We start from the raw sequence: 101,662 nt of genomic DNA, 5'->3' as shown, positions 1-101,662 counted from the left end.
CTCAGGGCAAGACGCCACCCAGTTCATCTTCCAATTTTTGAAAAAGAATTTTTAAAAACTTTAAAATAGCTGTATTGCTACATGCATTTTATAACAGCCCTTGAGTTGAGGAGGTAGCAGAGTGATTTTAAGGCCAGCCTGGTCTACAGAGCCAACTCAAGTACAGCCAAGATTAAACATTGAAGGAAACCATCAAAAGCAAAAGGCTGGTAAAACTGTACTTGAACAATAATCCATGTCCCAATACTGGAAACCAACAAATCTTGACAACATTGGGTATATGCTTATAACTTTAGAGATAAATGTGCAAGAATAGGGTTATGGAATCTCCCTCTGTGACTTAAACAAGTAAATAACCCCTAAGTTATGGCAGAGGTAACCCTGAACGAAGATCCATAGAGGTCATTGTATTAAGCTGCGAGGATGAAGCGTAGATTGCCTTGGAGTCTCTAAGATGTTGTTAATGTCAAAGTAGTCTTGTATGCTTGCCAAAGCATGCTGCTAATGGGGAATAAACACAGCTCAAAAGAAAGATGGGTTTTGTAGTCAATAAATTTGAAAAGAGTTGGAGATCCAAAGAATGCTTTGAAATTAAACATGGAGGTTCAGAATTTAGAGTTTGTCTAGCTGGGTTTTAGTCTTACTTTCATCTAGTATTTCCATATTATGTCCCCTTTTCTCCCATTTGGAATGGTAATGTATATTTTGTGTCACTGTGTGTTGAAAGTAAGCGATCCGCAGTTTCATGTAGATTTTACAGAGGATTACAGTAAGGAGATTGCATGAGCCTCAGATGAGACCTGGAACTTTCGAACAGTGCAGACACTATGATAGACCCTTGAAGTTGGACTATGGGGGCCACAGAATAAAATGTGTGAGTGTGAATGAAAACGGTCCTTGTAGGCTACTCTGGAGTGTCAAAATGAGGAAGTCTGGTTTTGCTGGAGCAAGTGTGGCTCTCTCTTTTGCAAGAAGTGTTTTATTCTGGCAGAGAGGGGTAAGGAGCTTTGAAGTTTAAGAAGCACAAGCCATGCCAAATGTCACTTTTATGTTTTGCTGCCTTTGGATCTGGATATAGAATTCTAAGCTATCTCTCCAGCCAGCTCACTCCCAAGTTTTTAGCCTCAATGATAATGGATTAAACTTCTGAACTGTAAGCCAGCCCTAAATAAATGTTTCCCATTAAAAGAGTTGCTATGGGCCCTGTATCTCTTCACAGCAATAGAACCCTAACTAAGACAAATAATAAAAAATAATAAAACTTAAAATCTTTGAAGAAAGAAACTGAAGAAAATATTAGAAGATGGAAAGATGCCCTAGGCTTATACTACCAGTAAGATTAATATAGCAAAAATAGCCATCCTACTTAAAAGAATCTACAGATTTAATGAAATCTCCATAAAAATTGCAACATAATTCTTTACAGACCTTAAAAGAACAATATGTAATTTCATATGGAAAAGCATTATGTCCAGATAGCTAAAATGATTCAGTACAATAAAAGAAAATCCAACCCTATTACAATCCCTGATTTCAAGATCTATTACAGAGCTGTAATAATAAGAGTCAGATGCAGATATGTGTACCCAACCAATGAACAGAAGCTTCTGACCCCTCTGGTTGAATTAGGGAAAAGCCAGAAGTTGAGGAAGAAGGTGACCCTGTAGGAAGACCAGCTGTCCCAATTAACCTGGATCCCCGAGATCTCTCACACACTGGATGACCAAGTAGGCAGCATACACCAGCTGATATGAGACTCCCAACACATATACAGCACAGAAATACCAGGTCTGGGTTCAATCAGAGAAGATGCACCTAACCCTCAAGAGACTGGAAGACCCAGGAACATTAGAGATCTAGTGGGATGGGTGGGGTGGGGACATCTTCCTGGAGGCAGGGAGAGCAGGGAGGAGGTATGGGATGTGGTACAGTCAAGAGGGTGGATCGGGAGCTGAATAAAATATGGAGTGTAAAAATAAATATAAATTTTAAAAAGACACAGGTTATGGGCATTAAAGCATACAGTTTGATCAATGAGATCCAGTCTAAGACCCAGACATAAATCTACATACTTGTGAACACATTATTTTTGATGAAGAAGCTAGAAATACACAGTGGAAAAAGAAAGCATCTTCAACAATATTTATGTTCTAACTGGATTTTTACATGTAGAAGAAGAAATAGAACTGTGTCTATCATCCTGTGCACAACTCAAGTCCCAGTTGATGAAAGAGCTCAACATAAAACCCAACATACTGAACTTTATAGAAGAAAAAGTGGGAAATAGTCTTGAATGCATTAGCACAGGAGAGAATTTCCTCAACAGAATACTAATAAGACCAGCAATATGATCAATAATTGAAAAAAATGTTACCTCATGAAACTGAAAATCTTCCGTAAGGCAACGAACACTGTCAGTAGGAGGAAACGGAAGTTTATACAATTGGAAAAGACTTTGACCAACTCCCCATCTGACAGAGGGCTAATATTCATAATATATAAAGAACTTAAGAAACTAGATGTTCCAATTACAAAATGGGGTGCACATCTAAAGAGACTTTACAACAAAGCAATCTTGAGTTGCTGAGAAACACATAAAGAAACGTTCAACCTCCTTAGCCAACAAAGAAATGAAATGAAAACTACCATGAAATACTATTCTATAACTATCAGAATGACTAAGAGTAATAGTAAAAGTGACAGTTCATGCTAGTGAGAATGTGGTGCAAGGGGAAACTTCTTGTTGGTTGGAGTGCAAACTTCTACAGCTCCAATGGAAATGAATATAGCAGTTTCTCAGAAAGTTAGGAATCAATCTTCTAAAAGACCCAACCATACTATTCTTGGGCATATACCCATAGGATGCTCCATTCTACCACAAGGACACCTGTTAAATTATATTCATCGTGGCTTTACTCATAATATCCATAAACTTGAAACCATGTGGATATTCCTCAACCAAAAATTAATAAAGTGTGGTAGATTTGTATAGTGAAGTCTGACTCAACTGATATAAACAATGGCATTATGAAATTTGTGGAAAAAGGTATGTAACCAGAAAAAAAATCTTGAGGCAGGTAATCTAGACCTAGAAGAACAATATAATATGTATTCAACCATACATGCATATTAACTGCTAAGTAAATAATAAGTTACACTTCATAGACCTAGAAAGGTTAGACAAAGAAATAGGCTATAGGAATCATGGATCTCCTTGGGCAGGGGAAAAAGGACAGTTTTTTGGGTGAATTAAGGGAGTGTGGGATGGGAATAGGTGGGGTCGAGTTCATGGGGGGTGATGAGTGAGAGATAGGATTAAGATAGTTGGAATTGGACCAAAGGCCATCTGGAACCCTGGTGCACTGAAGCTCCCGGAAGGGGCAGCACAGGTCTTCCTGGTTGCTGCCGCTGCAGAGAGCCCGTGGGCAGCACCCCGAGAGCAAACTTGAGCCTCGGGACCACAGGTAAGACCAACTTGTCTGTTGCAAGAAGGCTGCCTGCTGAAATCGGGACACACTGAGGCAGAATTCCTCTAGAACCGGGCACGTCCTGTGTTTACCAGAAGTCCCACACTCGCGGACCCCGGCCCGCAGCAGCTCTATGCTCCCAGACCCCGTGGGAAAGAGACCTCTCCGCCTGGTCAGGTGGGCACTCCTGAGGCTGCATAAGCTCCCGGAAGGGGCGGCAAAGGTCTTCCAGGTTGCTGCCGCCGCAAAGAGCCCGTGGGCAGCACCCCGCACACGAACTTGAGCCTCGGGACCACAGGTAAGACCAACTTTTCTGCTGCAAGAAAGCTGCCTGGTGAACTCAAGACACAGGCCCACAGGAACAGCTGAAGACCTGTAGAGAGGAAAAACTACACGCCCGAAAGCAGAACACTCTGTCCCCATAACTGACTGAAAGAGAGGAAATCAGGTCTACAGCACTCCTGACACACAGGCTTATAGGACAGTCTAGCCACTGTCAGAAATAGCAGAACAAAGTAACACTAGAGATAATCTGATGGCGAGAGGCAAGCGCAGGAACACAAGCAACAGATACCAAGACTACATGGCATCATCGGAGCCAATTCTCCCACCAAAACAAACATGGAATATCCAAACACACCAGAAAAGCAAGATCTAGTTTCAAAATCATATTTGATCATGATGCTGGAGGGCTTCAAGAAAGACGTGAAGAACTCCCTTAGGGAAACACAGGAAAACATTAATAAACAAGTAGAAGCCTACAGAGAGGAATCGTAAAAATCCCTGAAAGAATCGCAAAAATCCCTGAACGAATTCCAGGAAAACACAATCAAACAGTTGAAGGAATTAAAAATGGAAATAGAAGCAATCAAGAAAGAACACATGGAAACAACCCTGGATATAGAAAACCAAAAGAAGAGACAAGGAGCTGTAGATACAAGCTTCACCAACAGAATACAAGAGATGGAAGAGAGAATCTCAGGAGCAGAAGATTCCATAGAAATCATTGACTCAACTGTCAAAGATAATGTAAAGCGGAAAAAGCTACTGGTCCAAAACATACAGGAAATCCAGGACTCAATGAGAAGATCAAACCTAAGGATAATAGGTATAGAAGAGAGTGAAGACTCCCAGCTCAAAGGACCAGTAAATATCTTCAACAAAATCGTAGAAGAAAACTTCCCTAACCTAAAAAAAGAGATACCCATAGACATACAAGAAGCCTACAGAACTCCAAATAGATTGGACCAGAAAAGAAACACCTCCCGTCACATAATAGTCAAAACACCAAACGCACAAAATAAAGAAAGAATATTAAAAGCAGTAAGGGAAAAAGGTCAAGTAACATATAAAGGCAGACCTATCAGAATCACACCAGACTTCTCGCCAGAAACTATGAAGGCCAGAAGATCCTGGACTGATGTCATACAGACCCTAAGAGAACACAAATGCCAGCCCAGGTTACTGTATCCTGCAAAACTCTCAATTAACATAGATGGAGAAACCAAGATATTCCATGACAAAACCAAATTTACACAATATCTTTCTACAAATCCAGCACTACAAAGGATAATAAATGGTAAAGCCCAACATAGGGGGCAAGCTATACCCTAGAAGAAGCAAGAAACTAATCGTCTTGGCAACAAAACAAACAGAGTGAAAGCACACAAACATAACCTCACATCCAAATATGAATATAACGGGAAGCAATAATCACTATTCCTTAATATCTCTCAACATCAATGGCCTCAACTCCCCAATAAAAAGAAATAGATTAACAAACTGGATATGCAACGAGGACCCTGCATTCTGCTGCCTACAGGAAACACACCTCAGAGACAAAGACAGACACTACCTCAGAGTGAAAGGCTGGAAAACAATTTTCCAAGCAAATGGTCAGAAGAAGCAAGCTGGAGTAGCCATTCTAAGATCAAATAAAATCAATTTTTAACTAAAAGTCATCAAAAAAGATAAGGAAGGACACTTCATATTCATCAAAGGAAAAATCCACCAAGATGAACTCTCAATCCTAAATATCTATGCCACAAATACAAGGGCACCTACATACGTAAAAGAAACCTTACTAAAGCTCCAAACACACTTTGCACCTCACACAATAATAGTGGGAGATTTCAACACCCCACTCTCATCAATGGACAGATCATGGAAACAGAAATTAAACAGTGATGTCGACAGACTAAGAGAAGTCATGAGCCAAATGGACTTAACGGATATTTATAGAACATTCTATCCTAAAGCAAAAGGATATACCTTCTTCTCAGCTCCTCATGGTACTTTCTCCAAAATTGACCATATAATTGGTCAAAAAATGGGCCTCAACAGGTACAGAAAGTTAGAAATAATCCCATGCGTGCTATCGGACCACCACGGCCTAAAACTGGTCTTCAATAACAATCAGGCAAGAATGCCCACATATACATGGAAATTGAACAATGCTCTACTCAATGATAAACTGGTCAATGAAGAAATAAAGAAAGAAATTAAAAACTTTTTAGAATATAATGAAAATGAAGGTACATCATACCCAAACTTATGGGACACAATGAAAGCTGTGCTAAGAGGAAAACTCATAGCGCTGAGTGCCTGCAGAAAGAAACAGGAAAGAGCATATGTCAGCAGCTTGACAGCACACCTAAAAGCTCTAGAACAAAAAGAAGCAAATACACCCAGGAGGAGTAGAAGGCAGGAAATAATCAAACTCAGAGCTGAAATCAACCAAGTAGAAACAAAAAGGAACATAGAAAGAATCAACAGAACCAAAAGTTGGTTCTTTGAGAAAATCAACAAGATAGATAAACCCTTAGCCAGACTAAGGAGAGGACAAAGAGAGTGCGTCCAAATTAACAAAATCAGAAATGAAAAGGGAGACATAACTACAGATTCAGAGGAAATTAATAAAATCATCAGATCTTACTGTAAAAACCTATATTCAACAAAACTTGAAAATCTTCAGGAAATGGACAATTTCCTAGACAGATACCAGGTATCGAAGTTAAATCAGGAACAGATAAACCAGTTAAACAACCCCATAACTCCTAAGGAAATAGAAGCAGTCATTAAAGGTCTTCCAACCAAAAAGAGCCCAGGTCCAGACGGGTTTAGTGCAGAATTCTATCAAACCTTCATAGAAGACCTCATATCAATATTATCCAAACTATTCCACCAAATTGAAACAGATGGAGCACTACCGAATTCCTTCTATGAAGCCACAATTACTCTTATACCTAAACCACACAAAGACCCAACAAAGAAAGAGAACTGAAAATCAATTTCCCTTATGAATATCGACGCAAAAATACTCAACAAAATTCTGGCAGACCGAATTCAAGAGCACATCAAAACAATCATCCACCATGATCAAGTAGGCTTCATCCCAGGCACGCAGGGATGGTTTAATATACGGAAAACCATCAACGTGATCCATTATATAAACAAACTGAAAGAACAGAACCACATGATCATTTCATTAGATGCTGAGAAAGCATTTGACAAAATTCAACACCCCTTCAAGATAAAAGTCCTGGAAAGAATAGGAATTCAAGGCCCATACCTAAACATAGTAAAAGCCATATACAGCAAACCAGTTGCTAACATTAAACTAAATGGAGAGAAACTTGAAGCAATCCCACTAAAATCAGGGACTAGACAAGGCTGCCCACTCTCTCCCTACTTATTCAATATAGTTCTTGAAGTTCTAGCCAGAGCAATCAGACAACAAAAGGAGATCAAGGGGATACAGATCGGAAAAGAAGAGGTCAAAATATCACTATTTGCAGATGATATGATAGTATATTTAAGTGATCCCAAAAGTTCCACCAGAGAACTACTAAAAGCTGATAAACAACTTCAGCAAAGTGGCTGGGTATAAAATTAACTCAAATAAATCAGTTGCCTTCCTCTATACAAAAGAGAAACAAGCCGAGAAAGAAATTAGGGAAACGACACCCTTCATAATAGACCCAAATAATATAAAGTACCTCGGTGTGACTTTAACCAAGCAAGTAAAAGATCTGTACAATAAGGACTTCAAGACACTGAGGAAAGAAATTGAAGAAGACCTCAGAAGATGGAAAGATCTCCCATGCTCATGGATTGGCAGGATTAATATAGCAAAAATGGCCATTTTACCAAAAGCAATCTACAGATTTAATGCAATCCCCATCAAAATACCAATCCAGTTCTTCAAAGATTTAGACAGAACAATTTGCAAATTTATCTGGAATAACAAAAAACCCAGGATAGCTAAAGCTATCCTCAACAATAAAAGGACTTCAGGGGGAATCACTATCCCTGAACTCAAGCAGTATTATAGAGCAATAGTGATAAAAACTGCATGGTATTGGTACAGAGACAGACAGATAGACCAATGGAATAGAATTGAAGACCCAGAAATGAACCCAAACACCTATGGTCACTTGATTTTTGACAAAGGAGCCAAAACCATCCAATGGAAAAAAGACAGCATTTTCAGCAAATGGTGCTGGTTCAACTGGAAGTCAACATGTAGAAGAATGCAGATCGATCCATGCTTATCACCCTGTACAAAGCTTAAGTCCAAGTGGATCAAGGACCTCCACATCAAACCAGACACACTCAAACTAATAGAAGAAAAACTAGGGAAGCATCTGGAACACATGGGCACTGGAAAAAATTTCCTGAACAAAACACCAATGGCTTACGCTCTAAGATCAAGAATCGACAAAGGGGATCTCATAAAACTGCAAAGCTTCTGTAAGGCAAAGGACACTGTGGTTAGGACAAAACGGCAACCAACAGATTGGGAAAAGAACTTTACTAATCCTAAAACAGATAGAGGCCTTATATCCAAAATATACAAAGAACTCAAGAAGTTAGACCACAGGGAAACAAATAACCCTATTAAAAAATGGGGTTCAGAGCTAAACAAAGAATTCACAGCTGAGGAATGCCGAATGGCTGAGAAACACCTAAAGAAATGTTCAACATCTTTAGTCATAAGGGAAATGCAAATCAAAACAACCCTGAGATTTCACCTCATACCTGGGAGAATGGCTAAGATCGAAAACTCAGGTGACAGCAGATGCTGGCGAGGATGTGGAGAAAGAGGAACACTCCTCCATTGTTGGTGGGATTGCAGACTGGTAAAACCATTCTGGAAATCAGTCTGGAGGTTCCTCAGAAAATTGGACATTGAACTGCCTGAGGATCCAGCTATACCTCTCTTGGGCATATACCCAAAAGATGCCTCAACATATAAAAGAGACACATGCTCCAATATGTTCATTGCAGCCTTATTTATAATAGCCAGAAACTGGAAAGAACCCAGATGCCCTTCAACAGTGGAATGGATACAGAAAATGTGGTACATCTACACAATGGAATATTACTCAGCTATCAAAAACAACGAGTTTATGAAATTCGTAGGCAAATGGTTGGAACTGGAAAATATCATCCTGAGTGAGCTAACCCAATCACAGAAAGACATACATGGTATGCACTCATTGATAAGTGGCTATTAGCCCAAATGCTTGAATTACCCTAGATCCCTAGAACAAACGAAACTCAAGACGGATCATCAAAATGTGAATGCTTCACTCCTTCTTTAAATGAGGAAAAAGAATACCCTTGGCAGGGAAGGGAGAGGCAAAGATTAAAACAGAGACTGAAGGAACACCCATTCAGAGCCTGCACCACATGTGGCCCATACATATACAGCCACCCAATTAGACAAGATGGATGAAGCAAAGAAGTGCAGACCGACAGGAGCCGGATGTAGATCCCTCCTGAGAGACACAGCCAGAATACAGCAAATACAGAGGCGAATGCCAGCTGCAAACCACTGAACTGAGAATAGGTCCCCCGTTGAAGGAATCAGAGAAAGAACTGGAAGAGCTTGAAGGGGCTCGAGACCCCATATGTACAACAATGTCAAGCAACCAGAGCTTCCAGGGACTAAGCCACTACCTAAATACTATACATGGACTGACCCTGGACTCTGACCCCATAGGTAGCAATGAATATCCTAGTAAGAGCACCAGTGGAAGGGGAAGCCCTGGGTCCTGCTAAGACTGAACCCCCAGTGAACTAGACTATGGGGGGAGGGCGGCAATGGGGGGAGGGTTGGGAGGGGAACACCCATAAGGAAGGGGAGGGGGGAGGGGGATGTTTGCCCGGAAACCGGGAAAGGGAATAACACTCGAAATGTATATAAGACATACTCAAGTTAATAAAAAAAAAAGATAATTGGAATTGGATGCAAATACAGTTGTGGTGTGGAAATCTCATTCAGAGGAAACTTCATTGAAGGTGATTCTAGTGAAGGCTTTAAGTTTCGTAGAGTACAAACTCTGACTTGGCCATTTCTTATAGCCAAAGAAGACTTACAGTGGCTAAACTTGGCTATGGGGATCTGCAAACAACCCATGATCATGACAGAACAAAGGGATGCCCTCCACAAACTGACAGCATGGCCTCGTTGCCAAGGACAGCATCTACAATGTTCATAAAGGTCAAGTCGTGCATGTTTTCCTTCATTTTGAATTCCTACATTCTAGCCTCTTTGGTACAGGGAGGTACTCTGCAGGGTACCAAAACTGACACGAGAGCACCAATGCAGCCAAAAATCCTTTGAACCACAATTTGTCCTCCCTGAAAGATGTGCCAGGGCAATGTGGTGCCAAACTTGGGAGGATAGCCAATTAATATGATAATATATTTAAGTGATCCCAAAAGTTCCACCAGAGAACTACTAAAGCTGATAAACACCTTCAGCAAAGTGGCTTGGTATAAAATTAACTCAAATAAATCAGTAGCCTACATCTACACAAAAGAGAAATAACCCGAGAAAGAAATTAGGGAAATGACACCCTTCGTAATAGTCCCAAATAATATAAAATACCTCAGTGTGACTTTAACCAAGCAAGTGAAAGATCTATATGATAAGAACTTCAAGCCTCTGAAGGAAGAAATTGAGGAAGACCTCAGAGATGGAAAGATCTCCCGAGCTCTTGGATTGGCAGGATTAATATAGTAAAAATGGCCATTTTACTAAAAGCAATCTACAGATTCAATGCAATTCCCATCAAAATACTAATCCAATTCTTCAGAGAGTTAGAAAAAATTGCAAATTCATCTGGAATAGCAAAAAACCCAGGAGAGCTAAAAATATCCTCAACCATAAAAGGACTTCAGGGGGAATCACTATCCCTGAACTCAAGCACTATTACAGAGCAATAGTGATAAAAACTACATGGTATTGGTACAGAGACAGACAGATAGACCAGTGGAGTAGAATTGAAGACCCAGAAATTAACACACACAGCAATGGTCACTTGATTTTTGACAAAGGAGCCAAAACCATCCAATGGAGAAAAGATAGCATTTTTAGCAAATGGTGCTGGTTCAACTGGAGGTCAGCATGTAGAAGAATGCAGATCGATCCACGCTTATCACCCTGTACAAAGCTTAAGTCCAAGTGGATCAAGGACATCCACATCAAACCAGATACACTCAAATTAATAGAAGAAAAATTGGGGAAGCATCTCGAACATGTGGGCACTGGAGAAAATTTCCTGAACAAAACACCAATGGCTTATGCTCTAAGATCAAGAATCGAAAAATTTTATCTCAGAAAACTGCAAAGCTTCTGTAAGGCAAAGGACACTGTTGTTAGGACAAAGTGATAACCATCAGATTGGGAAAAGATGTTTACCAATACTACAACTGATAGAGGGCTTATATCCAAAATATACAAAGAACTGAAGAAGTTAGACCCCAGGGAGACAAATAACCCTATTAAAAAATGGGGTTGAGAGCTAAACAAGAATTCACAGCTGAGGAATGCGAATGGCTGAGAAATACCAAAAGAAATGTTAAACATCTTTAGTCATGAGGGAAATGCAAATCAAAACAACCCTGAGATTTTCACCTCACATCAGTGAGAATGGCTAAGATCAAAAACTCAGGTGACAGCAAATGCTGGCGAAACCCTCCATTGTTGGTGGGTTTGCAGACTGGTACAACCATTCTGGAAAGCAGCCTGGAGATTCCTCAGATAATTGGACATTGAACTACCTGAGGACCCAGTTATACCTCTCTTGGGCATATACTCAAAAGATGTCCCTACATATAACAAAGACATGTGCTCCACTATGTTCATAGCAGCCTTGTTTATAATAGCCAGAAGCTGGAAAGAACCCAGATGCCCTTCAACAGAGGAATGAATACAGAAAATGTGGTACATCTAAACAATGGAATACTATTCAGCTATCAAAAACAATGACTTCATGAAATTCATAGGCAAATGGATGGAACTGGAAAATATCATCCTGAGTGAGGTAACCCAATCACAGAAAAACATACATGTTATGCACTCACTGCTAAGTGGATATTAGCCCAAATGCTCGAATTGCCCTAGATGCACAGAACACATGAAACTCAAGACGGATGACTAAAATGCAAATGCTTCACTCCTTTAAAAGGGGAACAAGAATATACTTCGGAGGGAATAGGGAGGCAATGTTTAGAACAGAGGCAGAAGGAACACCCATTCAGAGTCTGCCCCACATGGGGCCCATACATATATAGCCAGCAAACTAGATAAGATGGATGAAGCAAAGTAGTTCCGGCTGACAGGAACTGGATGTAGATCTCTCCTGAGAGACACACCCAGAATACAGCAAATACATAGGCGAATGCCAGCAACAAACAACTGAACTGAGAAACGGGCCCCCGCTGAAGGAATCAGAAAAAGGACTGGAAGAACTTGAAGGGGCTTGAGACCCCATATGAACAACAATGCCAACCAACCAGAGCTTCCTGGGACTTAGCCATTACCCAAAGGCTATATATGGACTGACCCTGGGCTCTAACCTCATAGGTAGCAATCAGTAGCCTATTAAGTGCACCAGTGGAAGGGGAAGCCCTTGGTCCTGCCAAGACTGAACCCCCAGTGAATGTGATTTTTAGGGGGAGGGTTTTAATGGGGGGAGGGTGGGGAGGGGAAGCCCATATAGAAGGGGAGGGTGAGGAGTTAGGGGGATGTTGGCCGGAAACTGGGAAAGGAAATAACAATTGAAATGTAAATAAGAAATACCCAATTTAATAAAGATGGAGAAATAAAGAAATTAGTAAGCTGAGTGCACTCAGGTAAACTGAATTTTTGGATGGAGAGCTTCAGGTAAGTTTCCAAGTGTCTGAACTGCAGCACTGGAAGGGCACAAAGGGTATTGTAGCAGGATTTCCCAGGGCAAAGCTCAGTCGGTGTGAGAAAGCAGACTCATAGAATGGTAATTCTAGGTTACAACTTGCCCAAGAAAAACAGCAAAGTCCTAGACCTGCATCAACTGTACAGTTTTGTAAACAATTAAGAAACTTCCTACAGGATGGTCGGCTTTCCAAACCAGACACACAAAAGAATGTTCTTCCAGACAGCTACAACTTCTGCTCTCAGTCTCCCCAGACTGACTGCTATTTTAACAGTACACACAAGTGTGAATGGAGCATCTGTAGCATCACAGGGGACAGGTGACCTGCATAGGAAACAGGACAGATAAGTAAGAAGGAAAAGGGAGTTTGTTAAACATTGTCTCCAGAAACTGACTCCAGGATGCTTAAGAGCAAGATGGAGGGAGAAGCGGGTACATGGGGGATGAGCAGAGAGAGGAAACTGGAGAACCTTGGTGTGGGCCATGGGTGCCCCTGCCATGATCTGCAAAAGGTGGAAGAGTGGATGCACCAATCAGCTCAGCTTAGCACCATTCCCCACCCTTCAGCCTACCTGTGACCTGGCAAACTGAATGAATATTACAAACTATTACAATAGTCCTTATTGTCAAAATACTCAAACATGAAGCCAAACAATTTCTCTCCTGAAGTTCAACACTTTCGTTCCCCCACCTTACACATTTGAAAAGAGTTTGCAAACACAAGAAACAATCAGTACTCTTTAAAACTGACTTTGCAAACCTGTGCTTTCCCCCCAGAAAGACAGATATTCAAATAAAAATCGCCCTCTCTTTCCCTCTTTCTCGCTCTCCTTTATGAATTCAACTTCAGCATTCCATTCCTACCCCTAGAAAGTTGCATGTTTCTCAGGACACACATCTGAAAGGATGAAAAGATAGATACAGCTTTATTTCAGGAGCTACAGAAAGAGCTCCTCGCTAGCTGCATCCCCAGCAGGCCCTGTCCTGAAATGCCACAGTGGGGGGAAAAGGAACTGAAGTTTGGGAGAATGTTTTATTTTTTTTTAAATCTATTTGCACAGCAGTTACGTTCATTAAGACAAATGACAAAACATTATTTGTGAGACAGAAAAATACACACGTTACAACGCAGTTCCCGAAATCATTGTAACCCAGTATTTAGTCATAGAATGCATTCTGTTCGCCACTCACTATACCACATCTTTTGTGTCAATGGACAAATACATTGATTTCCTGTCCTCAACCATTTAAACTTGTAAGTGGAGTATATAAATATTGAAGCAGATTTCAGTTTCTCTCCCCCACTCCCCCGCTACTGGTTTTGGTTTTTGCTTGGAATAATTTCTGTATTCAATTTTTTAATTCTTTCATAACTCTATTCCATGTTTCTTTAAAAAAACTAAGTTCATATGGCTTGAATGAAACGCCTTGCTCTTGTAGAAGTCACATACAAGAACATGAGATTTCTTATTACATACAATACAACCAATGCAAACTTAAACAACTGTATAGAGGAAGTTAACAGTTATGGCATTACCCTAATAGGAAGAGTATGTGAAGCAACCTACATTACTGCTCTTGTGGAGAAAGAAGGCGTTCTGGAGAAGTTCCGTCCTAAAAATATGGCTCCCCTTTAAGGATTCCAACAGTCATAGAAACAATGGTTGTAATCAATAAATCTGGGGTGCCTGTTGCCATTGCCAAGGAAGTAGAACTTCAGATGGGAGCTGATTTGTCATATGTATTTACCCAATGTGTCGGCTTACTGAGTAAGTCTACTGAAGCTTCACGGGAATATTGAAAAAAAGTTTTACCAGGCCACAAGCTTGACAGAATACCAACATCTATATTTGGGCTATGATCAACATGTTTGGATACTTAGCAAAAGATTTTTGCTGGACAGTATTTAAAATGTGCTCATTATTTGTACCAATTGAGTAATGTCATTAAATGTACTCCTGTGCCAGAATATTATTAGTCTGTAAGGAATTTAGAAGGATTAGGTGCCAAAATACCCAGCACAATACTTGTATATTTTTTAGTATCATACAGAATGAATACTCCAAGAACTAAGAACTCTGTAGACCTTCCATGGTGTATTCCTTCAGACATCTCAAACACCATGGGCTTCTCTTGCTCTCTGACTGCTCACTCTATGTTTACATCTCCCACATTACAACAGAATCCATCAGGTTTGCGTTGCCATCATTCTATTTTTTAAACTAAGTATTGCAATGATTATTTAATGTCTCTGTCCTATTTTGTGCTGTTTGCAAAACCCCCGTTTGAAAATAAACTTTTTACAGAGGCACAAATCTTCAATAATGTCTCCAGACAATATGCCTTGTAGTTGATTTAATGTTTGCACTCAGAGGTGCGAACTAACAAGAAGGGCCTGAAAAAGAGAGGAGAGGAGGCTATTAAATATTTTTTAGTAATATGTTGCCTTTGTCTTGTGCAGAACATGTAGAGTTGAAGCAACACCAGTATAAAATCCATCTGAGTATTCAGAGGGCCTTGAGACTTGATGCTCACACATGTCCTGCCTAAGTGGTTTCCACCAGGATTGTGTCACTGGCAAGTATGACATGTTTTAGAAGCATCCTCAACAAACCCTGCTAAAATTTGCCTGCCTGTTAATCTCATACTATTGCCAATTGATTTCTGCTATTATATATAATATCAACAGAAGCATTTTCACTAAATTCCATACCCAACATTTAGGCATCACCTATTAATTATTTGCAAAAGTGCCAAATATTTGTCTCCAATAAACATTTCCATTTGCTTCTTATTTTATTCCAGATCAAGAGTTAAGAATGAGAGTTAAGAATGCCTTCTTTGAATTATTTTTTCTGTATTGTTGTAGTGACACTTACTTTTCTTGGTTAATATGACTCTTTTTGACTTGTGTCACCTCTTTGGAAGTCTGTCCACAGTGAGCAGTGGGGTGAACAATGGCGGGTAAGCAATGGGAAAGCACATGGCCTCACACCTATACCTGAACCCCACCCACTGTGGCCCCCCCTCCTATTTCCCTCCCAGGCTGCTGCAGAGCTCCCAGCACTCAAGTGTATTTTCCCTATGTTTAATTTTGTCCTTTAACCCCAAACTCTGGTAAAATTAAGGGAATTTTCATTATGAAGTTTTAGATCCACTTTACATTTACACCTATCAGTTTTTCTAGGGTGTTTTTGCAGTAGCTAAGCAGGTAACTTCCTGAGTAACTTCCAAAAGAATGTTACATTGTATTCTTTTAGAAAGGCCTTGCTCTTCCCCAGGCCACAGGAGCAGCCTTCCTGCCAAGAATAAACAAGTTCTAACTCTGCAGACTCCTACTGCATTAGGAATCTATTACATAGGTAGGAATCTATTACTGAACTGCACTTTCAGCTTCACTAAAAAAATTGAAAGAACAAGAAATAGTGTAGAGTGAATGGAGGGGAAAGACGTGTTCCCTCAGAAGCCAGGATCCCTAGCAAGCTTCCTCAGGTAAGGGTGGGGAAGATGGAGCAGGCTGCAGTCTATGGACACTAGCTATCCATTCATGTGCATAGCCAGTCAGCAGTTCCTTACACATAAGCACAGACCCCTCCACACACAAAAAGAAAGAAATTCATCTTCACAAGGAATAAGCACTAGTTTCTAATATGTGCAGAAGAGCAGCTACAATTGAAGTGGGACAACCCAGCGATGACACAGACTGAGGGTAAATCTGAGGAGAGAGAGAGAGAGAGCCCTTAAGAGTTTAGTCCAAAAGCTTGGATTGCCCAGAATTGAATCCACAGAACACATGAAGCTCGAGAAGAAGAACGACTAAAGTGTGGATGCTTCAGTCCTTCTTAGAAGGAGGAACAAAAATACTCACAGCAGGAAATACAGAGGCAAAGTTGAGAGCAAAGACTGAAGGAAAGACCATCCAGAAACTGTCCCACCTGGGGATTCAGCCCATATACAGCTACCAAAGACAGACAATATTGCTGATGCCAAGAAGGGCAAGCTGATAGGAGCCTGATATAGCTGTCTCCTGAAAGGCTCTTCCACAGCATGACAAATAACAGAGGATGCCAACTTGAACAGAGAATGGGGTCCCCATTGGAGGATTTAGAGAAAGGACTCAAGGAGCTAAAGGGGTTTGCAACCCCATAAGAACAACAATACCAACCAACCAGATCTCCCAGGGACTAAACCACCATCCAAAAAGTATCCATGGACAGACCCGTGGCTTCAGCTGCATATGTAGGAGAGGATAGCCTTTTTGAGCATCAATTGGAGGAGAAGCCCTAGGTCCTGCCAAGGATGGGCCCCTGCATTTCAGGGGAATATCAGGGCGGGGAGGGAGAAAGTGGTAAGAGGATGCTTGGAGGACACCCTAAAAGAAGCAGGGGGAGGGGAGGTGGGATAGGGGGTGTATGAAGGGGAAACCAGGAAAGGGGATAACATTTGAAATTTAAAGTAAAAAAAAGAAATTTAAGAAAAAAAAGAGGTACCCGGCTAGGTCACTTGGACATTGGCAACCCCGCTGACAAGCTGAAAAGGGGAAGGGCACAAAGACTGGGTAGGACAGGTCCTTGCAGGTCTCTGCGCGTGCACCAGACTCTCCTTCCTACCCTTCCTGAGGTAGGAAAGTTCCCTGGTTGTTCTTTTTTAGTTTCCCATTACTTTTGGGCTGAGGCCAAAGTCCCTGGACCCTGTTATCAGCACCCAAGGAGAGATGCCACAGGGTGATCTTTCAGGAATTGAGATAGCTGTTCTCAAGCACCTGTCTACTTGGTTTCCCAGTCATTATCATGTGAGTCAGGGGATGAGCTAAGGGTCTAGGGTGGTGGTAAGGTGCAAGAGCCACTCTAAACCTAGAATAGAGAACTCTTTGAAGTTAGCTCCAATCCCCATCCTTGGTTTCCTTGGACTCAGAGAGCATTCAGACCAAAAGCCCAAGAAGAAGGAAGACCAAAATGTGGATGTGTCATTTCTTCTTAGAAGGGAGAACAAAATACTCATGGGAGGAAATACAGGACAAAGAATGGAGCATAGACTGAAGAAAAAGTCATCCAGAGACTGGCCCACCTCGGGATCTATTCCATAAACAGCAACCAAACCTGTCACTATTGCTGATGCCAAGAAGTGCTTGCTGACAGGAGCTAGATAAAGGGTGTCTCCTGAGAAGCTCTGCCAGAGCCCTACTATACAGATTAGGATGGTTGCAGATAACCATTGGACTGAACAAGGGGACCCCAATGGAGAGGATAGAGAAAAGACTGAAAGAGCAGAAAAGGTTTGCAACACCATAGGTAGAACAACAATATAAACCAATCGAACCCCACTAGACCTCCCAGGCACTAAACCCCCAACCAATGAGTACATAAGGAGGGACCCATGACTCTAGTCACATATGTGGCAGAGGATGGCACTGTCCAGCATCAATAGGAGGAAAAGCCTTTGGACCTGTGAAGAACTTGGATACTTAAATTGTCAACAATGACCTCCACCCTTACAAAATATTGGGTATAATAGTTGTTAGTGAAGCTAGGCTGAGATGTTTTCTACTATTGGCTATGATGTAGAAAATCTTAGGAAATAATTTGAAGTTCAGAAAGGCATACTCGTATGGGTTAAGCTAGGATCTTTATGATCAGGAAATAAGTACAATGGCACTAGTAGCTGACATGACTCTCACTCAGGCTGGACTGGTGATAATTGATTTCTTACACCCATTTTCCCCTCAGCATCCTGATAAGACTTACTACGAATTTCTGATGAGTCAATATGCATTTGAGGACTTAAGGAAGATATGACTGATTTTTATATAAAAGTTTAGTGTGATTCTTTTAAGATTCTTAAAAGATTACTTTTAAGAAAAATAAGAAAATAATTACTCATTTCTTTGTAATTGCTAATTGCTGCCTGCCAGTAAGAGAAACACGCTGAGAAAACTATCTTGCTTGCTTACGTTTTGTTAATCTATGATAAGTTGCTTTGTTATGAAGGTTCATGGGTTTTTGGTACTAACTTTTGTTCTTTACCTGTACTTGTAATGTTATTTCTTATAAGGTATTGAAAAACACATCATTCACTCACCATTCACTACAATAAAACTAAAACAGAAACACACTGTAATTTAATACTGCATGAAAGATTTTGCTGGGATATATATTGGATGAAATGAAGAATAAATTGTGGGGATTGGAGCATCCACCAGCTATGTGTCTCTGTTGAGGTTTATGTGTGGTGGGCTGCAGCATTATTTCTTCTAACATAAACAATGGGGTATGTGTGAATATGTGTAAGGGTTGTGTGTGTGTGATGGTTAGAGCATTGTTCTTTTATCTATCAATTGTGTGCGCTTGTATACTTGCATGTATGCATGTATGCATGTATGCATGTATGTATGTATGTATATATGTATATGTGCAGAGTTTGCATGAATGAGGGTTGGAGCTTCCACCCTCATTCACCACATATGTGTATGTGCAATGTTTGTGTCTATGGTAGTTTGGAATATTGTTCCTTTCACCCATCAACAATATGTATGTAGGTAGGTATATGTGCAAAGGTTGTTGCCTTTCTGGGTGTGTGATGCTTTCTCAGGCCACCTATTGTGTGTACTTATGCATCCAGGTATGAAATATTTGAAGCCTGCTTGCTGGAGGTCTGCATTAACTAATCTATGTGTGAATGTACATATGTCTGTCTATAGGTCTCTATGCATATACGTCTGTGTGTTTGTATGCATATATTTGTGTATATGAAATTATTGGACTTTGTCTTTTGTTTCATCCACTCAGTGCGTGTGTTCCTGCCTCTGTGTGTTCGTGTGTGTATTTGTGTTTGTATGTGTGTGTGTGTGTGTTTGTGTGTGTGTGTGTAAAGAGAGAGAGAGAGAGAGAGAGAGAGAGAGAGAGAATTTTCTCTTTCCTTATCTTTCTTGCTGGCCCCAAGGAATTAGAAAAAGTTCATAGTTTTTCCAGTACACTCAGGGAGTTCCAGCCCCAGTAATTTAAGCGTTGTTCCCTCATAAAAAGGTCTGCTGAGTAACTTCTCTGATTTCTGGCTTCCTTTGGCAGCAGCATCTTTAGGTATCTGGATCCAACCATCAGAAGCTCTAAGGACTGACCCCCAATGGCTGCCTGCCTCAGTTTGCACACCAGATGGATGCCAAAGCTGGCCTTAGTCAGGAAAGTACAGATTTCCTAATGGTGCTTTCAACCTTAGTTCCTATTAGAGTAGGTAACTGAAGAGGTATAAGAGATAACTCTTATGTTTCTTTAACATGATAGATGTCCCTCATATTTTTCTAAATTTAGAAATATCTTGACCATTGTGCCATGTAAAGTATTGATTATCGTTCATGTGCATGTTTTAACTTTTGCGATTTATTTATTGACTTTTAAAGCTTTTAATTTCAACACTAACTTCCAAATAGCAACAGAAGAAAAGTAAAACAACATTAGGGGCAGAAGAATAATTTGGATCATGTGCGTTGGAATAGAGGTACTGAACAGAACCACTCGAGTGGGAAGGTAAGAGTGTCATTATCTCTTAGTGACTCATGTGGTAGAAACAGCACCATGACATGTGTGAGTGAAACTTTCCAAGAGCTGTTGACTGGATGGGGTGGTGGTACATGCCTTTAACCCCAGCACTCAGGAGGCAAAGACAGACATACTTCTGTAAGTTTTAAGCCACCCTGGTCTACACACCAAGTTGCAGAAGAGCCAGGGATGTTTCTCAGGAACTAAAACGCAGGAGTATAACTGCAACTTTTTAAAACCTATTTTTAATGATGGTTCTTAAGTATTTTAACTTTCCTTTTAGCCATTTTTACCAGAGGTAGTGGGAAAGAAAGGATATGGGGGAGTGGACTTGTTTAGAAATGGTTCTTTAGAGCAACTCCCATCTGTTTTTTCAGATGGAAAATTGGCAGTTCAGTTCACAGGTCAGCAGCAGCAGCTTGATCTACTCACAAACCCTTCACAGATACATCAGCGATCCAGTTCGGTAGACTCTGGATAGTAAACAGCTTTGGGACTAACTGGCAGAGCCAGGCAGGCCTCAGCAGGCATGAGTCAGCAAGATATACTGATTTCATGACTCCCTGAAAATGTCTGCACAGCATGCATATCAAAATCTTTCTTAGCAGGGAGAGACTACTCAGTTCTTGCAATTATTCAGGGCACTAGCCTGGCATGCTTGCACATGCCTCTAATTCCACCATTCGGGAGACAAAGGCAGGCAGATCTCCGAGTTTAAGACCATCCTGATCAATAAAGTAAATTAGAGAATATCCAGAGGTACCTATATACCCTGGGGCTGAAGGGTAACAGGGCCCTTCAGAAGTTTTAGTAGAATTTCTTGATTACAATACACAAGATTTAAGGAAATGGGTGGTCCTTTCTCTGACCCCAGATATCTTAATCAAACAATTGGCTTTTGAAAATACTAATAGAGAAACACTGTCTCAAAAACCAACTAACCAACCAAAGAGACAGACAAAGCCAAATGAAGAACAACAACAACAAAACAAAAGAAAGAAAACACTAATCCATACTCTTAAGTGAACTCACCCCCAAGTTATTTCTGAATTGTAAATAAAAATGCCTACACTCAAATGCTGTGCAGAATTGAGATCCGTGTTCCCTGGTGTTCCCAGCTTGGGGGTGGGAGGAGACCATGACAGGGGCAGATAGAAGAAGGTAAACAGAGCAGAGGAGAAGCCACCATGAGGTAAGAATCTTTAGATAATGGCCATGTGAATTGGCTAATTGGGGTTAAAAGCAGTCCAGACAAAACCATGGCAAATTATGTAATGAAATTCTTGGCTGAGAAATATGCATAATAGTGTACAGGATAGCTATCTGCACAGTTCATGTGCTAATTAAGGATTATCATAAATATAAAGCTTGTATGCATCTTTTATCCAGAAACTAATTGGTCAAAGGATGGGTAGAAATTCATGGTTGAGATCAAATACTATCTATCACACAAAACCAGCCTCCAGCACCTAGAATTACAATCTTCCCAATCCCAGATACCTACAGACTAGTATAAAAACACAACCAGTAACAGCCAGGGCATTAAAATGTCTATTAGAGACCATCAACACTATCACAGAAGGCCCTGAATATGTCAACATGACTGAAGAACGAGAATAAAAAAGAGGGTAAAACAGCATTTGCACATATGATAGAGGTCTTTAAAGAGAAAAATAAAGAAATCTGTGAAAACCCTAACTGTGGAAGGAAACGAATAAAGAAAACCTAAACAGAGAGATGTGGATGAGTAAAATGTAGGAACTCAAATAGTCTCTCAGAGGCAGATTTTAATAACAGACTACAACAGATAGTATAGAGAACCTTAGGCATTGAAGAGATGATAGGAGGAATGGATATATAGATAAAGGAATATGTTAAATCCAAAAGGAGGAAAAGAGTGGAGGGGGAAAGGAAGAAAAGAAATGAAAAGAAAGAAAGAAAGAAAGAAAGAAAGGAAGAAGAAAGAAAGAAAGAAAGAAGGAAAGAAAGAGGGGGTTGGGGATTTAGCTCAGTGGTAGAGCCTTTGCCTAGCAAATGCAAGGCCCTGGGTTCAGTCCCCCGCTCCGAAATAAAAGGAAAAAAAAGAAAGAAAGAAGGAAGGAAGGAAGGAAGGAAGGAAGGAAGGAAAAATAAAGAAAGAAAGTCAATCCTGTAAGAAAACATCCAAGAAATAGATAGGGCTTTTCTACAAAATAACAAATATAATAATAAAATGATAAAGACAATAAAGTATATAAGAAGGAGGAAAAGAAACTCGGGTCAAAAGCAAAAAACCCAAAAAACAAAACAAAGAAAAAATATTCTCAACAAAAATACAGAAGAAAATGTCCTTAACTTAAATAAGAGACTTATCAAAGTGAAAGGAGCAAGCAGAGTATGAAATTGCCTGGAGTTGAAAAAGAATACTCCTGGGCATATATTACCTAGGCCAGTTAGCATGGAGAACAAATAAAGTGTAATAAAACCTGCAAGGGGAAAAGGACTAGTAACATATGAATGCAGTCCTCCTATAATAATTACACACTACTTCTCCCTAGAGACTCTAAGAGTCATAAGAGCCTAGATAGATGTGCTGCAGACTAAGAGCCCGGACTAATAAAATTGTATTTTAGTTGACCCTACGGCTAGGGCCGGGCTCGGGCTCGAACTCGGGCTCAGGCTCAGACTCGGGCTCAGGCTCAGGCTAGGACTAGGGTTCAGGCTTGGGCGAGGTCTTGGGCCAGGGATAGGGCTAGGGGTTGTGCTCTGGCTCAGGATAGGGCTTGGTCTCCGACTCGGACCAGTTCCGGAGCTTGGGCTCATGCTCAGACTAGGGTTAGTTCTAGGGCCAAGTCAAGGGCTAGGTCTTGGGCTAGGGCTCAAGCTGGGGCTTGGGTTCTTGCTTGGGTCACAGCTAGGGCTTGGGCTTAGGCTAAGGCATGGGCTCGGTCTCAGGCTCAGGCTAAGGCATGGCCTTGGTCTCAGGCTAGGACTTGGGCTCAGGCTAGGGATAGGATGGAGTTGGGGTCTCACCCAGGGATGTGGACTCTGACCAGGGAGGGCAGGGGCACCAGGGAGCATTAGAGTAGTGTCACACCTGATACAGTGCTGCAGTCTTTGTACTGGACAAGGTAAGGAAGCAATGAATCTGTAAAGAGCCTGGCCCTGGTTTTTCATGCTATGAAACCAACCGAATCAGAGGGAGGGGTATTTTATGATTTATGTACTTGAAAGGGGACATAGTGACTCTATGTGCAGGGCAGAGAAGCCTAGTCGAAAGACTCCCCTCAAAGATAAAAAGGAGTCAAAGGTTCTGTCCTCTAAATGTGAACAAAAACTAGTGTTAGGCACAGCAGAATTCAAACCACTAAGGTTAATGATTGAATTCAACTTTGTGGCTATAGGATATTACCAGGAGTAAATCCATCACAGCATGGTGTTTTTTGAACAGGCACCATGGCCATCAGAATACAAAGGGAAAAGCACAGAATCATGAGAAATCAAAGTAGTAATACCATGACACATGGCAGAAAGATTCAGGCAAGATGGAGCTGGAGTCAGGTAGCAGAGAAAAAGGAGATAAGTACACGGTGGCTTAGGAAGCAGAGATAATGGGATCCACCCTCTGACTCATGGGATCCACCATGTGACTCATGCGATCCACCATGTGATTGGGGTCTGTGTCCTTTCAGTTCCATTGCAGTTGACCACTTTCTGTCTCTTGAGTGTCTGTGTTCCCATAAAATGCTTGTGAATGGAGAAGCACTGTGAAAGAGTGTCTCTTCCTCCTGAATTTCCAGTTTTCCTGGAGAATACGTTATGACTCCTGGCTGAGATTCCTGTGGATTTTCAGGAGCTTAAGTGAAAGTTGATTGGCTTTGTCACTTCTCTGTTGCTCTGATTAAATATGTGTACAAAAGCAACAGTTAAGGGAGAGAAGTTTACTTTGTTTTATAGTTGCAAGATGCACCATAGTGAAAAGTCAAGTCAGCAGGAGCTTGAGAGCTCTTGTACTGACTGCAAGCAGAGATGCTGGTATTCTAATCACTTCATCGACCATATCCAGTCCACTATCCCAGTCAACCATAGAGGGTGGTCTTCCCACTTCAATTAGTCTAATCAAAATAGTTCTGCACAGGCATGTCCAGAGGCTAACCTAAATCTAGCAATGCCTTATATAGTAGAGCTAATAATCAAATGATCTTCCACTTGGGTGCCTAGAGGTGTGTCTTCAGTGAGATTCCAGGTGCTGTCAAGTTGATGATCAACACACATTACCCACCATGCAAACTGTGAAGACAAGTTATTCATTTAGACTGAAGCCTACTTGCCATGTATTCCTAGAAGTTCTGGAAAGTAGAAATTCCATAAATATCAAAACCTGAACAACCTCCTCACTTACCAGTCAGGCATGCTAGACCAACACTTCTGAAACTGTAACCTGGACAAGCACCAGTAACTTCACTTCCTTGGGAATTATCCAAAATGCAAATTTAACTCTACTCAACCTATTCTTTGGATGAAGCCAATCACTTCCTCTCATTGGACTGCCTGGAATGGATGGCTTTCTCTTCCCAGAATGGCCTCCATGTGCAGCAAAGCTAAGTTCACAGCAAATTGCAGTTGGGTGTTTGGAGCTTCCTTTTCCTGCCCTTCACTATTACCTGACTTAGTAAAAAGAATCAGCAGGCCCCATCTGTTATTGACAAGGGGACCATTCCAGTCTTTGAGAAAAGCAAGATTTAGAAATCAGTATAGTCTTGAAAATCATCACAATGAAGGTAGGTAGATCTTACCATGCCCTGGCAAAGAATCTACAAAATCAGAAAGCTTGATTTTTGTCGCTATTTCTATTAACAGAATGCTAGAACTAAAAAGGACTAAACAGGTGACCCAGGCGACATATAGAACAACATATTTAATTGGGGACTTGCAATTTCAGAGTTTTAGAGCAAGAACATGTGGCATGGACAGCCGAGAGCTCCGATGTTGATGAAGAAGTAGAAGAAAACAAATGCCAACTGGGAATGGTGGGGGCCTTTGCAACCTCAAAATCCACTCCCAGTAACATACCTCCATCTCGGGTCCAGACCTTGAAACACTGGTGGTCTTGGAGTTTCCTGGAGATGGAAAGAATGTAATGGTCAAGAACTCTGAGAGTTGTACAACCTGAGATGTTCCTCATGAAATCTCTTTGATGGCCAATGCTTTAAAAGAATCTGACACCTCCAGCCCAAAAATGGATCAAAATTGAAAGTTGCCGGGTTTGTCACCTCTAGAGTTAAGTTTGGTTAAGCCACCTTCTGTTTAGGATGCCAATGAGTTGCAGGTGGTGAGGATCTATGACTGGGGTCCATATGGTCTCTTCAGGTGCATGAATGTATGGTTGGGACCCTGATAATTTTCTCTATGTATTTATCTCTCTGTATATTTCTGTCACTTCTATTGATTGGAGTCAAAGATCTAAAAGAGAAGGGAAGTGAGCCCGCCTGGGACAACAGCTACTGCTGCCCCTGGGATGATACACAACTTCCCATAGGCTCATAGATCATGCTGGCCCATCCATGCTGCACCCCTCTTCTGGCAGCAACTGTGGCTGCAAGTTGGTGCTATTGTTGCTATGGTGATGCTAGCAGTAGGGGCTCCTGAATAGTATTGTGGGTGGAGGACACAAGCCCAGAAGGAGTTTTGTGGAGTAGGATGGCTATGATGGATGTCTCAGGCACTGTGACCCTGGAGGAGGCTAGTGGCCTATCTATCCAAAAGACTTGATCTTGTTTGGCCTGCTTTTCTGTGATCAGTTGCTGCTACAACCATACTAATAAATACATTGACTTTGTGCCAGGAACTGTTATTAACTTACATCTCCATCATTGTAATGGACCTCCTGAGGGGAACTGCAGTAAGTGGATGCATAACATTGAAATAACCCATATGAGGCACGTCTTCTGGGCCAGACCCATATCTGACTTAATAAAACAATAGCCGTCAGCCCACCTAGCCCACTACCAGATGATAACCCAAAGGAGCCACTCCAAGACAGCAGTCAAGTTCAGGTCATCAGACTCCCCCGAACAGAGGAGGGACATAGCCATGGATGTGGAGAGGCCCCATAACAACCCTCATAAGGGGAAATGTACTCCAGGAACTACCCAGGCTCTGGCTCCTTCAGTTCTGATCAACAGGAGCTCAAAGCTCAGATCCTGCAGGCAGGGTTTGACAATACAGAAACAACCATAGCTGTGGTAGAAGGTGGATGTGATCAGCTTCATCTCCCGTCTTAAGCAGGAACCCAGGCGTGATTACGGCTACCTCGGCAGTTGTGGCTGCTGCATCCTGCTCTGCTGTGGGGCTGGCTGGAAGCCTCTGGCTTCCACTCTGGGCTCCACTGCTGCTGCACTCTACACTTCCTACAGGCATGAAGAGGTTTTATATGGAGCAGCTTTGTTCAACATGAAATCAGGTATACTAGGTTGCAGTGGTCACCTTCCCAGGATGGTATAGGCCCAGTCCCTCAGCCAATGGACTTCAACACAAAGGGCTGACCTTCTGGCTTTATCCCATTCCTTTTGCTGGGAGAAGGGCAAAGACATGCATACTGCAAACAGTTGACATGCATTTGCCAATGCCAGTGTCCATAGGCCCTCTTTAGAGAGAGGGGACTCCTCACCTTGACAGAGAGAACACAGGAAGAAACCAAGTGACATAAAGAAACAGGAGGCAAATGGATGGCAGTTCTTGTTGAACAAGAGACCCATACTCTCTGCTGTTATCAGAAGACAAAAAATTCTGCATATGGGTTGCCTCTATCTCTGAGATTTGACAATGCCCTCACCTTCATGATCAAACTTTCCCCTAAATCTGGCAAAAGCCCTAAATGTTCATCTAAGATTACATTGTGCATAGAGGCTGCAAAAATCAGGAAGGGTAAATTAAATGTGTCAATGAAAGCTATGAAAATTGGACTAACCTCCTACTTTTTGCCCTAAGGGTCAGATGCCCCCCATATTGAGATGTTCACTAGGCAAAAGTTACTAGCCATTCCCCTGTCACATTCTTAAAGACCCTGCAACAGACCCAGAGGAATATTCACAAGGCTGAGCCCTTGCTCATGTCTGAGCTTGACCAAAAGTTCCAGACTGGAAATCTTATGTGGACAGAGAGGATCCTGACACAGAGCTTGGAACCAATGGTGAAAACCCATACATTGTGGTCCTCAGCACCCAGTTTCACCACACCCTACTACACGGGGATGTAGAATATAGGTCATCACCAGAGTCTCTAACCCACTAAAGATAAAACAGACACAGTTCTTATAATGATAGTTTTCTCATTTTCTTTAGATTTATATGTTTCATTAATTGTTTAATTAAGCCATACATGTTTGAACACATAAAATATTTTAAAATAATATTTGTATGATTATAACAACTTTCCAAGCTTAATACTTTAAAATCGTACGTTCTTAAGTTACCAAATATTTTCTATTACTTCATCTCTCTTGTCTTGATCACGCAGCAAACTTGTTTTGGCACAAATTACCACATGAATGCTAGAGCCCAGTTTCATATGCTATTCACAGAATGATGTCATGGTAATGATGCCAGCCACAGACAGTGGGCTTCCAACCTCAATAAATTGTAATTTTCTTATGTTGTCTTTTTTTGTAGGAAAGACATTAAACCCTGATAATCCAAAAGATCAGAAGCAGGGAGCTCATAGCCAATCTAAGTGCTACCTCCAATTCTATCAGCTAGAAATGGGACCAATCTAAGGTCACTCCAGGGCATCTCCAGGGAAAGGGTACATGTTTAATGCCACCAAGCTACTGGCTAGTAGTTCCTGGGTGCAGATTCCTTTAGTCATGCACAGTAGATTAATTCCAAGAATGACAGTCAAATGTTTTTCAGGCCCCAGAGACTACATACCCTGCTCTCACTAGCAATTTACCCAAGTGTTGAGGAGCCAAATCTGGACCATTAGTGGCTGGTTCCCTCAAGAATTGCAGGACTGAGGGGGGTCCACAGCACTTATGACTTCGGACTCACCCTGTAGACTCACCTAGCAGTCAGTGTGGCTCTGTTCCTTGCATCTTGAAATGGAGGATTTGGATCTGAGAAGGCAGATCCTCTAATGCAGTGTACACAGGCAAGTACCTTCACGATCACAGGGTGTGTGCACACCTAGTTTTATTGGCATAAAAATGTTTTCCAACTTACACCACATCCCAGGATTTTGAGTGCCCCCTATCAGTCTGCGTCCTCAGTAACACTTCTATTGTTGGAATTTTCTGTTTCTCTATTCTGGACTTGTTATCTCACTGAAAAAAATAATTCTTTTTAGACAAACTATGAGGTGGCTTTGAACTGACTATGTAGTCCTGGCTGACCCAAACTCACAGAGATCCTCCTGCTTCATCTTCCCAGTGCCAGGATGTGCCACCATGACTAGAATGCCTCTCCTTGAAATCTGGATATGTTTTACATGTTAATGGTGTTGTACATACAGTATACTTAAAGACTGCAATTTGGAGATTCTCTTGTTTATGAAGCTTCCTCTGGACCCTTTCCCTATTTTTAACATGCCTGCCTGGTCACACGGATTTGTAGATGCCCTACCACATGAGTTCCTACCCCATTACTAAATCACATGCCCAAGAATCAATTTAATGAATGGGTGTATGTTGGCCAACAATTGGAGGCCACAATTCCACCATGGCAGGTTGAGCAGCTGTCTATATATTATCCTCTGTGAGAACGCAGAGAGCAATGAATACTTATGCTCCACTCCCTTTCTCTTTATATACAGTCAAGGCCTATTGATTGATCAGTGCTGTTCACTGTTAAGGTTTATTGTCCAACTAGCCTGACCCCAGTAATCTCTCAGGGTATCCAGAAGGTTATATAATCAAATGTGGTACATTTCCTTAGGCTCTTGTTTTTTTGTTTTTCTTTGTGGGTTTTTTTTTTTTTGACACAGGGTCTCACTCTGGGCTGAAGTTGGTCTTCACCATGACTTATTCTCTGTCTCCAGGTTGTTAGAATTACAGGGCCTAACCACCACATTTGCCTGGAAATCTCCACAGACTTAAATCAATTTGTTTCTTGGTGATCAAAAAGAGAATCTAACAATGGTCAAGCTAGGCCCAATGTCTTTGCTCTCTTCCTGCTACCTGCTGATGGGAATGTAGAAGTCTCAGCTATCTCTCTAGTACCATGGCTTCCTGTGTTCCCACCCACCCCCATGACAATAATAGACTGAAAATGTTAAGCCAGTATCAATTAAAAATTTTCCTCTGTAAGAGTTGTCATGGTCATGGTGTCTCTTCATAACAGTAGAACATTGACTATGACACTGGTAATATGCCTGATCTTAAACAAGTGTAAACTCAACCAGGCATGATGTTAGTAGAACATCCAGGTGAGATGATGTTGGGGCTACAAGGTCACAGAGAACCCCAACCAACAGATACCTGTAAGGTCTCATGGGCAGGTCTCTGTTTTCTTTAGTGTCCTCTTTCCGTCTATCTTACTGATTTTTATTCTCCCCATGAACAGAGTGTAAAAATACATTGCCTTTACTTCTAAGTCATCCTTAGCCTTCTCTTTAAGGCCCGCATTTATGGGACAAGGTTTCTTTCTAGAATCTTCACCTTTGGTATATTTCTAATCTCTGGACTCTTGGGCCCTGAAGAATAAAATAAGAACCAGGTTCTCAGAGACTCTCAAAGAGAAGAAATGAAGTCCATGAACTCAGTGAAAATTTTTATCAACCCAAAGTCAAACTGATTCAAATCAACGCTCGCCCACTAAATTATCAGAGCATCTTCAAGAGAGAAAGCTCCCAGTACTGGGGACAAAAGTTGAAACTTGAGCTTTTAATCTCATTTCAGATGAAAGCGATGAGGACTGGGAGTCAGAGGCAGGAGGATCTCTAGGTTGTGTTAAGTCTGGGCTGTGCATTGGTAGCCTTTCTCAAAAGAACAGCCATAAGGAAGTGACATGGAAACAAGCTGTCATCTCAGGGGATATCACTTTATATGATTTGGTGATTTAATCCTATGAAAAGAAACTCAGATATGGGGTGACAGTCTAATGGCAGAACCTTGTCTAGCACAGACGAATAAAAGGACAGGAAGGAGGGAGGAAGAAGGGCCAAAGATGAGCGATGTTACAGGCATTCAAATGTTAAGAATGCTATCCCTAAGAACAGGAGGAAATCTAGCTGTCCCACACTGTAGCAGTGCTTACAGTTTACTGCAGTTCAGAGACTGGAGATGATTGTCCCTCTGTTGCTGTTCAGAAAGGACTGGAACAGTAGTAAAGACAGTGGCTGCGCCCATTTCATGGGTGCTTTAGAGCAAGACACCTTCTGAAGAGGTTTCCAAATAAAAATGTCCAAGTGGTACCTCTGAGCTTAAAATTTCATAGCTTAGGTAAAATCAGATTTTTCTTATTTCCAAATGAAGTTTTGAAGGTTTTCAAGTTGTTCCTCTAGAGGGTGCCCAAGTGCTTGAATATTCTGACAGTGAACCTCTCCAAACGAAGTTTTGAAGGTTTTCAAGTTGTGCCTCTAGAGGGTGCCCAAGTGCTTGAATAATCTGACAGTGAACCTCCCCAGGCATCTCCCCAGTGGTCAACGTTTAATATGGGATCAGTTAGTTATTTTTACACAGTTCTTTTTGCTTGTGTGAGTGAGTTGCCCCTTGTCGAGAACAGCTTTCTGTTTTCCTCAATGAGGAGTGTTGTTCATTTGTGAGCCTTCATTAACTCAAAGTGAAATGGTTAAAAATATTTATCCTGTTAGAATAGGCTGCATCATTTTCACAACTCATTAAAAAATGACAACAACGATAACAAAACTCTGGCTTTTGAGATGACATATAGTAATTCACATTGTTTACCTACCTGTAGTGCTATATGAACATTACTTAAAAGGCAAAATAAACTTGGTTTATATTTTTAAAAAGAAAAAAAAGGTTTAGAGCTGCAGAGGAACAACCTGGAAAGATGCTAGTGACATGGAGACTCCAGGCTCAGCCTCAGCCCATGAAGAAGATAACAGAACACAGAAATCTCCCTGTTCCTGCTAGCACTGTGGCAGCGCACACCTGCCCTCCTGATGCTTGGGGAACTGAGACAGGAGAGCCTGGAGTTTGAGGCTACAAATGGAGGCACTGTGCTTTCTCATTACCAAGCCTACTATAGCACAGATCAGCACAACTCAGAAATCGGTCTCTCCCACTCTTGCAGTTGCAAAGGGAAATGGGATGTAGTTTTGGACAGTTCTCAAGCTCCATCTGAGTCTCCCCTCTCCAGCTCTGAGCCCAGTCTCCCCAGTTTGTTGGATGTGAATTCTATGATCCCAAATTAATTAATTAACCCTATAATTCAGCTTTTCTCAAAGCCACTAAGAACCAGAAGCTAAACAAAAAGCCACGGCTTCTTAAGAACTTTTTACTTCTTTTGTTTTCAAGGGCCCAGGTCACCATCAAGGAGACTAAAGCTGGGGTAGGAAGAGCATGAGACGGTCTCAGAGGTATTGGGCCTGTACTGGGAAGATCTTTTCAGATACCCCTGGAGCACTCTGAACTCACAGGCAGGGGATTTAGAGGTGGGACTCATTATCCTAGTAGCTAGATGTGGAAATGGCACTTCCAAGTCCTATTTGGGGATGGCTTGCCCAGGGAGCTTGGCTCAGTGGAGTGTAGAATGAATGCCAACATTAACAATAATTCTGGTGCAAGTGCAAATGTCTGCATGAAGTTCTCAAAAAAATCCTTTTATGGTCCATCTGTTTGGACACGCCCTGGTTCCAAACCTTGTTTTGTCTCAGGATCCACATTCTTAGAAACTTGCTAGCTTGCTGAAAACTTGACCTGCTTCTGCCTTCTGTTCTGCAACACTGACTGGATGCTAAGATTCATTCTTAGGCACTGTGACATTTGAGCCTTTGCAAAATATATTATGTTTATTTACGCCCCCCTCCCTGTGTGTGTGTGTGTGTGTGCACTTGTGGCATCAGTGGATAACTTTTGGGAGGAGTTCTGTCCTTTGGACCTGCTTCCAGAGATCACACTCAAGTCACCAAACTTGGTAGCAAGTTTCTTTACCTGTTGAGCTTGTTGGTCCAGTCTGAGCTTTCACTGAATCCTTAGCCCCTCTTTCCCCATCAGCCACAAGAAAGCAATCTCTGCAGGGTTACTTTTGGTCCTACGAGACTTTCTTAGGTCCCAACAGCTAAACATTTTAATTAGAATTCAACATAGTAACTAAATTGCTAAATTTAATAGGAATTACAGAATGTGGGCTTTTCTGATTCTGTATTGCTTTCCATATTCTTAATTAACAGTCTTCTATACAGTAGAACAGTCATCATTTGGACATTTTGGTTTCCTTAAGATACATTTATAGGAAGATTTTACGAAGTTTGGATATTTAATTTGCTCCTCAAATGCCAATTTTCAAATTAGGAAGTGAGTGTTCTATGAACTTCAAATGAGAACTCACTCAACAGATTTTTTAAGAAATGCTTTTGAGTAATTCGAAAGCTGTTTCTACCTCCTTCTTTGCAGGTCTCAGAATTCCTGGGAGGCCTTTTGTTTTCCTAATGAGAAAGCAGACTGTGGTGGAGCAGTGGATGCACTGACACTGTCTCTCCTCTGGCTGTGCCTTCCATGCAGATGCCTGAAGCCTTGGAGGCGCTGAATGGTAGAGTTTCCTTGTATCTTCCAGAGGAGAAGAAAATACCATCCAGAATCCTTGTGACAAGCACTCGCTTGTGATTGAGCAAGTGTCATGTTGCCTGTCATCTGAAAGGCAGCAGAGAAGCATCATCATTGTGTCCCCACTCTAAAAACAAAATGCAAGTCTCTGGGCATGTTGGTGGCATCCCACACTCCCCCTGACCTGCTGGCTCATCCTGCTGCATAGGACATCATCTGCACTTGGAACTCCTCGGTCTCCACCAATGGTTCTTCAAGTCTCAAGTCATGTACATTTTCAGATCATTGAGCTCCTCTGCACGATACTGGTGCTACTAAGGCTGGAGACGGTAAGACATGTGCACATCCAGTGTATCCTCAAAGGCTTCAGTCCTTCGTGAGTTTTAGGTTACCTTCATGGTTCTCATCTTTCTTGCTATCCTCTATGACCGGAGATATACTCAGACTGCCGTTCTAAGAGGTCCTCAATGAGGCTCAAAACAAGAACCAAGGATAGTGACTGATGGTGCTGGAGGATAGCAAACATCCAATAGTCAGCAACATAGAAACTTCACAGGACTCTGTGTACTGTGTGGATGACAGTGCACATCCTTTAAATCTAATCTCCAGGTTTCAGTGACTTCTGTTTGCTACAGTGAATGGTATGAGCCTTGTCTAGTTTACTACCAGGCAAAGATGGAGTTCTTAGAACTCCCTTTGAAAACATTTAGACATGTGTAGAAATCAGGAAGTAAAGACTGAGTGTTTTGAAAGACACGAGTCCTGCCAATGGAACTATGCAAGCCCAGTGTTAACATCCTCCATGACGTTCTCCTTTCCTTCATGTTTATCTTTGCCTTCCTTTGAAGAATGACCTACAGCAAGTAACTTGCCTTCCAAAGCCTCTGACTTACAGATCCATAAAGAAAACTATGAATTTCAGATTTCAAGTACTAAGTATTAGTCACAGTTCTTCAAAGAAATGAAAGAAATAGGACCAATTGTATATTTCTCTCTCTGTATGTGTGTTCTGTATACACAGTCATATGATGCACAATGTTTTTTTCAATAGTGTATTTCACACTCAAACTACAAAACTGCCTAGGAACAGTTTTCTCAGTCTGCATTCCAGCCCTTGACTTACATGTGGCTCTCTATGTGTGTCTAATTGTAAAGCCAGTGTTATGTTTGAAAGAAATCTCAAAACAGTAGAGCTCACAGTTGAGATCTAGTCAGCCTGACAGCCTGAGAATTAAAAATGTCGGGCTGGAGAGATGGCTCAGCGGTTAAGAGCACCCGACTGCTCTTCCAGAGGTCATGAGTTCAATTCCCAGCAACCACATGGTGGCTCACAACCATCTGTAAAGAGATCCGATGCCCTCTTCTGGTGTATCTGAAGACAGCTACAGTGTACTTATATATAATAAATAAATAAATAAATCTTAAAAAAATGTTTAAAAAAAAGAAATGATTACTTTGGGGTTGGGGATTTAGCTCTGTGGTAGAGCGCTTGTCTAGCAAGCACAAGGCCCTGGGTTCGGTCCCCAGCTCTGGAAAAAGAGAGAGAGAGAGAGAGAGAGAGAGAGAGAGAGAGAGAGAGAGAGAGAGAGAGAGAGATTTTGAATATTTGGGTTGGGGATTTAGCTCAGCGGTAGAGCACTTGCCTAGCACGCACAAGACCCTGGGTTCGGTCCCCAGCTCCGGGGGAAAAAAAGAGGAAAAAAAATAAAAAAAAACAAAAACAAATAAAAATGTCACTGACAGATCAATCCCCCAAATCAAGCTAGGAATCAACCTTCACCTATATTCCTCTTTCTATTCAGCCAGCAACTGGCCAGATGTCACACATACATACATACACACACACACACACACACACACACACACACACACACACACACACACACAGAGGAGCAGTTATGTCCTTTAGTCCACCAGTGTGGATGCTAAGCTCTTTAGAACACTCTTCCAGATATGGTAAGACATACTATTTAGTCATCTCCTGGGCATCCCATGCCTGACCAAGTTGACGTGCAATTACTAATCACATGATGTTCCCCAAATACAATGGCCTCAAGAACAGGAACTGAAAATTAGCCAAGCTTTATGTCTCAGTTCTAAAGCTGAGGGTATCAATATGTTTTCTGTTAAGAAATCTTAGACTATGTATAAACTAAACTTGTACTGAGATGCTGATGCTACAATTAGAAGTGGGAATCACTTTTGAACTACAAAATGAGGATTCCAATTTACTAAGCCAGCCTGATGGTCTAACTGCAGTAGTAGAGACAGAAAGGCAACCATCCAGTCATATGTCTGAAACACAGAACACAGTAGAACTGCTACCTCTCTCTGTCCAATACTGGAAACAAACAAACAAATAAACAGACAAAACTGGTGACTTGAATATGTGGCCACTGAAAGCACGCAGCCCAGAAGTATAATTGATAAGATATGAAGTTCTAAGAATGTAAGACTCAGCTCTGGTCTCTTTCTTGTGACAAGTCCACCTTTAAGTAGGGATTACTCACCTCCGTAAGCCACCTGTCAGGCAGACAAACTTCCCTGCACCTGAGATCAGGGTATGCCCTGCTTAAATGTTTGCCCTAAGCAAAAGTCAGGGGCTTCATACTGGCTGTCTCACATTACTAGGATGCATATCCTAGGGTTTGAGGGGTTGTCATTGAGGAAGTGATGTAGACAGAGCTTGTTCATCAGAAACTAGACTGTCCACACACCTCTCTGAGAATCCTCTCACGATGCACTACAGAGTTGGGGTGGAAACTAGCAAGATAAAGGCAGAGGAGTCTGGGGTGTGGATCTCGAATGTTCTCTGGTATCTATTAAAGTCAGCAGAGTCTGGACACCATGTACTCATGTAGTGACAAGCTAGAGACAATTACATAGAAATAGTGCCACAGAGGCTTTTGTTATAAGGGGAACATGAAAACAGAAAGGATATAAAAGCATTTGGAAAGTCAACACAGTGGAAACAGCATCAGAGCCTGCATATCCTTCTCATTCCCCCAACCACATGGGATGAGATGATATAAGATGAAGATGCCACTTTGGGAGGCAGCGTTGAGGATGCTACTGGCCTGCAGTTTACAGCTTGAAAGAAAACTAGAGGAGTTTCATACCCACTCCATCGATGCTCTGCAGAGTTTAGCAGTGGGGTGGATAGTACTGCTGTGGGAAATGAGCCTGCAGGCTTCATAAGTAAATTCTGCTTGTTTTATTTTGCTAGAAAACCCTCCGCACTCCAGTCCCCAAGCAAAGAAACATAAACAGATAATCCAAACTTTTTAATAAAATCGGTTCTTCCTCTCTCTCTCTCTCTCTCTCTCTCTCTCTCTCTCTCTCTCTCTCTCTCTCTGTCTCTCTCTCTCCTTTTGTTGGAGGCTGGATTTTTTCAGTGATGCACAAACTTTTCCTGAGTATCCTATAGATCAGCCTGGTTTCAAAGTCAAGTGATCTGCCTACCTTCCTCTGTCTCCAGAGTGCTGGGATTCAAGGTGTGTTACCGTTTCTTGTTCCCTGACACTTTTCATTGTTATCAAAAGACAAAATAGAATTCATTTTTATTTATTTTTTGAGTGAAATTTTGCTGCCTACCAAAATTTGATTGCCTTTGTAAGTAGATTATCGGTAAGTCTAGAATGAAATAAAAATGAATTGCTGAGAATGGGAAAGCTACAGATGCCTTTCCTAGGTTTTGCTTTGATGTTCTACTGGAAATACGATTCTGGTGACAAGAGAACTTACTGGGGCTTCCTTTATGCAGACAGGAAAACCCTAGAAGATCTCAGGGAATTCTGTTTCTTGTAGTGTTCAGGAAGAAGAGGTGTCTTATTATCTTTAGTGTGATGTTTTCTACCATTTTGTACAAGGAGCTTTCCTACATGTTGTATTTTGGTTCTCAAGTTGGAGCATATTTTTACTTAGCATTTGTCCTTGGCAAATAATGTTTTGTAATTCATTTTAGTCTCAACCTTATATCATAGGATTGTAAGCCTTGTGCCTGACACTTAAAAATGAACATGAAACCCTACTTGTTTTTTAACATTTGTTCCAAAACTTAATAATAATTGGTGAATTCCATAGTATGCACTATGCTCCAGAACTCTTTGCTAAGTGGTTTCCCATTTAATATCCCAAAGCACTATTTAAATTTGGCGTACAGACAAAGGAACAGGTTTACAGAGATAACAATACTTGGTTGGCTCACATGGTATAAAAGGAACCAGAATTTTTGCTTCCCTTTGATTCATAACGCAGGTCCTAACACTTTTGTGAGCTACAGTTTAAAAGGACAAATTTTGCATTTTTGCCATATATTTGTAAGTGTGTGCTCCTCCAAATTACTGGCAGTATTTCATTATTTCTGCCCAAGAGGATGTTGTCTGATTCCTGGCAGATGTAGTGGCTGGTGTTTGCAGGATGATGGGATTTGGACACCAAGCCTTATGATCACACAGCAAGTTCTTTTAACCAGGAAACCATGTGTCTAGCCACCAGATCTGTAGTTTATAAACAAGTGAATATAGATTTAAACATGGACACTAAGAGAGGAGAAACACACATGCACACATGAAAGGCATGTGAGAAGGAGAGGCAGATGTGGGGAAGTGAACTGTGTAAACCAAAGACAGAAGTGAGCGGGGGCCAAAAACAGATGATTTGAAAAACCTTTAATTAATTTATTAATCCGTTAATTGATACATTATCATATTCTGTGTGCATATGCATATATGTGTTAGTGTGCATATATGGAGGTCAGAGGACAATAAGTGAGGTGGTCATCCTCCTACCACATGGGTTTTAGTAATAGAACTTGGATCTCCATGGTTGATGACAAGTTCCTTATCTCCCTTTTTAAAATTACATTTATTTGTTTGTGTGTGTGTGTGTGTGTGTGTGTTTGTGTGTGTGTGTGTGTGTGTGTGTGTGTGTGTAGAGGGGGAGGAATTGTGAGTGTAGATGTGGTAGAAATTATTTAATCCCAACCCAGGTTTTCTCCCCTGCCTCTGACCACTTCGTTCCCAGATAAAAGACACCCACAAGCTTCATATTTACATTAAGCCTTAATCAGCACAGGAGGTGGGCAGCCATGGACCCTCTGGCTGTTATGTCTGTTTCCCTGATAACAATCCCACTATATAATTTGCTGTGTTTCATCTGGGCTGCTCTTAACTCCAATTAGCCAACCCACCTGACCCATGGCTGCTTCCTCCTCCCTTCACTTTCTTTATTACTCATGGTTCTTCTTGGATGCCTGAAGTCCTGGGATGCTAAACCCTGCCTGTGCCCAGCTGTTGACTGTTGGAATCCTTATTCACTTATCAGAAATAATTTGGGGACACAAGTTTCCATAGTATCACTTGGGTCTACATGTGGAATCTCTTGTCTCTGGGACAATCAGGCCGTGGAGGCCTGCAGTTAGCATTACAATACAGAACAACAGACCAAACCTCAAAGCATGGAGGTCAGGGCCATCTGGTAGGAGTCAGGTTTCTGGGTAGGTCCCAGGTAGTGAACTGATTATGTCAGGCTTGGCCACACAAGAACCTTTACCCATTGAGCTATCTTCCTGGCTCATGAAAAACCTTTTACAGGCTAGTTTGGTCCTGTGGCTCTGCATATGTGAGCTTGCATGTGTGCAGGGCAGAGGACAACCTTGGGGTTTACTCTTCAGGTGCCATCCACCAGTTTTTATAAAATGGGAGTTTTCATTTGACTAGGAATATTAATCTGTCTTAATACCCAGCCCGGCTAGCTGGGTATGGAGGATATGGAGTCTCTGTCCCCCCAGCAAAGGTGTGTGCCATCAAACCAGCTTTCTTTATTGTTGTTGTTATTTTAATTGGCTTCTTGTGTTTGGACTGAAGTTTATCATCTGAGTTTCTGGCTCCATTGCTTTCCATGTAAGCAGGAGAGGACAGAAGAAAATGTCTGTGATTGATGTGTGTATGTATATGATTGTCCTTGAGTCTAGTATAAAAGTGAACCAGAATGTTGCTTTCTGGCTCAGTCTTGCTTGGTTACACTCAAGGTTTAAGAGGAACTTCTTGAAGGTTTAGTTATCCAACAAAGGCTGTATAATTCTCTAAAGTCCCTGACGCTTACATCTGAGATTACTAAGAATTTACTTCCTTTCATTTTTCCCATTTTAGGCAGACTGAATTATGTAGCTGAAATGTGGAATAAATTATTAATACTAAAATTAAGTGTTTTTAAGTTAATTAGGGCACAGGCCAAACTATTGGAAAAGACTGGATCTGGTGCAAATATTAAGAGTTTTCCCTTGCCTGTGATAGCCCAAAGGTAGGCAGCCAATCCACAGAGGGCAGCATTTCTCTGGCTATTCAGGACCATGGGTCACTCTGTCTGCTTAGCCATTCTCTAGGGATTAGGATTGACACTATTTTTCTTTAATTTAGAGAAATGTCATCAGGCGACTGCTCCTAGCTTGCCTGCTGCAGGGCACCCTACGATGGTTCGGTCACTCTCAGCACACTGAGATACAGAGGAGGCAACTTCCTCAAGCAGAGGATCCTGGTGCTCTGTCTTCCAAATAAGCTGCGAACCTGAGGACGTGGACTTCATGGTCATTTTCTCATGAGAAAGTAACTTTGTTTATAGCTTAATTAGACAGCAGCACCTCTAACACGTCTAAGAGTTGGACTGCTGACAGATTTCTCAGTCTCCAAGGAAGTTTGGGTCACTTTGATCCAATATGTGTTATTGCTAGAGAAATAGCAGCTGGTGAGAACTAGAAATGGTGGGAAACTTTTATCCTGCTTTGCATTTAAAAGAAGTTGAAACTGAATAAACTTTGCATTGGCTGACTGGGCTGTGTAACCTGTGTCTAGGGTAATGCGACACTCAATTGGGACCTCAATGTACCAGACTGTAGCAGTGAATTAATTAAACAACTTTGGCTCCTTAGTACAGTCATGGCCCCTGCCCAAGATTTCTCTGGTTTTGAGAATGAAAGACACATTTCTAATTTTCCTGACAGCTACCATATATCTCCCTTCCACCCAGCATCCCAGGTTTCACCCCTTTAAATCTATGTTTTATCTTTGCTGCCCTGTTACCTTCTGGGAAACACCCCACTCCCCCAATAGGGTCCTATTCCCTTCTACCTTCATCATAGGCTGCTTTCTCTCCTGTAGCTCTTAAATCTGATCCTTCTAACTCTGGATCATGGTGACTCTCTTCATCCTCTCCTCTCTCCCAAGTCCATGACCTGTCTTTCTGTCTTTCTGCTCAGCCATTGGATATGGCAACTCTTTATCATCAGTTGAAGCCATCAGGGGCACTAAGGTAACTTCTGACCCTGTAAGCCAGCCCCAGTCACATGTTGTCCCTGTGAGAGCTGCCTCAGTCACACTGTCTGTCCGTAGCAGTAAAACCCTAAGTAAGTCAGAAGTTGATACCAAGGCCTGGGTATTACTGATAAGCCTGACCATACTTTCGTTTGGAAGAACGTGAATTTTGGGACTTTGGATTTAGAAAGCCACGAAATGGTTTGAGTGGGGCCCAATGAGCCATCCTGGCAGGAAGACTTTGTGGCTGTGAGTGAATTTAACTGCATAGACCTGGCCCAGGAGGCTTCAGGGGAGAATAATTTCAGTGTGTAGCCTGGAGATTGTTTTTGTGGTGTTTTGGTGAAGAATGTGGTTGCTTTTTGCCCCCGTCTGAAGAGTCTGCCTGAGGCTAAGGTGAAGACTCAGATTCATTGCAGAGACAAAGGAAGTCTCAGAAAGTCCCAGCAGAGACTTTGTTCTCTGGTTAAGTCTCAGGAGGAGAATTTTGGGCAAGTGCAGCGAGATTAGTATAGAGGCAATATATAATATATTGTTCGGGTATTAAAGGGGCACCCACAAGTGAAACGGAGCCATATCTGGACCCAGCACAGAGACCCTAGCAGATGCTGAGCAGATGCCAATGCCCACATGTACTCAAGACAGTTAAAAACTATGCCTGTGTGAAATCTTCTATACGCCCATATACAGATGTTCACAGCAGCACATTTCTTTCTTGACAGCCTTCAGTCTGGCAGTCCATCCACTGACAAATAGCAAAGTAAAATGTTTGGTGATATATGGAAAAGGGCTCGGTGATATAAATTGTTATAAATGATGAGGAGAAACTGGGACAAGGGCATGAACATGAGATCACGATGTATACCGACTTTCTAAAAGCACATATATTCAAAGACATGAAACTGTGACCAGGACAAATGCCCTGTTCTGATTGAATGCAAAGATTACAAAACTATGATGCTTGCCTGATTGAGGTTACAGGGACCTTGTCGCTATAGCAACCACCTTTACTTGGATGGACCCCATAGAATAAGAGGAATTACTTCCGTGAGGAAGTTGTGCTCAGTGGTTTGAATCAATCTTGTCCCCACGGAAACTTGCAGTAAAAAGCGTGATGCTTCTGTTCGGTGCCACAAGAGCCGGCTGTGTTGTCTTTTGGATCTGTGCCCATTTGCCCTTTTGTTTTTCTGCCATTTTAGGGTGCAATGTGAGTCCTTCACCAGATATAGCCACCCATCTTGGTCACCCGGCTCCCAGAACTTGGAGATAAACATCTTTCCTTTATTAATATTACTATTAATTATTAATTATTATTCTTATAGGGAAAGACAATGGGTTGAGAAATGATGAATAAGCTCTGCTGTTAACAGAAGTGTCAGACTTTCAGCAGCTCAGAAACAAAGACGACAATGCACACACACACACACACAAACACACACACATACACACACACACACACACACACACACACACACAAAATGAGATCTAACATAATTTCCAAAATATCAATAGGTGACTTTATTTCACAGATAACAACTTCAATAGGTGACTTTATTTCACAGATAACAACTTCCGATTTAGAACAACCAGCTCTATGGTTCTACAATGGAGGCTCCTTGGGCGAGGCTGGATGAAGATTCGGTAGTTTTCCTGAACCAGTGCTACATTATTTTTCTAATATTAAGGGCTTTTTTTTTCAGTTGGTTGTTTTTGTTTTGTGTTTTGTTTTGTGTGTCAGACTGGATTGAAACCCCTAGACAGTCTGATCCTGTGGTTTAATTTTCCTACACATTTAAACACAGTTAAACCTCAGGGATTGCTATCTTGAAATTCTGTTGCAAAGTAGCAAAGCTCCCATGATCTTTAAGGTAAGAATGGATTCTATCAGCTGATAAACAGGACCCGGGGCTCGGACCCAGCAAGGGACGATGTGGGACTTTTTGTCTTTCTTTTTTTTTTTAATTTTTCATTAGATAATATTTTTATAAATTGCTTTTTGTATTAATTTTTCTTTTTTAAAAATTTTTATTAGATATATTTCTTTACTTACATTTCAGATATTATTCAGCTTCCCGCCTTCCTGTCCATCAGCGCCCATTCCCTCTCCTTCCCCTCCCCCAACTTCTTGTCTTTTTAATTGAAAATAGTATCTTCGATCACACGCTACACCCCAAGGACAGTTTCCACTTCCTGGGATGCAATAGGAGGGAAGTGTGAATCTTCCTGGGAAGGGGAACTGGAATCCAAAGGACTTTTGTAAACATCTGATTTGCTAGGGGCTTCTTTAAAATGTGTGCCATGTTAAGTTTGAACCCTCGCACTGCATGGAAAACTGGCTTATGAGGTGCACCTAGGTAGTGGGGACACCAGCTCAGGCTTAAAGAGCAACAGAGCAAATGGGTAGCATCCCAGGATGGCTCACAAATGAGCCCCCACCCACAAGAATGAGAGCCCACTGCACATGACAGGTGCACATGTCGAAGCCTGATTTGCCAGAGGCTGAGAGTGACATGTTTACCTGGTGGCCGGATGGTTAGCATTTTAAGGAGAATCCATGTGTTGCCAAACAAAGCAACATTCCTACATTTATTCTTGTCAGGTTTGTATCCCCCGCCTCCCAAGATATCTTCGAGATCCTTGTCTGACCAACCTACAGAAAAACCACATATTTCAGTGGCCAAAAGAAAAAAATCTCAGCAGCAAACATTTGGATTAGTCAAAGTTGTCCATGACACGTGAGTGTTCTTCATGGAACTGAGAGTGTGGTTCAGTGGCACAGCAGATGTAAGGTCTCAGAACCACACCTTGTGCTCATACTAAGGATCGATGGGGAGGGGGAGAAGGAGGGGGAAGGGAAGGAGGTTGAGGGAAATGAACAAGGAAGAAAGGGGGTAGGCAAAATTTCAACCGGCCCCTCAGACAGCTCATTGCCGATGTATATGTTCTGTAGAACGGCCAATCATCTTGAGTGTTTGTGTGACCACAGAGAGAAGAAATACAATCCTATAATTAAGTTCAGATGAGACGCCATCCCCCTGCCTCAATGGCAGCTCTCTGAGGCTCTGACTCTATAGAAGACTCTGCTTCTTAACTGAACCAAGGAGATTAATGCCTTTCTGCAAAAATAAGTCTCAACTTTCTCACGATCTGCAACACAATCACAGATGACTAATGCAAGAAGCAGAATCATTATTAACCATAGTTCAGTGATTAAGTACACATCTTCCTGAATGTCCTATGCTCTGTGTGCAAAGTATGCTTAAAGCCATCCCGCTATATTCCAGAGGACAGAGGGGTGATTTGATAAGCCCCTGGCGTCACTGTTCCTTCTCATACTTGGCTTTGTCTGCTTTGTGTCATGAGACCACTTTTGCCAGGCAGAATGAATGTCATACCAACTGGATGACTTGGGAAGCATTTCTTAAAACTGAATGAAATGAATCCGTCAGTCCAGGACAGCCACTGATGGTGCTTGTCGACAAGATTTTGGGTGAAGCCTTTGTAAGCTACCGTGAGTCTTTTCCAGTGGTATGGGTGGTGTTAGCAGCAAGTTAGATTTTTTTTTATTATAGCATGCAGCATTACACTGAACTTTTATAAACCATAAGAGAACAAGGTTTTCCAAAGACTAACCTGCAATGCTAGAAAACTACAAATGGGCACAAGTCCATTGAACGGGTGTTGTAGTTCAAACGTGAAATGTCCCTATAGGCTCATGTGCTGGGATTCTTGAGGCCTGCTTTTGGAAATACATCACTGGAAGGTGACATCTGGGTTTTACTAGCCCACTTCCTGTCTCTGTCTCTCTGCTTCCTGTGTGTGGATACAACTCGAGCAGCAGAGTCATATCGGGGCCTCATCACTTCTTAAATGATAAACTGAAAAAATCTTTCCTCTTCTCTTCGCTTGCTAGGTACTTGGTCAGGGCAACCAGAACAGTAATGAAAGGAGAACTATGTGAGGAAAGGTACTAAACACTTTTTAAAATGTCTTATTCATTTATATGTCTGTTTTAAACCCTTTTGAATTTAATTGTATTTAAGTGTGTGTGTGTGTGTGTGTGTGTGTGTGTCTGTGTGTGTGTTTGTGTGTGTGTAGGTCAGAGGACAGCTTGCAAGCTGCATATCTCAATATGAGAATCCAGGTATCTCCTAGCAAGATTGACATTCTAGAAATTTCTAAGAAGTATATAATAATGCTACTCTCTGACAAATTGTTTTTCTCTCAACACAGACTCATACAATGTGCTATTTATGTTAATATGTATTGGTTTAGTATTATCATTTTATACGAACAATACTGATTTTTTAAAAAAATTAAATATATAGATGATAAACAGAGGTAGATATGACACACACAGACAATAGTTATTGAGATTCCCAGTAATTCGGAGAATCCCAAGACCAAAATATATCACTACTACTGTTGTGGGATTCTCCTACAGCTCAACATGGCCCAGATCTGGCCCAGATCTACAGTACTCTGAACGTCTCAGAACGCCATTGCAGGTATAAGACAAACCATACCAGGAACTATAGCACTGGCCTGTAATGTTGAGCATCTAGAACTTACCTCCTCCTTCTCCTGTACTTGGCTTTTTGGGGCCATCCAGATCATTCTGATCATCCAAGGCATCTTCCAAGTCAAACCCATCAAGTTTTGGGGACCACAGAACAAAAGAGATAATCACTACTGTACTGGGTAGTTTGTTTTTTTTTTTTTTTCCGGAGCTGGGGACCGAACCCAGGGCCTTGGGCTTGCTAGGCAAGCGCTCTACCACTAAGCTAAATCCCCAACTCCTACTGGGTAGTTTTTATGTCGGCATGACCTAGAGCCATCTACAAGGAGGGAACCGTGTTTAGGAAAAGGCCTCCATAAGCTCAGGCTGTTAGGCATTTTCTCAGTGATCGATCAGTGGGGAAGGACACGGTACACTGTGGAAGGTACCACCCCTATACTGGTGGTCATAAGACAAATAAAATAAACACTTTCTTTTCTATGTTGGTTTTGATCATGGTGTTTAATTATCACCGTAGAAACACAAACTAGGATACCCACTGAAACAGGTAGCTGATGTGGAAAATCCTTCCTTCCTTTTTTCCTCTGAGAGCTTGTCTTACCCATAGGATTTGACGGTGCTCTAGTTGTTCCTGGCCTTCTCGTTGTAGTGGTGATGTGGTCCCCTCTCTCTGACAGTAGGAGGGAAAACAGCAAAAAAATAAATAAATAAATAAAATGCATACCTACATCATAGTTTAAGGAAGTCACACCATGAATAGACCATCGTTCGTACTTATTCAAGCTCCTATACAACCTCATGACTACCCGGAAAAAGATGGCAAAGAGATGGAACAGGTTTAAGTGAGGGAGATTCTAACCATTCTTCATAGGTTGGGGACCGAGAGACCCACATCTCACCACTTGACCAGAGCTAAAACATGAGCCCAGATCTGCTGCACACATGGAGTAGGGAATTCTAGACGATCCCTGAGACCTTTGAGCTACAGTTTCCTCCACTGTTAGTGCAAGAACTGAACAGCAGATTACGAAGCCCAGAGATGAATGAGCTGGTGTTGTCTGTAATGTGCAGAGAATTATTTTATAAGCTAGCATTTATGTGATGTACAGAGAACTGCTTTACAAACTGAAAGTGGTTAAAGAAGCAAATTTGACCATCATGCTATACCATACATTAAAATCAACTAAAAGTGGATCAAAGACCTAAAAAGCTAGTTTCTAAACACTCAGCAGAAAACATTTTGGAAAAAATATATATCCGGTTCCTGTCAGCCTGCACTTCTTTGCTTCATCCATCTTATCTAGTTTGGTGGCTGTATATGTATGGGCCACATGTGGAGCCACATGTAGGCTCTGAATGACCGTTCCTTCAGACTCTGCTCTAAACCTTGCCTCCCTACCCCCTTCTAAGGGTACTTTTGTTCCCCTTTTAAAGAAGGAGTGGAGCATTCGCATTTTGGTCATCCTTCTCGAGTTTCATGTGATCTTTGGCGATGCACTCTTTTAATCACAGCACTCTGAGGAACAGCGGCAAGAGGATCTCTGAACTTGAAAACAGCCTGGTCCACAGAGTGAGTTCCAGGACAGCCAAGAGAAACCCTGCATTAAAGAAACAACAACAAAAACAAAAAGAGAAAGAAATGAAAAGAAAAAACAACAAGGATTTCCAAACAACTCACTTGCACCGTCACAGAACAACAAACAAATGGGTGTTGTAGTCAAACGTGAAATGACCCTACAGGCCAATTGTTGGGAATACGTCACTGGAAGGTGACATGTAAGGTTTACTAGTCCACTTCCTGTCTCTGTCTCTGTGCTTCCTGCGTGTCACTCCAACGTGAGCAGTGGGGTTACATGGGGCCTAGGTTAAGAGTAAAGGAGAACTACTCTGGCATTTTGTAAGTGATGGATTGGATGCTGCCTTGTCATCACTATTACATGTCGATGCTACTGAACTCATTTCAGCAGTGTCTCAGAAAGCAAAGTATTTAAAGCAGAGGTGAGGGAAATTACTATAAACGTAAAGTAAACCTAAAGGTATAAAACCAAGAAGATCCAAATAAAGACACACACCAGAAAACACACCACACTGGCAACATCAGCTCCCACACTCTCTATGGTCAATGAAAGCCTATAGAAGTCCCACTGATTGTTTCTTTCCAGAAATAGTAAAATTTGATCTAAACTTTTTGGGGAAGGCAGAACCTGAGATTGTCTTTTTTAAACCTTAAAAAGAATAAAGTGGGATGAATCACTCTTCCTAATATTTCATAGTTAACATTTATCAAAGATGTGGCAGACAGATAGATACAGGCAACAGAATAGAATGAAGAGTTCCAAAGACCTCAGATCTGCTCAAGTGATTTTTGTTATACATATGCAAAGCAACTCAAGGGAGGAAGAAATCTTTTCAGCAAAAGGTGCTGGAATAATTAAACTTCCAAAAGAAAAAGCAATGGGTTTCATTTTATATACAACTAACTGCAAATTGATAGGTTCTATTTGCTTAAATATTAAACCATTAAATTTTCAAAAGGAAGTGTTTCAGAATTGAATGCTTAGTAAAGAGTTCAGATATTCGACAACAGAAACATGGCCCATAAGAGGAAAAGTTATTACGAAGCTGGAAAGAGCAGGCCACCTGGTGCACGGCCACGATCCAGGAAGCTGAGGTGGGAGGACCTGGCATTTGAGATCCAGCTAGGACTGCTTGCCAAGATAGTAAGATTCAGTCTCAAAAGAGGGAGGAAGAGGAAGAAGTGGCATAGGAATAGGATGTGTAGAAAGAAGGGAGGACAAAGAATTCTAGACAAGAAAACCATCAGGAAGCTTTAATGGAGCTAAGGTTCTTGTGGGCTGGTGGCATAGCTCAGAAGCAAGCATGCATTTACTTAGAGGTCCTAGGTTTTTCCTCAGAACAAACGGGGAAAAACAAGGGGGAGGAGAGGAAAGAAAGGAAATCTGGAGTTGGCTTTTTGAGAAAAGAAAACAAGATTCAAAACTTGTTCTAATGACTCAAAATTATAAATGGGAGAGGAGGCATTGCAACTAATACTAAATAGGTACAAAGGAAACTACAATGGACAGTGTATTCCAACAAATCAGACACGCTAGAGGAAATGGATAGAAGCACACAAACTATGAAGGTGATTAAGAAAAATCAAAATATAAATGGATGGATGATAATTAGAATAATTAACAACCTCCCAACAAAGAAATATCCGAGTAAGAGAAGGTTATAAAAATGAATTCAAAGAAAAGTTAAAGCTAATCCTTCTCAAATTCTTGCAGATCTGAAGAGGAGGAAAGAATTCCAAATTCACTTCATGAGAACAGCATGACCCTCACGCGAAGCCAGAGGAGAATGCCAAAAACAAGCAAAACTACATGAATAAAGGCAAAAATCAAGGAAACATTACATTAGCAAAGAAAATGAAGGGCATATTTAAAAGATTGCACCCTATAATCAAAACTGGATTTATGCCCGGGACACAGGATTGCTCAACATAAGTTAAATCATTAAACATTAAAAGTATGAAGCATAAAAACCATGTGATCATGTCAGTAGGTATAGAAAGAGAAATTGACAAAATTTAACATCTTTTTGATGATAATTCCACATCTCAGCCATAGAAGCTAGAGTGGTTAGCGCGAGTTGTCAACTCAATGAGTTCTAGAACCTCCTGAGAGAGAGGCCTCCAGCAATATGGTAGGAGATCATCTTGGCTCTGTAAACTGTGTTGAAAAGAAGCACCTACGGCAGATGACATGGTTCTTCGGTCTGAGATCCTAGCCTGTACACAGGTGATGGAGTGAGCTGAGTGTATGCCATCATCACTCAAACTGGGCAAAAATAACTCTCCCTTAAGCGGCTTCCACCCTGGCGCTTTCTTACAGCAACTAGAAAAGTAACGAAGATGAAAGGGATGTCACCCAACGGAATGAAGACCACACAGGATGAGGCAGCAGGGTACATAGTCAAGGGGGAAACACTGAAAGATTTCCTTCTAACCTGAGGAACAAGACAACCGTGTCCAATCTACCAATTCTACTCAATGCAGTACCAGCAGTCCTAGCAAGAATGAGGAAAGGATATTGAAAAGGGTCTGTAGGTGACAGGACTGTATGCACAGAAGATCCATGAGAACCAAGTGTGGTGGTGGCCACCTATGAACCCAGAATCTGACAGGCAGACTCTGGAGGAGGAGGACTTAGAGGGCAGCCTGAATTATATAACAAATTTCAAATGAGCCTGGGCTACAGATACGGAAAAATAGACAAACTGAAAGAGGAAACACTGGCATATCCATGGTTTTGAAGATGAACGAAGTAGTCATAAGCCAAAGAATGTATATGGCAAAAGGAGAAAAATAACTCCCCCGCAGAGCCTCCAAGAGGAATGCTGCCACACAGGCACTAGTGCTTTGCGCCACTGAACTATCCCTGCAGCCTCCCTTGATCATATCTGCTGCCAGTAATGAAACTTGGAATTTAAGACAGATTTCTGAAAAGTTGCTGGTGGCTGTAATATGAGCAGCTTTTCAATATCTAGGTGGTTTTTTAAATCATTGTTTTACTCATCATTTATTTGCTTATTTGTTTTTGGACAAGAGATCTTGCTGTTGTAACCCTGAGTACCCTGGAACTTGCAATACAGAACAGGATTATCCTCAAACTTTTGGTATTCTCCCCACCTCTGCCTCCACAGTGCTGGGATTACAGGTGGTGCCCCCCTGCATGACTTACTGAACGCTTTGTTCAATGAGATAGGTGGCAACAGGAATCGGTGTGATTCGGTAATATATTACATTGTGCATTGGTTGGGGTATCAGTGTTTCCAAGTGACCAGTGCACAGCGCTAGCAAAGTGTGAATGATCCATTCAAAGAATAGGAGAGTCCAATGGAAGAGCTGGAGGAAGGACTGAAGGACCAGAAGAGGTCACGGACTCCAAAGGACCATGAACAGAGTCAACTAACCTGGACCCTTGGAGCTCTCAGGGTCTGAACCGCCAACCAGGGAGCATGCACATCTGGCCCTAGGTCCCCACACATGTGTAGCGGATATGCAGCTTGGGCACGTTGGCTCCAAACAACTGGAGCAGGGGCTGTCCCTAAAGCTGTTGCCTGCCTGTGAATCCTGTTTCCCTGGCTGGGCTACCTTACTAGCCTCAGTGGAAGAGGATGAATCCAGCCCCAAAGAGGCTAGATGTGCCAGCTAGGTGCGGGGGGTGGGGAGTGGGGACGGATACCCTGGGGGCTCCACCCTCTCTGAGGAGAAGGGGCGAGATAGAGGGAGAGACTGTGTAAGGGAGCAGGGAAACTGGCAGCAATTTGGACAAAAAGGGAGTAAATAAATAAATAAGAAAATACTAAAGAAAAAAAGCACATTGAGTTCTTTCCCCTTTTCTCCTACATATTTGCATGAGTCTGGATTTTGTCTGCATGTTGTACTGAACCTCAGGAACTTATAACTGCTCAGTCCAGATGCAGATATTAAAAATCCAGGAGGAGTGGTAACACACATCTGTAGTCCCAGCACAGGGGTCGGGGGGTGGGGAGGTAGAGGCAGGTAGACAGATCTCTGTGAATTTGAGGCCAGTCTGGTCTGTCTAGTAAAGTGTGGTCTACATAGTGATTCCTAGGTCTGTCTCACAGTAACACACATACACACACACACACACACACACATACACACACACATACACACATACACTCACACATACACACAAACACACACACACAGACACACACAGACACACACACATACACACAAACACACACACATACACACAAACACACACACATACACAGAGACACACAAACATACACACATACACACACAGACATTCATGCAATCACACACACACACACAGAGGCACACACAGACACAGACATGCACACGTGCGCACACACACACACATACACACACACACACAAACACACACACACACACACACACACCAAGAATCCAGATGAATTCTATTGAAGCCAGACATTACAGAAAACTATAAAATAATGTCATTCATTACTCTAAATTATGTTTTCACCTTATAAGAACAGTTACTTCTCATAAAAGCGCACCACATATGTCAATGCATATGGCTTTTTATTTTCCTCGGATTAATATCAGTTTTTAGTTCTAAGTTCTCAGATGAGAAGTATTTATAGATGTGACCCACATACACAAACTCTCCCGAGATCTTCAAAAACTTAGAGAATATCATGAAAACGTCTGAATATCTTCGTTGAAGACTTCTCCTTAGGCCTCAGGTTGCCCAACTCTGCTCGACTATGAATGGCTCATGTTTAACCTGGGAGCTATGGGGATAGGCTGGGGCTTAAGTCAATTTCAGCTCACCCCTTCCGCCTCCTGTACCTGGATTCTGGCAGCCATCGTCACCCAAAGCAATAGGGAAGTGGAAACGCATGGCTTTCACGTAAGGCACAGTGACCAACCAGATGGGATTCTGTTGAATTAAATCTAACATTCACATGGGTGCCTTTGCTAACTTTTCATATGTGCAGCTAAAAATTCTACATGGCTCCTTTTGACCCTGTCCCAGATGGAGTCCTAATGAGTCCCTCCTTGTGTCCCTTCTCAGGTGAGTCTGGCCTTCCTCACTTCCCACACCTCATTACCTGCTGGATTTGATGAGGCTCTGGTTGTTCCTGTCCTTCTAGTCGTGGTGCTAAAGTGGCTCTCTGAAGGGAGAAGGGAGGACGAAAGGAAGCAGATTGTAAAACACAGTGGCTGCTTTATGGTTTACAGAAGTCACATCGTGAGAATGGTCTTGGTATAGGTCCCCGAGGCCATTGTGGGGATCACACTGAAGAATCATAAAAAGTCATGGGTTCTGAAGCTAGAAATGCACATCAGTGGCCAAGAGTCACTGTTGCTCTAATACTGGACCCAAGTCAAAGCCGGGCTTCTCGGCACAGAGAATTTCAGGACAACTCGGGCTTAATCAAGAGACCCTGTCTCAAAACAAAACAGTGAGAGGAATGAAACGGGTCGGAGTTCTCTTTTTGTACAGCAGAAAAAAGGCGAAGGCAGATGCACGTTCTCTTGTGGTTTCAACATAGTGAAAATTATGAAATTTTCTAAATGTAAAAGGAAGATGACACACGTATGACAAAACGACACAAGCCTTGCACAACAGAACAAACAGGTAGATGGAGGCACAGCTAGTCTCATATGCGTGTACTTTTCTGAAGGCAAGATTGTCAGTGTGGTGCATGGCTGACCACTTCTGTTTGCTTGGTGGACTTGTTTGTTTGAGTCACGCTTTACTGAGGAAGTTTCTTTCAGTGCATCCTCCAGATTAAAATCATCAAAGTCTCCATATCCTGCAAAGAAGAAGACAATTTTAAGTTAGTTTTTAGGTAGTTTTAATTTTTAGGTAGTTTTTAAAATGAAGGAAAGATTGTAATATTTTCTTTGTCCTTACCATTATAATTTGTGGTTCTGAGAACTGAACCTAGGACCTAGAATGTACTAGGCAAGTGTTCACCACTGAGGCTGATGCTAAAATAGACTCTTGACATGGTGTTTGTCATTTAAAACAGGGGGATGTGAATGCAAACGGAAAACAAAAATCCAAAGTAGCTATACTTACGTGTAGGGAGCCATATTGGATTTGGGCCTGGCCGCTTTGTGGCTCAAAGTGTCTACGTGACTCTTGGCTGCATGGCCACAGATGTTCAACTTTGAAATGACTGTCATAAGTCTTGAGAGTGTTGGACAAAAGCCTCTCCCATGAATTTACGGCACAGGAAGATAACATTCAAGGATGTTTCAGTCTGAGCAAACACCAGACATCTCCAGCGTCTCCATCGCATGACCTCTTCACCTTCTGCTCTCGCTGCTGGAATGCCCTTCTCCCTCCATCCTTTGTGTTTCACTAAGGACACTCCCCCTACCTGAAAACCTTAAAAGCTGTAACGTTCACCCCAATAAACGAGACCTTGACAACAGAACTTTTGCTTGGTCTCCTTCTTCTCTTCACCCCCATTTGATACACAGGTAGAAGGCCTCTTCGGGACCCTGAATAACTGGACCTGCTGGACTGGTCACTTACGCCAAGAAAAAATAGAGCAGAAGTCAAACACTCCATTGTGATAGAAAGAAACAGATCATTACAAAATGCAAAAGGGCTACTTCAGCAACAAGTCAAATGCATTTGAGATATGTGCATGTGTGTGTGTGTGTGTGTGTGTGTGTGTGTGTGTGTCTCCATTGTCAGGCACCCAAACATATATGGCAACCATTAATAGATATGAACATAGAATGTAACACAGTAATAGGAAACTTCCATCATCAAATGGATGACCTAACCATGGGGAGAAACAGTGGCTTTTACAAGTGTTCTTTGCAAATGCACACATAGGGAACATCATAGATCGTGTGCTAATACACGAAGCACATTCCAGCGGTGATTATGGAAGAGTGGGATCATATCAAGTCTCTTTTCTGACTACAACATCATAAAACTAAAACTGAGTGATCAGAGAGACAGCTCACAAATATGTAGAAATTAACAACACTCTTCTCAACAATCCATAAGTCAAGGAAAACCAACTAGACGGAAACCAAACAGGATCCAGAGACAAGGGCAAATGGGATCACAATACATGCAAATGGAAAGCAGTCCTGACTGGAAGCCTGCAATACATCAGCCCTCATGTTATACCTCAGAAAGCTAGAAAGCAGAACAAAGGGAAAGCCAAGCAGAGCAAAGCATTTTTAAAAAACAACAAAGTGGGTAATCTAAAGGAAATGATTGAAATTCCTTTATATGAGTGTGTGTGTGTGTGTGTGTGTGTGTGTGTGTGTGTGTTGTGTGTGTGTATGTGTATGTATTGGCGCGCCATGTATGTTTCTGCATGGCATGCATGCAGTGCCTTTAGAGGCCAGAAGAGGGTGTCAAGTCCTCTACAACTGGAATACAGATGACTGGTCTGTCATGTGGATGTTAGGGATCAAACAAACCCACGTCCTGTGGAAAAGCAGTCAGTGATCTTTACTGCTGGGTCATTTCTGGAACCCCACAGAAGCAGCGGTTGTATACAAGGATTAATTCAGAAAGCTGAATATCACACACTTTGTCTCAAATGGGAGAGTCTAGATTTTAATTTTTTTATTTTTAATTTTTAAAAATTACATATATATGTGTATCTGTGGACATAGGTACAGGTACTCTTGGAAACCAAAAGTGAATGTCAGTTCCCTAGGAGGTAGAGCTAGCAGCCCGCCATGGATGCTGGGAACCAAAATCTTAATGAAAAGCTAGTTTTCAAGTCTGAGCCTAGATTTTAAACAAGCACTTGAGGAACAGAACAAATAAAATCACACATCACAAATCCTAGGACGCAGTTCAGAATAAGTGAAAGCCCTGTGTGGCCAGTGCGGAAAGTGACAGGGCCAACATTGGTCAGTGACAGGCACGAACTACAAGTTGGCGATAATATAAAAGTCAGAAATACAAAATGATCTAAAATCCGTATAAGCGGTACTTGACCTGCATGCTACAAAGCTGCCAAAAATAAAAGCAAAATAATAGTAGTGTAAAATACACAACCCAGAAATAAAGTCGAACGTAACTCTTACGGAGAGTTGAAAATGCACAAAGGGTTAAGGATAGTGTCTTCAGGAATCACTGATGGGAAAACACAAAAGAATAAAATTAGACCTTTATTCCAATACAGTAACTGAATCATAATTAATTTGCAATTTATTAAATGTGATACCCAATCCTGAAGAGGTACTAAAAGAAGTAGCGGGCATTGGTCTGGCTTATGGTTTCCTGAAGAGCATTCCCAAAGCATAGGCAAAAGAGCAAACTGCAGCAGTGAGGCGGAGCTTACAGGCCAAGAGCTCACTCCGCAAGTGGAAAGCCCTGGGTTCAATTCCCAGCACCACAAAACAAGGAGACTAACATGCGTCCAACCAAAATGTTTCACCACAGCTAAAGAATGACCCATGCAATTAAGTGACATTTTCCACAAAGAAATGATGTTTATGGTCAACCGATGAATTAAAAGATAATGTACGACAAGTCTAATCTTTGAGGAAACAAAAACTGCAAGTGCAATGAAGCTAGCTTTAATCCTAGCCCATGGAAAATGGTATGGACGCTCCTGAAAAGTAAGCATAGAATTATCTTATAATCCAGTTATATGAAGCTTGGGAACTGAGGTTGGTAAATCAGAGGCATCTGCACGCTCACGCTCAGTGCACAACTATTCACAGTAGCCAAGGTATGGGGAAAAAAACTCAAGCTTTATCTAGGTAAATGAATACAGAAAACGGTTATTAGACTAGGGAAATGTCTTGGTGATAGCACACGTACTTGGTGTGTGCAAAAGGCCCTTTATTTTTGAGACTATAACTACAACACTTCTCCCTTCCCTCCCTCCAAATCTTCCCATATACCCCTCCAAACAGCACTGTCAGCCCCACTTAAATGGAACCACCCAGTGTACCATACTCAACCTGCCCAAAGCTACAGGGTCATGTGGACCCTCTCCACAACCTGGCAATTACTGCTAGTGCCAAGCTTACAAATGCACCGAAAAAGTTTCTGAGTCAAAAGCTTACAGCCTAGTAGCCAAGTCTTGCTTCTTTTCAGAGTCCTTTACATATTACTTCCAAATCCTGAACATGGGATTCAATATTATCAAGTCCAACTCTTATAATCTTCCTCCCACAGTGACACAGGGAAGATCAAGGTCCCCTCTGGGATTCGGAGTCACACTGACAACAGGACTTAAAAACACTCACAAAGAACCACAAGGACGATTTATTAGAGTTCAGAAGAAGAACCCCAGGACTGGCAAGCTGTAAAGCCTTAGCAGCTCCCAGAGGAGGAGAAAGGAGAAGGGCCATGCCGTGCTGTTTAAGCTGCCATGGAGGTTAGACTCATGGCCAGCAAGCAGCCACATGTGGGGTTACTAGTTTTAAGGAAAGAGTAGGGAGGCCCAAAATGCTGGGGATAAAGACCCCAGTACTAAGGAAAGAACACTTAGAAAAGAGATAGAAAATGTGAAAAATATGTATGCTTTTCTGACTTGGTCATAGGGTAGGACTTAGGACCTTTTACATGACTGGTCGGTAAGCTTCTGAACAATGGTGGTGGGAATCGTGGGAAAGAAAAGTACAGTGTCTCATTTTAAAAACCATTCTATCTTTTCAGTAAGGTTTTAGCTGGTGAGCCAACCTTTCTATGGTGATCCCTTACCAAAGGGATCGAACCAGTCTCCACTCAGACTGGAGATCTTATCCTCTTGACCGACACTAACAGTACCATAAACCAGTAGAGATGGACAGTTCTCTCTCTAGCCCTGGGCCCAAAGCACTACCCCAGAAACACACACTTGAATGCTAACCCAACTTACAGAACAAGCAGTCCATTAAGCAGTTTTCCCTGAGATACCAGTCTGGAAGTAATGCGAAATTATTTTGCCTGTTTTATTGCTCCACTCCCCTTCTCATGTTCTGGTCCATCTAATTACTGCTGCTCATAAGGAGACTCAAGACTTGTGTGTGAGCTGGATGATGGCTTAGGGGCAGCTAATTTGAAAGAGGAAACCTTTCCTCAGCAAAGGCAAAGAGTGATACTCTGCACCTACGTAGGCAAGAAATAAAAATTTTTTATTTATTTAATATGTTATTAATATGATACACACACACACACATAAAATCAACGAGTGTGCAAGAAACCTTAGAGATCAGAAGAGAGCATCGGATCCCCTAAAACTGGACTTAGAGGCATCTGCGAGTTATCGTGTGGATGCTGGGAACTGAATCCAGGTCCTCTCGAGAGCCTCTCTACTCCCAGAAACTGGGAGTCAGCAGACGTTCTACTACAGGCACAAGGCGAGCCTGGTATGCACAGCGATTTCAAGTACAGCTTGGTGTACGTGTCAAGTCCTAGGCCAGCCAGGGCTATACGATGAAACCCTACCTCAAAGAAGAGGAGGAAGGTATATCATGAAGGAGGCCTCTTGAAGATAGAAACGGACTGGAGTGAAGCAGCTCTAAACAAGGCAGGGCAAGGATTTTAGTTCCAGTCCAGCTACAACCTACCCTGTGACTCTTTACTGCACACCGTTTTCTTTAAGGACTTTTGTCCCTTCCAACAGCTCAAAGTATGGTCCTCCATAAAGTCAGTCACTGCTAATCCCTTCCTAGAGTGAGAAGGTAGACTTGTAGGGCTCATAAAACTTATCAAAATGCCTCTGGTTCCTCGGGCTACCTGTAAATTGTTCAGAGCGCTCTATGTCTACAGCTTTGGTGAGCCATCACCCATGCTGGGGTGGAACTTCAAAACCAAACTTTGTAGATGTATGTGCAGGTGTGTGTGTGTGTGTGTGTGTGTGTGTGTGTGTGTGTGTGTGTGTGTGTGTATGTTTCTATGTTTAGGTTCACACACACCTTTGTGGGTATTTGAAGGCCCTTCTTTTTTTGTGACAGAATCTTTCATACATACACAGAACATAGCAATTAAGTCAAGTCAACTTTCTACTCAGTGCCAAGGATCTGCTCTCCCCCTTTCACCAACAATGAGAGCACAAGTGTGTGCCACTGGCATTGGCTTGTCACGTGGGTGTTCGGTATTGAGCTCATATTCCTATGTTTATGCAGCAATCACTTTACGGACTGAACCCTCTCCCCATCCTCTGTGGTGAGCTTTTGGTGATGCAGCTACCTTTCAGGCACACAGTTTCTTCTCAGTAACTAAGCCTCAATAAATTAATTGATTTACCAAGCTAATAGACACGCCAAAGTGGATGAAAGCCCGTGAAGCCTCAACTCTACACAAAGAACTACATGCAACTAAGAAATGCTGAGACTTTGATAGTCTTCCCCGGGGAAGAGCAGGTCAATTTTTACCCAATACCAAGTAGTCAGTACTGAAAACATAAACATACGAGCAACATTAGACAGGTTGAATAGGTTATATTTATGTATGTAGGAAAATCTATACATAGTTGCATGTAACAACAATTAATGAAAAAGGAGGTCGTGGACTTGAAAGAGAGCAAGCAAGAGTAGATGGGAGTCATTTTAACATTTTATTTTATTTTATTTTATTTTCATCCTGTGTATGTGTGAATGCCCAAGGCAACCAGAGGCATCAGAGCCTGTGAGCTAGAAGTCCAGGCAGTTGTGAGCCATCTGCCAAGGGTACTAGGCACCAAACTCAGTTCTTCTGGAAGAGTAAAATACACTTCTAAATACTGAGCCATCTCTCCAGCCCACATGGAAGGGTTTGGTGGGAGGAGAAGTGGAGGGAATGGAGAAATGTTGGGATTATGTTATAATTTCAAAAGTAAAAGTGATAATTTTTAAAACACACTTAAAGCATCATGTCCCTCCCCCCCCCCCAACCAGAGAATCATTATGTCCTGGCTATCACCCAACATCTCTGTGGGATCACTGGGTAGATGAGTTCTAACATTTCTGCACAAAGAATGCCCAAGAGGCCTGAGGCAAGACACCTGTGGTAGAGCCGCTGAGACACAACCCCACTGTACACTCAACATGTTTGTCACGCTTAGACCTGCATTGTGAGTAACATAGATATTACCAAGTGAGACACATGCAAAAACATGAATACCAGACCTGTGCAAAAATAGCAGAACCCAGGCTACAAAAGAAGAAGACTGCATGCACAGTCCATTTGGCTTACTGTGTGCTCATTAACCACCACTTAGTGGAAGGAAAAAGTACTTAGGCCCCTGCAATGGGTCTCAGTCATTTCAGCTGACCCCGCACTTAACACACATATTGTGGAATTTTCATTTCTGATTTTCATAAGATCTTACACTGTTTTTAAAACCATATATGGAAGTTGTCTAGATATGATCTTTTCTGAGAATCTATTGTGGTTTTATGTAAAATAAAAACAGTGTGCCATCACGACACAATGCTAATGATATAATGTTCAATTTCCTGTAATGCATGCAATCCCTCAGGGGTGTTCTCATTTCGAGTGTCAGGGCATACACAGTTGATACTTTATGAGGCAGAAATCACTATAAAATGTAACTAAGCTAGCTTCTAAGGTATTGGAGATACAGTTATTATCTTGTATTATCTGGACAGGCTCAAAGTGAATTCTAGGGTCATGATAAGAAAAGAAGAGTGATAATCAGACAACATGTAGTCAGTGGATCAGGGGAAGGAGCCATGATCCATGAGATGAAGACACATTTCACAAAACAAAAAGAAACAAAACAAACAATAAGAACAAACTCAGGAAAGGCAAAGAAACTAGAGCCTTCAGAGGAGGACAATGCTGCAAAAGCTGAACTTTATTCTAGTGGGAATCTTTCAGCTGCCTAATACCCAAAATGTTAATGGATGGATTTGTGTTGCTTTAGGCATCTAAGTTTAAAGCAGAAATAGAGAGACTATTTCCCCCGTTTCTCCTATGTATATAACAATCCATCAGTGGCCTAGAGAACAATAAGAACATTGTATTCTTTGCCTGAAAGAAGTTTCCACAGCAGGTAACATCTGTTTAAAACAAACCATGTGCTCGCCTTTGCTCTTCTGAGGTCTGCAGTATTCATTGGGAAATCTTTCCACATCCTATTAAGCTAACTTTTGAATGTCACACTTTTACCAAGCAAATATTCTTTTTGTAAAAAAAAAAATGGAGTCCTACTTACAATTATGTATATTCTAACTGGGCAATATGACTGGCAAAGGCCTTAATTGAAGTTTATAATTCACACCTAGTGTATTATTAGGCCTTTGCTACACATTGGCATTTGTGAACATTGTACCATGACCCTGTCGTCTGCACAGCTTCTTGCAATTACTGTGATTACAAAGGACTTGTGAAAGCTGAGGTGACAAAGAATGGCATTCCACTCACCTGAGGGACACATCCTTTGCTCACACTAATCTAAATCCAGAAGAAAGGCTTCCAAGTCATCACATCTATCCACAGGAAACTGGTTAGCTGTTCTTATATTTTAGTGAGATACAAAGTAGTTAAGAATGGGGCGGGGGTGGGGTGGGGAGGAAGGATTCCATTCAAATCCAGGAACACTCAGGAGCATGGCTCTGCTGATATTTTGAACTCTGGGGAATTCCATTCTGGGGAATTGGAAAAAATTATTATTTCTTTTCAAATTTTAAGTTATCCAGTTTATTGTACAGTTATCTTCTGCCTAAAAAGCAGAAACCCTGATAACCTGAACTCAATTCCTTGAACCGATGTAGAGGTGGGAAATTATCAACTCCATAACTTTTCTTGGACTTCCACAGGCACCATGGTACATATCAATCTCTCTTTCTGTGTGTGTGTCTCTCTGTCTCTCTGTCTCGCTGTCTCTCTCTCTCTCTCTTCTTACACATATACATACACATACACATAAAGGTACACACTCTTGTGCATGCATGAGCGTGCGTGCGTGCGCGCGCGCGCACGCACACACACACACACACACACACACACATGCACACACTCACTCATGCTCACACTAAATTATACAAAATGTAAGCTCTCAGCTGCTCCTGACACCATGGCTTCTCTCTGCCATCATGGACTCTAACCTTCTGGAAACATCATCCTAATTTTATTTTTAATTTGCTTTGGCCATGTTGTCTTTCAAAGCAATAAAGAAGTAAATAATACATACTATCATGTATTCAGTCTTTAATGGATCAAATGTTGCTGTGTGGCCAGTTGTTAATGTATACTTTAACTCCACTGTGTCCCAGTAGCCCTAAGAAAGCAGTGCAACACAGATACCTACAGTGTCCAAACATAAGAAATAGTCTGACAAGACTTCCTAAAAGCTGCCTGCAAGCCAGTCTTCTCCTATCTGCCCTTGGAAGATGTTGAACTCTCAGCTTCTTCAGCCCTACATCTGTATGGACATTGTCCTGCCCCTGCCCTGATGATAATGGACTGAACCTCTGAACCTATAAGCTGGCCCCACTTTTTCCTAAAAGCAGGAACCATAGAGGTTGGCAAGGAAAAAGACAATAGACAAATGGGTTCTGTCTTTGATTAGAGTACTGAGCACTCCTTGAAGGAGGAGATAGTGAAGAAACACTATTTTACACCTATCCTGTGATCAAAAATTATTACACAGATCAATAAGGAGGCAACAGAGAATCATTGATAGAGTGTTTGCCTAGCACACACAAGGTCATGGTTTCCAGCATCAGTACTCAAAAGAATGGAAAGAAGGGAGGAAAATGGAGGAGGGTGTGGTTGAAACATTAGAAACTATAGCGTGTCAAATGACTATCTTTCCAGTATCTTTTTCTCCATCAATGACCTGCTCCTCCTCACACTGTACATAGTGTACTAATGAACGCTCATGAACAGATCATAAGCACAAAAACACACATGTCAAACTATGCTTTGAAATCAGAGCAAGTTATAATGTGGGATGCCTCAGTAGGTATCGTTTCTAAAAGCAAAGATAGATCATCTTCGACTGGTCCGTTAGTTTTTATCTAATACCTGTCTGCAATTTTCATGTCCTCTTTACATGGGTACATGGGTATGTTACCTGCTTCATCTTCTAGATTTTCCCAGCATTCTCTGCTGACATAACAGTCAGCCTGTACGAGAGGGTGTGTGCTCCTGGCACTGTTTGTTGCCAGCCAAGGCAGGCTGGTGTGCACACGTGTGTTCTTTCTTCACACTCAAGAGAGAGGAAAATGGACTCCCATTTTGTAGTGTTTTCCTTAGAACTATCTGCAAAGGCAAACAGACTCTTAAAAATCCCTCTGGTGCATTTGTATCTTTGGCCTTTTGCAAGAAGGGGTGAGAAGGAAGAGAAAGGACGACTAACTGAGAAGGTTGTTCTCATTCCCACTGCTGGCGAGGGGTTTGATTTCCTAAATATTAATCAAAATCACTCTTGATTATAGCAAAAACAACCTTTGCTATAATTTTAATGAAATTAATGAAAATATATGGTAATTCTGAGCAATCTTGCTCTAGAGATTAAAGAACAGCCTGCCAGGAAACATAGGAATAAAGCTTTAAGATCAAAATTTGCCTAATTAAGTTTCTTCCCTACACTGCCCACCCCACCCCCAGCATCACTAGCTGTGCTAAGTTCTATGAAAAAAGATGTTTAAAGTCAGGTTGGCAAAGCCTGGGTTTTCCCCTGAGCCGGAACATACTTTTCCAATACTGTTTTCGTGTTTTTAAAACTGCCAGACTAACAGATAGCCAATGACGATTGACCAAAATTACAGAGTGCACAGGATTTGAGCCCTCCTCTTAAATTCTTAAATGAAAAAAAAAACTGCTTTCCTGCCACTTTGGTACCATACCAATCTGTGTGTCCTGCTCTATGGAAGTGTCCTGCCAAGTCTTAGCCTAAGCAACATATCAAAGCCCCAAATGACAAGCATTGTTTAAGAATACCAGACAGAGCGGTTGGGGATTTAGCTCAGTGGTAGAGCACTTGCCTAGCAAGCGCAAGGCCCTGGGTTCGGTCCCCAGCTCCGGAAAAAAAAAAAGAAAAGAATACCGGACAGAAAGGCTCCCCCCTCCAGTACTACTCCCTCAACAGAAGCTGTGAAGGCCTCAGCCCAGTCTACCACGTGACCCTCTATCAGCACAACAAACTCTGGTCCTTTCAGGAGGGTATGTGTTTGTTCCAAGAGTACAGACAAAGCAGTAGCCCCCTGTTTCCTGAGAATGTTCAGGACAGTGCACACATTACAGGTGTCTGTGCCCTTGGCCCTACCCTCAAAAAGATCTTTAACATTTCAAAAAATCCTGTAAAATGTCAACAGGCCCATTTCCCCCCTTCAATGAGTAGTTCTTGGCTTTGTGATAAGGCTACAGCTGAAAGGTCAACAGTCTTTGATCAGAGGGAACAGAAATCATCATTTTCCATTGTCTGCATCTATACAAAGAAAAAGCAGAGAAGAGGAAAATGTCAGGAACAGCTGGCCCTGTTTACAGAGAACTTCAAGCTGGATGCCACACACATCTGTATAAATAAAACATTATGTCCTCAGGCATGCATGTCTGTATCCTTGGTCTGTCCAAACACCCGGGAAAGAGTAAAATAAATAAAAAAGAGCACATGGGTGTCCACAGACACTAGCTAGACACAGGAGGCATTCCAAAGTGCTTCTACCATGTTTCTGTGTTTCAGTCAACATTTATTAGTGATTCAAAGCTCTTCTTGAGTGAATTTGTTTTTCTGATTTAAGCCACTTCTGTTCCTCTGGAAGTTCCTCTTACTCTGAGGAAGGATGGAATGTGCCATGCATTGCTGCTGAGAGGGTAACATGGTAGGAACACTTTAGAAACCCCCAGAAGATTCTTAAGACATTAAACATATATGTGCTCCGTTAGTCAGGAATGCCCCTCCTTGGTCTCTCAGACATGTTTCATTTGTAATAAAAACAAAGCAACTCAAGCATCTATTTTCAGGAGAAACACGTGGAATACGGAAAATTACCCAAGAACAATAAAAAGGGTGATGCTGGCCAATCACATATCACTTGTAACACTACTGAGCAGACAGCAACACAGCCATCTTCCATTGCATGACAAGCAGAAGTGCAGGGTCACTGGGGCAGTCCAGTCTGCTGAAAGGAATACAAGAAGAAACGGGGTGGGGAGAGAGGAGAAGGAAAGAAGAGAGAAGTAATACTAGAGAAAGGTGAGGACAGGTCATCTCCTATGATGCAGTCCAGCTACGCAGTGGGCTATCAGTCAGGTGCAAAGGCACAGAGTCCTGAGCCATGCTGCAGCTAGAATGCACCTTGACAGCGTGTGTAACTGCAGTCTCTGTGCCTGGGATTATCTGATGGTAGGGACCAAGCAAGTTCTGAACCAAGTGAGGAACAGCCCAGCCCATCTCTCCACTCTCGGACTTCTAGTCTCGTGGCTGGGACAAACACTTGACAGAAGCAACTTACAGAGGAAGGCCTCACACTGACTCGAGTCTTAGAGGATAAAGTGCATCATGGTGAGGGAAGCCTAACAGAGTGGCTCGGTAAGGGACCACAGGAGTCAGCAGATGACATGTCTCACATCTTAGTGGATCAGGAGTTCTGCAGCTCCCATCTGCATCAGTGATGCCCTGTATAATGTGTGCTGAGAAGAAGGATGAGAAATGGCCAAGTATTCAGGGTGTGAGATGGAGAGAGGGAGGTCTTATGTCTTAAGGACCATAAATATACCAGGCTTCCAACCAAAACCTAAGTCTGACTGCCCAAGCACGAAACCAGCTGTGCACATGAGCACGAGGAACTGGGCGGTACAATTCCAATGTCAGAAAAGCCTATTCTATTTCAAGCAGTCAAACGGGGTTAGGGAGACCTCTGAGTACCGTTACTGCTGCACAAGCATAAGAGCCTAAGTTCAGGTGTGCAGCAGCCATGTAAAGGCCAGATGTGGTGGTGCTCGGCTGTTAATCTAGCACTGGGTATGTGTTACCTGGCTTACAACCACCCGCACTCCAGTTCAAGGAGATCTGGCACCCTCCTCTGGCACTGCATTCGAGTGATGCACTTACATATGAGCAGCCAAAACAGACACAAAAGTGCAAATAAATAAATATATTTTTTAAAGTAGAGAACAATTGAAGACACATGGTGTTGCCCTCTACCCATGACATGTATGCAGATGTCTTCAGAATTACTGAGCCACAGGACCTCAAAAGTTTAGCAACATAACTATAGGCTCACAGAGTTGTAAGAAGCAACATAAGAGGTTTCTTGTGCTTGCTCAGTTTCCTCCAAAAGTCACATTATGGCCAGACATAGTCTATCATCACAATAAAAATACAGAAATTCACACAACCATACACTGGGTTTAGACTTCCGCTGTTTTACCTTCATTCACTGGAGAAGGTTTGCTCATCCATACTTTTGTCAAATGTGTCATGAGACCCCACCACAGTCCAGGAAAAGAACAGTTACATCACTATACTGGCCCCTTCTACTCACCTCTGATTAACACACATACTTGTCTCTACCTCTCCTAGGTCTCCATCCACTACCCACCTCAGACCCCAAATGACCACTAATTTGCTTTCTGCCTCCATAGTGAGGTAATTCCAACAAAGTAATACTTGTGGCATCGTACTGCTTGAAGTGTTTAACACTGTCTGAGTCCATTCACCCCAACTGTGAAGCCATCTCTCCCACTGGAGTGCACCAAGTGATTGTTACAGTTCATTCCATTGTCTGGGACATATGCGTTCATTCCAGTATCAGGCAATTTCAAATAAAGCTGTTATGAAAATTCATGAATAAGAAGCCTGGTGAGGCAGAGAGCTACCATATAAAAGGAATCAGAGAATAAGAAGACACACAAACCATCTTCTTACTTCAACTTGCCCACTATGCCTGGTTCAAAACAAAATCACTTTAGCTTTGTGCTTGTGAATGGAAAACTTGGTATTTATCTGTTCTTCCTTCCATTGAACTGAAAAACACCTACCCTCTTGCATGTCCTAGGGATATAACAGTAAATAAAACAGACCAAAAAGCCTGTTTGTGTATGAATCATATATTCAACTGGACTTAATGGATAGTATTCTGTAACTGTACATTTCAAAAACTTGGTCAAAACCAAGCATCCTGACACATTCCTAGGCTACACAGCAAAACAAAACATGAGAGGAGGAATGTAGCTCAGTCAGTGAAGTGTTCCCTGTCTCCCTCTCTCCATCTCTGTCTTTGTCTCTGTCTCTATCTCTGTGCCTTTCTGTCTCTCTGTCTTTGTCTCTCTGTCTTTGTTTCTCTATCTTTGTCTCTATCTTTCTGCCCCTCTAGCTCTCTCTTTCTCGTGTGTGTGTGTGTGTGTGTGTGTGTGTGTGTGTGTGTGCATGCGTGTATAGATTAGAGACTATGGGTCATCCATCATCAGAAGCTGTTCATGTTATACATGCACACACAAAACTTTAGAAAGTAGTTAAGGGTGTTGCTGCTAATTTCAGATATATGAAAAAAAATCTTAAGTTTTCTCAGGCATCAATATTCATGAGTTAGAGAAATGGAGGAGGAGGAGGAAAAGATCCTATTCGTAACAGGAATCTATACTATACAATGCTTGGCAACAGCCCTGTGAGAAATGAAAATGAATAAGATTATGAAAATAAACCCAAAGTTAAAAGAATCACATAGATCACATTTGAATGGGAAATATCAATAATGTAAAAGACAATTACATCTTTTAAGATTTTTTAAATTATGCATATAGGGGCCGAGGGGTTAAATCTGTATTAGTGCAGTCCCTACAGAGAGGGCCTTAGATCCTCTGGACCTGGAGCTGTGGTGGTTGTAAGTGACCTGACCGGGGTGCTGGCAACTGATTTCCAGCATCTGCATGACTGCTTATATCTGTAACTCCAGTGCCAGGGGATCGAACACCTTCCTGACCTCTGAAGGCGCAAAGCAGCACATGATGCACATCCATGCATGTAGGAAAAATATTTCTAGTGATAAAATAGTAAAAAATAAATCTAAAACAATATTTTAAAGCCCAAGGTAGGCCAGGCATAGTGGGGCAGGCCTCCAGTGGCAGCACTGTAAACCCTAAGGCGGAGGGTTGAGATTTCATGGCAGACTGAGCTACCCAGGAAGATCTTCTCTAAAAAATAAAAAATCAACGGCAGTGGGGAGGAATCCTAATAGCATTTAAAACTTTGAAAATTTTATTCTCAGCTGTAAGTGGCAGAAACTTGCAGGCAAGTAGATCTCAAAAACAAAGCATAATTTTAGAAAGACAAGGTTGGGGCTGTGCATAGAGCTCAGAAGCATTTGGCTAGTAAGCGACTATGCTAGGTTCAATCCCTTGTTTATATTATATTCTCTTGGTTTTGTTGTACTAGATTATAAACTGAGAGCAAAGAAGAATATTTTACATCCTTGTCTGTTAACACAAAGTCCATGACTTGATAAACAAAAGATACTGACTTTTTAAAATAAGTCAATAAAGAAATAAAGAAATATACTACTTAAGATTAGGGCAAACAATGGGAATGACTTGGATAGATTGACAGACAGACAGACAGATCAATAGATAGATATTGTAATGATAATAAAAAAAATGAAAAAAATACAGCAAAGAAAACATGAAAAAAGAGCATTGTGAGCAGGAACCAGGAGAAAATATACACAAGGAACTGAGCCAAAGGCTTGACCAGGCAATTCCTTAAAGAAGAAACTATCTTAGACAACTCCGTAGTAATTGGAAGCATGTAAACTAAATATAATTACAAATAAATAATTATAATATAATTGTATAATAAATGTCTAAATCTTGCGGGTTTAGATCATGATAAAGTTGACAAGTGCTGACAAGGCCATTACACAATGGCTACTTCAGTACGCTGCTGGTGACCAGAACCAAAACAGCCACAGGAGATAGTTGGGTATCACTTCATAACAATAAAGTGATAAACACTGTGCACAGCAGAAACCACTCTCCTGAGTATAATTTTGCCAAAGGAAGCATCAAACTTTTTGGTCTTACATCCCTAGATGCTAAAACACTTGAAGACCTTCATGTGCTTTTTAAATATGGTTTCTGACTATTGATATTTATCATATGACACGTTAAAATAGATTTTAAAGGCATAAGACAGAGTGCATCTTCCACTAGCCATCAAAGTACATTTTTTAAAACTTTTGTTATAAAAGATTTTCAAATTAAACAACAAACAAAAAACAACAAAACCAAAAATAAAATAAAAGTCATCATGCACTGAGACTGGCGAGACCTAACATCTACCCATCTCAGTGACTTGCTATACAGTTAGGACAGCCAAAGCTCACCAGAGTCCAGGGTAGGTCTGAGATGAGTGGAGCTGACACCAACCCACAAAGATGGCCCCTGACCTCAATTCTTCCAACACATCTGTACTAAGGCAGCAAGGAAAACAGAAAACCTTGGTGTTTGAGTATATTGAAATCAAGAGAGGGAACTGTAAAAAAAACAAAAAACAAAAAACAAAAAAACAAAAAATGACAACAAAAACACATCTGCAAGCTGTCTGAAACCTTTATCCTTGCATTTCATTGCAGAAGCAGGAGGGGCTTATAAGTTCAAGAATAGCATTACATACACACAGATATCCTGTCTCTGAAAAACTCTGCCAAGGTCTAGGCTGTGTCTTGGCAGTAGTAGAGCACCTGCGTGGTATGTACAAGGCTCTCCTCCTTCTCAGCCCTAGAACCACATGCATATAGAGATATCTCAAGAGTCATGAGATAGACATCTTTGTCAGTATCACTGATGCTCCACCAGTAGAAATCTACTGCTTGGCACACACTGGATGCTCTCTGCAGTCATCTTCAGGTTGCAAGGCAAGTGAGCAGGGTGCTGTACCTGCTGGGTAAAAGCAAGAGATTATGTGCCAAACATCTTACACCACACAGGACAGCACCCACATTTCCCTTGCTTACAAGATATCTACTATCAATCAAGCAACTTTCCTTTTCCTGTTATTGCCCCACCACTACTTCCTGGAACCCAGAACCTCGTATATGCTAGACAGGTTTCTCACACTATGCTACCCCAACCCACATACAACTTCCAGGCTAAAATTCAAAGGCCTGGTGCTAAGGAACTGCTCTGCTGTCTGCATCTAGAAACAGGCAAACCTAAGTAACTTTTCTCTGTCATAGACAAGGGCCCCCAGGTTGCCCCAGCTCCTGATCTAGACTTCTGAAGACGGATGCTCTGCCAATTCCACTAAGGGAGCTGTCCCACTGGACATTGTACTCTCTGTATGAAGCCTCACCATAGAGAAAATTCTAGAAAAATCTTTGGATCCAACTAGCTCACACCCAACCCCAATGGAGGGGGAACGTGACAACCGACAATTGACAGACACATCATGGCCTCATTCAAAGTGCTAGAAATAAAGAGATGTGCAGGTCACCAAATACCTCTAATGGTCATTGCTACTCAAAGAACTAAAGGGACCAGCTTCATGCTAGAGGTATACAGTCACTGCCACTGGGAAGACTGGGGAGAACTTTAGGGGTGCAGCATTTCAGCAGGACCCTACAACTCCATGAGTTTGTGCCTGTTGAGAAACTGGGGCTAAAATTCATTGGACACTCCTCCACTTTCATGGTGGAATATGTACCGTGACCTAGACTCTCCACCATCCAATGGGACTTACAATGTGTAGAGTTCAATGAAAGCAACACTGTGTGACTGTGAAGGCCACAAAGGGCAGATATGCAGATGTATGGAAAAGTGGAGTCAAGGTTTCATATACCAGCGGGTAGCCTCTAATTGGCTGTGTAGTTGAGGCTAGCCTTGAAGTCCTGGTTCTCCTGCCTCCACCTCCTGAGTGTTGAGATTACAGACATTCACCAGAAATCCAATGGTGATCTTATATATACCTACTTTAGAACACCAAATCCTCAGTCACTGGACCTCTGAGAAGGCTACTGGGAGAGCTGAGTCTAGAATAAACAAAGGTTCAGGAGCCTCTGAGCCAGGCTTTCTGGGAACCCAAGAGCAGCAGAGGAACAACATTAAAAATGTACAAAGTGACAGTAGACATAAAGTTGGAAAAGCCAAACCATCAGGTAGGAAGCACAACTGGAGACAGGAAACTCAGTGTGTCTAGAAAGTCTACTCTCAGAACCCAGTGAAGCTCCTGGCTTCAGGCCCCTCTGAGCAGCCTTTTTCTTGTCATCTCACACTGTGACCCTTTAACACCATTTCTCATGCTGTGGAGACCCCCAACCATAACTTTATTTTTGTTGCTACCCACAAATATCCATTCAAATGGCTTCTGTACACTTGATACAGGTACCTGGTGTCTGTCTTGTACTGAAAAATGAAGACGTGGCCTATACCACCAAAGGAGGGGCTGAAAACTTATCAAACGTCTCAAGAATGAGGCTCTAGACCCTGTGGAGGACTAGCTGACAAAATGGTGACCCTAGTACCACTGAGGGAAAGAAAATTCTCTCTGTCCTCATGATGCCCAATTCCCAGGACTGATGAAGGCACTCAAGGAGCTTGAAGCCAATCCCACACTCTTTCTGGGGCACATGTATAAAGCTTGATACCCCCAAATCAGTGCACAAGTTCCTGTTAGGAACCCAGCCTGTCCACTCAGTATAATTAGCACTGGGGTCATTGTGCTCTTACCCACAATTATGTACACCTTATTCTGGTTGGCTGTTTGCTGAGGGGAGTCTAGCCCCAAATTCAAGATCCTCCTGACTCAGCTCCTGGAGCACTGAGATTAAAAGGCATGTGTCACCATGTAGGGTATAATTAGGAAAGCATTTTTTTCTATTGGACATGATGTGGTATTTTCGATTCCTTTCCTTTCCGTAGGCTAGTGTGGACCTCATCACGTAATCTAGACTGCTCTCAAACTTACAGCAATCCTTCTGCATCATCCCCAAATGCTGAGATTACAGACATAGGCCATCACATCCAGCTTACCTTTTAAAAAACTTACATTTATCTACTCATTCCTTTCTTTTTCTGGGACTGAAGATAGAACCTAGGGCCTTGCACATGCTAAATATATATTCTACCTGACAATGAGCGAAATCTTCAGCCTTTGGGGATTATTTTAAATGAATATAGAGCTCACATCACACAAGTCACCCTTTCAATGTGTCTAATTCAATGATTTTTATTATACTTTAAGAACATACAGCATTACGTTTCTCTATTTCTAGAAGGTTTTTATTACTTCCCAAAGCCTTTGCCCTTTAAGCTGTCACTTGCCATCATCCCCTTCCCCCTTTTTCTTTGTATAGGTGTGAGATCTCTGACCATTTCATGTAAACAACACTGTCAGGATTTGCAAAGTGTATTTATTAAAATGTTGCTGGGAATATCGAAGAAGTAAGATTAATTTGTACTAATCTGAAAGGGGCTACTGGAAGGTAGGTCCTGTGCTGAGGACTTTAGACACATTTATTTAATCCTGATAACTGCCACACCAGGAGAAAAGGGCCGTCATCCCCATGGTATTACTGAAGAAACGAATAGTAATGTCCCCAAAAGGTTGCTAAAGCCTTTGGAGCTACATGTTGCTTACATAGGACCAACAGTCCTACTGTTACTGACCAGTTCTTTTATTTTGTTTTAAAACTTAACATATAAAGTAATGGGCTTGATTATGACATTTCATACTCCACTCATGCTCACTCTCCCCATTATCCACTACTTAGTCTCCCTTCTGATTTCACATCTGAGAAAAAGGTTCTATTTATCTTTTCCCTATTAACCTCCTCTTTTTCTTGCCACATTACTACTCCCTTACCTCTTCTCAACAGTCCTGCTTTATCTTCATGTCTTATGCATATAAATATATACATGGATCCACATATAGACTTAGCACATGAGGGGAAAAACTTGGGTATTTGTTTTTCGGGGTGACGTCTTTTACTTAACATGATCATATCCAGTTCTATCCATTTTCCAGCAAGGAATATAACTTTTTCTTTCACAGATGAATGATATCCATTGTGAGGCTGGTAAAATGGTTCAGTAGGTAGAGGCACTTGCCATCAAGCCTGATAACCTGAGTTTGATCCTTGGGACCTGTAGGGTGGAAGAAGACAATCAACTAAAGAAACTTGTCCTTTGACTTCCATGTGTACCCTGCAGTGTGACTAGACATATATACCCCAATAGTAAAATAATAATAAAAAGAATTATAAAGATAATCATCTCAAAACTCCATTATGTGCATGTATGTACCACATTGTCATTAGCTACCTGTCAACTTCTGGGAGTCTAGACTGGTTCCATACCCTGGCTATTGGGAATAATCACAAACATGGTGCACAGCTATCTTCATGGTCTGTTGACTTAAGGTCCTTTAGGTACATGCACAGGAGTGGTGAAGCTGAATCATATGGGAGTTCTATTCACAGGTTTTGAGGAACCGCATACTAATTTCCACAGTGGCTGCCCCAATCTTGAGTAAGCCGCCCCCACCCCATCCTCATCAACACCATTCTAAGCTCAAGCAATTTCAATTTGCATTTCCCCAAAGACCTAGGATATTGAACATTTCCTCAAATATTTATTAGCTATTTATAGTTTGTCCATTGAGAGCTGTCTATCTGATTGGATGGTCCTGACTATGGCAAGATAGAATTGCAAAGCAGTTTGAAAAAATTCACTATGTACATTGAGTGTCAGAGCAGGTAACTGTGGCAACCTTCCCAGGTTGGTGCATGGCATACATGTGTGTGATGCACCTGTCCTGAGAAGATGTTTCAGAAGTGGTAGAACACATTAACATTAACTCCCCTTGGTCTCTATAGAGTGACGTTTTAATCACCCTTTCAACTTTTGAGAGCTAAAATGTGTTGCTACTTCCTAGCGCCTGGAGGGACATTGGAACCCTCCAGGAGTGCCAAAGTGCTTCTGGAAGCTTTGGCATGCCTTCTAGGGTTGTTCAGGTACAACCCATTACTGAGGACCATGAACAAGAATAAAGGGACACTGGGGCAGAGCTCCCTGGACCCTGCTACAGAAAAATTAGGTCCCTACCTTTAAAGCAAAGATACTTCTGGTTCAGTATTCTTAGGTCAAACGAAACAAAACAAAAAGGTCAGAGAGTGGCGTTCTTATCTGGTTGAACCCTGCCATTCTTTCTGACCTGTAGCCACAGTCCCCTTACTTGGAAGTGAGGATATCTAACCTAAACAGTTGTAGTGTTGATTCAAAACAAGATGCATGTCAGACATGGTGGCACATAAGTGAAACTCCAAGTCTCAGGTGGGAGAGGCAAGAGAATCAGGAATCTAAGCCTAGGTCTCAGGAAGCAGAGGCAGGAGGATCAAGAGTTCAAGGCCAGCTTTGAACACATAGCAAATTTGAGACTCTATCTTTTAAAAAAAAGAAAGGAAGCAAACAAGGATGGAAGGCATACGATGGGCACAAAAACACCAGGGAGTAGTACTTGATCTAAGATGGACACATTCCTGGACCAGAGACATCTTTTGCGATTATTACTCATTATATGGACTGATTGAACGGGTTTAGAGAACTCATTTTCAAAAAGCCACAGAAGGTTAGAAGTGGGGCAGCCTCCAGGTCTAAATGAATTACGCCGCATGTTTTTAGATGGTGACTGTGGAGTCACAGAAGCCTGGGAGCAAACCCTAGCCGCCAATTATTCACTGTATGACTTCACCTCTACCAGCTTCCCCCATCTCTCTCACTTCAAAGCAGGAAAACCTAAGGGCATTCACAGTCTAGTTTCAAAACCTCCATGCTATAAGATGCAATTATCTACCATGCACAGGGCTTTGCGATTCAACTCAGCAAAGGAAAAACAATTGACATTTACAGTCTCAGGCATCTCCCGCAGTGTTTGGGACACAAAGCTCAAGGATAAGTTGAGCTACTGGATACTTTTCTCTACAAAAAGACACTAGACAATAAAAATTTTATCCCCAAAGGGAGACTAAAATCATGAGCCACTCTTTATCCCTGTGATTGTTTGCTTTCTTCCCTCCTTAGCAGTCCATGACATAGATCTGACATTTATGCTGGGTTTCTTCCTCTACCACATTGTCATCGCAGAGATACAAGTGTTGGCTGTCTTTACCCTCTGCAGCATCAGTTCTTAGAACCCAGAACCCAGACTGGCCATCTCTCTGTAGCTCACTGAAAGGTTCTTGTACCAACACCAACAGAATTGTCTTAAGAAAACCATTTCTTCATTCATTCATTCATTCATTCATTCATTCATTCATTCATTCATTTATCATAATGACCTGGGCAAGGAGTTCTCTTTCCCAGTGTTCCTTATATGTGACATAAACCTTGCTAGAAGTCAGTGCTAAGGCCAAGTTTGGTTTGCCTAAGCCTATGTTTCTCACTGGTTGGGTTTGCCTTCATTTTTAGAAAGCTCAAAGCATAATGCTGCTTTGAATCAACTACAATTGCAGTGTTTTCTTGAAGCCATTTTTCCCCTCCTGATGTGGAGACCGGACATAATAAATGAAAGAACACTCTGCTGGTCCATGCTTAAGATTGTATTTATCATAAGAAGACACTACTCAGACTTGAATGTGCCTGCAAATTCCTGGGGATCTGATTACTATGCTAAATAGGTCATTGAATCTGACACAGTAACTCAGGAGCTACTGCATTTCTAACCTTAGACCCCAGGTGATGCCACTTAGGCCTGGTCTATAAATTGAGTTGCACAAGGTGAAAGAAACGTGTTCCCTTGATTCAGCACAATTTCTGTGTCCACCTCCTCCACAAAATATGACCAGAGTCTCTAGAAGTGTAGGGACAGACACCAAAAGCACGTAAGATGCTGTTAAGAAGTACAAGTCACCCCCACCCTAATTTCCCTTTGTTGCTCTACTAACCCTCCGAGTTCCCGATGAAAGTGGCTAGAGAGTCTCCTGGGAAGCTCTCCAGATGCTTTTGCTGCAGGTGGCCTCAAGGCCAATTTTCAAAATGACTGCTTTTTCCAAGGTTTTTCCCAAGGTACACTGCTGGGGACAGCTGTTATCACTAATACTTGGCTAGGATTTTAACATCCTAGTGTTTTCATACCAGCCCTAAGAAGGTCCCATCCCTCATCTTCAATTCAGAGTTGGTTCAGTTCCAGAAAATCTTAGACCCTCACCCCTAGGCCCAGAGCAGCCAGGTCTCCCTATTCCTACCCCGATGCCACACCTCAGGCCAGCCAGGTAGAGACAAAGTCGCTCATGAACAGAGCGACCCCCAGGCACCAGGGCGGGGTCCCCGGGTGCCCCAGCCCTCACTCACCTTACCTGTCTGGACCAGGATGGCCAAGGAGAAAACGAGGTAAAGGAGGAGCGCAGTGAGCCTAGCCACCATGGCTGGGAGCAAGTACAGGGCCCCAGAGGAGGACAGCTATCCCAGGAGGGCCTGAGAGGTGGGTGGGGAGGAGGGGCTGGAGAGGAGGAGCCTATCACATCTGCAGGACCCCACCAACAGCTAGAACCACTTGAGCAGCTTGGCAGCAGTCTGGAGGTGGGACATGGGGGAGGGGCGGAGGCGGGGCTAACAGACACCCTTGGGTCGTCTGATCCGGATTGGGTGGTGTGTCTACTTGCTGCCCACAGAACCCTCCCCTTCCTGCGTCACTATGGGAATGTCAGAAGAGGCCTTCGAGTATCAGAAGCCAGGGGGTTAAGAACAGCAGTGGAGAAGGTGCTCAGAAATGGCCACCTGTGAGACCACCACACCCTGGCCCAGAGCTTTCGACCTGGCCACACCTTCCTCCTCTACTTCAGTTCTCCCAGCTGCGAGGACCCCAGCACCTCAGCAGCGCTTGCTACTCCAGGTTGAAAGCTGCAACAGAATCCCTGCCTCAGACTAAAAGAACTGGTCTGTTTGTGTAGCTGCTGGGAACCAGGTGGAAGCTGAGGATCAGGGCAGGCAACAGGGAGGGTGAGCTCAGTCCAGAGTAAAAGCTGTAGGGAACAGTTCCTGATGCTTGAGTTAGGGATGGCCTTAGTGAAGGGAAAGTTCACAGCTGCTCAGTCTACTGAGACTAACAAATGCGCTGCAGCCTTTCCCCATGAATCTCTCTCTCTCTCTCTCTCTCTCTCTCTCTCTCTCTCTCTGCAAGTGGAGTCCACCTCCCTGGAGGTGAGAATGCAGATACTCTCTGCTGTGACAACCAAAAACCTACTGCAGCCTGGAATTGAAAGCTCCCAATATGAGCAGGGCTGCAGCCAGCTCTCAGGACACAGAAACACTGCTCAGGGTGGCAGCATGGAACCTGTCTATACCATCATGCTGCATAAGCTGCCCTGGGGCCACTTCAGAGCACCTCTCCTATTCCTATGCCTATGGGGCCTATACAACACATATACATATGCACAGGCAGGCAGGCAGGCGTGCACAGACACACACACAAACACAGACACACACACACACACACACACACACACACACACACACACACACACACACACCCTAATGAAAACAATACTAAAAAGAAGAGAAATTTTCTGAGCCTTTAACAAAATCCTAATTCCCTGACTCAGCAAACCAAATCCTATATGCTTAAAGGGGAAGTTAAAATTTATTGAGAAGGGTGCTCTCTGTTCAGAAAATAAGGTTCAAACAGCATCTGTCTTCAAACTACACAACAGAGCTGCAGGGTAACTCAATTCCATCCACTACCAAAAGCCTCAAATTTCCTACCTTGAGCTGGTACTAGAAGGTCTCAGCCCCATGTCAACAGCTGCCCAGAGTAAGCCCACAGCTGCTGGATAAACCTCCGGGAGAACAGTGTTTCCTCTGAACATAAATAATAACAATTACATGTTTCTATGGTTCACACAGCTCACCAAACATTCTTTCTTAAGGGCTAGGCTTTCCCACACATGAACTTGTACACATGAACACACATAAATATTTTTTTAAATAAAATTTAAAAGTATTTTTCTCCTCTAAGACTTAGAAGCTTCCAGTTGGACAATCTCCCCCTGAAAGTCTTTTTCATAACCATTCTAGCATTTAGATGTCAGCATTGACTACATTTGGCAGCTGATTAAATACCACAGATCATGTCCCTCCTGGGTTATGCTGTTACCCTCAGTTCCCAGTGACTGGTTCCATTTCAGGCCTTTCTGAGCTCTTAAACAGCCACGCACAACCTTTGACACTGTGACACATTATCATCTACAAAGTTCACGCTTCAAGAACCATGACCGATTGCAAAAGAAAACTCTCTGAAGGTTTTACATCAGTTTACAGTTTTGTGCTGGGCCATAGCCCGCTCCTCAGGTTTCAGACAACTGTACATACAACCACTTTCCAATAACTGTGTGCTCTTCCTGGGCCAGGAAAATACAACCCCCAACAAAAGGCCACTCAAAAACCCATCTGTAACACAAAATCCCTTTGAGGAAATTTTTGATTCGTGCCTTTAAATCTCTTTAGATAGAAAAAACTCACACTGAATATTTTAGGAGATTGTTAGAAGAATTTGAAAGTTCTAGAACGTTTAAAAGAAATCCATGCCTTTGGCTTTAACAAAAACAAATGCTCATCAAACTTCATCAAGCAGAAAAGGAGCCAGGAGGCATAAGCTTTTTAATGAGACTTTCTGTTTTCAGTTTCTCTGTTTTCCAGCCCAGCTGTTACTCCCCCCCCCATCCTCCAGTTTGCTATGTTTTAAATCCTCTAAAGATTAGTAATGATGGTCTTAATTGTCTTCTGAGGAACAGACTAATGCAGACAATCAAAACATAACATATACTAACAACAAATCCTGGCAATACGTTTATAAATGAAAATCAGAGACCTGAGGGTGAAATAAGTTGCCTTAGCATGGCCAAGATTCAAACTTGACAACAACGGTCCTCCCCTAACTATTACTCTATACTCTGTTAAACACAAAGTGTTTTCTTCCCTCCTGAACTATTTCTCTAAACAACCCCTGAACCTGCAGAAAATGTCCCAGCAGAACCAGAAGGTCCTCTCTGCTAGGTTAATGTTTTTGTCAATACACGGACAGAAAAACTGTGAAGTTGAAATGCTGTGGAGAGAGGTATGACCTCTGACACATCCTCCTGGCAGAGATCATTGAGCAGGGAGAGCGGGAGATAGGTGTGGGGGAGGATGAATCTAGGACCAGTTTCCCACTCCATCAGGGTGGATGAAAAGTTGTTCCCTCTGGGCATTCCCCTGCCTTCTTCCTGCTACCTTTAGTGCTAGTGAGTCACAGAACCAGGTTAAGGTGGTTCAGGGGAGGTGAAGGCCACAGCTATGGGGACAAGAACCAGAACTAATAGCAGACACAGGTGTCTATACCATGTTCTCTCCCTAAGGCTCTTCAGCATGTTTGCCTAAGCCTGCACAGCTAACTACCACAGTCAAAGTTAAATGGCTGTACCCACTATCCTGCAATGCCTATGAAGCCTCGACATGGTTCACCTTCTCTGAACTTGCAAACCGAAAATTTTCATTACACTTGGGAGGAGAGCTGGCTGTATAATCCAGGCTGGCCTAGAATTCTCTATATGGCCCAGGCTACTCTTGAACCTAGAAAATCTTTCTGTCTCAGACTGCCCCAGCCTGTCCCAGCCTGACTGGTACAGGAATGGGCCCAGGTGAATGACCATGTCTAGTTTGTCAACTCTGCTATATTTTCTTTAAACAAAACCTCAAATGCCCAGTTTTTCAATGCACTTGCCTTGAGCTTTAGAACTCACGTGGTCATCCAGTCCTACCACATACCTCCCTCCACTCAGGGGTGGCATGTACCAGACACGGGGTAATTAGGAAGGATTTCTCCTTCCAAAGGAGCGGCGGGAACATCTGGCTGTGAAAGCACTGGCCGTGCCTCTGGATAGGACTGGGGTTTTCTGTTCCCAAGGTCTTTCCTGCCTGGAGTTAGGAAAGCTGCATCTGCCTGTGGAGGAGCTGGGGTTCTGGTGCCCATTGGATCCAAAAGCAATGCTGGGTCCTTGAAATCCAGGACCTCTACCTCTCCCACAGGTGGCCCCTGTTTGATTTGATGGACCAAAGAAGCCGATTCTGTTTCCCGGTAGGATGGCCAGTTACCAGGTGCTGGGTGTGGCAAAGGAGAAGCGTGATCAGACTCTGGAGACGTGGTGCCAACATCCACAAAGCTCGAATTAGCCTTTGATTTGAAAGACACATCAATACATCGATTCTCCTGTGGCCTTCCAGGGCCTGCCCTGGTTCAATTGGTGGGTATTCTACATCCTCTCCATTCTCATTGTGGTAATTGCAACTATCCTTAGTACAGATCTCCAGGGCTGCAGCATGGTGGAAGGAGTGCTCCAGCGCTGAGGAGCAGGCTGTGGAATGGTCACCTCTGACCGTGGCTGGCCAGACATTGTCCAGGGCCAGCCTGCTGCTGAAGTGAAAGGCCCATGCCCCAGGAATCCCCAGGTTGCTTAGTCTAAGAACAGTGGAAAGAGTGGATTGTAACCAGTCCATTCATCCTCCTTCAGAATTCATATTGAAATCAAAAGACTTTAACGATCAAAGCCAAACTTTCCATGCTATGTCAAACAGAAGCAAAGCTTCTAAGTAACTGAGATAAATACCATACAGGAACTTTGTTATAAGCTGCCTTTTGTTTGGCATTGTGTATGGAACACTAAGCCATCAGGTTATATGTCTGCACCAGAAGCCCAAATCAAATATTCTGTCAAAAACCTGGCTGTCTTGAGATCAAACATGGAATGCAAGAATATTTTATGCTTTCTCGATGAGAATGAAAACTTAAATCGGACTCAAGCTTACTTAAGCTTAAAATTCCTAAAACACTTAAATAATACTGATTTCTACAAGCCGTGCCTACACCAGTACTTATCAGTCTTCACTGTGCTCTGCAAGATAGGGGTGGTAGCTGTGCTAGATCTTAGTGAGGAAAAAGTTGGTTTTGAGGGGTTAGCTAATCTTCAGATCATACAGCCCAAAGTTGGCAAAGCCATGGCAAGAATTTCATGCTAACAAGAAACTTTGTCTTACAAACATCTCTGTGTACTCTGATTCACATGGACTAATGTATTCATGACAGAGGATGATAGATCTATCAGGACTTTTTAATGACCAAGTCTAAAACAATTTTTGAGCAAAAGTTCAACATGGGTAAGATACAAATGTATTAATCAAAATGAGGCTCAGTATTTGGGAACAGATCTTCATTTTCTCTGTAGAGTAGACCATGAACCCCTGTTAGTTCCCAAGAATCTCTTTTCTCAGGAGTCTCACCAGATAGTCCCAGCTATCCTGAAACTCTAGATCTTCTGCTGGGATGTGGCACTACTCTTGCCAGCTCAGTCACCTACTATCTCAGTGTCAATGGTACGCTTGCTGTGAAGAGGACAGCCATGTGTAAGATGACTCCTAACCGTAAGAGAAAGCTCGGGCTAGGAAGGCTCTGGAAGGCTGAAGGAATGCCCATTCAGAGCCTGCCCCACATGTGGCCCATATATATACACCCACCGAACTAGATAAGATGGATGAAACAAAGAAGTGCAGGCTGACAGGAACTGGATGTAGATCTCTCCTGAGAGACACAGCCAGAATATGGCAAATGCATAGGTGAATGCCAGCAGCAAACCACTGAACCGAGAATGGGACCACCCCATTGAAGGCATCAGAAAAAGGACTGAAAGAGCTTGAAGGGGCTTGAGACCCCATATGAACAACAATGCCAACCAACCAGAGCTTCAGGTGACTAAGTCACTACCCAAAGACTGACCCTGGGCTCCAACTGCATAGGTAACATTGAATAGCCTAGTAAGGGCACCAGTGGAAGGGGAAGCCTTTCATCCTGCCAAGACTGAACCTCCAGTGAACGTGATTGTTGGGGGCAGGGCAGTAATGGGGGGAGGATGGGGAGGGGAACACCCATATAGAGTGGGAGGGGAAAGGTGTTAGGGGGATGTTGGCCTGAAAACCAGGAAAGGTAATAACAATTGAAATGTAAATAAAAAATACCCAATTTAACAAAGATGGAGAAAAAAAATGACTCTGGAAAATGGGACCTAGCCAATGATATCAATCCTGTGTTTGCACGAAATACCAAACCTCAAATTATCCCAGACTATGTAATTTCCTCAAAAGTCAACAATCAAGAATAAGAGGGAATGGCTAAAAAGAAGTATTAAGATCCAGTGAATCATATAACGAGATCTTTGTTCACTGGGGCAAGTATTCATCATTCTAGTCTCGGTTTCTACTGCAATAATGAAGAGAGTTGAGGTTTTCTTCAGTTCTCTATCTCTCTCTCATTCTGTGCACTGTCCACGAGCCACTACCTGTACCCAAGTGTATTCACGATACTCTGCTGTACTGGCTGGATTTCGTCACCCTGATGCAGACCTGAGAAGAGATTGCCTCAATCACACATGCCTGAAGGCAAGTCTGGGGGAGGGGCGCTTTCTTGGTTAATGATTGGTGGGAGGAAGAGCAGTTCACTATGGGTGATACCACCCTAGGGTACCATCTCTGGTTGTGTGAGAAATCAGGCTGAGTAAGACAGAGGAACCAAGCCAATAATAATGTTCCCCTATGACTTCTGCTCCAGTTCCTACCTCCTCCTAGGTTCCTGTCTTGCTTTAGTTCCTGCCTTGGCTCCCCTAATGCACTGTGTGACCCAGGACAGTAAACCAAATAAACTCTCTCCTCCCCAATCAGGTCAGTGTTCGTCCCTTCTGTGATTTGTCATATTCAATTGCTAAGGTTTCTTTTCATTTTTTGAGACACAGTCTCATGTAGCTGATGATAACCTTGAGCTTCTATTCCTCCTGCCTGCACCTCCCAAACACTGGGATACCAGGTGTGATACTAAACCCTGTTTGTGTGGCACCAAGGTCAAAACTCTGGGCTTTGTGTCCCCTAGGCAATGTTCTACCAGCAGAGCTTCAACTCTTTCCCTCAGTTGGTGCTCGTAGAAATTAGGGTTGCAAATAAAACACACCACAGAAGACAAAACTCCAGGCTGAAAAAATGACTTAGCAGGGAAAGCCACTTACCTACAAGAGCTTAGAGCTATACCCAGAATCCACGTGGTAGGGGGAGAGCACAAACTGTGACAATCTGGATTCCGACCCAGACATCTCCCCAACAGCTGCGTCCAACCCCAACTCCCACACAGTAATGTAATTTTAAAAACTGAAACCAATCAGTAAGAAGAGACCCTGGAGCCCCAGCCCATCCCACAGCAGGGTATTGCAGCTGGGAAACCTCTTGAGTTTGGAAGTGGACAGCTTCAAAGCTTCAAAGAGAAGGAAAATACAAATCATGCAAGAGTGGAGCTAAATAAATGCCTTCTAATGAGACATAAATCAATATCCTGGCATTTGCCACAGTGCCTGGTGGGAATCTAAACAGTTAATTTACCCTCCACACTGAGGTTGTTTATGAATGCTCACAGATAGAATTTGTCTCCTAGAAAGAAAAACTGTATCACAAAACAGAACAGCCATGCTGGCCTGCCTGGGACTAATCCCTTCCCAGGAACTACTCTCTTCCCTACCTGAATATGCATGTTTCATAAGAGGCCTGCAAACATGAATAATGTATGACCTCTGTTGGAGGAAGAGATTCCAGGACTAGGAAAATGTTCTTCTCCTTGGAGGAGTACAGCAAAGCATCCAGAGGGAGCTAGGACCATGATCCTTAGCTACTTTAGTTTACAAATGTTGTCCTCAATGCTGGGCATGTGTGATGCAATGTTTCAACCCTTAAGACAACGATACTGACAGAATCTGGAGGAAAGAAGCCTAGGAGACAGTGTTAAGTATGCAAACACTGAATGGGAGGCAAAGCCCACGCTGAAAGGGGAGGTAGCAGAGTTGTCACTCCGAGTAGTGGTAGGATAATTCTGCCTTGCGTTTTATGTTATTCCATTGTCTGTAGTTTGTCTCATTTTATTAAGCGTGAGGCACACCAAATTTGTCAATCACTCTGGTCATGTCTCACGCTGCTCCTTTCTGGCACACGCCTGTGTCTTAAAAATTGTAGTATTTCAAGCACTCAGCCCTCCTTCCAAGGAGCTCTAGGTACAACCTGGGGAGACAGAGTCTTTAAGCTAGAGGGTAAGAAGTTAGAGGAGAAAGGATAGAGGCCAACTGCTAAGTCTGTTCTAGAGTCTAGACTACACAGACTAGGGTGAGATGGAGACCTACACCCGGTACGGATCACAGAACAGGAGGGGACACTTGTATGTAGAACCTTGGAAATAAGGCTGAGTGCTTGAAATACTATGATTTTTAAAGGCAGAGCCCCTGGACACCAACAGAATCTGGGAAGGACCAAGAATCACAGAGTATTAGATTGAGAATTGGTACCTGCATAGCCATAAGAAGCTGCTGTGCGTGTGCGTGTGCATGTGTCTGTGCCTGTGTGTGTGTGCAAAAGCATGTGAGGAGACAGTTGTCTAGAGCCATAAAGGCCTTCATACACGTGCTCACACACACACACGCAGACGCACACGCAGACGCACACGCACACGCACACGCACACAAACACTGTCATCCATTCACTCCGGTTCTTCACTATTTCCTTTGATGCTTTCCAGAAATATCAAAATTGCAGGAGAGGGGCAGAGTGAGCTGTAACCGGAGTGACTGATAAAATGAACCAAAATACAAACAACCAGGTAACATGAAATCCAAGTAAGAAACACCCTATCTACTCTGCATAAGAGATCACCCCTGTATCCATACTTCAGAGCTGTATTGACTATGGCTCGGCCATTTAACTCTGACATAAGCACCTTTCGTAATTTCGGTAAGACTATTGGTAAAACTGAGAAGATAGTTATACTTACCGCCTATAAGTTGAGAGAGTTTTAATTAAGATAATATCTGCAAGGGTTTTATCACAATGCTCTGCAGATAAAGTGATCGGCAAATTTTTGCTCTGTCACTCTATCTGCCCACGATCTAGTTTGAATGAGAAGCAACTATGGGAAGCCACAAAGTAACTACTGTGGGCTAAGCTAGTATTGCAAAATACAAAGACAAAAGAGCCCACCTGAAGTCAATAGTCTCTTAGGAGCACCAACTGGACAGACACCTGCAGAATAGCCTATTGCAGCACTAGCAGAATAACCCACTGGGGAGACTAAGAAATGGATTTGTCTCTGGCAACGCTGTGGGTAAACCAGTCAGCATGATTTCTGGTGATGGTGCCAGGAGAAACCTGAGACGACTAAAAGCCTCATCTACCTCCCCCCCATTATAGTACTCATAATTTAATCCTTAACAATACCTGTTTGAAAGACTGAACTATGATGCCTCCTCTCCAGAAATCATTAACCTGAAAAGCGTCCACTGAGGCAGTTAGTTATGACTGGATATTTTTATGTAGCCCCAAGAACAATGTTTTTCACAGCAAATCCCAGTAGTTATGCAAAAACATATAATCACTGCTGGTTCTGGTTTCTATGCCTGACAGATAGTGCAGGAAAAAGAAAGTATCTTTTAAATCTTGGACAGCCTGAAGCTCCAGAGGTCCAGCTTAGCTCTTGGTTTTCAACCAGCGCCTTTCTTAGAAGCCACCAAAGGTTATTATCAAATAGTTTCTGGCCACTAGAGATAGTGTCCCTCCTAAATGTCCTTCCAGTGCATAGCACAGTCACACACTCCACATTACTCCCTGGTAGAGATTCTTCACCGACTTCTCACTGTTAGTCAGGCTGAAATACAAGGCTTTTCTCTTCACGTCATCTGCTTCCCCTTGGCAGAATCCCACCTTAGCAGGAACCTGCAGATGGACACTGTATGATTCTTTGGGGTGAGTTCCAAAAACTGAAGACCATTGGCAGGATAGAGAAAGAGGGCATAGGAATCACATTCATAGGATGCCAGAACGGCCTGGAAAGTGTTCAGCTGTGGACAAAAAGGAATTGCAGACACCCTTAAATAAAGAAATAAACAAAAGAAGAAAATCAGAACACAGGTAAGGTGTTCCAACAAGGGGGCAGAGGCCAGATCCTTTTTTGGATTTCCCCATGTTGTTTTTGAACATAATCTCCTTTAGAATCCCCTCTTCAAATTACAAATATAATTTTGTAAGCCATGTGTTATTTTTTAATCTTTTCTACCAATTTAGATCAAGAGCTAAATTATGCACAAATGAAAAACTGGTTTAAAATCTTTAGGATTGCAGGGAAGAGGATGAAGAAGAACTAACTAAGACTAAGGATATTTGAAAAAACCATATGAAGGGCCAGAGAGACGGACAGTTAAGGGCACAGGCTCCTCTTCCAGAGGTCCTGGGTTCAATTCCCAGCACCTACTCACCCATGGTAACTCACCCCTGCTTGTAACTTCAGTTCCAGGACTTCTGACAGCCTCACACAGACATACAAGTAGGTAAAACGTCCAGAACATTAAAATACAAAAGCCATATGAAAAGCTACTTACCAACTTACAACGAACGTTACAAGGTGGGTAATTCTCCTTCCATTGGCTACAAGTTCTCAAAAAGTCCAGAGCTAGATGTAGGACACCTTGCTCTCAAGTTGTTGGTCGAGGATGTCACAGAGATGATACCAGAGTTGTCAATTCTCATTGCTCAGGGCTACCCATCAGAATGTGATGGTAAGATCCTATAGCTGATGACACCACACAAGTAGGTCAAAGAACTTGAAGAAATCACACAGACCTGCCTGCACAGTACTTAGCAGGAAGCTTCCACCCCTGCTAGCTACCCTTTATGATGCTAGAAGATGCTATGCAGACTATTCTCACTCCACTGTGACTACTCAGGGCTACATAACAAAAGCCCTGGCAAGATGTACTCCTGGGTGCACCATAAATGGCAGGAATGTAATGAGGATCACCAATCATTTTCTGGGTGGATTTAAGGTCTGCACTACAAGAGGAAACTTTTGCCTGGCATTCTAAATCTGGTCAGGAAAACCATGGCAGACAGGCTCATAAGCCCTGGGAGTGAACCATAACTACTATTTTCTTAAATGGATGTATAGTATCAAACTATACCAGTTACAAACTCATAGATTAACACAGCTCTCGCTGGTCATTGGGGGAGCATCTTCATACAGTGGATGGTAGTTAATACACATTCATAACTAGTCCGAATATTGAGAATGAACTCTCTGTGGAGAGCTCAGCCACAGAAGCTCCCACTGTATCAAGTTCCCTCAAGGCTCAGGGAATATTGGAAAGAAAAGAGGTGGAAAGAGTTTAAGAGCCAAAGGTCGGAAGGAGTTGGATCAAAACAATGACATGTTCTCATGATATGGTCGTTGAACTCACAAACTCAGTGCAGTTGGTGTCCAGCAGAAGAGCAAACCACTCAACATTCCAGCACAGATGTGGTAGGGCACTGAAGCCCCTGCCTGCAGTTGAGAAGATTCTGTCACTTGAGAAGTGCTAGGGGAGGGTTTTCTTTAGGGGTATGGTCCCTAGTGAGTGGACCATGCTGCAGTGGTGGCCCCTCACTCATGAGTAGGCTTCGCTATATTCAAGGGATTATTAGAACAAATACAGGGGGTGAAGTGGATATACTGAAATATACTGTATCAATGTATGAAATTCTCAACAAATATCATTAAAACAGTGTATTTAAAAGTGTTAAGGTTGTAAGCTTTCCAGTCCAAACTCTTTTGAGAATTCTGGACAAGGAACAAAATTGACTTGCTCATTCCTATACCCTCAGTTCTTATTTTGTGTCTGAATGGCTTTCACATCCATATATCATATTAGCATCCATGCATGCACCCACCCATGCATCCATCCATCCATGCATCCAACCATCCATGCGTCCAGCAAGCCATGCATCCATCCATCTAGGCATCCATCTATCCATCCATGAATCCAACATCCATGCATCCATCCCCATCTATGCATCCATCTATCCATCCATCCATCAATGCATCCATCCAGCATGCATCCAGGAAACCATGCACTCATCCATCTATGCATGCATGCATCCATCCATCTATGCATCCATCCAGCATGCATCCAGCCAGCCAGCCATGCATCCATCCATCCATGAATGAATCCAACATCTGTGCATCCAGCAAGACATGCATCCATCCATCTATGCATCCACCCATTGCCTACTGCAGGCCACACTCAGTCAGGAAGCAGCTGATCAAAAGGCATCCTTATTGATTTCACAGCCAAACTCCCTTTCCTTTTCAATCTCTTTACAACACGAGTTATCTTGTCACATTGCAGATGAAGAAAGAGACCCAGGGGCTTGCTTAAGGTCGGACAATGATTAATGGTGGAAGCCAGCCAGACCCAACAGCTCATCCCCTGCAATAGACAGTCATCTGAACTCTACCAAACAAGCCATTCCAGGACACCTGCTCTGACCCAATCTCCCTTCCCAGGCTCAGCTCCACTAAGCCCTCTACACAGTGTTTAAGGGTCCCCACTCCTACTAAGTGCTTTGATGCTGTGTCCATATTTCCCTGCACCAAGAAAATCCTAACCAGCAAGCACTGCCTCCTGGGGGTCGAGGACTGTGATTCCCTGCGGAACCCCTTCCATCCTTCGGCACCCACTATATTGGTTTTCCAGTATGTATTTGGCTCCTGTTGGTTGTCTGGTTTGGCTTTGACCTCCACTCACTAACCCATCTGAATATTAATTCATCGGGGTTGGGTACCTGCTAAACCACATTATGTTTGATGCTGCAGTCAGGAAAGAGCCAAAAAACTATGCCCCAAGAGCCTGAATTATAGGAGAGAGAAACAGCCAGGACTGGAATTTTAGGAGAGTGACTGAGGACAGGCATGGTGGCAGAGGCCACAGAAAAAGGAGAGTGTCCAGGACATCAGAGTGGGGTTGGGTAGCATCACAGTGGCAGCCAATGGATGAAGATAAACACTGTGGGAGGCAAAGCAGACCTAGATGAGAGTTGGAGTCTGAATTAACACCAGGGTGACTGTGGAATTACTCCCTGATATTTCATTTACTGAGTTTCAAAGGGACCTTTTGTGCCATTACCACCTTCTTCCACCAAAGGATTAGTTAAGGGATGCTCCACTGTCTTAGACTCTGTAGTTGGCTTCTCTCACTAGATCATATATGCTTTACAATTTAATAGGGAACTGGGGAGACATTTCTCTTACAAATACTCGCTTTATAAAGACGGTGGATGACAAGAAGGAAAAGAAATCACTTATTGGTATCATTACCTCTTCATTTTGCTAAACAAGACAAACTGACACAGCAAGAACCTCAAAACTGAATACAAGGAACAAATGTTTCCTTGTGTTTTTTTCTGCCTTGTTCTAGAACATCTCAAATGTTAATTTTACCTTTCTGACACGTAATACTTTGAGGTTTGGGTAATAAGACAAAGAAATGCAGATATTAATATAGTTTCAAAAAAAAAAACTCTGTAGCTCCTCTGTATTCTCTAAATGGAAGAGTCTGCTTACCTTCCTTGTTTTTCAAAAAAAAGTTCATGAATTCAGTCCCCACATTCTACATTTGTTGCAGCTGTAGTCCTCAAGTATGTCATCTGCGGGGCTTGACCCTCCCCACAAAGGTCAACCCCTCTAAGTTTCAAACTCAGGTACACGAAGAACATGCATCATCCATCATCAGTCAGGGTAGGGCCAGAGGCTGAGAAAGCTTTATTTCAGTAACAACAAAGTTCAAGTAGGAGAGAAAAAGCCGAACTAATAATCCCATCCTTAAATAACCAACTGTGGAGGCTCCTGGTATGGTGGCCACAATCAACTTCACAAGATAAGGGAGAACCAAGGTTCTAAATTTACAGAAATTCCATATGATAAGGGCTGTCTACATGTGGAGATCAGAAGGCAGTGGCGAGGAGGTCTGGGAAGAAGTGAGGAGACTGTGATGGGAGAACCCGACTTTTAACCTGGAGATCTGCACATGTAGTGTCTTTTTTGCTCTATGTCTCTTCTGTGTCACCTTTTGGCAAAGCACTCACTTCAGATGGCAAGTTTTTAATTTCCTCATCCCCACTAAAAGAGGCAAATAACAGAGGAAAAAACAACAAAAACTTCCTTTTAATATAGTTTGTGATCCCAAAGTACATTCCGGAAGAGTTGAGCTGCTTGAAATCTGCCACATGGACCCCTTGTCAGGGCTACAGACTTCCACACAGAATCGCTAAGAGGCCACTTCATAGGCTCTGAAGAGCCCCCCCTTAGAGACACTGTCTGTCTGACTCTTTTCCAAAGGGAAAGGCCCTCACATTCCCAGAGACAAATTTTCCAAGAGTCCTCCACACCGGTTCTGAAGGTAAGCCCTCAGTTGCACTGCCAAAACCTGTACAAGAGTCATGGCCTCCCAACCTCCCCAAAGAGAAAGAGAGAGTGCCAGCTAGGAGAGGAGCTCTCCACAGGGTGGGGAGCAGTACAAAGAGGATCAGGTCAGAGTTGCCCAGCTGCAAGGTTTCCAGTTTCCTGTTCAGACAGAAAACCAGAAGGCTTCTCAAACATACCATCCAAAAAGGGTAAAACATCAACCAGCAGAATGACATCTTTACAACAAGGGATTTGTCTATTCAGCCTTACCAAAATGATACCAAAATAAGAAATGAGGTGATTCCTTCCTGGGGGACAAAGTTCAATGCTCAGTCTTCTTTAAGGACACATTCTATGGAGGTGTAAGGCCACTGTTTCTGGCCTCCGATGTTTGGTGTGAACACCAACCACCACTTTGTATGTTACTTTTTCCCCATTCCCATGGGGATACTGATGTGCTTGGGGTATTCCAAATTCACCCCTGTACTGCAGAGTTAAGAGAATGCCTAATGCTTTCACGATGGCATAGTGTATCCTCCTTCATATGTAGTCTTCAAGGACACCTAAGCAGTTTTCTTCAACCCATTTTCATATATCTAGTTATTCTCTATCCTCTCTGTCTTCACTGACATGTGGTAAATTACACACGTACTGTTTCTGTGGACTCTAGCTTCATAAATTAAGAGCTCCAGCTAAATCCAAAGTTCTTGATCAACAACTGTCACCTCTGCACCAACTCAACACCCACCATTCCATGTAAAAGCATCCAGGGACCAGCTGTGATGCATACTATTAGCTGTCAATCTGACGCTATCTACAACCATCCAGGAAACAGTCACCAGGCATGTCTCTGATAAAGTATCTTGACTAGATTAATTAAGGAGGGAAGACCCACCCTAAATATAGACACCACCATTCCCTGGGCTCAGGCTTGCACTGCATACAAAGAAGAAAGCTTAGAAACTCCCATCTTTCTCTGTTTCCTGGCTACAGATACAATGTTTCCATCCTTTCCTGAAGCAACTTCCACGCTCCCATCCCTCTCCCAGGATGCAGCCCAGACTAGGGCAAGCTCTCCTACCACTCACTCTCGGTTCCCATTCCTGTGGTCCTTCCAACCCAAATGAAATTCCTCATCAACAAAAACCTTCCACATACTATCTAACTCAGTTCTAGATAACACCCTCTTCCCCAGTGAGAACACAACAGCCTTCCCCTGACACCAAAAACACACAGAGCAACAACAACAACAACAACAACAACCACAACCACAACAAAACAACAACAACAAACGGTACCCATCATTACTCAGATCTTCCAGCCATAACCTCTTTGCTCTATGAAGTGACAGTTTAAGAAATCTCAGATTAACTAAATGAACAAACACTTTATTTGTTCATTTTTTTTCAATGCAGTTGCACCATGCCATTCTTGCATGCCAGGTAGAACACTCTGTCACACCCAACGTGAACATCCTGGAGGGAATGAAGAGAGCAGAAACATTTCACACGGTAAAGATATTATTCATCTGATGTCATTTCCAGTGACTAATATTAATATTGCTATACCAGATGTCAGAAAACTATGTAGCGATCACAGAATCTTCCAGGCAAAGGAGATTGTTGTGTGCCAAAATCTACCTCAAAAATAAAAAAAAAATCTATCGAAGCAAGAGTTCAATCCCACGGTCTTCAAAGTATTCAGAAGAGCCTTCCACAGGAGTAATTGAGAACACATCTTGTGCTCAAAACCTCATCGAATGGAACAAGTCCTGAAGCCCATTCAGCCTATGGCAATATCTGAAGAACAATATGGATGTTTGGAAAAGTTAAAAAACAAGAAAGCTACAGAATTTTCCCCACCAAATTCCCCTGCAAAAAGATAAGAAAAACAAAGGGGAAAAACCCAAAACAGCAATTTGGACAAACCTCCACTTAAAAAGTACTTACAGAGAGGGCCAGAGAAGGCTCGAAAGGTAAATAAATCCCTTGCCTTGAAATCCGAGTTCAGTTCCAGGAACCCATGTAAAAGGAGAGAACTGGTACCGGGAGGATCTCCTCCCAATCTCTGCATGTGCACCCCGCTACGTGCACACATAAATCATACAAAACCACATACCATACATGTCCTACACACATACCATACACACACCCCACATATATATCATGCACACACAAGTGGCCTCAATGCAGTATGCACATACCATACAAACACCACACACTCACACACAACATGCACACACCATATGCATATGAACACACCATACAGACACACACAAGCACACACATTATGCACATACATGCATCATACACATAAACCATACACAGACACACACATCACACACACACATATACAAACACACACATAATGCACAAATGCAGACATACATACACATCATGAACATGCAGACACACAATTTCATATACAGCATTAACATAGATTATTTACATACACACTCACCATACATAGACATACATATTCACATGTAGCACGTAAACATATAAGTACACATACATGCACACACAGAGAGAGAATAAAATGAAATAAAACAACCAAGTCCTTACATAAAGGAGTTCTACCACAAGATCGTTACATGGCAGGAACAACACATCGCCTTGGTTAATTCTCATGACAACCCTAAAAAGTCAGCACTACCATGTCAATCTACAGCTTAGAAAATGAAGCCTGAGGGATTGTGTCTTCCAAGACCACTGCTGCAAGTGTTTTCTGCCTTGTTCCTGACTTCACAAGTACTTGGAAGGTGTAATGAAAGAATTACTGTGCCTATGGGTGTTGCTCATTCATGAAGGACATACTTAGCTAACCTTCATGAGGACTTGTGTTCAAGTCCCAGAACTGCGAATGAAACTTAACAGTGGGGCCTGTCTTCTCTAGCACTCTAGCTGGCTGGCCTGCACCAAGGAGGCAGTGTTTGAGTTGAAGGTATTCTGTTGAACTGTAATTGAGATGTCAAAGCCAAGGCTAGTCAGTAAACAAAACTGGATGTTATCCTGTCAAGTAAGAAACTGAAACTTCAAACAATTTCTCCATCTCTGCTGGTGCAGGCTTCAGGAAAACATGTCTCTTCCTTTAAGTTCACAGAACAAACTCAAAAACAATGGGCAAGCTCTTAGGGAAGACATCACTTCTGTAGCTCAGGGGTACTAGGGGAGTTAAAGCAAACACAGATTTGCTCCAGGTCTATGGCATTTTACAGCCAGGTGGAATTTCACAAGAGGACTCTGTCTCTACCTACACCAGGAATGAGGCCATTTACCCTCACCCACCCATACCCGCTTCACATGTTGCCAAGACCAAAGCCAGAGCAGAGTTGGTGTTTTCTCCAGGGAGACTGCAAAGCAGGCTCCTGCAGACAGAAGTATGTAAACTGTTACAAAGGCAATGTGGAGAAAGCTACAGGGAACTTACTAAGAAGTTCATGGCATGCTTGCTCATTCTCCTGTGATGTCAGGTCAGGCTGTGCAGTGTTTTGACACTTTAAAAAGTGTTGGCTTTGAAGAGGTGACTCAGCACCTTGTAGTCCTTTCAGCATGCTAGCTCAAATCTCTGTATCCATTGTCAGTCAAGCAGTTCACAACTGTCTCTATGTAACAACTCCAGCTTCAGGGGGCCCAAGCCCTCTTCTGGCCCTACCAACACAAGCAGACGAAGAGAAAGACACACACACACACACACACACACACACACACACACACACACACACACACGCACACACACACATGAATAAAATAAAAACCTTATAAAGCATTATATAGTATTGATTATAGTAAAAATGTCACGGGAGCAACCTTAATGATCACTAGGAAGGGTGAGATTTTATAAGGTTGTAATAAATGTTACAGAAATACACTGACCAGAGCATACTAAACAGCAGAACAAGCAAGTGAAACAGTAATATGGGCACTGTGGACCCACTGTTGTCAACGGCAACAATATTAAAGAAATAAGTAGAAATGTACACACGAACCTACAGGATATTTTTGGTTTCTCCAGACAGCGTTTCTCTGTATTCTGTCCTGGAACTCACTTTGTAGACCAGGCTCGTCTAGAACTCACAGATATCTGTTTGCCTTTCTCACTCTACTGGGATTGAAGGTGAGTGACACCACACCCAGCTCATACAAAAAAAAAGAAAAAAGAAAAAACAAACAAACAAACAAAAAACAAAAGTTGTTCCTTTTTAAATTTCCCAAATTTTTAATTTTTTGATGAATATATCATTAGAACTATTTGTGTACTTATAGGTGATTCCAGAAAAAAAAAAAAAACCTGTAAAGTGCCTTAAGTTCCCTCAGGGTCTTTGGTATCTGCACCTTAGTCCCTCATTTTACTAAGCGATTTTCTTAGTGTTGAGGAGGGGAATCAAGGGAATGCCTCTTAGCCAATCTCTTAGTTTCCTTTTCAAGCCCAACCCTTCTGTTTATTCAGCTGCAAGGTACCCCTTGCTTACCTCTCCAGACCGTGCGTCCCCAGGCCTGTCCTCCTCCTAGGTGCCCACTTGCTCCCAGGTGGCCAGGAAGAAGTGGGTAGGGGGGAAGCCTGTGCACAGGTAGCAAGCAGCCAGACTCAGCACAGCCCAGGAGGTGTCCTCCATACAGGATCCGGCCACTGCTGTGACTCAAGTGGATGTCAGCCAGGAATGGGGTGATGGCTGGGAAGTCAGTAGGAAAATCAGCAACGACATATTAAGTCTCCCTGGGTAAGTCCTGGGTGGAGATGATCCCATTGGTGCCCATCTACAATAAGACCACAAGGCGGTGAGACAGTTCAGCAGGTAAGGGCACTCTGCTGTCAAACCTGATGACTTGAGATTTAGGACCCGACAGAAGGTGGGATAAAAAAAAAAAAAACAAAACTGGTTGTTCTCTGCTCTTCACACGCATAAGGTAGCACGTGAATCCCGCCCCACATAAACATTTTTTAAAGGGCAAAACGGTGGTCGCTCAAACTGGTGGTGGGCAACCACCAGTCGAACGCACCTACGGTCCGATTTGCTTTCGAGTCAAGAAGACTCCCTCCTCTTGGGAGGTTGAGACACATCCAGGGTAACAAACTCAACTTTGGCGACAGTGATCAAGTGCACTGCGACTCACAGGTGCGGCCGCTCTTGAACCCGCTCATCTTTCTCCACCACTGCACACCTTGGGTGCCGTGTCCTTAATTAGATTGCTATACCTGTGTGCACAGCCTCCCACCGCCCCTAAAGGCAAACCGCACTAGCCGCCTCAATTTCATCTTCCTGCCTGGGAAGTCGAAGTAGAGGGGGACGGTTCCAGCTCTCCCTTGAAATGATCCTTATTCCTCCACAGTAGGGATCAAGAAGCTGCAGCACCGCTGCTAAGTCCGGTCACCAGCGGCGATGACAGTTAAACATGGAGGTTAGTTGCTCCACAGCCTGGGAAGAAACAACAACCCCACACCAAGCCTCGCACCTCTGGGAGCTGAACTTACGTAGAGGTTGCTGAACTGGACACCGTAAAAGCTACTTCTACTTACTGCTAGCTTCGCCGCCGCGGAGCTTTCAACGTCGCCCTCCCGCAGCAGTCGGTCTCCCCACGACTCCCCGTAAGGAAAGAGCTCTTCAGGATGCAGAGCCCCGTCTCGTGACAGCAGCACCAGCACCAGGAGCAGCGATAGCGGTGATGGCGGTGCCAGCCGCCTGGCTGTCCGGTCCCAAGACATGCTCACCCCTCCCTGGCCCCGCCCTCCACACCTTGAGTCTCTGCAGGCCACTGTGCCCGCCAGACGCCCACTCGGACCTTTGGTCCGAAATGCGGGCCCAAACACCGCGCTGATTGGCTACAGCTCTCGGCCACCGACCAATCAGCGACTCTGTGAAAGTTTGCCAGCGGCCACTACAACTGGCTCTCATTAGGTTTTCTAAGACTGCTGTAGTTTGGTGGAACAGCCAGCCTGGGAAAGTGAGACTGTTGGCCAGATCTGGTCTGGGCTGTCCCAACTACTCCTGGGCTACCCACAACTCTCCAGTATGGGTTATGACGCTGCAGGAGGTGACCTCATGAGCTGGAGGGACACTCAGCGCGCTGGCAGCTGTAGGCTGTAAGCAACTGTGCATTCTAGGTCGGCAGAGCGAGGGAGTGTAATGAGATTACACACTGGAGTTTTCTCCCTGCCCTGGAGTCCCGGGTACCCCTCTTGCAAGAGGCCAGGCCTTCTGATAAAGATTCAAAGGAGCTTTGTCTCTATCCCAGGACTGCCCCGCCCCACCCACAATTCCTGCTGAGAAGCATGCCTTTGTGAAAGGCTGACTCCCAAACTCTATCCCCAATCACTGGCTAACCTTTGGGAGGACACTGCCACCCTCTGAAATGTCCTCCCCAGCTGTTTACCTTCCCTGGGGCAAACCACCCCAGGCAGACTGTGAATCCGACTTTGTTGTGACACCATTCAATTGGAGCCTAGAGTGAAGCTGCCTGGCGCCAGCGCGGGACAACTGAGTGTTTTCTCCCAAAGTAAAGGAACTGGCCTAGCAGGAGGCCACAGAGTCCATAATCCCAGCTGCCCTGTAGGGCTGGAAACCTCACAACCTGGAAAGCAGCTGCACCTGGGTTGGGGAACCCCCTCCACCATAAACATCCCCTCTGCTCTAAGCCTCAGGAGCCAGATGAGATTTTATTACCATTTTATTATCAGGAGCGTGAAATTTCCCACATACAGCCAGTTTTCTCTCAGCTAGGCCCACCCCCCACGGGCTCCTTAGAAGCAAAGGTAGTTTTTAAAAAAGCCTTAGAGATACTTTAAAGGACTCCCAAAACCAGCTTTCTCGTTGTGTTTATTCCAAGCCATGTAATTCTTAATTATTTATATATTATTTAATATATTTCTTTATTATTTGGCTCCAAGGGGCCAAATAATAAAATCCTTGAAGATACTAGACTGACAGACTCCGAATCAACAAAACAGAAAAGGCCCAGAGCAGTTTGTCCCCGCAAGTGGAGAGAGCTATGTTTTCTCCCTCAGAAAACAAACTGAAACTTGCACTTTTTTTTCTCATTTGCCCCCCTGTGACCAAGTATTTACATTTTGCTGAGGACAAAATGGTGTCTCAGAGGCAGGAGGCGATTTGACTTGTCCAAAGTCACCTTATTTACTCTTCCATACACAGTACATTCTGCCTCTGGCTCACCATCCCTCCATTCTGCATAACAATAGCTCTAACATTGACTGGAGGTCTAGCCTACAAATTAGAGGCAAACCAAAATCAAAGATGGAATCCCCACAGCTTGATTTCCTAGTGTTCTCTTTCTTGTATAAATGCCCATCCTCCCATGCACTCCTACTCTCCAACAACACACGCCTGCCAACCTGAGAAGGGTAGGTTTTCTTGTGAATTCTGACCAACAGAATGGGGCCATAGTGTTCAGAATTCACTTCAATGGCCTTTCTGTCTTGCCAGTCAACACCGTATCTCCACTGGATCTGAGGAAGATATATACTGCCTTAGGAGGGCAACACATACTGAAGAACTCCAGAGAGACTCTGGTCACCAGCCAGCAAGAACCAAACTGCCAAGAGACCTGTAAATGAGCTTCTGGAGTCTTGAGATGGCACCACAACCATGGTTGACTTTGGTTGAAGCCATGTGATAGACCCTTGAAGCAAGGGCCTCATTTAAGCCATAACACATTCTTAATTCATAATGACCCTGAGAAATACTAAATATGTGTTGTCTTAAGGCATTTCATTTGAGAGGAGTTGCTGGACATCAATAGATAACCAAATCAGAACACTGTGCTAAGGAAACTAAACTTGAAGAATGTTTGGTTTGTTTGTTTGTTTGTTTGTTTGTTTTAAGTGATTACTGTCACGTGACTGATGTATGTCAAAGCTTATCTTTAAACCCAGTTTTGTCTTGTCTCTGGACTTCTACCTTCATCTGCAAATTGTACTGACTCAATGGCATTTTTACTTTGCAATGTAACAGGTTAGATTCATCTCTGGCTATGCTATCAGCTGTCAAATGCCACCTCCTACATTTCATGATGCAGAATAACTCAAACACTAGTCCTGTTCCCTGTGGTGGGTAAATTTTTCCACCAGTCTACAAATGACCCTTTGTATCCCTCAAGGCATGAAGCAATAGTCTTCAGAATGCTTTCCTGGACAACAACTTGATTTAGAAGCCTCTTGCTCAGCACATACCCCACGTTTACATACCAAGGTGGAATGTCTTCCCATATCTCTCTTGTGATCCAATTAGACACCTTCAGTATGCTTTGGGAGAAGAAATGTTGTCTTATTCTGAGCCTGTCAAATGCCTAGAAATTCGAGGAGTATTTGTTGAGTGAGTGAAGCCAAGCAAGCCAGCCTGGGACTAGGACCCAGTTTTGCTGGCCCAGAACAGCGGTCTTTCTCACTGTCCACCCCACCTTTTCTACTAATGGGACCTAATTTGTAATCCTCTTTACCAGGCTGCTTAGCAACCCACCCACTACTGTACTCCAGTTTTCATCAGTCTCTCATTCATTTGGCAATATTCCTGCAAGCTTACCCAGGTGGGTAAGCTATGATGGGTTTCATGACCTGGTCCTCGACCTTACTGGCCCACGATCACAATTAGGTTTGGAAACTGAAGCATACGTACAAGGCTCTAACATACCATGTAGTCACCAGCAAAACAGGCAAACTGACTTTGAAAGTAAAGATAGTACTGGATTTGATTCCTACATAATCTGAGGATCAAGAAGTGAATCCGGCAGAGAGATGGCTGAAGTGAATGGTCTTGTGTCCCTGAATTACAGCTGTGCTTAAACAGACATTCTTTGGAGCTTTTACATTTATTTTTAAATGACTCCATGGCATCAAAAGAGAGGCTTCTCCTTTAAAATGTCACTTTGTGTCTTGGGGAAAAGACAATTTCTGTCATAGCTGTTCCACTAATCAGAGGGAAGAGCTGCTTCTCTGGTACCTATAGCTCCGTTTGCAAGGATAGAATTTCTGTGAGCTGCCCAGCTGGCTGAAGAGGCAGAGGCCCCTTTCAAGCTCAGATTCTAAGGGACTACAGAAGTGTTGGGTCCTTGGTCTTGGGTTGGGTCCTTATGGTGACTGACACCATTTGAGAACTGAGATTATTTTATCCCCCTCAAGATAGGGACTGAACCAGACACCATGCTTCCCAATTGATCTCACGTGACTCTCAACACATTCCTGTTATGAATACTGTGACCTCAAGAATGATGATACTTCCTGTTATTTTGCTTAGGAAAATGAAAGCACATCTGTTCCTCTGTGTGCAGATAGATGCAAGTTCTCAAGAGCACGTTCCATGCATAGTCAATGGTTAGTGAGATGAGCATGCTCAATGGTTAGTGAGATGAGCATGCTCAATGGTTAGTCAGATGAGCATGCTCAATGTTTAGTCAGATGAGCATGCTCCAAGGATAGGCCAGAAGTATATGCTCCATGGACTGTCAGACAATCATGTGCCATGCAAAGTCAGGGGAGCACACTCTCTGTGTAGCCCAGCTCTTGTAGTACTCAGGGACTCTTTGCATAACTTTGCTATCCAACTATATTCCAAGGTCGGTGTGATGGCCTGTGAAAAAATAGAATAGGGCAAATTAGCATGTCTTCTCAGACTGAGGCTCACGTGGAATTATGTTGGGCCTAAGAAATACCACGCGCAAGATAGTATTTGATGTAAGATGTACGGTGTATAATGACTGTGAGTCTTGCAGTCTTGTCATCTATGTTACTGACCATGTAGGTTTCCTATAATTTTAAATACAGAGATGGTATGGGGGGGGGCATTCAGATTCTTTCCCAACAGCCTTCCTCTTCTTTTCTTTGGACTCAAAAGCTTCATACTGTTCAGATTCTAAGTGCAGCAAAGCTAGGAATGGTGGCCCCCATTCTGACAGACAACTAAAATTGGTCCAGCAGTCATGATTACAGTTGCTACCTCTTCCATTGCAGAACACATCCCTTGGATGTCTGAAATGTGTGTTAGGGCTTTTCCTATGCACCCCTAGGACAGCATTGAGTTGTTAATTAGGTGCAGCTGAAGGGGCTGGAGACAGCTCAGCAGTTAAAAGAATTTGCTGCTCTCAGAGAGCCCCTGAGTTTGGTACTGGGCACCCAATTCCTCAGGACTGTCTCATACTCTAGGGAACGTGGAAACCAGAGACATGCAGACACACATACCTACACGTAGTTAAAAATCATAATAAAAGTAAGCCCTAAAGGCATTAACAAAAACAGAATGGAACAAGATGCTTTAATAAGACTTACTGAAAAAAACCTATGCATTATTTATTTCTGGAAGTTTGGGGGCTGCAGGTAGTTGGCCATTAATAACTAAGGCAATAAAATACAAAGCCATGGATAAAGGGCAATGCCTGAATGTCTTTTCTCATTCCTACAAATGTCTACTGTGTCTTCAACCATTCCCTTCCTATTGGCCTTTCTCCTAATCCCTAACTATACACCAGTCAAGCCATTAATATTTTTCTCTACTTCCTACTGCATTGATTTTTTTCTCTGCATTTTTAGAGCCTCTGCTAAGAAGGAATTTAAACTAGCCAGGTGCCTTCCTTTACAATACAGGGAAATGGACTGTTCCGTTTCCACCAATAGATGGCTCAGATGGAGACCAGCTATGAAATCATATGACAAAATTGTCTATGCAATTTCCAGCCTTTTACCTTTAGACCTCTTTGGTATTTCTCACCCTTCTGGAGTCTCTTTCTAGAAATTCTCTGCCTGGCTCTCCTCTCTGGTCATCTCCTTATATTCTTCCTTAAAGTCTTTGTTTTACGCCTCTGCTCTAAAAGCATGTCATTACTGAGGCCTGATTCTCTTTCTGCTCCATGCCATCCTGGAGTGTCCGGACTCTTCTAATGGCCCCTACTCACAGCTAGAGTCTCAGACCCAGCCCTGAGCCTTTGGCTTTTGAACTTACATCCAGCCTTTTGCTGAGTTTCCCCTGAGACTCCACATCAAGAACGAGAAGAATTTCTAAATTCCACGTTTCTTCTAAAGGCATGTATTGTTACCATTAGCCTGCTGCAGGTCCTCATTGTATCTCACCTGCTCCCTATGGTAGAAGAAATGGTAGCTTAACTTATTCGTTGTTTATTCCCAGTTTCCCATGCCCAGACCTTTTATACAAGGAGAATTACTGCTTGCTTAGCTTTTCTTACAGCCAAAGGTGGCCATTGGAGATGGTATGTACCTGACTTGCAGAAATCTACTGAAGCTGTTGGTCTCTGGAAGGGCCTTTATGATGGATGATACAGGACCTGTTGGCTTATATCCCATTCTTGTATCATTAAACACAATTGCAAGGTCCTGTGCTCAACCAACCATCTTCTTATGGCAGAATGGCCTCTATGAGAGCAAAGCATGACAAAGCCAAACTGCAGAGAGCCCTGCCCTCCTGTCACCACCCCTTCACTGTGAGAGAAAACACACCACTGCTGGCGTAAACTTTTCTTACATGTAGGAATTCCTATGCCTTATTAATACACTCTACACTTAACCCTGCACTGTCCATAAAATTTAAACAAACCTATGGTATATCTCTGTCTGACATGCTTGGGTGGAGCTTCCCCACCTTCCTGGAAAGCTAATGCTGTTCTGTATCTCCTCTGATATATACTGTTCTTTCCAGCCTTACATCCTCAGAATACTGAACTGTTTCTCTCCAGTACCCCATCCGCAAAAACAGCTGGATCCTGGTATATCTCAGCAGATGCTGCTCCTTGCCATTCCCACCTGCAGATGTTCCAAAGAACCTGCTCTTTCTGCCTGCCTAATACTTGTGCATATGTTTCTCAGCCTTTCCTCTAAACTCTCCAGTACTCTAGTTAGGTCTGTCATTTCCAAAGGCTCCAGGGTTTGAACTGTAGTTTCATGTCATGGTACATCTTTGACCCACTCTGTCTGTCTCTGTCTCTCTGCTCTCTTATCTACCTTATGTAGTCACTTAAGAATGCTTGTTTCTCTGATCATAGGACAAGAGAAAGCTTTACAAATGTATTCCTGGCTGGATTTGCATAGTCATTGGAATGTGGTCAGCTATGCATAGTATCTCTTTATCTTATTTTTCACAGCACAGACCTGCTACACAGGGATGTTCAGTAAACCCTTGCTGACATAAATAGGAAAAAATACTACTAGAATGGCTTTCCTAACTCCCACACTTTCTCCTGTATAATCTACTCCCTGATTCTTTGCATTCTTGCTACATTCTTGATTGTTACTAGGAATACATGAGACTTGAGTTAAAAAACAAAGAAAAACAAGAAGCAAACCCACACACAAACTATACTTAAGTATATTCTATCAGTCTCTATGTCCTCCACACAGAAGTCTTCCCCTCCCCAGACTCTGTTTCTCTTAGGTTCTACTTTTCATTTCCTTTAAGACTTTCCCAGCTGCCCTAACACAGTGTTCTGTAAATAAATGCTGGTGTACTTCTGATGATGCAGAAAGAGCTCATGGCTGCCCAAATATAACATCAGTGTGAGCTGTCTCCACTGGGTAGTGAAAGCAGTCATGTTTCCAGTTTTCTTTGGCTTTCTTTGTGCTGTTTGCCTACATATGCTCTGCTTTTCCCCAAATCAAATCACCTGTTATTGTTACATGTGACATGCTGGCCACCAGTACTTCCTCTGGAACTTGGTACTTGAGCTAGAACGATGTTCCTGAAGTCAATGATAGCAATAGCAAGCCTTAACTGAGCCATCTATAACATACAGGGCTTGGCCTGGGCACTCTTTCCACTGTTTTGTTTATCCGGTAATCATGCCTCATTTTCAGATACAGAAATGGAGTGTAGAGGGATTACCTGCCTTAACCAAGAACCCACTCAGCAAGAGTGAAAACCAAACTTCAAGCCCACGCTATCTGACCTCTGACCTCCCTCAAAACATGGGCAACAGCTGAACCTCTAATTCTGCCAGCCAGTTCTTGTGTTCCCAATTTTCATGAAGCTAGAATTATGTGTGCTCAACTGGACATACCTCATAAAATTAGAGGACTTTAAATATCTGAATTCTTTAGTCTGAAAAAATATGACACCATGCCCTTTAAAAGCTTGCAGTCTAGATTTGTTGATGATGTTCTCATAATTTATTAAAAATTTATTACACAATAGACATTGCAATGGATTCACAATCTTCATCACATCCTATGAGATAAGAAAATTGAGATTATGAAATTTTAAGT

At 42.6% G+C, this 101,662-nt stretch overlaps 1 pseudogene across 1 annotated transcript; it reads right to left on the bottom strand.

Moving 5' to 3' along the window:
• Positions 1–50,825: 50,825 nt before the first annotated feature.
• On the bottom strand, positions 50,826–94,399 carry LOC120101860 (nidogen-2-like; annotated as a pseudogene). The gene is made up of 5 exons (XR_010064721.1): positions 93,968–94,399; positions 92,922–93,866; positions 84,615–84,805; positions 74,493–84,077; positions 50,826–71,283 (listed from the first exon to the last, which is right to left on the bottom strand). The product of XR_010064721.1 is annotated as a nidogen-2-like (transcript).
• Between the last annotated feature and the right edge of the window lie 7,263 nt (positions 94,400–101,662).

Source organism: Rattus norvegicus, chromosome 3 (genome assembly GCF_036323735.1).
Source record: "Rattus norvegicus strain BN/NHsdMcwi chromosome 3, GRCr8, whole genome shotgun sequence".
In the NCBI taxonomy this organism is placed as follows: domain Eukaryota; kingdom Metazoa; phylum Chordata; class Mammalia; order Rodentia; family Muridae; genus Rattus; species Rattus norvegicus.
The sequence above is the reverse complement of the archived record's forward strand: the minus strand, read 5'-3'. Positions and strand labels throughout refer to the sequence as shown.